Genomic DNA, 144,179 nt, shown 5'->3' on the forward strand with positions numbered 1-144,179 from the left:
GAGCTATGGCGAAGAATAGTCGACATGGTCAACGCAGTGGGACAACACCCAAGAAATCGGGAGGACATCAGGAAGAGGTGGAACGACCTACGGGGGAAAGTGTGTTCCGTGGTCTCAAGACACCACCAGGCGGTACAGCGCACTGGCGGCGGACCCCCACCTCCTCCCCCACAACTGACAACATGGGAGGAGCAGGTCCTGGCGATTCTGCATCCTGAGGACCTCGCAGGAGTCGGTGGAGGAAAGGACTCTGGTAAGTCAAACCTTTAACTACCATATCCCCCACCCTACCTGCATGCTATCACATACTCCCACCCTCGCCCCCACCCCTATCAGTCCAACTCCTCACAAATGTACCAATATCACAAACCACACATCCCAACACCAAGCCCTGCATGCAACACCAACGCATGGACACCCATCATTAAAGCATGCCCACTGCACATACCCATACACCCCCCTAAACCATCCTCACACAAGCCCACACACAGGAATGTCAGCACTGGGGTACACAGTCACTTACCCATTGCACACCATGACACACACAGATGCAATAATCATGCCTTTACACCCCTGCAGGACCACAACCCAATGTCACCAGATAGGAGGGTCCAGACATCTCCACTCCACCCACAGAAGAGGCCCACAGTGATGACAGAAGCTCTGTCCACCTGGATCTAGATGACCAGCCCGGACCATTGTGTGCCTCGGGACAGTCGGTTCCCCTCACACAGGCACAGGACAGCACAGACCTTCTCCCCTCTGGAAACACCAGCACAGCACCCACCCAGCGGGCCCATACCTCCGTCCCCAGGACACGTCAATCAGCTGTGTGTCCACCACTACAGGGAACCCAGGATAACCCACCACCCCAACAACAACAGGGACCTGGGGGCAGTGGCAGTGGGCACACGGTCCAGGGGACGGAGGCCCAGGAACACAGGGGAACTGGGAGGGCTGCTGTGCGACAGGGGGCGGACAGGCCAAGGGAACCCACTCTCCACGAGGCCCTCTCCTCCATCATGGGAGCATACCACCACTCCCAGGAGACGATGGCAACGGTACTGGCCAAGTTTCAGGAGACCCAGCACATGCAGGAGGAACAGTATTTGGGGTTCAGGGAGGAACTCAGAACCATCAGCTCCGCCCTGGGCACCATTGTAGGGGTGCTGAAGGAAGTACTGAACACCAGGAGGGACACTGTGGCACTACAAGGGGCCCCTGACACTAGCATGGACGATGAACTGCCCACCACCTCCGCCGGCGCTAGTGAACAGGAGGCACCGCCACAGGACCACCACACCAGCACCCCACCCCCTGCAGATGGAGAACCACCCCGCAAACGGTCCCTGAGATCCAGGAACAAGACAGTGCATGATGCCAAGACCCCCGCCAAGAAATGAGACCACCCTGATTGTCATCCCACTGTCCCACTTTGTCACCCTGTCCATATTGAAACTGCCCCAGCTCCACTTCCTATGCCCATATGGGCAATGCACCTGTGAGACTAATAGACTGGACTCTGCCATGGACACTCCTCCGCCATCACCCCTCACTATTTAACTTCCCCCTCCAATATTTTGTATTGAAATAAACACACCTAAAGCACCAAAAGATCTGGAGTCTGTCTGTGATTTCGAAATAGTGTATTTGCAATTACAGTGACAAAATGTTCATGAAATAGTAATGTCAACATACCTATGTCACACAGCACTAGTCCATGAGGAATCTAAGCAGATGACACACGTTGAGACCCACACCTGTGAAACCGTAAGGGAAAGTGACAACTCAGTGACCATACACTGGGTGAAATCGACAAACAGAATAGAGGTAGAAGTGTAAAAGTACATGTAGTAGGCAGGAATGTATTCTCACCTGTGTTTCACTGGGAATATTGCTGGATGACTGAGTCCCTGTTCTGCATGTCTTCTTCCTCTGCTTCCTCCTCATCACTGTCCACAGGCTCCACAGCTGCCATAACACCGCCATCTGGACCATCCTCCTGCAGAAAAGGCACCTGTCGTCGCAAAGCCAAGTTGTGAAGCATACAGCAGGCAACGATGATCTGGCACACCTTCTTTGGTGAGTAGAATAGGGATCCACCTGTCATATGGAGGCACCTGAACCTGGCCTTCAGGAGGCCGAAGGTCCGCTCGATCACCCTCCTAGTTCATCCATAGGCCTCATTGTAGCGTTCCTCTGCCCTGGTCCTGGGATTCCTCACTGGGGTCAGTAGCCATGACAGGTTGGGGTAACCAGAGTCACCTAATAGCCACACACGGTGCCTCTGGAGTTGACCCATCACATAAGGGATGCTGCTATTCCGCATGATGTAGGCGTCATGCACTGAGCCAGGGAACATGGCATTCACATGGGAGATGTACTGGTCTGCCAAACATACCATCTGTACATTCATCGAATGATAACTCTTCCGGTTCCTGTACACCTGTTCACTCGTGTGGGGGGGGACCAAAGCCACATGGGTCCCATCAATGGCACCTATGATGTTGGGGATATGTCCCAGGGCATAGAAATCACCTTTCACTGTAGGCAAATCCTCCACCTGAGGGAAAACGATGTAGCTCCGCATGTGTTTCAGCAGGGCAGACAACACTCTGGACAATACTTTGGAAAACATAGGCTGGGACATCCCTGATGCCATGGCCACAGTTGTTTGAAAAGACCCACTTGCAAGGAAAGGGAGCACTGATAGCACCTGCACTGGAGGGGGGATTCCTGTGGGATGGCGGACATCAGGTCAGGCTCCAACTGGGTACACAGTTCCTGGATTGTGGCACGGTCAGATCTGTAGGTGATTATCAAATTTCTTTCCTCCATTGTCGACAGGTCCACCAGCGGTCGGTACACCGGAGGATTTCACCATCTCCTCACATGTCCCAGCAGGCGGTGCCTATGAAGGACAACAGCGAGCACAGAGTCAAACAACTCAGAGGTATGTACCCACAGTCTACACAGAACACCATTCATACACAAAATGTGGCCTGTATGTGTGTTGAGACTAGGCCTAGGTATGTGTTACGCAGTTGGTAATTAGGCCATGTGGGCCCCTGAAATGGCGGCTGCCTGACCTGTAAAGTGGGACAATGGGATGTGAGGTAACTGCGCTGGCGTACACCGTCGTGGTAGGCGGTCGAAGACCGCAGCGCAATGCTGCATTGGTTAACATTGGACCCTGTGGGTCCCAGGAGCCAATGACGATGTACGCCAGCGGTGGCGGTACGCACCGCCGCAGACGTGACCACCATTTTCTATCTGTTGAATCACACGATACCTGATCTTTGACAGGGGAGGACCTACACTGCAAGTGCTGCTGTGACCTCGGTCTGGAAGAGACAGTGGCTCGTGCGTCTGAGGAAATGGCCCCTGCCTTTACATCGGAGGAGTTGGAGAAGCTCGTCGATGGGGTCCTCCCCCAGTACACGCTACTCTACGGTCCTCCAGACCAACAGGTAAGTACACAGGGAGCATGTTGTATGGGCTATGCCTGTGTGGAGAGGGCTGGTTGTAAGAAGGAAGGGGGCAGAGTTCTGCGTGCATGAAAGACGGTGGGTGCATGTGCCACATGGCAGGGGTAGGAATGGGGGCCAATCACTTTGACGGCGCAGTTGGTAATGACTTCTCTTCTTCCCCTGTACATTTCATGTAGGTCAGCGCCCACCAGAAGAAGGATATTTGGCGTGCCATCGCCAAGGACATCCGGACCCTGGGGGTCCACCACAGACGGAGCACCCACTGCCGGAAAAGATGGGAGGACATTCGCCGCTGGAGCAAGAAGACGGCAGAGGCTCAGCTGGGGATGGCCTCCCAACGTGGGAGGGGTGCCCGTCGAACCATGACCCCCCTGATGTTCCGGATCCTGGTGGTGGCCTACCCGGAGTTGGATGGGCGCTTGAGTGTATCACAGCAGACACAAGGCGGTGAGTACACTCTCATTCAGCTGACTTTGCGCGCAGTGGAGGGGTCTGGGTGGGGGAGGAGGGCTGTGGGTTTCCCTAGGCCAGGGCCAGTTCCGTAGGCTAGGCCCCTTCGTAAGGCATGGCCCTGTGGCCCCCCACCCCACCTCTGTAGAGTGCCAAGTACAGCTATTCATGCACCTGTGTCATCTATGTGTGCATATGTCGTCTATAGCCTTGTAGGCCATTTCCCAGGAATTGCACTGTAGAGCGCGACGTAGTGCAGGGGGCTTCTGTGTCTGTCATGTCCACCAGCGGTAAGCCATGCACTCAACATGTCTTTCTTCTGTCCCCCCCCCCTTTTTTGCGGTCTCCCTGTTCTTGTGTGCATTAGCATCATCAGGCGGAGGAGCAGTGGCACCGGAGCACGAGGGAGCTGCATCCCACATGGCCATGGAGGGCCACACTACGGACTCTGAATACACCAGTGGGACAGAGGGCGAGGGGAGCACCACGGCGGGGACAGGAGCTGAAACCAGCGACACGGACTCGTCCTCCGATGGGAGCTCCCTTGTGGTGGAGGCAACATCTGTGCCCCCCACTTCTACAGGTACAGCCGCCACCCCCCCTACCAGCACCGCCCTCCCAGCAGCCCCTCTGCCTTCGCCCCGTGCCCGCTCACCCAGGAGGGTGGGCATCTCCTTCACCCCAAGCACCTCAGCCCCTGCCCTGTCACCTCTGCTGCCCTCAGTGAGGAGGCCATTGACCTCCTCAGGTCACTCACTGTTGGGCAGTCTACCATTTTGAATGCCATCCAGGGTGTAGAAAGGGAGTTGCAACAAACCAATGCATTCCTGGAGAGCATTCATTCTGGTCAGGCGGCCCTTCACCGAATCTTTCAAACTCTGGCCTCAGCACTGATGGCAGCCATTGTCCCTGTGTCTAGCCTCCCCTCTCCAACTCCCTCCACCCAGACCCAATCCCCTGTACCTCTGCCTATCCCAAGCACACCATCACACCAGTCTGCACACACTTCACCACACAAGGGAAGCTCAGGAAAACATAAGCACCACACATCCCACAAGCATCACACACATACAGACACACCAATATCCACTGCCTCCACTGTGTCCCCCTCTTCGTCGTCTCCCTCCTCCCTCCCAGTCTCATCTACACTCACACCTGCATGCACTACCTCTACAGCCACTACGTCCCGCACCAGCACACCCACCACCACACCCCGCTCACATGCAGTCACCACCCCCACTACCATTCACACGGCCCCTGTGTCCTCTCCCAGTGTGTCTGTGACGCCCCCTCCCAAGATACACAAACGCATCCACACACCCACCCAACATACATCCACCTCACAACAGCTTCTAGCGCATGCATCTGCACCCAAAGCCACAAAACTTACACCTCCTACAACCACCACCTCTTCCTCCACTGCCAAACCCCCTCCAGCTACCCGTCCCAGTGTCTCCAAACAACTTTTCCTGTCCAGCCTTAACCTATTTCCCACCACCCCCGTCCACCTCATAGGTCCCGAACTAGCATCTCAGCCACAAAATCTCCGGGACCAGTGGTGCCTGTTGTCACAGGTATGTGGAGTGCACCGGCCACCAGGACAGCCAGTGTGGCACGGAGCCACAGCACAGCCAGTCCCCCCGTGAAGCACCAGAAGTTGGCCAGTGCCCGGCGGGAGAGGGGGAAGACTCCAGCCACCCAAGCCGCTCCCAGGGGTCCCGGTGGGAGTGTGGACTCAGCTGTGACTCCTCCCAAGGTGCGGAAGGGCCAGAAGAAACCCGGCAAGTCTGGGAGGAGCAGCACGGCGGAGAAGACCGCCATCATCCCCACTGGCCAGGAGGACCCCGCCAGTCCCATCGTCGCTGCCCAGGAGGGCCCCGCCAGCCCCATCGTCGCTGCCCAAGAGGCCGCCGCCAGCCCCATCGTCTCTGCCCAGGAGGACCCCGCTAGCCCCATCGTCGCTGCCCAGGAGGGCCCCGCCAGCCCCATCGTCGCTGCCCAGGAGGACCCCGCCAGCCACAGCCCAGCTGCCCAGGAGGGCCCTGCCAGCCACAGCCCAGCTGCCCAGGAGGGCCCCGCCAGCCCAGCCCAGCTGCCCAATGAAGGACTGCCAGCCCCAGCCCAGCTGGGCAATGAAGGACCGCCAAGTCAAGCACTGCTGCACAGGGCAAGGACCGCCAAGTCAAGCACCGCTGCACAGGGCAAGGACCGCCAAGTCAAGCACCGCTGAACAGGGCAAGCATCGCTGAACAGGGCAAGGACCGCCAACTCAAGCACCGCTGCACAGGGCAAGGACCGCCAAGTCAAGCACTGCTGAACCGGGCAAGCACCGCTGAATAGGGCAAGGACCGCTGAACAGGGCAAGGACCGCCAAGTCAAGCACCGCTGCACAGGGCAAGGACCGCCAAGTCAAGCACCGCTGAACAGGGCAAGCATCGCTGAACAGGGCAAGGACCGCCAACTCAAGCACCGCTGCACAGGGCAAGGACCGCCAAGTCAAGCACTGCTGAACAGGGCAAGCACCGCTGAACAGGGCAAGGACCGCCAACTCAAGCACCACTGCACAGGGCAAGCACCGCTGAACAGGGCAACGACCGCCAACTCAAGCACCGCTGCACAGGGCAAGGACCGCCAACTCAAGCACCGCTGAACAGGGCAAGCACCGCTGAACAGGGCAAGGACCGCCAACTCAAGCACCGCTGCACAGGGCAAGCACCGCTGAACAGGGCAAGGACTGCCAACTCAAGCACCGCTGCACAGGGCAAGGACTGCCAAGTCAAGCACCGCTGAATAGGGCAAGCACCACTGAACAGGGCAAGGACCGCCAAGTCAAACACCGCTGAACAGGGCAAGCACCGCCAACTCAAGCACCGCTGAACAGGGCAAGCACCGCCAACTCAAGCACCGCTAGCCCATGAGCGCCAGGGGCACTGACCCAACAGAGACCGTCACAGGGTGAGTGATGCACTAGGGGCACCAGTCCCCCTCCAGAACCAGTGGAGACATGCATCCACTACCTCTGTCCTTGGCAGGATGAAGCACTCTGGGCACCAGTCCCCCTCCAGAACCAGTGGAGAAGACATCCACTACCTCTGTCCTTGCCAGGATGAAACACTCTGGGCACCAGTCCCCCTCCAGAACCAGTGGAGAAAGACATCCACTATCTCTGTCCTTGGCAGGATGAAACACTCTGGGCACCAGTCCCCCTCTAGAACCAGTGGAGACATGCATCCACTACCTCTGTCCTTGGCAGGATGAAACACTCTGGGCACCAGTCCCCCTCCAGAACCAGTGGAGAAGACATCCACTACCTCTGTCCTTGCCAGGATGAAACACTCTGGGCACCAGTCCCCCTCCAGAACCAGTGGACAAAGACATCCACTACCTTTGTCCTTGGCAGGATGAAACACTCTGGGCACCAGTCCCCCTCCAGAACCAGTGGAGAAGACATCCACTAACTCTGTCCTTGCCAGGATGAAACACTCTGGGCACCAGTCCCCCTCCAGAACCAGTGCAGACATGCATCCACTACCTCTGTCCTTGGCAGGATGAAGCACTCTGGGCACCAGTCCCCCTCCAGAACCAGTGGAGAAGACATCCACTACCTCTGTCCTTGGCAGGATGAAGCACTCTGGGCACCAGTCCCCCTCCAGAACCAGTGGAGAACACACCCACTACCTCTGTCATTGCCAGGATGAAACACTCTGGGCACCAGTCCCCCTCCAGAACCAGTGGAGACATGCATCCACTACCTCTGTCCTTGGCAGGATGAAGCATTCTGGGCACCAGTCCCCCTCCAGAACCAGTGGAGACATGCATCCACTACCTCTGTCCTTGGCAGGATGAAGCACTCTGGGCACCAGTCCCCCTCCAGAACCAGTGGAGACAGGCATCCACTTGAGAGGCTGTGGCTTTGCACTCCCCAGGATGCAGCAGTGGGCAAACCACCCACTTGGGAGACTTGAGAGACTGTGGCTTTGCACTCCCCAGGATTGAACAGTGGGCAAACCACCCACTGTAGAGACTTGTGAGACTGTGGCTTTGCACTCCCCAGGATGCAGCAGTGGGCAAACCACCCACTTGGGAGACTTGAGAGACTGTGGCTTTGCACTCCCCATGATTGAACAGTGGGCAAACCACCCACTTGGGAGACTTGAGAGACGGTGGCTTTGCACTCCCCAGGATTGAACAGTGGGCAACCCACCCACTGTAGAGACTTGAGAGACTGTGGCTTTGCACTCCCCAGGATGCAGCAGTGGGCAAACCACCCACTTGGGAGACTTGAGAGACTGTGGCTTTGCACTCCCCAGGATTGAACAGTGAGCAAACCACCCACTTGGGAGACTTGAGAGACTGTGGCTTGGCACTCCCCAGAATTGAACAGTGGGCAAACCACCCACTGTAGAGACTTGAGAGACTGTGGCTTTGCACTCCCCAGGATTGAACAGTGGGCATGGAGCCCCCTTGTGGATCTGGCGTCGTGCACTCATCTGGCTGAGGTGCCCCCCCTTCCCTTCCCCCTGAGGTGCCTGTTGTATTTCTATCTGATGCCCCTGCAGTGTTCTCTCTGTTTTGATCTGGTATTGTGTGTGGGCCTCGCCCATGCATTTTGGGCCAGTGGTCCACGGACTATAAATGGTGCAATACCTGGACTACTAATCTTGGTGTATATTTTGTTAATATTGTATATATGTATATATTTGCTTACTGATTTTTGATATATTACAATGGTTACACTCATTTCCTTTTGTCTTTCTATTCTTCCGGGGGGTTTGGGGGGTGTAACTGTGATGTATTAATATGCATTAGTGTGTGTGTTGTAGTAGGTGGGGGTGGGGGTGTTGCGTGCTGCGTGTGTGTGTCCCTGTTTTTTGCCTCCCCCCCTGTGTCGTAGGTGCAGTACTCACCGTGGTCTTCGCCGCCGGTGTTGGTGCTCCTGATACAGGAGCAGGAAGACTATCGCAGGGAGAATATGGAGTTCCAGCTCCATGGTGTCGTCGTTCCTCATGGAGTGTGTAGAGGTGAGCGTTTTCCCTTCGAAATTCCTGTTTCCGCTGTGTTTTTATCCGCGGTGAATCCGCCCTGGAAAAGGTGGCAGATTGGCCTGTCATAATAGTGTGGGCGGTACATTGTCCTCCGCCTGTCTGTTGGCGGTGTCCGACGAGCTGTTGGTTTGTACCGCCATGGCGGTCAGAGTGTTAAAGTGGCTGTCTTTGTTGGCGGTTTCCGCCACGGTCTTAATTCAAACATTTTTACCGCCGGCCTGTTGGCGGTCTTACCGCCGCTTTAACACCGTCCGCCAGGGTTGTAATGACCACCTTTATCTTGTGCCCATTTTGGAAATACAAAGGTTTCCTTGATACCTATTTTTCACTCTTTATATTTCACCAAATGAACGGCAGTATACCCAAAATACAATAAAAACCCATTGCAAGGTGCAGCTCCTTTATTGGCTCTGAGTACCTAGTGTTCTTGATGACCCTACAAGCTCTATATATTACGCAACCAGAAGAGTCCAGCAGATGTAACAATATATTGCTTTCAAAAATCTGCCATAGATGGAAAAAGTTATAGAAGAAAACGTGGACAGAAATGGCTCTTTTTTCACCTCAATTTCAATATTTTTTTATTATATTTTTTATTTTAGCTGAAGGAAAACTTTGAAGGATCTACACAATGACCCCTTGCTGAATTCAAAATTGTGTCTACTTTTCAGAAATGTTTAGCTGTCCGGGATCCAGCTTTGGTTTCACACCCATTTCTGTCACAAACTGGAAGGAGGCTAAAAGTAGTAAAAATGGGGTATGTCCCAGTAAAATGCCAGAATTGTGTTGAAAAATGTGGTTTTCTGATTCAAGTCTGCCTGTTCCCGAAAGCCGGGACAATGGTGATTTTAGCACCACAAACGCTTTGTAGGTGACATTTTCAGGAAAAAAAAACACATGCCTTCTTCTGCAGCCCTTTTTTAAATTTTTATGAAAAAAATTAAATTGTAGCTGTATTTTTGCTAATTTCTTGGTCTCCTCTGGGGGAACCCACAAAGTCTGGGTACCTCTAGAATCCCTAGGTTGTTGGGAAATAAGGATGACAATTTGGCATGGGTAGCTTATGTGGACAAAACGTTATGAGGCCTAAGTGCAAACAGCCCCAAATAGCCTAAAAAAGGCATGGCACCTGAGGGGGAAAAGGCCTGGCAGCGAAGAGGTTAAGTAGTTTTCTCATGTGCAAAAGAAAATAATGACGTAACATCCCAAACAGGAACAAAATGCATATTGTTACATCAGGTGGGAAAAAACATTTATTGTAACACAATATAATATTGACAAAAAATGTTACCCATATCTTGGGCAGGATAATCCTCGCCTCTGTATCCTTAATAGAATTTAAAATTCTTGTTGCGAAAGCTAGAAAATGTTTGATTCTATGTCAGGACCGGAGGCTTCGGATTATGCTAGTTTAAAGTTGAGCAATAACTCCAGAACCCACATCCACAATCGGTTTGTGATAAAACAATTTAAAAGTAGAATCTGACGATCAGTCTGCCGCTGTCATATCTTCTAACCTTGACCCTGATTTAAATGCTTTTGAAGCCATAGCTCTCCATACAGAATGAGCTCCAAAAATGGAAATATCTGTTCCCATTCTTTACAACAACCACCTGACCCATCTTGCTAGAGTCGCTGAGGAAACAGGATCAAACGTTTTTTGCAATGAAATGAACAATTGACCAGAATGATCTCTACGAAGTTCACAAGTAAAATCCTTGTACACCTTTAAGCAATTCACCACACACAATTTGGAATTGTCTCTAAAACTTGAATAACTAATACATTTAGAATTTTATTTCGTGTGTTTAGAAATACGAAAAGAAACCCCCATAGGAGTAAAAACCCTACCTGCAATGTCCAGTGCTTTGACATCTGACACTCTCCAACATGTATCAGGCAAAGTAAAATAGTCAATTTTGCCGATAATTGTTTTTGTGATAAACCTTCTGTACCAGAAATGCCAGCAAGGGTACTACTTTATAAATGTCCTACAATACACTGAGACCAGTCAAGGGGTCATATTTGACAGGAACACCTATTTTCTTCTGGGGGGGGGTTTCCACAACACTTTTTATATCTTTGACTCAGAAAGGAAAATTAAATAAAAATAAATTCTCAACGTTCTGTTCCTGTTTGTGGTGTTTTTCCGTGGTTTTAGCACTTTCTTATAGGTTGTTTCTCTCTCCCTTCATAGGCTTTATTTTACTTGGTCTCTTCCTAGGTTCTTCGGTCCTCAACGAGGTTCGACACCTGGGTACATGGGACAAGAAACAAAGGACCAAGTTTCAGGTACATGTGTTTGGGTTATCTTTGATGCATGCTCAAATAAAAGGGGAGAGGGATCTTGTGTGTGAGCGGGATCTTTGTGCACAGAGAGAAAAAGAAAAAAAACACAGTGAGTCAACACCCTTTGTTTTGTGACAGTAGATACAAGTGAGCCAGCATACGTCTAAGCTTCACACTCGTGGTAAGATCTGAGCCCCGTGAGTTAGTCTTGGTTGGCCTCCAGGACAATGTTCCCCACGATCCCCACACCCTTCCCTCCTCCACAATGGAGATACCCAATCAAGTAAGCGATCGCGTACCTGGTAAAGCCACGTCCCTCCAGGGACATGGCGGGCTTCTGGGTTTCTCCCGGCGTTTCTGTTCTCGTGCGGTCTTCTCCGATTGTTCTGCGTCCTCTTTGAACTGTTGACAGGGGCCCCCCTCACTGAAAACTTGCTGTTTCTTGTCTTCCTCTGCCTGACGCCGGCTCTCTTTCCTGGCTTCTCTCTCTCCCCGTCCGTCTTCTCTTTCTCCTCTTCAACCCCTTGGACGACGGTATGCTGCCTGATGTGTACCAATGTAGTACTCTCAACTGTCCCCCCGGGGCACTGACCCAGCGGTTCGGGGTTTCGCACTCCGTCTTCCTCGGTAGTCGGAGGTAACGCCCCGTTACATTCACTCAGCCCCGTGAGTGGCTGATTTGGCCATATGTCCATTGGATACCTTGAGAGAAAATAGGCGTTGATTTGTTTGGTACCAGGCATAATTTGTATCTGAAAATCAAAAGGTTGGAGGGCTAAAAATCAATGTAACACCCTAGAGTTAGTATCCTTATGGTGGGCTAACTAGGTTAAAGGGGCATGGTCTGTAAGCAACTTGAATGGGCGTCCAAGCAGGTAATACTGAAGGGCTTTGACCGCCCACTTTATGGCCAAGCATTCTTTCTCTAGGGTGGGGTAGTGTTTCTCCCAAAGTAGCAGTTTCCTACTTATGTATACAATGGGGTGTGAATGCCCTACCTCGTCATCCTGTGACAGGACAGCACCTAGCCCTTGTTTGGAGGCATCTGTCTGTAATGTGAATGGTTTCTTAAAGTCGGGGCACTGCAAAATGGGGTTAGTGATCAATATCTCTTTGAATTTTTGTTAACTGCTATGTTGTGGACCTGTCAACTTGGCTATCTTATTCGGTTGGCTTTTTACTAGAAAGTCTGTTAGTGGGGCTGCAAGTGTTGAGCAGTGTGGGATAAACCGTCGATAGTACCCAACCATTCCTAAGAAGGAATGTACGTCATGTTTTGTTTTGGGAGGTGGAATCTTTGTAATTGCCTCAGCTTTGTCCAATTGAGGCAGTATCTGGCCCTTTTCTATGATGTATCCCAGATAGTTAATGGACCCCCAGGTGATGTAAAAAGTTTCTGGATTAGCCTTCAACCCAGCGTCCATTTGGAACTGAAGAATCACTGTTAAGAGCTCTAGGTGTTGTTCCCAGGTGCAACTGTAGATGACAATGTCATCACGGTAAGCTGCTGCGTATTCTCAATGGGTTTTCAATATAGTATCCATAAGACATTGAAAGGTTGCTGGGGGCCCGTGTAAGTCAGATGGTAAGACCGTGAATTGATATAGTCCTGAACGAGTGGAAAATGATGTCTTTTCTTTGTCCGGGGAGTTTGCCAATAACCTTTTGTGAGGTATAAGGTAGAGAGATATTGTACTTGCCCTAATTGTTCCACTAGCTCATTCACACGGGGCATTGGATTGGTATCAAAACTGGATAAGGCATTACGTTGGTGAAAGTCTATACAGAATCGAATAGGCCCGTTTGGCTTTGGTACTAGAATAATCAGGGAACACTAGGAGCTATTTGATGGTTCTATTATATCAGCCTAAAACATTTCCTGAACCTCCTTTTCTTCGACCTGTCTTCGGGCCTCCGAGATACAATAGGGTTTTAAGTGTTCTGTTTTCCCTTCACCTGTTTTAACGTTATGTTCGACTAATGTGGTTCTCCCTGGGTTTTTTTAGAAGACTCCCTTGTGTTGAGTGTGAAGGTATGTTATCTGGGTTTTCTGTTTTCCTGACAGTTCTGGGAAAAATTGTGGTAAGCTGTGTTCCTTTTCCTCCAAAGGAGGAAGCAGAGGTATTTCTAAAGGTTTGGTCTTATTGATGAGGAGCACTGTACCATCGGTAGAAGGTGCTGTTTCTTCTTCTTCCCAAACTTTAAGGAGGTTAACATGATATATCTGGCTTTTCCTAGGGGTGCAAGATATTTTGATTTTGTAGGTAACCAGGGTAACCTTTTCTACAATCCTATAGGGGACCTGCTACTTGGCTAACAATTTGATTTCCGATGAGGGCAACAAAACCAAGACCTACTGCCTATACGTAAATCTCTCCGTTTTTTTCCTGTGTCATTCTGTTTCTTCTGTCTCCCTTGGGCTTCTTCTAGATGTACCCTCACGTCTTTCCCTATTGAGTGTATATTTTCCTTTAATTGTTGGGCATACTCAAGGATATCTCAGCATTCTTCCTCTTTTTCCTCCCATTGTTCTGCTGCCATATCTAGGAGAGTCCTTGGTTGCCTGCCGAACACTAATTCAAATGGACTATGTCCGGTTGAGGCCTGAACATGGGTTCTGATGGAGTACAGGACCAAAGGCAGCTTTTTATCCCAAACTCTACCTGATTCCGAGATCATGTTTTTAAGGAGGGTCTTAATGGTTGTGTTGTACCTTTCTACTAGGCCATTGGTTTGCAGATGGAAGAAGAAGTACGTATTTGTTTTACTCCTAAGATCTAACAGATCTGGGACATAAGATGGGACATGAAAGGAGTACCTTGGTGTGTAAGGAGTTCCTGGTGAAACCCCACCCGGGAAAAGAACCCAATCATGGCATGCGCTACATTTTTGGTGGTCATACTGGTGAGCGGAATAGCTTCGGGGTAGCGAGTAGCCTAGTCTACTAACACCAATATATATTGGTATCCTCTCGATGAGGACACTAGAGGACCCACAAAGTCCATGCCAACTCTGGAGAAAGGAATCTCAATGATGGGTAGGGGAAACAGCGGGTCTTAGGGATGTAAGAAGGGTTACCTAGTTGACATTTAGGGCAGCTGCTGCAGAATTTCCATAGGTCGGAGAAGACCTCAGGCCAATAAAAACGGCATAGCAGGCATTCTTTCATTTTCTCCCTACCGTAATGACCACCCCTCACCTGTCCATGTGCCAAATGAAGTACCTGTATGCAAAATGGGATAGGAACAACCAGCTGGGTTTTCAGATTTTCTTTTTGCTGTACCGTTCTACCTAACAGTCAGTTTTTTAAAGGAAATAGGGACCCACCTGTCATGTTGGTTCTGAAACAGCAGAAGCCCAAGCGTGTGTCAGGGAAAGGTCCTCTGTTTGGCTCACTCTAAATCGTCTCGGAGTGGATAACACCATCTTCCCTGTGTAAAAAGGAGGGTGAAGGTCAGGGGTTGTTTTTCCGTTATAACGTTTGTTTTGTTCTCTTTTTTGTCGTTTACTTAAGATGGGTTGTTCCTTACCCAGTTCAATAAGGGTTTTGGAAAAAGGGGCGTCGGCTATCCAAGAGGTTACTGGATCCTGTTTCGTTAAACTATCTATCAGATCCTGAAAGTCAGAGTAATCTGTTCCAATAATCATATCTTCTACGAGTTGTGGTACTCCCCCGACTCTGATTTTCTCTTCCTGACCTTTCAATTCTATTGATACTACAGCCACCGGGTATGTTTTACTATCTCCCTGTATACAGCAGATGACTACATACTCCCCTACCTTCCACTGGTCGTCCGTTACCATGTTTACGTTGATCACAGTTTGACAACACCCAAGTCTATCAGTACCCTAGCAGGGGTTTGATTCACCTTCATTGTTTTCACATATCGTGGTGTTTCTCCTCCAGACCATAATACCCTACCCCTTGTCAATCCTATTTCCATGGGTTCGGGGTTGAGTGATTTATGAGGACTATTAAGTGCGATATAGCCCCATTCGGCACAATTATAACATTGAGTGCTTTGGTTTGGTTCTTGAGCAGGAAGCGTGTACTCAGGTTACACTCGCTGGGGAATCAAGAACTACTTTTCTGTGAAGGAGTACTGCTCCTTAATGCTGATGTGGGCCCTTTCACCGTGGTTAGTCTGAAGTCTGGGGCCCTATGGAATGCGCATGCCAGCTCGATTGCGGAAGGCTCTGTGACTTCAGGATGCTGTTTAATCCAGGTCCTTGAACTAGCAGGCAGGGCTTCCAGGAATTGTTCTAATAGTATGGTCTGGATGACCTCCTCTTTTGAATTGTCTATGGGTTTTAGCTACTTTAGCCCAATTCCTGAACCCCATAAAGGACAGCCCTAGGATTTGCAGAGGGAATACATTTGGTCTTACGAAACTTCAAGCGATAGTGTTGAACCAGACTCTTTCCAGGATGGCTTTCTTAATATCCCCATAAGGAGTGTTCACTGCTTGATAGGCGGCTTGTAGAGTGCCTGTCAAGAGGGGTGCTACGTATTGTCCCCACCTGCCAGCTTGTAGACGTGGCTACTCTTTCAAAGTTGGTGAAAAAGGCATCAGGGTCCTCCCCCTCCTGATGTTTTTGCAACACTGAACTTGGGATGTTCGGGTGGACTCTGGTATTCGCAATCGTGTCTGTGAGTTTTTGTAGGTCGGTCTCATGGACTAGCTGATTGCTTGCTATAATGGTGGCTTGACCTTTCAGAGCATTCTGTAATGTCTCTCGGTCCATCTGGGCTTCCCTCATCTGTTCTTCCCACACTAATTGTAGGTGTCGCTGGCCTTCAGCAAATTGGCTTATTGTGTCTTCAAGGGATGGTTTTGCCTCCATGGTCCCTTCTTTTGCCCTTGCTCTATTTAAAAATCCCACTTCTGACACCACTGTACCAGAAATGCCAGCAAAGGCACTACTTTATAAATGTCCTACAATACACTGAGGCCAGTCAGGGGGTATTATTTGACAGGAAAACCTATTTTCTTCTGTTTCTTCCACAGCACTATTTATGTCTTTGACTCAGAAAAGAAAATGAAATGAAATTTTTTTTAGCTCTCAACGTTCTGTTTCTGTTTTGGGGGTTTTTCCGTGGTTTTAGCATTTTCTTTTAGATTGTTTCTCTCTCCTTTTATAGACTTTATTTTCCTTAGTCTCTTTCAGGTTCTTCTCCGGTCCTTGACGAGGTTAAACGCCCGGGAACATGGGGACAACAAACAAAGGACCAAGTTTCAGGTAAGTATGTTTGAGTTTTCCTTGATGCATGCACAAAAAAATGGGGGGGATCTTGTGTGTGAGCGGGATCTTCGAGCACAGGGAGAAAAATAAAAAAAACACAGTGAGTCTACACCCTTTGTTTTGTGACAATAGACACAAGCCAGCCAGCATACGTCCAATCGTTACCCTAGTGGTAAGGACTGAGTCCCGTGAGTTAGTCTTGCTTGGCCTCTGGGACAAGGTTCCCCACGATCACCACACCCTCCCTCCGCCACAAACAAGATATCTGATTGCGTAAGCGATCGTGTAGCTGGTAAAGCCACGTCCCTCCAGGGACGTGGCGGGCTTCTGGGTTTCTCCCATTATTTCTACTCTCACTGCGGTTTCTCCAGTTGTTCTCCGTCCTCTTCAAACTGTTGACAACAGTCCCCCTCGCTGAAAACTTGCTGCTTCTTGTCTTCCTCTGCCTCACGCCGGTTCTCTCCTCGCTTCTCTCTCTCCCTGTCTGACTTCTCTTTCTCCTCTTCAGCACCTTGGACGTCCGTACGCTTCCTGATGCGTTCCGACGTATTACTCTCGAATGTCCCCCCGGGGCACTGACCCATCGGTTCGGGGTTTTGCACTCCATCTTCCTCGGTGGTCGGAGGCGACACCCTGTTATACCTTCATTGGCAGGCCAAGCTACTAAGATTTTTTAACTATATTAAAGTCCCACAGAGATTAATATTTTGGTTGAGGAGGGCTTACCAAACATACACCACGCAGACGTTTGCATATTAAAGGGTGTTCTCCAACAGCCTTACCATCAACATGAGGATGTTTGGCCGCAATAGCTGACCTAAAGTTGTAAATTGTTCTGTAGGCTAAACCTTGTGCTGCTAAATGGGACAATAAATTAGTAATCATTTGCACTGACTCCCCCAAGCGATCCACACCCCTCTGACTGCACCAATCCAACCATCGCTTCCAGGCAGAGGCATATCTCTTATGTGTACTAGGCGCCAGGGATTGAGAGAGGAAGAATCTAGTGTTATCTGAAACTTCAGAGATTTGTTTTGATCCCCTGAAATTCTCCATGCCATGACCGACAATTGATACTCTAGAATTTGAGGATGTGGATGACCCACTGGATCCAGCAATAGATCATCCGATCACAGGATTCACACCAGGGCAGCACAGCACAGAGCCAACACCGCCAGAAACCACAATTGAGCTTTCCAGCATGGGGTTACCAGAACCATCTCCACCTTCTGACGAATGGCCTGAGAGCAGACTCTGTGAATCATGGAGAAAGGGGGAAACGCATAACTCAATTCCCCCATCCAGGACTGAAAAAAGCATCCAAACTGAGAGCCATTGGATCCGGCCTCCAGCTGTAAAAGCGTGAAAGTTGAGAATTCATACAGGATGCAAAAAAGTCCACTGAGCAAGGACCCCAGAGATTATTCAGCAACCAGAATACTCTGGGTTGTAATTGCCAATCGCTGGCATACCCGAGATACCGAGAGTTAAAATCTGCGACTACATTCACTTTAGCCGGAATATATACCGCTGTTATTGAAATTTGATGTTCCAGACAGAAATGACAAAAGTCTTTTGCAATTTCTGCTAGCATCCAGGACCGTGTCCCCCAAGCTTGTTGATGTACCTTACTGCCAATATGTTGTCCATCTTCAAGAGGATTAAACATTTTGTCTTGACTGGGGACAATGTGTTCACTGCAAAAGAGCCCACCAGAAGTTCTAGACAATTAACGTGCAGCTAAAGTTCCTCCAGGGACCACTGTCCCCCGTCTCCAACTGCCTGCATCTGACTCCCCAGCACCATCTGCTGAAATTTGACTCTCTGATTATTTCCAGAACTGAGGTGAAAATTGCCTTGCCATTCCAGGGTTCCAAATGAGTCAACCACCATTGTAGCTCTGTTTGAGCTTCCTATGACAAAACAATCAGTTCCGAGTAGGATAGACCTCTGCGGAGCTGCAGGATCTTCAACTTCTGTAGGTAATGTAACGGACCCGGAAATATGGCCTGAATGGACGATGCCAGGAGGCCTACCAATTGGGCAAGTATCCTCAAGGAAATCAAAGGAGCAGACAAAGCTTCACTCAATTCCTTCTTGATAGCTAGTCTCTTGGTCAAAGGGAGTTTTAGTTGGGTCAATATGGAATCTGTCCTGAACCCTAGAAAGCCTATATTCTGGGATGGTTCCAAATGGTATTTCTCTATGTTGATAATGAAACCCAGATCTTGAAGAACCTGTATCGTCCAGGAAAGATGGAGAAGAACAAGACGTTTTTCTTGTGCCATGATGAGAATATCATCGAAATAAACTATCAGATGCACACCCTTCCGCTGAGCCACTGCATTTTTTAACGCATGATCTTGGTGAAACACCAAGGGGCGGAGGACAGCCCAAATGGGAGGGCTGAGAACTCGTAACACTCATCTTGCCAAAAGAATTGAAGGAACCGGAAATGAGGAGCAAAAATTGGAATGGTCAGGTAAGCGTCCTAGAAGTCCAAATGGACCATCTAGTCCCCTCTTAATAATAAGTCTCGGAGGAGGTGAATGCCCTCCATTTTGAAATGTCAGTAAACAATCGAATAGTTGAATGGTCGAAGATTGAGCACCAATCGAGAACCTCCTCCTTAATTTTGAACCAGAAAGATTGTACTGATAAACCCTCTGGGATGGCGTTGAGTTGGGCCAATGGCCCCTTTTCGAAGAAGGGCTTCTACCTCTTGATATATAAAAGCACTCTCTTGATGGGAAAAACTGAGAGGAGGGGGAATCAACATTTGGCAGGGAGTCAAAAAAAATTCCAGATGATAACCTGCTATCGTGTCTAGGACCCAGGCGTCTTGTGTAATCAGCTGCCAGTTTTGTGCAAACATACTCACTCTGCCCCCCAGTATAACATCCCCGCAAGGACTAATTGTTACCTGCTTGAGAGGAACTCTGGTTGTATTTTCCACCTCTGTGAGGTCCCCTGGGATATGCGGCCTCTATAGCCTTGGCCTCGTGATGAGTAGAAGTTGGATTGTTTTTTTATTTTCTTTGTTTTTGCAGCCTCTGACAGCATTGGTGGGATTTGAACCCTTGTCTGGGGAGCCTGTACCACCACAGGCAGAAGACATTGCCACTGAGCTATAGCTCTTTTTTTTTTTCGGGTCCCTCGCATATTTTTTTGAGGAAGGTCACAATGTGAGGATCTAATTCTGGGGTCTCCGCTACTTTGCCTGAAAGTGCAGGCCGAGGGCATTCCAATCGCAGCGTGTTGCGAATGTCCTTCTCAAACCTTTTTTGAAGTCATGACTGAACATACACTGCCACATCTTGGCATGGAGTCCATTCTGTGGACCTGGGATGCACAATATTATCTGGGTCAAATTGTAGATTTCTACTAAGGGGAGGAGTAGGCGACTTCTCAGTGTGGCAAGTCTTGAGCTTGCGTTTGCCCTTTTCTTTCTCGGAAGCCAAGTTTTCTTCAGAGTCAGAAGAAGAGGATTCATCAGTCGTATTACAAGCTGCCTTTAGGGAAGGAGCAGCTTTGTGAACCATATTCATGATCATTCAGGACCGATTCAATGGTCTGCTCAAAGGGGTCATAGTTTGACCAGCCAGGCTCATTTATATTGACCTCCACTGGTTCCCTCAACCTGCCCCAAAGCGCCTAAATCCAAAGTTAAATATATGTTGCGCAATAGGGTGCAGGGCTTTCATTAAAGCCTTATTTACTGAATATTGAACATGGAAGTCCAAAGCTTCCACTAGGCGTTCTTCCATTTGCTAATCATATTGTCCAGCAGCATATTCCCCATATTGCGCCATTAGATCTAGGATCTTGATAAGGGGGCCTGAAATGTCTACTTATTTGTCCCTGCATCCAGGCCAGGCTCTATCAATGCCTCCCAATCCTATTGCACTGACATTTTCAATAGGGGGACACTCAGGTGCTAAGAGGGTTTAAACAGGCCCTTGCCGGTAATTATTACATTTGAATTTTGGAGGAGGGAGCACCAAATATCTCCTAGAGCCAGGCTCTCAATGAATTATTGCAGCCCCTTCGGGCGAAGGACGGGGGGGGGGTGAAGGAGCACAACGGATTCCCTTTCAGCCAATGAAACGCACTCTCACAGAACCCAAAAACGGGGCTGTGTGCAGGCACGACACGCGTGGCAAAAAGAGGACTGCTCCAGATGAGTTGCGCAGCCTCCCCAATCAACTACTCACTAGCTAACAGCAAAAATTGGCAAAACTCAAGTGCCGATACAACAACACAGGTTGCACGTAGGGCGCATTAATTAAAGCGATAATTACTAGGACCCTGAAGGCAAAAAGTCGCGCCACATTGAATAAACAACACTTAGCCTAAGGGTAAGGGAGAACTGTACTTAGCTCAAGCAGCAAAGAAAGAGGATGGACTATGGTGGTTAAAATCTATATAGTAGATGGTAGGCCCTGATTTGGGGTCATAGCGAGGTAGTGGGGCTCTTGGGAAATGTAGTATTGTTTTTTTTTTGGCTGCTGTGTGTTGACAGTAAAAAAGAGAAAGCATAATGAAAAAATGTCTAGCTTTCTTGTCAAGAATTTTCAATTCTATTAAGGACACGGAGGCAGGGAGATCATGCTTTCTATTTCTTTATTGAGAAAATGACAGCCGCCAATAAACATTAAACATACAAAAAAACTACATATCCCAACATTCTCAGTAGTCTATATCCTGCCCAATCGTAGGCCTTCTCTCCATAAAATGTCTCTGTCTTTATAGTCCTTCCTCTTTCTTTGCAATAAAACAACATGACAACCTGATCTCCACTAACTGGATTCTCGAAAGTCCCAAAGAGGAACAAAGAACTGAAGCCATCTGCTGAACACTGGCGCGACCATCTTGTCCTTATGCGTACTCCTGATTATTCAAGCACCTTTATTGTCGGATCCTACCAATGGAAGGAAAAGGTGGAAGTAAACTGGTAATGACAATGAAAACATGGGTGGGTACGAAAAAACAAGTACATGAGAAAATACATTATACATGTAAATCGAACTGTATTGCATATATCACAGTAAAACAATTGTTTAGAAAATATAATAAAAGTACTAAGGTTGGGATAATCCTCGCCTCCGTGTCCTTAATAGAATTGAAAATTCTTGATGTGAATGCTAGAAAATGTTTTATTCTGTGTCAGGACCGGAGGCTTTGGATAATGCTAGTTCAAAGCTGATCCATCACAACAGATGCCACACCAACAATAGGTTTATAATAAAATAAAAAAACCTTAGATGTAGTGTCAGAAGACCAATCTGCGGCAGCCATAATATCTTCTAAACGAGAACCAGCACCAAGGGACTTGGATGCCATGACACCACGCACTGAATGTGCTCCAAAGCGCTGGTATCTATACCAGCCTCCCCTAGCTACCATTTGACCCATCTGGCCAAAGGTGGCTGATGATACCGGAGAAAATGGACTTTGTAATGAAATGAGAAATTGTCCCAGAATATCTTTATGAAATTCCCGAGTGCAGTTTTCGTAAGCCTTCAAACATTTTACAACCAACAATTTTTGACAATGGGGAAAAGCTGGATAGAAATACACTTAGTTGCAGTCTTTGTACGTCTGTAAATAGTGAAAGAAATTCCTGAAGGAGTAAATACTCTACCTGCTAAATCAAGCATGCATACATCGGACACATGTCAACATGAAATAAGACATAAAAGCACAGTAAGCTTGGCTGACAACTGCTTACGAGATAGATCTTCATCACATGGCCAGGATTTCAGAATACACAGAACAATATCAATGTCCCATAACGTTGTATATCTAGGTTGGGGGGGGGGGGGTTTGACCATCCAAATACCTCGCAAAAGCTTTCAAAACAAAGGATGCTCATCCACAGACTTACCCTCCTCATGGCGGTGTCCTGCAGAGATAGACGATCTAAAATTATTAATGATCCTATACACTCAACCCTGGGAAGCTAAATCTGAAAGGAAATTAGCAATCATATTAACATGGGCCCCCAACGGATCAATACTCCGTTCTCTGCACCAACTCACCCATCGTCTCCAGGAGGCTTCATATCTGTTATAGGTGGAAGCAGCCCAAGATTGGGATAAGAAGAACATAGGCCCTCATTATGAACATGGAGGTCTGGACCGCCAAGCCGGTGGTCATTACCGCCAACGGCATGGAGGACCAGACTGCCATATTCTGAACATGGTAGTGAACTGGCTGCACAGCAGCCAGTTCACTACCACCCACCGCCAGGCCAGAGTGCACTGCTGGGCCAACTGTGAGCACATTCGACCCGGCAGTGGAGGCATTACAGGCGGTGGGATTACGATCCCATTTCCACCAGGGATTCTCTGGCTAGTTACCCCACCAGGTAATCCCTGGTGGAAAGCATATGGGTGACAGGAATAATCATTCCTGTCACCAGTATGTGACATGCCTGGCCCCTCCCCCCTTTCCGAAATCCATACCAACCCCCCCAAACCCATAGAACAGCCCCCACCCCCCAAAACCCTGAAAACCGACTCCCCAAACCTCCACCCCCAAAACCCCATGCAGGTCCCCTCACCGACTCTCACCATCCCCCACCCCTACATACAGTTCCCCCCACACCCCAACCCCCCACAGCTACATTCACCCATTCACGTACATGCACACACGCAGACATGCACTCAAACACACATCCCCTCATACACTCACGCACACCCCCATGCACTCACACACACACCCCCCTTCCCTCACAGACAGCACTTACCTTTTCCGCTGCGCTGCTCTGGGAGGGAACGGTCTCCTGGATGCTGCTCCACCGCCATAGCCGTCCCTCCATACACCGCCACGCCTATACTTGCTTCATTATAGGCGTTGCGGTTTATGGAGTGACGTGGCGGTGAGGGTGGAGCAGCATTCACCCCACCACCGACCGCCAGCATGGCGCATGGCGGGCCTCACCGTCATCGATAGCGGTGAGCCACCATGCGTCATTATATGGCGGGATGCTGGCTGCCAACACTTGCAGTCTTCCATTGACTGCCGGCACTGTTCGTGGCGGGGCATCCCGCCAAGAACATAATGAGGGCCATAGTGTCTCTCGAAACTCCTGGCATGTGCCAGCGTCTCCAGAAGGTCTCCATGGCATGAGGGGCAATTGTCCATGTAGTATCAGAGGGTGAGGAAGATTCCCCAGACCCAGAAGCAAGGATGGAAGTACAGCCGGAGGAGCACATGACAGTGACATCACCACTGGAAATCATGATTGAGCTTTCCAGAGGGGTGTCATAAAAATTACCTACGCCAATTGTCTCTTCACCTGAAAGAGTACTCTCTGAATCATGGAGAACAGAGGGAAGGCATAAAAAAGACCCATGGTCCAGTTCTGGAGAAAAGCATCTGATCCCAAGGCTAATGGATCTGGTCTGCAACTGTTAAACTGTGGGACCTGAGCATTGAGCCGTTATGCAAAAAGGTCGTAAACACTCTCTCCACCATCGCACCAGACTGTGAAAAACCGACCAGTGGAGTTTCCAGTCACTGTCATCCTGCAAAAAGCGAGAGTTCCAGTCTGCTACCACATTGGAGTGTCCAGGAATATACTCCGCTGTCACTGAAATCTGATGTTCTAGGCAAAAGTGCAAAAAGTTCTTGGCAATCTCCGCCAGAATGCAAGATCTGGTCCCCCCTAGGTGATTGAATTATCTCACCACTGATATGTTGTCCATAGGTATCAGAATGCAACAACTGGCTTTGAGGGGAGAGAGAGAGAGCAAATCGCAAAAGCTCCCGCTAGGAGATCCAGACAATTGATGTGAAGATTCAACTCTTCTGGAGACCATCACTCCCCCACCCCCACCCACCCCTGTTTCCACTGTTCCGCATCAAGCTCCCCACCCCCACTGACTGGCATCTGACTCTATTATCACTTCCGGAGAGTATGCAAAGATGGCTGTGCCGTTCCACGCATCCATGTGGCACAGACACCAAAAAATCTCCGACCTGGCTTCATCCGTCAATAAAATCTGTTCTGACTAAAATAGGATTTTGAGGCGTCGAAGGGCCTGGTAGTGTAGGGGCCCCAGAAATATCACTTGTAAGGAAGAGGCTAGAAGCCCCACCAGGTGAGCAAGAGTCCTTAATTATATATTCGAAGAGGCAAGGGCTCTCCATAACTCTCTCTTGATCGAAGCTCGTTTCTGTGGAGGTAATTTCAATTGTGCTTTGATGTAATCTATTTGAAAACCTAAGAATTTTATACATTGAGAGAGATTTGTGACCAACTTGTCAGAATCTATCAGGAAACCCAGATCTTGCAGGACCTGAATGACCAAGACAGATGTAAAAGAGCTAACTCTTTGGTTTGGGCCATGATCAAAATGTCGTTGAGATATATAATGAGAAGAATGCCTCGTTCTCGAAGGAATTGTACCACTGGACGTAGTAGTTTGGTGAAAGACTAGGGAGCTGAACAGAGTCCGAAAGGAAGCATGGTAAACTCGTACCATAGGTTTCTCCAACAAAATGGAAGAAAACAACAATGTGGAGGGAAAATTAGCACTGTTAAATAAGCGTCTTTGAGATCTAGTCGGACAAGCCAGACTTTTTCTTGTAACAGATCTCTTAATAGATGAATACCCTCCATTTTGAAATGGCGGTACACTATCCAGGAGCTGAACGTTTTTAGATTTAGGACTAAACGGTATCCTCCACCATCTTGACTATTGCCTGTTTGAGCAGAAGTGAGGCGATTTTGTCTATGAAACTGCTCTCTGATTAGGAAAAATGAAGAGGAACAGCTTCGTGTTTGGGAGGGAAATAAAACTCTAGTCTAAAACCCTGAACTGTTTGCAAGATCCAAGGATCCTGAGAAATCTGTTCCCAGGAAGTTAAATACCATTTCAGCCTTCCCCCCAGAATAACTTCTGAAAAGGGGATTATTCTCACCTGATGCTGTGACGTCTGTGTTGTTGAAGCCACCTCTACCACTGCCTATGTAGGCTCGACCAAGGCCTCTCCTGTTCTGGGAGGGATAGAATCCTGATGTAGCTTGGTAGGTGCCACGACGTCGCTGTGGATACCCTGATGAAGCCTGATAGAAACCTTGGCCTGGCGCTCGGCCCCAATAGCATCCAGCCCTGGCAAAAAGGCCTCCACTAAACATCCTCTTCATAGAGGTCTGAACTCTATCAAGTGCGAAAAAAGTGGATACATACTTGCCCAGGTCTTTCACAAATTTTTCTCCAAACAGCAGACCATTAGCTAGTGTTCCAGGCTCTGAGGGGGCCATTTCGGCCAGCTTCGGGCCGATTCACATTAGAAATGACTTTCGTCACTCCGTGGACATGGCACAGTTGGCATTCCCAAGGAGGCATATTGCCCTTTGTGCCCTTCGAGAATGGCTTCAGGATCTAATGGTATACTGGAGTCTTTCGCCTGCACCGCCAGCTCAAGAATCATTGTGAGGGGTCCTGAAATATTTAGAAGCTTGCCTTGACAACCTCTCCAGGCTCTATCCAGGCCTTTCTTAGGATCTTTTGCGTATTGGAACAAAGCCATACTAGGGTCCAGTTCAGGGGAATCAGCTACCTTGTCGGGAAGAGAGGGAAGAGGACTTTTCAAGCATAGGGTGTTATGCACATCTTTATAGAAACTCTTGCAAAGTCTCTCCTGCACATAGTGTGCTACTTTAACAGATGGAACCCACTCTGTAGACCTTGCATGAATTATATTCTCAGGGTCAAAGAATACATTCTTATGGACCTCAGTCTCTGCCGTGGTATGGCGGGACTTACGTTTACATTTAGAAGGCTGTTTGCGCTCATCTAGCACCAGGTCCGAGGCAGAAGATTGTGAGACTGAGGACTGATCTGCCTCAGTGCGTGTTTTCAAAGTGCCTGGAAAATCCTCAGTCTAATGATACCCCAGGACCGTACTTGTGATCTCTTAGGACCAAGGTAGCCATTCGTGTAAAGATTTCCGCTGAGGAAATGGGTCCCATTGGGGCTCCTGGGGCAAGGCCCAATTCAGAAGACTGTCTCTCTCTAGCCAGTCTCAGAGGGGGGGTTGCCCCATCAACTCTCTTTGGCCAAATCTCACTAAGGGTTGAGTGAAAGGTTTTAAGGCCTTTATCAGAGCCTGATTAACAGAGTCCTGCACATGGTGACCCAGGGCCTGTACTAGTCTCTCCTCCATTTGATGTTCATAGGGCACTTCTGCCTCTTCTTGATAGTATTTGACCTCTTCTGCATAAAAAAACATGTTAATAATAGCAAGAGGATTATAGGGGAGTTAAAAAAAAAGGGGGGAGGAATTGGCCCCAGCTGGTCAGCAGAGGAGAAACTCCTTATCAAATGAGAGACAAATCTCTCAGAATGGTCAAGTTCAAAGTGGAGGGAGCACCTACTTTATTATTTCCCTAGGGCAAAGCCCTTTATCATTTTTGCGCCCTGCCGGGCATTATGGGGGTGAAAAATTTGAGGAAAACGAAGCGCAGCACGCGAGCCGGTCTCTAAAGTGAAAAAACGACCTTGGAGAGCAACTCACGCATGCATGCTCGTTAAAATAGAGAGAGGACTATCCTCTCGATCCAACACTCACTTGGCTTCCACTGGTGGCCAAATACACACAGAAACAAGCCGGAGCGCCCACGCGGGTGCTCCAATGCTTAAACAAGTAATAGAAACGCTGGTGCCCGCCGCGGCCGATCTGATTTTAAATTTTAAAAAAATAATTGGTCGACACGCAAGTGCGACAAAATGTAAAAAACAGTGGAAATCCCCAGCGAGGCGCCATTCACACCCCGTTCCATGGCCGTCTGATAAACAATCTAATATAATCTATACATAAGATAAATGGGAATGTAAGGTACTTATCTCTGGCTGCAAGCAGCAAAGAAAGAAAAAGGACTATAGAGACAGAGACAGTTATATGGAGAGCAGGCCTGGGATTGGGCAGGATATGGAATACTGGGAATGTTGGGATATGTAGTTGTTTGTATGTTTGTTTATTGGCTGCTTTCATTTTCTCAGAAAAGTGAGAGAAAGCATAATCGGAAGCCTCCAGTCCTGATATAGAACACAAAGCCTCCGGTCCTGACATAGAATCCATATTACTTTGTTCTTTATTCAGTAAAACATTTTCAAACTAAAGTGGAAATTAAATTCTCCTGCTTTTCCCATCTAAATCTCACACTTAGCTGTACCTAAATACGATCATAGCAGTATCAACTAGTTGGGCATAACATTTGAGAACGTGATGCCTTTTATCTTCCTTTAGTAAGCTGTTTCCTGTAGGTCTGTGGCCCTGCAGGCTCTGGAAATCGGTAGGTCGTTGTAGTCCGTCTTCTATGGCCCCAGCCTCTGTACACGTATAGTATTACGTCTGTTATCCTTCCCAACTCGTGTATGATTTGCATTTCCCTCCCACTACGCCTCAAGCTCCTCCAATGGGGTTCCACGGCTAGAGACCATCACGACCTTGTATCCTACGAATTGTGTGGTTGGGTGCTGTTAGAGAACTCCACATGGGCGTGTGTAATTACGTAAGTGTCACATGACGTAGTTGGTGTCAGTTTTTTCCTGAAATTAGAACTGAAAATAATGATGTTTGCGAAGCAACTTCTCGCTGTCCTCGACAGAGGTACGTGTGTTGGGGCTATTGGGGATGTGCTTGCAGTCGTTAAGACCATCGTCCTCGGACACAAGCAAGTACATTGTCGTACCAGTCATTGGTGGTGCGCGTCTCCTCTTTATTCCAAATTGTCGTAGACAGCGGGGACGCAAGTAGGATGGCGCTTGCAGGATTTTGGAGGTGCTGTCCCAACGGTATTTGCAGCAGCACTTTTGTTACAGTTTCAGCATTTGTATATTGCTCTTCTGATGTTTGCTTAGCGCCGTAGCTCTTCTGGTTCTAGTCAGTATTTGCAGTTGTGGGTCTTTTATAGACTGTTATTGTTAGATCGGTAAATGTTGATATTGTATTATGTGAAAAGTTTCAAACCTGTTTATTGGTGAAAAGTGAGTCGTTCCCGATTTTAGAGCTAGCTGGATTTCCACATTTCCCTTTACTATATACCACGTCTCTCTCGAGCCAAGTACAAGCTTTCTGTCTGATGCATTCTAATTTATGATTGCTCACATTTTCGCAGCAGATCGTTCATCTATTCTGATGGCAACCAAATGTAAATTGTATTTGCCACCCGGAAGGTAAGTTCTGATTCTCCTAGTGACCCACAGACAAGGGCTTCCCTTCAATTACTAAGCAACGGTTTGCTAGTTAACATCTCTAAAAAACAAAAACTACTTTTCTTGTTGTGAGGAAATGCCTCTTTTTTTTTCAGGTTCACCCACATATTTTTGGATTGATGCTACTGTTTTTTTTTGGCTCTGACAGTGCACTGAGACCTGCTAACTGCACCTCTGTCCCAGTGTTCTGACCTAATACAAATTGCATGTCGAATTTGATACACCCAATTGGCAAGGGCTGACTTATAAGTCAATAATATAATCTATGGTTTGAAAGGCAGATTGTCTGCTTGGGGCTGTAGCATTGTTTGTGCCACCCTGTGTGTGACAAAGTACAAACTGGCTCCCAGCCTGCCACTGCAGACTGGAAGAACTGTTTACAGTACCTGTTTGACTTTGCCATTCACACCAACAGCAAAGCCACCCTATTCCTTAACAATATATATGCCTCCCCTAAGAAAGCCCTATAGAACCCTATGGTAGAGAGGTGTTTTTTCTTAAGTAGGACATAGATTTGTAATATGTCTTATAAGCAGCACTTCCAAATTAGCCGTTTGCTGTGGATATAGTTGGTAACCCCATTGGCAAACACAGGGTTACCAGTTGGCATCCCACTCCGGCTAACTCCTGAATAGGATTACCTAACTAGGTCATGTAAGGTTTCAAATTGTGGAATCAAACCCTACCTGATGTTCAAGTAGAATTTAGTAACACAAATAAAGTTTAGCAACTTTTAGAAAGTTGCCATTCTGTACTCCTGTCAGTCCAGCTGCCTCAGAAAGGCCCTGGCACATACAACCTTCTGACCACTTAGGGAGACATATGCACGACTCCCAGGCCCAGAAATAAAGGCAGTTGCTGCAGAGTGAGGTGTCACGTCTTCTCCCAGGATAGCCACTCAGGGTGTTAGCCTGAAAGGCGAGCTTCAAAGGGGAAGCCACCTTTGTTGATGGAAGTAGCACAAGCACCCCTAAGCAGGATGCCTTTTGTTCCTGCATACAGACTGGAGACAGGGATAAGGATGGAAAACTCGCCCCCAAATCTGTTTTACCGTACACATGAAGCCCTGTGGTAGCCACACCTTTAGCGTGGGCTACCAAGCTCCTGACTGAGGCAGGGTTGTGCCAACTTGAAAGCAGCAAGAATGTGGGATACTGGGATAGCCAGATGCCACACATCAGAGGTGCTTCGTCTCTAGGTAGAAGGGTACCCAGTAATCCACTGGTTAGTTTTAGAAATGGGGTCTCTAGTTGGCAGTCGGTTTGCACCCTGTCCAAGTAGGGACCCTCACTCTAGTCAGGATAAGGGAGATACCCGCTCAGATAACCCCTGCTCACCCCCTTGGTAGCTTGGCACGAGCAGTCAGGCTTATCTCAGAAGCAGTGTAAAGCATTTGCACATAACACACAGTAATAAGTAAATACCCTACAAAAGGACACCACACCAGTTTTAGAAAAATAGCCAATATTTATCTATGTAAAACAAGACCAAGTACGATAAAAATCCAACATACAGTAAGAAAAATATTACTTCTGCAAGATTCACTCAAAACTACAGTTCTTTGAAGTCGATAGCTCCGCCTGGGGCTATCACGGTGTTGTAATCAAGAAAACCAACAGTTCAGGCCGGCCACGGCGTTGCGGGCCAGCTACGGTGTCGGGAAGACCCGCAAACAGTACCTTGGATTTGCAGGGAGTCGTGATGCTCGCGGTAAGCTCTGGAGAGCGGCGTCACTGATGTTGCGGTGTCGGTTCCAGAGTCGTCGGGCCCTTGAGGTCACACGCGTTGCAGATCGAACTCCAGGCTGATGAAGTCAGGTGTGCTGGCGTGGATGTCGTCGGGGCTGCGGTGCGAAGAGGGACGATGCGACGTGCGGTGCCCACAGGTCGCAGTGTAGGTAGTGGCTCGGTGGCTGCGGCGGTGAAACCAGGGCTGCGGTGTGAAGCGGGACGCTGTGACGTGCGGTGTCCACAGGTCACGGTGCAGGGAGCGGCGTTGTCGTTGCTAAAGCGCTGTCGTCTGTAGGCACAAGCCAGCAGTGCGGGACGAGTCAGTGCTTTGTGACCCTCACGAGCAGTGTCGACAGGCCGCGGTGCAGGCAGGATGCCTGGTGACGACACAGGAGTCGATGGTGCTGGCGTTGGTGGACCGAGGCTGCGGTGAGGGGGGGACGGTGCTTCGTGTACCTCACGAGCGGTGTCCACAGGCCAAGGTGCAGGCAGCGGCGCCGGTGTCAGCAGGAACGGTGTAGTCGGGGATGCCCAGGCTGAGGTGTGAGCAGGCAATGCTGGAGTGCGGGGCCCATAGGTCGCAGTGTGAGCAGCGGCTCAGTGAAGTCCGATGACGGCGTCGGTGAGACCAGGGTCGTGGTGCGAAGCGGGGCCATGCGACTCTGTGTGGCGTCTGCAGGTCACCGTGCAAGCCAGCGGCATCGTTGGCGGCGTCGCAGTGGCTTCTCCTCTTGAACAGCACAAAACACACAGTTCCCAATGCTGCAGGTCGAGGAAACTGAAGTCTTTGGTGTCTCTGAAACTTCCAACAGGAGGCAAGCTCTACTCCAAGCTTCTGGAGAATTTTCTCAAGCAGGACACACAGCAAAGTTCACCCTTTGCACTCTTTTCAGGCAGAAGCAGCAACTGCAGGCCAGTCCAGCAAAGCAGCACAGTAAAGGGATAGTACTCCTCCTTCAGCTCTTCTCCTTTTTTTTAAATTGTAAGTTCAGAGATCCTAAACTCCACATCTTCATCTACTCTCAAAGGGAATCTGCGCTTTAAGGATATTTAAAGGCAGCCCCCATGTTAACCTATGAGAGAGATAGGCCTTGCACAGTGAAAACCGAATTTGGCAGTATTTCACTGTTAGAACATATAAAACACACTAGTATATGTCCTACCATAAACATACCCTGCCCCTGGGGCTACCTAGGGCCTACCTTTAGGGGTGCCTGACATGTATTAAAAGGGAAGGTTTAGGCCTGACAAGTGGGTACACTTGCCAAGTTGAATTGGCAGTTTAAAACTGCACACACAGACACTGCAGTGTCCGATCTGAGCCATGGTTACAGGGCTACTAATGTGGGTGGCATAACCAGTGCTGCAGGCCCACTAGTATCATTTGAATTACAGGCCCTGGGCACCTCTAGTACACTTTACTAGTAAATCAAATATGCCAATCATGGATAAAACAATCAATAGTACAATTTCTATAGGGAGCACTTGCACTTTAGCACTGATTATCAGTGGTAAAGTGCGCAGAGACAATAAATCAGCAAAAACAGACCTAACAAAATAGGAGGAAGAATGCCCTGCAAAAAGTGCCATTTCCAACAGTTAGTGACCGCATGGTCCCCTCTGGGGAATTTCCTGGAAATAAATATGGCATCCCTGGCACGCTGACCCTCGGATCACGCAGGAATCAGAGAGAGGACCGAAGAGTCCTTGAACTCACACAAAGGCTGCACTGTTGAAAGGACTGCACCTGCTGCATTTTGGGCTAGCAAAGTTTGGCCTGTGTTTGCAGCTCCTAGCTCAGGGGAAAAAAGTTGATTTCCAGCCCCAACCCACAGCATTGACTCGTAAGAAACAGTCGGCTGTTCTCTTGGAACCAGCTTCAGGGACACGAGCTGAAGACTCCCAACCTGACAAGTTGCTAGCCACCTCCAGAAGGTTTGTCGCTACCAGTCTCTGGGCACCCAAGAGGACAAATCTGAGATAGCCAAAAGTTTTATACCCGAGTCAGCCTGACCCGGATTCATTGCACCCAAGGGACACTAGCCCCCACCTAAGGATTTTGCCCCAACCAAGGACCAGACTTCACGGTAGCCCAGTTTCAGCTGGCCGCCTACTGCAACATAAAGGACCCTGAACTCTGTAGCCAAGTTCGCCCCACTTCACCTGTCGGAGTCACCAGATCCTCGGGGTCTGCGCACATTCCCGACACGTCCACCATTGAACAGCTCCAAGACTCTGATAGATAAATCATAGAGGCTAAGAGAGTTGAAGAGGGGATTAGGAAGGGAAACAGCTGGGAAGGAGACCTATAGTAAGAAAAAGGTTAGAACACACAATATGAAAATTATATCTCCTGAAATCAATACTAGACTATGATTCTAAGCATAGTCATTCTGAAAACATGAACAATCTAAGAATTAAGTTTAAAATGACTAAGTTTCAAGATGGGCGGATACCTGTAAGGGAATCAAGATGGATTAAATGAAAACTTTCTTATTCAAGTACTTTCCTTTACATGAGAATCAGAAAAACATTCTGACTAAATTTTAAACCAGTCATATAAATCCTTTTTTGAGAATGCATACTAGAGCCATACAATATTGCATCTAGAAACTCTGATCTTCTGTGTATTCTTAAAATGTTTCAACACAAATTGCGCATATTGTAGATTTATATGTGTATATATATATATATAGTAAACACCATAAAAGGAATGTGCACCATGAATAACAGAGTATGGATTCAGGAAAACAAATCACATAACTTGTCAACTTGAATATTCCATGATAAATATCTTAGAATAGTGGCATACAATAAACAACATGAATTAAACTTGAGGAGAGAATCGTGCGTCTTGCCAATTCAAGTGTCACCATGTAAAATGCCAAGAAATGATAGCACGCAATAAATATCTAAGTCAAATCATCATTATACGAATCGCGCGTCTTGCCGATTCGTAAACCACGATGTAAATGCCAGCTCACAATGAACAACAAGATCAAAGTACAATGAAACGAATCACGCGTCTTTTGCCGATTCTTAAGCCACCATGTAAATGTCAAGAAATGGTAGCGCGCAATGAATAACAAGATTAAATTATCATGAAACGAATTGCACGTCTTGCAGATTCGCAAGTCACCCTGCAAATGTCACAAACACTCAAGCGCATATTTCACACGTGCAAAGTACTCTGTCAAATCATAAAAGAATTAGGCCCAGGAACATGAGAGTTCTTGATAACGGCTTCGGGAGGCCAGCCCGACCACCGTCTTACCGCCCAGAACAAGGATCTCCAAATGAAGAATGAAAGTCAGATGTCTGGAAGATCAAATGGGCCACCGGGACAGGAGCTCAGGAAGTAGCTGCTGCTCTGCATCAGGACCTCTGAATAGTGAGCACTTGGAGCTGGGCTGGCTCCTTTTTATAGAGTCTTGGCCCTGCCCACAACCACACCCAGGCATGTTGCAGGGAAAGTCTCTAGAAGGCCCTGGAAAGTGACCACACCCTAACATACTCTGAAAGCCTGCAGCAATACATTGCAAATGAACAGCATTTGTAAGCACATTAAAAATAAGTCTTCAGGATTGAACTCTGCAATGCAAAAGGTTAAACAACAACATATCAGCACAATGCATAAATTATATTGTATTGAGAGTGCTGGGTTTTTGCATTCTAGTCGCCAATAGAGCGCGCACTGCCCTGGTGTTGACACACCCATGGAATGAGGAGCAACCACAAAGGTATCCCTGTTGACCACAGCACAACTGGAGCATCCTTTGGGCACCTTTCACGTGCATTCCTCAGCATAAGGAGCACTCCGGTGATGTCTATGACGGTCATTCTGTAAAGTCTGGATCCTGTCTTAAAAACGCTCTGGTTGCCAGGTATCTGTCTAAAGTGGCCATTCTCGAACCCTAGACCTCTGTCCTGCCGGAATTGGCCGCACAAACTGTGCCGGAGTAGCTAACTATTCCATACTTTAAAAAAGTTTTTGTTGACCAATGCTTGTTTGAGGTTGCAGTTAAGCGATAGCATCTAAAATCTGTATCTCCAGAACCCTCTGGTGGATTTTGTTCTAAAAATTCATAAAAGTATAATTTTATTTTTATAAATTGGTGTCTTCTTTCGTGTGTTGTGACGTTCTTATTTCATTGTGTGGTGCTGTTAAATGCTTTACACGTAGTTCCTTTGCCAAGCCTTACTGCTCGCAGCCACCCAGGTTTGAGCTTAAGGTTAAGTAAACAAGCCTGAATGGCCCCAAGATGGTATTTGTGAGTGTGCTGCACAATAAGGCCCAACAGCCATGCCATATATAATACACCCAAATCCTCACACCCATGAACAAAGGGGGGGGGGGGAGTAATAAATAAGTAGTGTCTACAGCATTGTGTTATGGAGTTACTTTAGACCCCTGTGACAGGAATGTTCTGAGGGTAGCAGTTGCAGTAGATAGTTGGTGGCTGAGGATGTAATAAATCTCATATACTTATCCACTTGGATTCTAGTTTCTCTTTTGCATGGGTGGCGAGCTACCAGGAGTTTGTTGGTGTAAACAACGATAAATGAAAGTTAATTTCATGCAGAGAAGAAACGCTAGTTGGATGTAGTTTTACCTGCTAAGTCTATGACTGAACAACAATCCTGATTTTTGCAGCTTTAAAAATATATGTTTGGAAAAAGAGGTGCACTGAGTCACCCTTGTACTGATTTAGTGCACAGCACCTGTGTTTTTCTCACACCCTACTTGAAGTCACGGGAAGGCAGCAGATGTGGAACACTTAGGTGGTGTTTTTTAAGAAAAGCTTTTGTCAGACGTCAGTGCATGAAGGTGTAGAAACAACTGTGTGCTGTACTGGAACACTTCAGTCTAAAGTCAGTGTGAAGGGCTGTGCATGCATTCACATGCACAAACTGACAACACTAAGTTAAAGCAAGATCATCATTAAAGGTGTGCCTATAAGTATACTGCATGATGCAATGAGTTAGCATCACTGTAAAAGGAGAGGAATCAGATCTCTGTTGTAATTGCACCTAGTGTGCATCAATGCATCATTTTCGTTACAAACCTTGGCCTCCGCTGTGAAGCATTGTGTGTAACTGGCACATAGTAGCCAGCTGTGTTGCACACTTTAAATTAGGATCCAAGACACTGCTAAAAGAACAAGCGTGTACTTCAAAATGTGTGGTTTCATCACAAAGGGATGAAAAGTTTTTGAACATGTTTAAACTGTGACCTATACAAGAGTTCTTGATGATTTTATGTTGAGAATAACTTGAAGCTTTCTTGACTTAGTGTTGCCATAATTCAAGAAGACCATCCAGATTTTTTGTGTGTTGTTTTGGCTAGAAGTTTTAACCACAAAAAACATTTTACTAGTATTTTCTTTCTACCATTGGCATACAGACTGGAAGACAACATGCGGAACCAAATTTACTCTGGAATAAATGGGGGGAGTGGGGAGTATTTTCATGTTAAACGTGTGTGTGTGTCTAAATCCGGAGCAGAAAGAAAGCTTCTACTCCTAATGTTTTGTTTGGGTGCAAAGAGGCAAGAAGCATTGGAAGATTTGCCTGAATTAAGTCATGAGGATGTCCACGATCCAAATGAGTTTGAAATAACTATAAAGAAACTTGTTCTGCTTTATTTACCAAAACTCAGTACTCTCTTCAAAGATTTTATTTTGGTAGCCCATAAAGCTAATGGAAAAGTAAGAGCTTGTGTGGGTCTAAGAGGCTGGAATAGGGAGGTGTAGGTGGACATATTTAAAGTGCCGAATTTGGTGGATATACGTTCCAAAGTCACAGATGCCAAATGTTTTGCCATATTAGATGTGGCATCTGTAGATCATCATAATACATTTCATGAAAGTTTGCAGGGACTGGCTAATGTGTTTAGGTCATTCCTTTTGACAAGGAGTGAAACCAAAGACCGATTTAGCCACTGTGATATGTAACCTTGAAACTCCAACAAGTAAATAGGAGATAGTCTTGTTTTGGGCACAGTGGACATTTATAGTTGATTGACACCCAACCTATCATACAAGACTTTAGCCACGAGGGAAGTGTGCAAGGAAGGTAAGGAATTTTGTTTGGAATAGTTGTTGTTAAAACAAGTTTGAACATCTTAAAGGAGAGCTATGGATGACTCCGGAGTAAAAGCTGTTTGTTCCAGTTAAGGAGACCTTTCTGTTGTCCTATTGAGTCACAAAGGACTGGGTGTATCTCTTCTGCAAATAAGGGTGATTGATTGGGAGAGGATAATTTATTTTGCTTCTAGAATATTGAAAGGTGCAGAGCTCAACTATGTAGTAATAGCAAAAGAGGCAGTAGCAGTGAATTTGGCTGTCAAGAAGTTTTTATGTTTTCTATGTGGTGGGTGGTATTTTACGACTAGATGGGATTATAAACCTCTGAAAGAAAGTTTCATGAAAAAAAGGTCTTGACATTGCATACTGCTGGGATTGGGTTGTAACATTAAGAGCATACACCTTTATTGCTAAAGACTTGGTAGAATCAGTTGTGTAGTAGATTTTTTTTTTTTTTCTTCTAAATTGGTGCAAGCTGAATCCATGTCAATGGAGGGCGCCGTGGTAGACAATATGTGGATACATGAAAACGTTTGTGCTATAACAAGGAGTCCTACAGGAGATCGAGTTGAAGAATGAGTTCGAACAAGATATTTTACGAGAGAAGTGTAGAGATTAGTAAAATAAAGTTTGGCCAGACAAGAAGATGATAGAGTTAGAACTATATCCCTTCTTCAAGGTAAGAGGAGTTGACTAGGAGGGAGAAGTTTTTATTCGGTAAGGCTAGGCTGAACTGTTAAGGTCAGGAGTAAGGTATTTTAGCCCACGAAGGGTACTTTAGTGTTGTAAAGACCGAGAAGTGGTTTATTGTAGGTTTCAGGCAGCCCATCTTAGATCTGGAAGTAGCGGGAGTAATTAGGAAGTGTGAAGTATACATACCTCATGTTCCACCCATGGTCTTTAGGGGCATACAATGTGGACCGTGGGAGGAGATATCAGTGGGCGTTGTACGACCTCTTAAAGAAGGTGAAGAGTTTACTGCCTATTTAATTGTGGCCATGGATATGTTCTTTAGGTGACCAGAGATAACTTCCATGGGAGATATTACATCAGAAATAGTTACTAAATTCTTGGAGGAGTTATTTCTTCAAGGGGGTTTCCCAAGAGTAATACTTACAGAAAAAGGAGTACAATTATGTTCTAGGTAAGTAGAGGGGTTTCTGGAATTTAGCAGTATTGTACACAAATCTCATTCTTTGTATCATCTGGGAAGTAATGGCATGGTAGAACCTTTTGAATTGTTCCTTGTAGGAAGGTATTCAACTGGCATGGGCAGACAGATTGGACTGGAAGAAGGTTTCGCAAGAGAGATTAGTAGGATACAGACATTCTCTTCATTTTACCTTGATCAAAACGCAGTCTAAATTTGGCATGGTAGAAGACCTCATAGCAAATTGGTTCCAGGTTAGAAGAAGTGAAGAAATGATTAGAATGGTGTTTCAGTAGAGGAGGCATGAAGATGAAGGTGAAAATGTTCACTCCTGTGGGGTCCCGAGAATGGTAAATAATATCCTAAACCTAGGAAGATGGTGAAGTCGTTCAGCAGTGTACTGAAACCCAAGGATATTCTTATTTTGAATCTGAGTAGGGTGGTTGTACTGGGCAGGAACTATGGGAAAGGAGGCTAATGAAAATTTGCCTAACTCAAATATAAGAAAGGCCAGGTGTTGGAACATTTTGATAGTCCATGTTCAAATTGAGAGTCAAGAAAAATTATTTGGACAAACACACTCAGAAGAGACCATTTGTGTTTAATGACCTATGCTGCTTAAATCATCTCTTCCTGTAGTGTCTTTCCTTGTCAAGGGAGCTTGTGAAAATATTTCAGGTTGTTGTTTAAGTTGTCTTTCCTTTTTTTTTTTAACATTGATTTTCTTCATTAAGTGTTTGGGTCTCATAAATTCATCAATGTTGTGAGTATGGGAAGGGAAGATGTGTGGTGTCTGCAACATTATATTATGGAGTTACTTCACAGCCCTGTGATTTCAAATGACCTGAAGGTTCAGAGGGAACCAGGTGCAGCAGGCAGGTCTGATGTTGTAATAAAACACACACGTACCCTCTTGGCTTCCAGTGTTTCTTTTACACCCAGACCACAAATCCTCATGCCCCAAATGCTGTGAAATCTCACACATTCTCATTTTATGAAAATCTTTCACTGTCCTACAAATTACTCATTCTTCTGCTGTGCACCTAGAAAGCGGCAAGGTAAACAGTTGTTCTATTCTTTTAGCTTTCAGGCAAAATATTTCCACATTGCAGAGAAAAACTTGTGTATTTCTTACTTACCCCTCAGCAAAGTTCATCCTGGGCGGGACTGAGTATCTATTATAGTGATCGTTAGGCGTTATAATCTTTACCTCCTTCTCCGTAATAGAATCAAATGATTCATTCTCAATAACTAGGCCTTTTTACATTCTATCAGGACTGGACTGCATGTTTAAAGCTTCCTCACCACTCACAGTGTTACCTCCTGCAATTAGCTTGAAGTAACATTTTTTTTTAAAGTCAATTCTGACTAATCTACTGCATTAATAATATTTTTCAGACATCCACTAAGCATCAAGTTCTTAGACGCCATGACCTCTCTGGGTGAATGTGCCCCAAAATCTGAAACATTAGTTCTAGCCTCTTGAATAGTCCCCTTTACTCATTGTCAGAATCAAAAAATGCTGTGATAGTCTTCTTCAGCAAGATCTAAGGCAGATGTTGTTCCTCGAGTCTCCGCTGTGCTATCATCTCCTGTAAAGCTTTTATACAACAAACCATACACAGTTTCTGAAAAGGCTTGATAAGAAATATACCTAGTATTGGTCTTTGTCCTTTAGGCATTTGTAAAAAAACTATCATCGTGGATTAAAGGTCATACAGCTATTACTCAGTGCCTTAACTGCAGACATTTGTCTGCAGGAGACCAAACTCAAGAACATCACCAGCTTAGGTGAAAACACCTTTCCTGGGAAGGAATTTATTATACTGTCAAGACAGAAAAAGGTTTAGCACCAAGTTAATTTCCCAAAGGCACCACTGGCAGGGTTTTGGGGTCTAGAGAGCCAAACACTGCTCGTCAACTAGCAAAATTGCAGATACGCCCTCCCCCCACTGGCATCTCATTCACAGTCAGATTATCTGAAGAGAAGCCCAGTTGGCACCTCATTTACAGACAAATTATTTGCAGAAATTGCCAACCTGAAGATGTTTATGGTCCTCTGTGCTAATGCATCCTCTACCAACTCTAAGAAGGCACTCAGTAGATGCACAGTTCCTGTCCCATGTGGATCTAAATTCCTGGCCACACACCAGTGTAACAGTCTCCTGGTTGAGTGGTACCTCTTAATGGTGCCTTCCGCACAAGCATGCTACATAAGTCTGAAAGCAATTTCTGAAAGAACCGAGCTCTACCAGCTTTCCCTATAATCCTGCATGCCATCAGCTTTAGGGAACCTTCCAATACCATAGGTTGTGGCCCTCCTTCGCAGTCTGGCAGGATTGATTGTACATAGGAAACAGCCACCTGAATCCAATCATCCGCTATGTGTGTGCAGTGTCTGGCTATCATTGCCAAAGGGGGAAAAGCATACTTGGGAGCCCCTGTCCCATTCTGCATGAACTCATCCACTGCCTTGGCTCCCGGATACATATAGCAACTGAAGTAATTCAGCAGTTGATTGTTAGTCTGGAAGCAGTGACATCTGTCTCGCTAGGTCTCCATCCCTACAGAAGAACAGCCAAGACTCTGTGGTCCAGAAACCATTTAGTTTTTAGAATGAATTTGTAGTTCTGGGCTCCCAGAACATGGTGACAAATTAGAAGATACTCCACTGTTACTAAAATAAGACTCTCCAGGCAGAACTGCCAAGACTTCTCGCTATCTCTGCAATCCCTTAGACCAAGGGCCCCCAGTCAATCAATGTATCTGAATGCGGACACATTGGGGGTCATTACGACCCTGGCGGTAACACCGCCAACAAGCTGGCGGTGTTCCACCAGATATTATGACCGTGGCGCAATAGCCACGGCCATACCGCCGGGCCCTCCACTATACCGCCCAGGCACCGCTGCCCTGGGGATTATGAGTCCCCGACCGCCAGCCTGTCCATGGCGGTAAACACCGCCATGGAAAGGCTGGCGGTAAGGGGACTTGGGGTGCCCCTGGGGGCCCCCTGCACTGGCCATGCACTTGGCATGGGCAGTGCAGGGGCCCCCAGGCATAGCCCCGTCACGCATTTCACTGCTTGAATTTCGGGCAGTGAAATGCGCGATGGGTGATACTGCACCTGCTGCACATCAGCATTGCCGCCGGCTCTATTACGAGCCGGCAGCAATGTTGATGTAGCTTTTCCGCTGGGCCAGCGGACGGTAACACTGTTACGGTCCGCTGGCCCAGCGGAAAAGTCATAATAGGGAGCCAGGAATACCGCTGGCAATGGCGGTATTCTGGCTTCCGCAGCCTCGGCGGTCTTTTTCCAAGACCGCCGAGGTTGTAATGACCCCCATTGTCTTTTCTGAGGAGAATACAGCACAGCACCTTGTCCCTCCTCACTTGACTTAATAATGAACAATCCTGCCAAGAGCTACTGGTGATTGATGTGTGCATCCAACTGTCTCTATCCTGCCTACCCTCATGGAGATGTCACTACACCTGTACCTGACTGATCACTCCTGGAGCCGATCTGGAGATTGCTCTTCCATTCCAAACCTCCATATAATACAACCACTAGTGACTCTTCATCTTGGCATCCTGCAGCACTTTTTCTGACTCCAAATGGGTGTGATTTCGCTCCTCATTTGGGATGACTTCCGTTTATGCACTGCCATATATGGGAGGGGCCCCAGAAAAGTCACCTGATTGGACAATAAGAGAAGTCCCACAATCCTAGCTAATTGAGTGACAATATATTCCTTGTAAGGGCCTTCCTCAGCTCCTTCTTGGCCCTCATACTTTCTTCCCTGGAAGACTCAGTGGGGGCCAGTCAGTCTATCACAAAACCTATAAAATTTGTGGATTGACTGGGAGGCAGTTCTGCCTTCCCCCTATTGATCAGAAAGCCAAGATCTTGCAACAATGCAATAGTTCAGTTGTTGTTTTGCATTAATCTACCAGTAGAATGTCATCAAGCCAAATGATCAACCCAACACTCTTGAATCTTAGGAATTCTACCACAGGATGAAGCAGTTTGGTGAAACACCGTGTGGCTGGGGACATCCCAAATAGTAGTGCTGTGAACTTGTATATCTTTTCTCTCCAGGAAAAGAGGACATAATATGCAGTTGGAGCCTTAAGGCAGGCATCCTTGAGGTCAAGTGTTCTCATCTAATCTCCAGGGAGTAAAGCCTCTCCCAGAAGATGGCTGCCTTCCCTCCTTGCAGTGTCCATACTCAAATCACTAGTTTAACTCCCTCAAATTTATTCCTGGTCTGTGGCTCTTGTCTTTTTTTTTCTCCACAAGGAAGATGCTGCTTAGGAAGCCTCTCAGATGAATGTCCTATCTTTGAATGGACCCTCTCCTTATGATCTCTTCTACTTCTGTGTCTAACAGGGCTGACTCTTCTCAAAATCACAATGGGTTGGGCTTCATCACATGTACTGGGACTCAAATGACCCCATGTGGAGATCCTGAACTGTTTGAAATACCCAGTGACACCCCCCACCCCCATGATATTTCGCTACTTGTGTAGGAAATTTTCTAACTTCCCACCCAACTCCTTGACTTTAGAAGGAAAAATGAATAATCTGTACTGGAGACACAAGACTTGAGGTAGTATCCAATCACAGACAGGAAACAAAATAGGAAACTCTTATTGACCCTTACCCACACTCCTGCTAAGGGTTATAACAAGCCATCTTCACCTTAATATTTCCTGTTTTGTTTCCTGTCCCTGACCGGGGAAGCTGAGGTGACTGCTGGACTTTCATCTCCAACAAAGTTGTTGCAGGCTTTCTCCCTCTGCTGGGCTTTGGGGGCACCTGTGACTGTTGTTGGAACACCAGGAATTCAAACTCATGTGTGGCCTCTTGAGACTCAAGATATGTGGCAAAATCCTCCACAGAGTCTTTTCCATGCTGACTTGCCTACGGGAGAACTGCCTGCTGAGCTCACATTGTTCTCCCATAGTGGTGTGCCTCATTGATTTATGGAGCTCCACCCCACTCCGTTCTGTTAATTGTGGCCAAGTCTTGGAGCTAGAGGATGGCTGTGTTGCCGCTCAGTGGGGTAATCATTCCCTGATAGCAGGAAGGAATCCTTCCCGCACCGCAGGTATTTGTCAGGCGGTATGACTGTAAAATTTTGATGAAGGCATACTGTGATGATGCCACACATTCAGTCTCTGGCTGCTAAAGCATCGTGTGCTCTGTGGTTGGCAAGGGGCAGTGTTATGGAAGTGAGGACGGCTTGGACTGTTGCACTCAGCTGTGTTCCAATGCCAGTCTTCACTTCAGCATATCATACGGGCCGTGCGGCGATTGTCAGCATTCTTCTGTTCTTGAGCTGTCAATCGTGTAGGTGCACTTTCTGTGTGTGTTTCAGCAGTGTCTGGTGCTCTGCTGTTTGGCTGCAGACTGGTTTTGCATGCTAGGAGAAGGTGGCCTTTTTCTGCCACCTTCATCTTCACCGTCGTTTTCAGTGGCGAGTACTGGACCACTGCCTGCCCCTTTCGAGGAAGTTGTTGGGTGAGAAATAGAAGTTGCTGAGATTTGTCTGGCTCTTTGTCTCCTTGTGAGTGCAGGGAAACAGGATTGCAGTCTGGAGAAGTGCAGGAACCATATTCAGACTTCCTGGTATTGGAACAACAAATGGTTTGTCTGTAGACTCAAAGCATCTTATGAAGAATTTGCCATCACTTCTGTTGTCATTGTGTTTTCACCGGATAGGAAGCAGGCATCTTAGCCCTTCTCCTCCATCCTTTTGGGATGGATGTTTTTCTTTAGACGAGTAGATCCAGAACGCAATTCTTCTGTCTTGTTGCATGGCCATTTTCTATCCATTAGGAGACATGTCTAATATCCCCAAGAGTCTGTCCCTGATAAAGTACCTTTTCTATCTGGTGACCCTGCAACTGATCAATCCCTTGCTTGAGGCAGGCTTTGTGATGACTACGTTGGGTTGGCTGGATTCCTAGCTCCATGTTCTCATGTCATAGGGGTTCTGACAGTATCTCTCTAAGGGATCCTTAGTTGTAGTAATATGTACCATTGTTCAACATACAGTCCTAGCCAGTGTTATTTCTTTTACTTCCAGAAACACTTCCCTCCTACCATCCTTCTGTATCAGGATTCTGAAAGTGGGGACCTGGAGATAGGCTGCCTTATCAATTTCCTAGACTCCTTTGTTGCTGTATGCCTTTCATTCCTTTCCCCTCTTTCAGTCAATTCTGCTTTTGGTCCAGATGGGCAGGGCTCCAGTGATAGAAAATGTACCCTATTGGGCACTGAGTTCGTTGTTCTTGTTAGTGTGGATTTGTCCTTGGTCCCTTCTTGGCTCTTGGCAAGGATTCTGTCTCCATTGCTGTTTTTCAGTCTGCATCCGCTGGTCCCTTTTAACCTCTGCAGTTTGGAGGTTGTGCAGGGGACTCTAGAGAGGCAAGGGTTGCTTGCCCACATTTTTCAGTGCTCCCAGGGTATATTAGGAATTCTGCTCTCTACTTTTATTCTACATCTTTGTTGGACTTTTTAGTTTATGCAGGGTCATCCCCAATCTTTTTGCCTCCTGCCTCCTATTGTTTCTGACCTGTTGCTGTTGGCTTTTGAATTCTGAGCACTTTACCACTGCTAACCAGTGCTAAAGTGCATATGCTGTCTGTGTAAATTGTATTGTTAATTGGTTTATCCATGATTGGCATATTTGATTTACTAATAAGTCCCTAGTAAACTGCACTAGAGGTGCCCAGGGCCTGTAAACCAAATGCTACTTGTGGGCCTGCAGCACTGGTTGTGCCACCCGCATAAGTAGCTCTGTAATCATGTCTCAGACCTGCCACTGCAGTGTCTGTGTGTGAAGTTTTTAACTGTAAATTCAACTTGGCAAGTGTACCCTCTTGCCAGGCCTAAACCTTCCCTTTTCTTTCATGTAAGGAACCCCTGAAGGTAGGCCCTAGGTAGCCCCAAGGGCAGGGTGCAGTGTATGGTTAAGATAGGACATATAGGGGGTCATTCCGACCCTGGCGGTCCAAGACTGCCAGGGCCGGGGACCACGGAAGCACCGCCAACAGGCTGGCGGTGCTTCCCAGCCCATTCTGACCGCGGCGGTAAAGCTGCGGTCAGAAAAGGGGATCCGGCGGTTTCCCGCCGGATTTCCCCTGCATGGGCTGAATATCCATGGCGGCAGATTCCGACCCCCTTCCCGCCATACTGTTTCTGGCGGTTTTTACCGCCAGGAACAGGATGGCGGGAACGGGTGTCGTGGGGCCCCTGGGGGCCCCTACACTGCCCATGCCACTGGCATGGGCAGTGCAGGGACCCCCTAACAGGGCCCCATAAAGATTTTCACTGTCTGCTTAGCAGACAGTGAAAATCGCGATGGGTGCAACTGCACCCGTCGCACCCCTGCAACTCCGCCGGCTCTATTCGGATCCGGCTTCCTTGCTGCAGGGCCTTTCCCGCTGGGCCGGCGGGCACTCTTTTGGCGGTCGCCCGCCGGCCCAGCGGGAAAGCCAGAATGGCATCCGCGGTCTTCTGACTGCAGAGCGGCCATTTGGCGGTTGCCGCCGCCCGCCAGGGTCAGAATGACCCTCATAGTAATGTGTTTTATATGTCCTAACAGTGGAATATTGCTATATTTGTTTTTCAGTGTTTCAAGGCCTGTTTCTCTCATAGATTAACATGGGGGCTACCTTTAAATATGATTAAAGTGTAGATTCCCTTTTGGAGTGGATGGACATGTGGAATTTTAAAATATATCTTTTAGTAAAGTTGGTTTTAAGATTGTGTGTTTGAAAATGCCACATTTAGAAAGTGGGAATTTTCTTGCTTAAACCATTTCTGTGACTCTGCCTGTTTGTGGATTCCCTGTCTGGGTCAGTTTGACAATTGGGCTGGTTGCACCTCTCACTAGACAGTGACACAGAGGGAGCTGAGGTGTAGTCTGCATTTCCTGATGAGGCATTTGTGCTAGGAGGGAGGGGAGGAGTGGTCACTTACACCTGAAAGGGATGTGCCTGCCCTCACACAATGCACTCTCCAACCCCCTGGTGAGTGGCTGGGGCCTGCCAAGGCAGGATTTCACAATCAAGAGAGACTTTGCTTAGAAGTAGGCCTACTTCAAATGGCAAAATGGGTATAAGAAGGGCACCCAAAACCACAGACTTTAGAACACTTCTGGAAACCAAGAGGAACCTCTGCCTGCAGAAGAGCTGAGGAAGAAGAGCTGCCCTGCCTGTGACTGTGCTTTGTGGAATTATCCTGCAGTTGCTGCTTCTACCAGAGTAAGAGGGCAAAGACTGGACTTTGTGTGCCTTCCATCTTTTGAAGAACTCTCCAAGGGCTTGATTTAGAGCTTGTCTCCTGTTGTTTGAAGTCTCAGGGACAGCAAAGACGTCTCTCTGCCAGCACCTGGAGTCTCTGGAGACACTCCTACTCTGCCCTGTGGTGCCCGTCCAGATCCTGGGACCCTGAAAGGAGAAGCTGGCAGCCTAAGAGGAAAAATCCACGCACAGGATGCTGTGCGGGGGAAAGATCGACGCAACTCCGCTATGCTGCTGGAAAATCGACGCTCGCCTGCAACGCGACCGGAAGATCGACGCACGGAGCTGGGGAAATGATGCGCTGCATCGCTGACGGAGGCTGGGGAGATCGCAACCTGTGCTGCGTGGTTTTCGGATCATCGTACGGCTGGATTTCCGACGCAAGTACTGCTGGGTGTCTAGAAACAACACAAAGCCTGCCCGGCACTGAGAGTGCTGACCGCATCGACGCATCACTCTTCTGTGGAGAGAAGAAACGATGCGCCCCGATCCAACGAAAGGAGAAACGAAGCAAGGTCTCGCTTGTGAGTGAAATCGACGCATCGCAAGCCCTTTTTGACGCACACTCGCCCGTGGGGGTACATCTTCACGCTAACAGTGTTAGTCTATGCTTAAAACTACATGAAGACTCTTTTTGTTTTTTAATTGATAACTTGACTTGTGGATTTTTGTCGTTTTGGTCTTGTTTTGTTTAGGTAAATATTTCCAATTTTTCTAAACTTGTGTTGTCATTTTGTAGTGATTTCATTAAATTACTGTGTGTTGGTACACATACTTTACCCCTAGCACTCTGAAGTTAAGCCTACTGCTCGTGCCAAGCTACCAAGGGTGTAAGCAGGGGTTAGCTGAGGGTGATTCTCTTTTACCCTTACTGGAGTGAGGGTCCTTGCTTGGACAGGCGGTAACCTGACTGCCAACCAAAGACCCTATTTCTAAAAATCTTGTTCTGGTCTTTTCTTTTCTTTTGGTTGAGTTTCATATGGGTGCTGCACTGTCTATGTTGCAAGTTGTATGGACGGCTATTGAGGCTTTCTGAGATTCAACTTCTTGTCCTTGAATGTTGGGCCTTTGGTTGCCAGTTGAGTTGTTTTTCCCATGCTTCCCCTGCTGTTATACCTTCGGTTCCGGCATGGGATCTTTCCTTGCTTTTCCACTCTTTTCACTCATCTCCTTTTGAGTCTTTTTTGTTAATTTGTTGATTGTGGGTTGCAGTTCCATTTCTTTCAGATGCCCTTCCTGGTGGCTCCCAAGTCTGCCAGGTGCTTTGGGGAAGCTTTCTACTTGATCTGTTCCCCTCCATCTTTACGGTTCCTGGTGGTGGTAAGTGGATTCCCAGGTTCTCCTGAGTTCCTTCCAAGTTGTTGTGTCTCGTGGCTTGGTGGTACCATTTCTCTGTCCTTTGCCTCCTTCTCCTGTGCAGACTCTGGATGTTCTATGTGCATTATCTGTGTTGTTGACAGGTCTCCTGAATTTTGGACTTCGGCCGGCCTCTTGGTGTCTTTTAGTTTTGCCAGGCATGGGACAGCAGTGTCTCAAATGTCCCTGATTCATTGAGTTGTGGAATGCCTTCCCCTTGGCATATCAGGGCTCTGACTTGCTTTGTCCTTAGATATCAGGCAAGGTCTGCTAGAGGAGTGTCTGTTTTGTGGGCTGCTTTCGTGGAGTGTTCTTGGGAGAGTTCTGCTGAACTAGGACTTGGTCTTCTGCCCACATGTTTGTTTTTATACTCGTTGGCACGGTGCACCAGTCATTTGCTTGCTTTTTTAGGCACAGTGTGTTACCGGTTGTGGAGCCTCCTAGTCCTGTTTCCTTGGTTTTGGATATGGCATTACATTCTCTGGGGTATACTTTATATCCTGTGTTGCACTTTTAGTTAGGTGTCAGTATTACAAAGGTCTTCAATGTTTTTGGGTGTATGCTGTGGTATACCTCATGTTTTTATGATGGGCCAGGACGAGTAGGACAAAGAGTAATGAGGGTTACCGGTAAGTAATCAGAGCATTAACCTTCTTGGGCATTCAACACTCCCCTGAAGCTACCTCGTTTTCCTCTGCTCTTCTGCCCTGTAGCTACCTGTAGGTCGGAAGAAGGCTAAAAAAAAATTCTAGCTGTTGCGTCAAGAATTTTCATTTCTATTAAGGACATGGAGGCGAGGATTATGTTTCTCTTTTTTTACTGAGAAATAAACAGCAGCCAATCAAAATGTTTTAAACACAAAAATCTACTTTTCCCAAGATCCCCAGAAGTCCATACTCTATCCGATCATATGTCTGCTTCCAGTATACGTGCCTCTGAGACCTCAGTCCATCCTTTTTCTTTGCGAACAACTGATAACATAGCAACCTGAATCCAACGAAAACTAGAATCCCAACTAAATCCTGCAACCGAGAACTCCAAACTACGACAGCTGGACCTAAGCGTCGACGTGAAACCTTCGTTTCCTGGCCCTCTTGGTTATTCACACTCCCATATTGTCCAAACCTAAGAACAAAAGAAACTTGCAAGTAATACTGATGTTGATTGAAATCAAACAGGCAGGCATGTGAGGCCATATCGTAACATTATGCATAACCATCAACATCTTGAATCAGCCGAATTGGTGTTTTTTTTTTTTTTTTTTAAATATATATATATATATATATATATATATATATATATATATATATATATATATATATATATATATATATTCGTCATACTGGTTGATTAACCCTCGCCACTGTGTCCTTAATAGAAGTGTGTTTTTTAAATTTTTTTTTTTTATTCTATTGCAGGACCGAAGGCTTTGGATTATGCTAGTGTAAAGCTGATCCACCACCGTAGACGCCACATCAACAATCGGTTTTTGATAGAACACTTTGAAAGTGGAGTCTGAAGACCAATCTCCCGCAGCCATTATGTCCTCTAGAAAAGCACCTCCACAAAAGGCATTCGACGCCACGGCCCCACGAACACAATATTCACCCACCCAAGTAGTATCTATCCCAGCCTCCCCTAACAACCATCTGACCTATCTGGCAAAAGTGGCCCGACACTGGTCCAAAGGGACACTGTGTAGGGAGCTGAGCCCCTGGACATCGCTACGAATCTCACAAGTACAATCCTCATACTCCTTTAAACATTTTTCTACACATATTTTATGATTATGGTGAAAGGCTGGGTAGGAAATGCAGCGAGATGCAGTTTTTATATGCCTAGAGAAGGTGATAGAAACTCTAGAAGAAGTAAATAATCTAACTGCCAAATCCAGAGCATGTAAATCATGAACAAGTCCGCATGATACCAGACAAAGGAAAAGAGTGAGCTTTGTCGACTACTGTTTGTGTGAAAGATCTTGGTTACAAGGCCAAGCTCTTAAAAAAACATAACACAATGTGAACATCCCCCAAAGCACTATACTTGGGCTTAAGGGGTCTGGCCATCCTGATACCCCGTAGGACTTTATAAACTATACGGTGTTCCCCCACTGGCTTGTCCTCCAAATGTGGGTAACTAGTAGAAACAGCAGACTTAAAATTATTCATGGTTCTGTATGCCAAACCTTGGGATGCCAAATCGGAATGAAAATTGATAATCACACTGATGCTTGCCCCCAGGGGAATCAACACTTCTATCACCACACCCACAAACCCATCTCCTCAAGGAAGCCTTGTAGCGTTTATGCGTGGAGGGAGCCCATGATTGGGATAAGAGAACTTTTCATCCTCTGAAACTCCAGGCACTTACCAACATCCCCAGAAAGTTTCCACGCCAGGGGGGACAAGTGCCCGCCATTATCAGTGGGTGAGGATGACCCGACGGATCCAAGAGTAGAGATGGGCACAATGGGATTTGAATCGGAGGAGCACACAACAGTGACATTGATACTGGAAACCACGATTTTGCTTTCCAGAGAGGGGTCACCAAGATAATCTCCGCTGCCTACCTCTTCCCCTAAGAGAGTACTCTCTGAATCATGGAAACAGCATAGAAGAGGCCCGTCATCCACAGTTAAAGGAAAGCATCTGATCACGCTGCTAGGGGATCTGGCCTCCAACTGTAAAATAGTGGAAGTTGAGTGTTCAGAAGCGAAAAGGTCTATCGAAGACCGGCCTCACTATTGCTGCAGACTGAGAGACATCTGCGGATTGAGTGTCCAAACGCTGCCATCCCTCAACAAATGAGAATCCCAGTTTGCCACTATATTGGAACGTCACAGAATGTATTCAGCCATCACAGATATGTGATGCTGGAAATCAGAATGCCAAAACTCAGTGGCAAGCTCTACCAGGACTTGCAACCTGGTCCCTCCAAGGCAATTTATGTATTGGACTGACGAGATGTTGTCCATGCGTAAGAGGATGCAGCAGCACACCTTGCGTGGAAAGAGAGGTTGAATTGCAAAAACCCCTGCTAATACTTCCAGACAATTAATATGGAGACCGAGTTCCTCTTAGAACCACTGTCCCCTTGTCTCCACAGATTTGCACTGAGCACACCACCTCCACTGACCGGTATCCAAATCTATCACTATCTCCGGAGAGGACACAAAAAAGGCCCTGCCGCTCAACACTTCCATATGGTCCGGCCACCAGGTTATTTTTGACCTGGCCTTGTTCGACAAAATTATCTGTTCTAAGTAGGACATCCCCTTGCGAATATGTAAGATCTTTAGACGGTGAAGGGCCTGATAATGATGAGGACCCAGAATGATTGCCTGGATCCAGGAGGCTAACGGACCCACTAAACGTGCAAGGGTCTTCAATGATAGTCAGAGGCAAGGGCTGTTCAACTCTTTCTTTATATAATTCTGTTTCTTTAGATGCAATTTCATTTCGGCCCTGATGTAATCTACCTGGAAGCCTAAGAAGTCTATGGACTGAGATGAAGTCATAATCTATTTTGTCTGCGTTTATCAGAAATCCCAGTCCCTGCAGAACCTGGATGGTACAGGACAGATGTAACTGGACTGACTCCTCGGTCTGAGCCATGATCAGAATATAGTCGAGATAGATGATAAGGCGCAAGCCTCTTTCCTTGAGGAATTGCACCACCAGTCGTAATAGTTTGGTGAAGCACCAAGAGGCAGAAGAAAGACTAAATGGCAGGGTGATTAATTTGTACCACTGGTCTCGCCAGCGAAATGTAAGGTAATGACAGTGAGGGGCGTGAATAGAAATAGGTAGATAAGCGACTTTGAGATCTAGATGCAGGAGCCAATCGCACTCCTGCAAGAGATCTCTTAAAAGATGAATGCCCTCAATTTTAAAATGGTGGTACACTATGCAAGAGTTGAAAGCCTTCAGATTGAGGACTTAACAGGATCCCTCGCCTTTTTTCTGCACCAAGAAGAGCATACTGAAAAACTCTAAACGGTGCGGACTCATCTCAATTATCGCTTGTTTGCGCAGAAGTGAGACAATTTCGTCGTCTATGAAACTGATCTCTGGGAAAATCTTAATGAGGCAGGGAAGAGACCTCTGCAGTGGGCAGGAGTAAAATTCTGTTCTGTATCCTGGGACTGTCTGTAAGATCCATGGATCCTGAGAAATGCGCTGCCAGGATGGAAGGTGCCATCACCCCCAGAACAACCTCTGAAAATGGGATTGATCTCACCTGTTGGAGTGACTTCTGCTGCATTGATACAACCTCTGCTTTCGCCTTTGTAGGCACAAGAATGACCTCTCCATGCCCGGGTAGTGTAGAATCTGGACATGGTGTAGTAATTACCTTGACCCTGTTGGGGACATCCTCCTGAGGCCTGATGGAGACCACAGCCTAGCACTCAACATCAGTAGCGTCCAGCCCTGGTAAAAAGCCCCCCAGAGAACATCTTTTTCATTGATGTCTGGGCTTTGTCCAATGCAGAAAAGGTAGCCACATACTTTCCCAAATCTTTTAGTAAATTTGTCTCCAAATAAGTCTGTTCGCTAGGGTACCTGCTTCTATCTGGGCCAATTCCACCAAGTTTAGGTCGATGCACATTAGGAAGGACTTCTGATGCTCGATGGACATAGCACAATTGACGTTGCAGGCCCTTTGTGCCCGTTCTAAAACAGTCTTGGGATCCAATTGGGAATTGTATTCTTTCGCTTGTACAGTTAGCTTAAGGATTTTTGTGATAGGGCCGGAAATGTCCAGGAGATTGTCCTGACACCCTCTCCACACCCGATCTAGGCCCTTATTGGGGTCCTTTGCAAATTTCTTATGGAAGGTTGCCATGTTGGGATCCAGTTCTGGTGTGTCTGATACCTTGCCAAGGAGAGGGGGATGAGGGCAGTCCGAACACAGGATGTTGCATACCTCTCAGTCAAAACCCTTCCTCAACCTGTCTTGCACATAGTGTGCCACCTCCATGCATACATGGAACCTACTCAGTGGAGCACGGGTGTATAATATCCTCCATGTCGAAAAAAGTTTTTTTTTAACCTGAGCATCTTCATTTTGGTGGCGGGTTTTACATTGTGCCTCTGATCATAGTCAGAAGAATGAGAGGAGGGTGAGGGAAGAGCCTCTGTCGCCTGCGCAGTAGGTGCAGAGAAAGTCCCAGAGGAACCTAGGGATGCAAAGAATCCATATTCATGATCTTTATGGACTGACGCTGCCATATGTGTGAGGATTTCTGCTTAAGAGAGCGGTCCTAATGAGGGTTTCTGGGCAATGCCCAACTCTGTGTCTGGCCGTCTCTGGCCAGAGTCTCTCTGGAGGGGATCTCCCCTGTAGTTTTCAGTGTCTGAAGCTCATAAGAGGCTGAGTAAAGGGCTTTAGGGCTTTGATATGAGCCTAGTTCACGCAGTCCTGAATATGGTGTTCTAGGGCCTCCACCAATCCCTCCTCCATTTGGTACTCAGACGGCACCTCAGACAATTCCTGCTGATAACATTCGTCCTCTTCAGTGTAGTACTCTATACCTCTTGCTTGATAGCCGTAGAGGAGTGCAAGGGGGGTGGAGGGGGAACCCCAGCCAGTCACAATAATTAAATTCTTTGAAAGTTGAGACAAAATTGTCTCTGTCAGCCAGTTTACATGTGGAGTGAGCACTTGCAGTAAATTTCCTTAGGGCAGAGCCCTACAAAGTTTGAGCCTTGTTGGGTGTTCCAGTGGATGTATAAAGTGAGTGAAAGTCGTCAGCGCTGCACGCGGGCCAATCTGTTGAACTTTTCATGAAAAAACGTCCCACACAATGATAAAAATAGAGGACAAGTCTTCCCGTATCCAAGTGCTTGCCTGCACGGCACCCGAGTCAGGCAGAAGGAAACCGCTGAAGGCAGAGCTCTAGACGTTTAATTGCCCCATCAGGGGTTCATAAGGTGAGCCAGAACAAAGATAGGACTGATTGTCAATGCAGATTACGGGCCAATCGTACAATTGAAGTATTAATCGGTTGCGTGCATTCGCGACATCATACTAGAACGAGGACGCACTCCTCTATTCGCGATGTGCTTGTTAGACATCACTGCTCCCGCTCTATGGCTGACCAGGGGGTTGGGTTATTCGAGAGAAATCCCATGGGCAAAGATCAAATGCCAGCACAATGAATATTTATAATAATATTTACGATAATAATCGTAGCAATAAAGAATGTGGGTATCTACTTATCTCCAGCTGCAAGCAGCAAAGGAAGAGGTAGGACTAAGGTCTCAGAGGCATATATATTGGGAGCAGGTGTATGATTGAACAGAGTATGGACTACTGGGGATCTTGGGAAAATGATTTTTCTTTTGTTTAAACGTTTTGATTTGACTGCTCTTTATTTCTCAGTAAAGAAAGAGAAGAATAATCCGAAGCCTCCGGTTCTGCCATAGAATCAAAATTGCCTTCTGTTTTTGCAGGGTGTCACTGAGTTAAGTCAGTTGCGCTCTCTTTGGAGGGTTTCATGTCTGAAAATGCCAGATGAGCACCCCCTACTTCATCCAGCCCTGCGAAAACCTTTCTGCCAAAGGTTTTCTGTATCAGCGACTGTACCTTAATCTAACAATGGTTCAGTTTCCTACGGTCAGTGTTATAACATAATTGAGGAATTCCCCAGTGATTTGAACAGTCATGTGATGACAGAAAGGTGAACTGCAATTCTGATCTGCAATGGCAGACAGCTGGTAAATATTCTCCGGCCACTTACTCTGTCCCTGGATAGATCATTCAGGTTTCGTGAAGGCAGGATGCCTGCACCCGATGGGTTTCTGAAGTCGAAAGCTGCAAATGTATATTGTGAGTGTTGGGAAATGCAAATGCTTGTTTTTGGTTAGAGACCTTAATGTGAGTTCTTCTGGTGAAGAAAAGTGATCTATAATCCCACCTATTGTCCTGACAGAATCACTTTCTAATCGCAGCTATCTTGTTCTCTGCATCTCTTGCATTCTTATCTCTGCTCTTGAGTCCTGCTGCAGCCCTTCCACTTTCTGCTTGCAGTTGTCTTTAGTTTTGCCATCCATCTCTCTCAGAACAATGTGTATATAATTGTTCATGCTTTGAAATCACAGAAGGGCCAGGAGTAAATACTTGAATAAGATTTATAAACAACTGCGTGTGTGGTGTGTGTTTCTTTTTTTCTCTAATCATCAGTAAGGGATAGTTTTGAAAGATCTGAAATACGTTTAAGTGATTTCTTCATATTTGTTTTTTTTATTTTTTAACATTACCCTTCTAAGGGAAAATACAAATGTTTATTTTTTTCACATTTTTGTTTATCAGCCATGCCATGAACATTCCAGCCATGTTGGCAAAACTGGCCTAATGGCAACCCTGGTGTGCTGACGGAAGCTGTCCCCAATTTTAGTTAGATCTTTCTCACGTCATGCAGTTATCTCGCAGTTTTATTGAAGCAAGCCAGCGTTCCCATTCTCTTTTCAGGGTTTTCTAACATTCTGATTGCAGCTCTCCTATAACTGTCACTAGTCTTTTCTGGATACCCCCCCAATCCCCCCTTCACCCAAAGCTGCCCTCTCCCTCCCCCCCCCCCAAATAGTGTGTGATCAGGAGATCCCCAGATTGCCTGATATTTCTTCTTTATACGGGCAATAACATTGGAGGCAAGTCCTTGGACTTTTCCAGGGGATCATAGCCACCGCCACCCTTTGATCATACTTAGAGTCTGGGGGTTACTTCATCTCCTTGGGCATACTTTTCACCATCTTGTTACTTTGATTTAATCTCCTGTAGGTAGGGAGCTCCTTTTGTGAATTTGGGCCTAGGGCACCCTCTGAAGAAGGTTGTTGGTGGGGGTTGAGGGTGCATTCTGCAAGTCAACCCCGTTCGCAGTTGGTCCTCTTTGTGCCCTCATCTCTGCATCGTCCTTCGTGGTTAATGTTAGTTATTAGCATGGAGTTTAGCGTAGTGGCTTGAGGGCCCTAAATAGCAGATCTGAACTGGCCCTGAATGACAGCATACTTGTTTGGGAGAAGTCGCTATGAACTAAGGTAATCCACCATCCATCAGGAGATGCAGTAGCTCCTGTTCAAGTGGATGAGACCTGTTGCTTCAGACAGCTATGGATTAATATCACTGCAAACTATGATTGGGAGGTCCTTTTTTAGTTACAGTATTTTGAAAGCAAACAAATGAAGCCACATCCAATGTGGCTGGTGTGTGCATGCTGGGTACATGCATGTACTGTAGTAGGAAAGAGTGAAACAAATAATGGAAACATAAGGCATCTTCTGTGGTCTTTAAAAAATGAAAGGTGTATGTTGGGGTGAAGGTTTGCCTGCTGAAGACATTTATTTTCTAACTGTAGCATAGAGTTGCTAATGTAGTTTAGGGAATGTCTATGATGTGGATTGATCATGGTTTGCACTCCCTGTTTGGCTTCAGTGTGTAAAGTGATGATGAATTGCTGTCCAATGTCTTGTGTGTCAAGTTTCAGTGGTCAGTGTATTGTAATTATATTTTGGTAGCACTTGACACCCACGATGAAGCATTGTAGTGCTTTACTGCGACTAGCACACCAATATGAAACCCAAGGTTCATGATAAATCAGTTTGTTATTTTGTTAGTATTACTCTTGTGCTCTCAAGGCAAACATTCCAACCACTTGCTCCATTCTCTTTGTTATAAAATAAACTAATAGTATATTGTAATGCTATCTGTGTTTAACCACCAACTCCATCTTGACCACAGACTTAATTTTGTGCTGTGCCTAACTTCAAATGCTGTCACTTTGGTGGCCAGGTATTTTTCTGCGCACAGCTTGTTCACGTTTTTTTGCTTTTCTCATCAGGGAAGGCAACATATGGGGGATGAAACATTGATAAGACTGTACAAGGCTGACCGTGTTTATGGTAGAAAAGGGTACAGCTCGGTCCTGGAAATGCACCTTGGGATATGGCCAGTCTTGGGTGTGTTTTCTCATCACTGGCCTAGTATGGCCAGCGCTTGAATTTCACAACTTACGCGATGGGAGGGGAGGTTTCTAGAACCTTCCTCTTAAGTTTGTTTAAGGTATATAAGGTGGGGAAGCTTGACACTGAGAGAGAAGGAACTCCTCTCTGAGAGTGGGTGCGTTGCTCAGAGTAATCCTGTTTGGGTGGTCTCTCCTGCCTTAGCTGTCACGGGTTCCACAGCTGGACATTGGCAGACAAGGATGATTTTGGATTCTATCCCCATGGTGATGCATTTTTTATTTTTAATATCTAGTTTTACTGTGTGCGTGCATAAATATACGTAGTCACTGCATATATATTCGTTGTTGATATATTGCATTTTTCTTTGATTATTATTATTCCACTGCTGCGATTATTTTGAGAGTTGCACATGTGTTACTGCATTCACATTAAGTGCTCATGTTATTCTTTTAGTATATATGAAACCTGGGAAGTGCCTTTATACATGAATTACTGTGAGAGTGCTGCATCGTTTGCATTCTTTAGCTTCGTTCCCCCTCAGTCAGAAGCAAAGCAGTACCTATATCTGCATGATCATTCATAGGAGTATACAAGTTCATGCTAATAAATGACGGGATGAATAGACGGGCTACCAGAGATTAGGTATGGTTAGATAACAGGGTTATGCTCTCCTAGAGGGAGAGACTGTGATCTGGGATTTGAAATGTGGGCATTTTGGAGTAGTACTATGATATTTTAAGGTAGACAAGCATATGATTTACCCAGGGGTGTGGAATTTAATAAAATATCTACTTGCCCATGGGATAGATTGCTTCTTAAATCTACTTGTCCTGTCAAAAATCTACTTGTCCCTTTGGTGCCATGTAGTGCGGCGACAAATTATGGTAGAAACCTCATTATGTAAGAGCTCTAATAATAGCCCCTCTGATTATGCCAGGGCTACTACTAGAATAGGGCTTGAATACTTGCAATCTGAATCCCCACTATAGGAGTGTCTTTATTTTGCCACCTTTCCACAGATCTACATGCTGGGACTGCAGGAAGCAGTAAGCAACAGTTCCATGGCTGGAATGCCTTTGAGTCTGCAAACCTTCTAACTTTTATGTTTTAAGGATTTTCATTAGCTCTTCTCTAATTTTTTTCCCCATAATGAGAAAGGTTGGAAATTTGCTTTTGACTATGGCAGAAGTAGAAGTTCTTCTAGGGTTGAGAAAAAGTGGTTGGAGGGAAGTGAGCTTGTGCTAAAATACAGTGCACAAATATTTTGTAGGAGTACGATTTCCTGATCTACTTCTATAAGTTATCAGAACAAGTTGTGGCTGTGTATAAGCGGTACGCACATCCAGAAATACTACTGTCCTGGATATCGGAAGTTCATGGTAGTGTGTCTGATTCAGACAGGCTAGAGTGCTCAAGTGGTAGTATACCCAGCCACAGGGTGTAGTACGCTGTTAACCATAAGGTCACAGTCCATGTAGGAAAAGAAGAAAACCACGGCACGTCACAGGATCAAGGTGAGAACACTTTATTCCTTGGTAACAAGTCTGGGCTGAAAACTTCTGGTGTCATGAAATGCACTAGATACGTGGTGTAAGGACACAGTGCTTTTTTCAAGTTTGTAAACAAACAGCCGACACGTGTTTCGTCATTCTTGACTTTTTCAAGGCTTGCTAAATATGAATTATGGGATTAAATATGGTGGGATTCCAAAGTTTCAAGAGTTGTACAGCAAGGTGTAAGCATCATAGCATGGAAGCACTCAAGAAAAATAGACCCTGGTAAGTCTGTAGAGCGTCCGTTGTATTATGAACCGAGTGCTAGTAGCGTTGTCCTGGCACATAATTCATATTTAGCAAGCCTTGAAAAAGTCAAGGAATAAAGTGTTCTCACCTTGATCCTGTGATGTGCCGTGGTTTTCTTCTTTTCCTACTTCTATAAGTTCTTGTGAATTCATGAAAGGCATTACTAATTCAAAGACGTATACCATGGGTGCACTCTTGTGACTTTCTTTAAGAATTGGGTTCCTAATTAGGTCTGGCGTTAACAAATACATTTTGTTTATATTAGATCTTTCATAAATTCACATGCTTGAATCATCCTCATCGTCGTAGTGGGAGTCCCACGGTACATAAAATAGCAATAATTAACAAATATGTTTTTTTCCTATAGGCTATAATGGAAACACCAGCCACTCATATAGCCTATCCAAGTCCTTTTGTGAAAAGGACCCAAACCTGCCTGCTGGCCAATCAGGCACCAGCACCCTCTAAAACACTCTCCAGAGAAGCTTCTTCCCTCAGATTTTCTACCGCACGTCGTGTGAAGGGAGTCTCCCTGAGCTCTGCTCAGTTTTCTACTTCTACAGAATTATTTTCTCTCAAGAGAACTCTAAAAATGTCGGATTCTTCTAGAAAAGGCCTTTTCCGCTCTTGCAAGACCTGTGGAAAGAAAAGACTCCATGTGGATGATCCACATAAAGACTGCTTGTATTGCCTCTACCCACAACACCAGGTGAAGGACTGCAAGATATGCCATACTTTCTCCACAAAAACCCTCAGAGACCGTGAGGGTAGACTTCTGACATGGTTACAGGCAAAATCCTGTACTTCAGGTGAGGAGAATGGGTCAGAAAGGCCACACAAAAGGTCCAAATCTGAGGACCTGGGCCAGGCAGAAAGATCTAGAAAGAGGCAGAAATTACATCATGGAAAAGGCTTACAGGCTTCAATCTCTTCTGAGCCATTCTCTCCTTGTCAAAAGAAGGAGTCGTCCCGTCGTTCTCCTTCCTCTGAGCCTTCTACCTCTAGAAAGGTAACCATAAAATTAAGTCGACGACCGTTCCGACGGTGTTTACATTTACCGTTTCCACCACTCGTCGGCGACGACTACCTTGACGTCGACGGTAAAGGCTCCTATTTCCTCTATTAAACCTCGGTTGATGAGGATTCCAGAAAAGAGTGCGTCGCTGACAACATCGACGCCTTCGTCGACGACAACATCGTCGTTGATAACATCGTCAACGAAAGCCCCGTCGACTGCAATACCACCAACGACAGCATCGTCGGCTGGCGCACCGTCGCCAAGGACACCGTCAACGAGGCCGTCGTCAACGAGACCACTGTCGATGGAAGGATCATCCCTGATAACACTACCGTCGACAGCACCATCATCATTGACACCATCTACGATGCCATTGGTGCCTGTGAGACAGATAGAGGCTATTCCTACCTCTACCTCTTCCAGGTCTCCTGATCTTCGGGCCATGGTCAAGATCACATCTCTGCCCAGATCTGAGATTTATCCTACAGACACGTCACCAAGCAAGGTGTCAACTTTACTACCCAGTCATTTACTGGATTGGGAGGAATCGGATGAGGGTCCATTTGGAGATGCGCACAGCCCATCCCAGTTACATGTTAAATACCAGGAAGAGGATGACGATAAGGAGTATGATCAGTACCAACCATATTACTCACATCAAGAAAGCTATTACCAACCGCCTCAGCCAAGAGACTCTATACAGATGCCTGCCTCCTTAATCCAGGATTTACAATCAATGTTGCAGGATTATAGGAGGAGGTTCCCAGTTACAGAAGAAGATCAACCACCGCCAGCTTCTCCTGTTACACCAAGAAACGTCCCTCCAGCTACTCCCAGGATGACACCTCATTCCATTTTAGCTGCCCCCCTGGGGATGAAGATTCCACTTCAGGGGAAGAAGAGGAAGAAGGAGAGATATCTACGCTGCAGCATCCCACTGAGGAATGGGATGACTACTTAGCCCCCACTCCTTCTCCACCAGCTCCTCGCCCTTCAGATTCTCCACCCGAGGATATAGGTGGTTTCCACAATCTAATGGACAGGGCTGCTGCACGCTTCCACCTTCCAACATCTGTTTCACAATCAGAATGCTTCCTCCATGATTTTAAGGAACAGTCAAGGGAGTCTGTAAGGGCCATTCCCATTATTAACTTTATATGGAGCGAGGGTACCAAGATCATGCGCAACCCGGCAACAGTCCCACCAGTGCCACAAAAGTTGGACAAAAAATACAAGGCAACTCAGGTCTCTCCGGCATGTCTCACTGGTCACCCAAAGCCGGATTCTGTTATTTCTCAAGCGTCTCAAAGGCGTTCTAAGAACCCGTGTGTTACGCCGACAAGGTTGGCTCAAGGCCACATCTTTCAGACCGGAAGTGCAGTCCAGAATTCTCGACATGCCTTACGATGGAGAATCTTTCTTCGGCAAGCACGTAGATGATGCGCTGCAGGCCATCAAGACAGACACAGACACTGCCAAGTCCCTACATACCCTGCAGTACCGGAAACAGCCCTTTCGGGGTGCAAAAGGAAGATGATTTACCTCATTTCGAGGTTCCTTTCACAGGCAGCATCAGCAACCCCAATATAGGCCGTCCTATCAGCAGCAGTATAGGCAACCATCCATGGCCTCATACGCTAGACAGGGAGGAAAGAAAAGACAGGGTTCACAAAACCGAGATCAACCCAGAAAGCAAAGATCATCACCAGGCACCGGCTATGCTTCCCCATTGTTTACACAATCAACAAGTAGGAGCAAACATCTCCAATTACATCCAGGAGTGGGAAAACATAACATCAGACAAATGGGTGCTGGATATAGTGACAAGAGGTCCTACCCTGGAATTCATACAAAAAACCATCGCATCATCCACCAAGAACATCCAGACCGTTCCATCTTCGTCTGCTTCAGCAGGAAGTATTCCTTATGCTTGCCAAGGGAGCTATAGAAAAGGTTCCAGTTCAGCAAAAAGGTCTTGGGTTCTATTCCCGTTTCTTCCTGATAAAGAAGAAGTCAGGGGAATGGAGGCCGATACTAGATCTCAGGAAACTCCAACAAGTTCCTTCGCAAACAATCTTTTCAGATGATCACGCTGTTGGATATCCTGCACCTTCTCAATCCTGGAGATTTTATGACAACAATGGATCTCCAAGCTGCTTATTTCCACATACCAATACATCAGAAACATTGCAAATATCTCCGCTTTACTGTAGCCGGTGCCCATTATCAGTTCAAAGTTCTCCCATTTGGTCTGAAGTCAGCTCCACGAATTTTCACGAAATGCGTTGCTCCAGTCGCAGGTTTTCTCCGCAACGGAGGTTTCCAGGTTTTTCCATACCTGGACGACTGGCTCATAAAAGCTCCTTCTTCTACTACTAGCCTCCAGGGCTACAAACGCTTGCCTGAAGTTATTCTGCAGTTTGGGGCTAAAAGTAAATCTACAGAAGTCGGTCATTCTTCCCTCATGCAGGAGAGTCTTCCTGGGTGCAGAATTAGACACCGTCAAAAACAAAGCATACCTCACTCCGGCACAGCAGCAGAAACTAACCAACTTAGCTGTCAGTATTTCCAGAAATAAGTTTGTTTCAGTGCGACTGTTCAAGTCTCTTCTGGGCATGATTTCCTCAGCCATCGTCCTGGTTCGACTGGCAAGATTGAGAATGAGACCATTACAAGAAGAATTACAGCTCCAATGGACCCAGTCACAAGGGTCCTCCGATGACTTAATAACTTACACCAAGAATTCGCCAGACGTTGAAGTGTTCGTCTCAGACCAATCATCTCTCCAAAGGTCTTACTTTTTTAACACCAATAACAGATTTTATCATCACCACAGACGCTTCCTTGGAAGGCTGGGGAGGCCATTTACAAGACATGCGCATTCAGGGAAGATGGTCGGATCTTCAGAAAGGAATGCACATAAATCTGTTGGAATTAAAGGCGATCCACCTCACGCTCAAGGCTTTTCTTCCACGCATCGCAGGGTCCTCAGTGTTGGTCAGGACGGACAACACAACAAGTATGTTTTATATCAACAAGCAGGGAGGAACAAGATCCCTCTCCCTCTTAAGGGAAGCTCAATCTCTTTGGGACTGGGTCACACTGCCCAATATCCGCCTCAGGGTGGGGCACCTGCCAGGGGTCAACAACGCCCTAGTGGATTCTTTCAGCAGGACGGACGACAACTGCCACTAGTGGGAACTCAACCAGAAGATACTCAACGCCATCTTCCAACACAGGGGTCAACCGATCCTAGACTTGTTTGCCACCAATCTGAACGCCAAATGCCAGTTCTACGGGGTCGTGGGGGAAATTCTCCTTGGATGAGATGGTCCGGGATCTTTGCCTATGCTTCCCCCCCCCCCCCCCCCCCCCCCCATCCCGTTGATCCCCAGACTCCTCAGGAAGATGAAGTCCGAATGCGAGTGGAGAGTACAAATAAGACGTACAAGCTCAAGTGGAAGAGATTTTGTTTGGTGTTCTCAGAACAAATTCCACCCTTTACAAATTAAGCCTGAACAAATTCTCTCGTACCGTCTCACGCTCTTTAAGGCTGGTCTTTGCCATGCATCCATCAAGATTCATCTGGCAGCTATTGCCTCTTATAGGCGCTCTGCTAATATGCCTTCAATCGGCTCATCCAGAATCGTTGAGCAGTTCATGAAAGGCCTCTTCCGCACTTTCCCTCCGGTGCGTCCACCTCCGCCAGAGTGGCATCTGAATATAGTCTTGTCCCAGCTCATGAAAGCTCCTTTCAAACCTATTCACAGGGCGGAACTCAAGTACATCACATGGAAGGTGGCAACCCTGCTTGCTCTCACTTCCACCAGGAGAGTCAGTGATATACAGGCTTTTACTTGTAAAGAACCTTTTCTGTTTTTTTCGGATGACTTTGTTCTGCTCAGGACCAACCCCAGATACATTCCTAAAGTGCCATCATCATTTCATCTCAATGAGCCTGTGATACTACAAACCTTTTTCCCAAATCCAACTACAATCGCAGAAAAAACTCTGCATTCTTTGGACATCAAAAGATGCCTCAAATTTTACCTTCAAAGTACCAAACAAATTAGGAAAGCAAATCAGCTCTTGGTATCTTATTCTCTTGCACGACAAGGAACAGGGGTCACCAAGGCCACTGTAGCCCGGTGGATTGCCTCTACGTTTCAGTTTTGTCACACCAGAGCAGGAAAACCGTTGACTAGGTGCCCCAGAGCCCACTCCACAAGGGCAGTCTCCACATCAGCTGCTTTGTTTCAGGGTATTGCCCTGGATAAAATATGCCAAGCTGCGACATGGAAGACTACGCACTCCTTCACGCAGCACTATTGTTTGGAGTCCTCGCAGAGAACTGACTTTCTAGTTGGACAGGCTGTTCTACGTCATCTCTTTCATTAAGGTGAGACCTTTCCTTGATTGTGTAGAAACTGTTTTATATGCAAATAGTCTATAATGGCTATGCACTATAGTTTTGACATGCTTTTATATCTATGTGTATATATATGGATATTTAAGGTATATGTATATATTTATGTATATTTGTTTGAAGTTCATAATACAAGATTTATGAGCTAGCTATTTGATAACCTGTTTTAGAGGATTTCTATGCTCGCAGCCTCCATCCACTGCGAGTATAACGTTTATCAACAGTACTGCTGGCTATTCAGATTCAAGCATGTGAATTTATGAAAGATCCAATACTGGATAAGGAAACAAGTTACTTACCTGTAACTACGGTTATCCAGCATTGGAATCTTTCATAAATTCACATGCGACCCACCCTCCTCTCCTTAGACGCTCGCATTTCCTCTCAGGTTACAATCTTTTCACTCTCGTGCTAGAAAATCTGAGGGAAGGAGCTTCTCTGGAGAGTGTTCTAGAGGGTGCTGGTGCCTGATTGGCCAGCAGGCAGGTTTGGGTCCTTTTCATAAAAGGACTTGGATAGGCTTTATGAGTGGCTGGTGTTTCCATTTTAGCCTATAGGAAAAAAAAAAATGTTTTGTTAATTACTGCTATTTTATGTACTGTGGGACTCCCACTTCGGGGATGATTCAAGCATGTGAATTTATGAAAGATACCAATACTGGATAACTGTAGTTACAGGTAAGTAACTTGTTTTCTTCTCTATCTATCGGCTGGCTTTACTGTGAGTGATCGCATTCTGCTCTTCCACAAGGAGCATATTGGCACACTAAGGGGGTCATTCTGACCCCGGCCGGCGGCGGAAGCCGCCGGCCTGGCTGGGACCGCCAGAATACCGCTGCGTGGTCAAAAGACCGCCACGGGTATTCTGGGTTTCCCGCTGGGCTGGCGGGCAACCGCCAGAAGGCCGCCCGCCAGCCCAGCGGGAAACACCCTTCCATGAGGATGCCGGCTCCGAATGGATCCGGCGGAGTGGAAGGGGTGCGACGGGTGCAGTTGCACCCGTCGCGATTTTCAGTGTCTTCATGGCAGACACTGAAAATCTTTGTGGGGCACTGTTACAGGGGCCCCACGACACCCCATACCGCCATCCTGTTCCTGGCGGCCAAAACCGCCAGGAACATGATGGCGGTATGGGGGTCGGAATCCCCATGGATTCCCCAGGGCAGCGGGAAACCGGCGGTACACCACCGGTTTTCCGTTTCTGACCGCGGCTGTACCGCCGCGGTCAGAATGCCCATGGGAGCACCGCCAGCCTGTTGGCGGTGCTCCCGCGGTCGTTGGCCCTGGCGGATTTTACCGCCAGGGTCAGAATGACCCCCTAAGTTTTGTTCAGTGCCAGGAACTAATGTTGCAACTGGTGGTGCAACGAAAGTGGAGATGGTCTCGCTGCAAAGAACATGGAGGGGGATCCCTCCACCCCCAGACTTCCTCAGTGCGGGTGCCGTGCTGAGTGGGCCTCCTGGATGGGGGCTGCAGGGCCTTTGTTAGGCCACTGGTGGGAATGTGTGCTTTTTGAGACCAAAAAACTTATTTTGTTTTTTGCCAATGTTTGTTATAATTGTGAGGGCCTGGCAGCCCCCCCCAACAATAAAGGGTTACAAAAGGCATGTCAAAATAAGACATGAATTGACAAAACCAAAAGTCTCACAAAAATGTTGGGTCAGTTGGCTTTGCCAGTGCTTGTTTATTTTTGTGCTTCCCATAATCTCATTGAAAATGTTTGCACTGATATTCCATTAGGAATATTTTCAAAAAAATACTAGCATGCATCAACACATTTTACTAAATGATGCTTCAAAGAAACTGCACCTAAAGTTTCATAGTAACAAAAACTTTTTTTTCCACTTGCATTTGTTTTCTGAACTCTTGCTTATAAGCTTCTGCAAACATTTGCATCTAATCAGAGAGTATTCTGGGAGTATTATACTTAGCCTCATATTGTTAAACTTTTCAAATATATATGTACACTTTTTTTTTTTTTAACTGGAACCACTTTTAGTAGTGCAACGTGACCATACGACGTTTATTTACAGCGCACAAGCTAATAATGAAGACTTTTCTTTAATGAACCATAAATAAAAGTTCTAACAGAATTTACATATGGACACATATTACTTCAAATGCAGACAGTTCTTATCTCTAAACTGGCAGCCAAAGGGTTTGTTCTGCAGGGGTTGTGCCTACTTGTCCTAAGGACAAACTAAACATGAAAACTTGTTGCACTTGACCTCAAACAATATGTCCCGGGCGTCAGGCAATAGGAATTCCACATCCCTCTTTACCGTAGGCTGTACTTGAAAGCGGAGAAATGCAACATGTAATAACAGGGTCATTCAAGAAGGGATGGTCAACAATCCAAAGTGTTTTGTCCAGATAAATTTTTCATGCAGTGTTTTTAGGTTGCAGCCTACCATACAACACAGCTGTCTGGTTTGCTAAAGACACCTTGGGGACTTTCATAAAGTTGAGCTGGAAATGCATTCTGCCCGTTTATTACCATTGGAGTCTTGTTCTTATCTTGTCACATTTTCTGTGCATTCAAAGCCTGAGGACAAATGCTAGGCTCTTCGTTCAGGGAGCTTGTTGTTCATGTTTATTTTTATTGTTCTGACTTCAAAGTGAGAGAATTTATCTGACAATCTTGCATAGTAACCAAGAAAAGAGAGTATAGTCTGTTTTTTAAATATCACACAACAAACATTTGAGAGTATATCAAATTTAGTACAAATTAAGCACTTTTTTTGTAATTCTGAAGTGTGGTGGAAACAAACACATCCATACACTAGGTGATGACATTTGCACACATTATCGTTTTGAGTGCAGTAAAACCGTATTTCAGTGCAAATGTAATGGTCATTTCAAGTAAAAATGTGTTGTCTTTAATGGCAGAGCACTACCACACCATGCATACTCCACACTATGCCACTCCATTCTACAGCACTCCACGTCAACGACATGCCACTTCACTCCCCTCCACGACGCGCTACAACATGTCACGTGACTCTACGCCACTTCAATCTATGCCACTCCATCCATTACACAACCCACTCTACGTCCCTCCACTCCAATGTATCCCAGTCTACTCCCCCCACACTTTGCTACAATCAACTCCAATTTACTCAGCTCCGGTCTACCCCATTCCACTAAAGTCTACCCCACCCCAATTTACTCACCCCACTCCAATCTACCCAATCTTCTCTGCTCCAGTCTATCCACCTCCACTTCAGTCTACCCCAGTCTTCCCCCACTCTACCCCATTTACCCCACTGCAATCTACCCCACTGTATCTTACACCACTCCAATCTACCCCACTCTAAACGTCCCCACTTCAATCATCCCTCTTCATTCTTTCCCACTCCAAACTACCTCAGTCCCTTCCAATCTACCCTACTCTAGTCCACCTAGTTCACCCCACTCCATCCTAATCTACCCCACTACAGTCCACTCCAATCTACCCCACTCCACTGCTCCCCAAAGTATCTCACTCCACTCCTGTCTCTACTCCACTGCAATCCATCCACTCACCTGTCTTCCATACTCCACAGTAGCCAAATCAACCCCGCTCCAGTCTACCCAATCCACGCACTCCACCCCAATCTACCACACTCCATTCCAATATACCCTACTCCAATCATCCCTCTTCACTCTACCCTATTCTATTCCACTACCCTACTTCACCCTAATCTACCCCCACTACACTCTTCGCTCTCTCACTCCACTCCAATCTAGACTCCACTCCAATCCATCCTAATCTACCTACTCCTCTCTAGTCTACTCCACCCTAACCCAGTCTACCCCACCTCATCCACCCCTCCCCATTCCAATGTACCCCACACCACTCTATCCAACTCCACTCATATCTACTCCACCCCAATCTTCCCCTCACCTAGCTGTCCTTCTCTTAACTACCTCACTCCAGTCAACCCTACTCCACCATAATCTACCCTCCCTTAATCCACCCAGTCTATCATACTCCAGTCTCTGTAATTTGTTCCACTCCTTTCTTCTTCTCTCCATTCCTTTCTTCTCCTCTATTTCTTTCTTCTTCTCTCTACTCCTGTCTACCCCAACCCACTCCAGTCTACCCCAGTTTATCCCAATCCACCTGATCTACCCCACTCCACGGCAGTCTACCCCACCCCCACTCCAATCTACCCCACTCTACCTTACTCCACTCCACCCCGATCTACCCCACTGTACCCCACCCCAAACTACCCCAGTCTACCCATGCTTAATTCCATTCTTCCATACTAATCCACCTAGTTTACCCCACTCCAGTCTTCCCCATTCCGATCTACTTCTATCAATTTTAGGCAAAGATAGCGGTGACCCTGCGCAAGCTCACCTACTGGAGACTGATGCCCAACCAAGTCAGTACATAAATGATAATTCTTTGGTTTGTAGGGAGCTGTGCTATTATTATATTAATCATAAAGTAAACCTGTATTACTATATATATATATATATTTTTTTTTTTTTTACAGCCATTCATGAGTTTATTTTGAAAATTATCAATAAGACATTGTACTCCAATGACAATGTTTTTCATCGAGATGTCGTACTTTTCCATACATATATTTTCCAAAGTTCATAGTCTATACCTAAGGCACATCATTAACAACTAGGTCCATGTAGATCATGAAGTAATAAATATCAAGGCGGCTCATACACAGTTAAATCTAGATTACTTTTGACTGACCAGTAATGGCTGGACAACAGCATTGTGTGAAGTGCAAGCAATTTTATGAGCTTGTTAAGAAAAGATCAGGCTCAACTGAGTATTAGCAAGTGTACCTTAGAATTAAGTACTTAACTGTGGATTGATATTTTGAGCTGGCATCAATATTCCAAATATCAGTTCTGTGATACTTTTTATTTGTATTAAGAAGAGAAGGTACGAAATTTCTTTTATATTATCAGCATACCGTTTTTTTGCAGTTTCAAGCACTTTTTTCTTTCTTGTAGGAATTAATGTTTCAATCACTGAACAGAACTTGAGCATGTCTAAAAGGAATGTGAACTTTTGTATAGAAAATGTTAAGTCTGTTTGTATTTGACAGTGCTTATGGTTCTAGTTTCATCAGTCTAAAAGAGACATGTAGCTATAGTGGAATTTGGTTTTCTTTGTTTACAATTTCAGCTCTGAAGAAGCAGCACTTATTGCTGCGAAACACGTGTTGGCTGGAATCAATTTTGCTTTGAGGAATAAGTTAAATGCTCTCAGATTTAATTGTTTATGATCTGTCTTGATATTGATTACTTAAAATCCCGCCCACCAGCACCACCACTGCCCTCACGCCACACCAGACTCTGAACCACTGGGCCCCTATCTCCAAGGAAGCCACCCAGAAACTCCTTAAGTCTGGCACCCTCAGACCCGTGCCCCCCATCACATTTTCAACCTAGCCCCTGCCACCATTGCACCAGTGCTCTGCCGGGCTATCAACCGCTCCATCGAAACTGCCACCTCCCCATCCGACTGAAAGCATGCAGAGATCAACCCACTTCTAAAGGAACCCTCTGCCAACCCAAAGGATTTGAAGAATTACACACCCATTTCTCTGCTCCCCTTCCGATCAAGGTAACTGAAAAGCCCATCAACATGCAACTCATTGAGTTCCTCAAAGAAAACCAAGGCCTAGATGCCTCCTAGTCTGGATTCCGAAGCAACCACAGCACCGAAACCACCGTCCTCGTAGCCACTGACAACAGAATGAGAGCAGTCCCTGCGTGAATGGAAACTAGCTGCCTCAAACTCCACTTTAACAAGACCGAGATCCTCGTAATTGGCTCCACCCCCTCCTCCTGGGATGACTCCCGGTGGCCAACCACCCTAGGAAATGCCCCCACTGATCATGCATGCAATCCAGGCATCATCCTGGACTCCATGCTCTTCATGACCTGCCAAGTCAACGCCCTCTCATTGTCCTGCTTCCACACCCTGTTCTTACTTCAGAAGATTTTCAATTGGATCCCCACCAAGACAAGAAGGATGGTCACCCATGTCCTTGTCAGCAGCAAACTAGACTACAGCAATGCACTCTACGGCAGCATCACAAAGAAGCTCCAAACAAGACTACAGAGAATCCATAAGGCAGCAGCCAGAGTCATCCTGGACATCCCCAGCAACAGCCACATCTCCCCTTACCTCGGAGACCTGGGTTGGCTCTCGGTCAACAAAGGCATCACCTACATGCTACTGACGCACACCTACAAGGCACGGCACAACATAGGACTGGCCTACCTAAACCACTGCCTGACCTTCTAAGCTCCCCCCTCCTCCTACCCCACCCCCCCCCCAAGCAGCTTGCATCTGCTCAACTCGCCGTCACATAAACAAGTCCTGTTGACTTTGCCGAAGCTTGTTGGGCTATATCCGATAGACACGTTTTGAGATGGCCCTCAATCTGAGGATGTATATATGTGGAAAGAGAAAGCATTATTTTCATAAGTTGTAGTAGCGTATTTGAGCATCCACATTTTTTCAGTGCACAAATTAAGGCGAATAATTTCCTAAGATTAATCAGGTTTAGGTTTTGATTAATAGGAAATAAGTTGTGGCCATTTTTATAACACATCATTAGTGATTTTGTTTATCTATGTAGCTGCTTCCCATTGACAATAATCAGTTAGGAGCATCTTGTTTGCAGAATGGCAGAGGGTTTAGGGTTTAGGGTCCCATAACTACCATAAGAGATGAGGCAGTTAATGTCCCACTCTTGTCATATGTGGGAAAATTAAGACCTGTGCATATGATTAATTTTCTGTTAGTCTGTTCAACTTTTCAAATTGTATGGTGCTCTGTGTACCTCTTTGTTACATCATCAAGAACATTTTGTGAACATAATGTTATACAAGCACCATGGCATACAGCAAGCTCAGGTATACCAGTTACCCAGCTTGGGCAGATAGAACAGGTAAGTTATGGCCCACACATCTCCCCCCAACTTACCTGGAGAGAATGTGTGTTAGGTACTGTTGGAAAATGGCCCTCTCTTGAAGTCACCCTAAACTTTTTGCCTTCCTCCTCCTCCTTTTTCTGACCTCATCCTTTTTGACTTTAGGCCTCTGGGCACTGCCAGCCAGTGCTAGTGTGCATGTGCTCTCTCCCAAAATATGGTAACATTGGCTCATAGCCAATTGGCATATTTATTTTACTTGTAATCCCTAGTAAGGTGTCCTACATGTGCCCAGGGCCTGTAGATTAAATGCTGCTAGTAGGCCTGCAGCACTGATTGTTCCACCCACATAAGTAGCTCCTTACCGATATCTCAGGCCTGCCATTGCAAGGCCTGTGTATGCAGTTTCACTGCCACTTTGACTTGACATTTAAAAATACTTGCCAAGCTTGAAACTCCCTGTTTTCTACATGTCACTCCCCAAGGTAGGCCAGAGGTAACCTATAGGGCAGGGTGCCATGTAAGTAAAAGGCAGGGCATATATTTATGTGTTTTACATGTTCTGGTAGTGAGAACCAGATGATTCTGCCTTCCCCAAATGTGCTCTCCAAGGGCTTGGATTGAGCTTGCCTCCTGTTTGGAAGTCTCAGGGCCAACAAAGACTTCATCTACTAGCATCTAGCTAGTTCACCGACTTCAACGACTCCAGCACAGACTTCAGTGACTCCAGCACCGCAGCCGCAACAGCTCAGTGATCTTCGCTGCATGCAATGACCGCGACCTGCAATTTAAGTCCGACGACACTGCTGACGTCCCGCAGTGTGATCGCAACACTGTTGTCAACACATCACGTCTTGACCGACTGGTTCCATCGACCCTGCCGGGTCAGAAGGAACCAATGTCTCGCCACTGCACCAGCTCCTTCTGCAACCAACGCCTCCCCTGCTTTGCAGTGCGTAACTGACACCTCACTTCCCCGGATGCCGTAAGGGACTGATGTCGCACTGACTCCAGCGACTCATCACCTCCATGACTCCATGGTATGTCTTTGTTTCTTTGTTTTAAAGGTACTGTAGCTTGGGGGTCTGTGCGACTCCGTGACCGGCACCTGTGGCGTCAGATTATTGGGAACGATGCTGTAATATCCCCAGTTGGAGCCATTGTGTTTCTAAGCGCTTTAGTGGGATTTAATCTTTAAAAAATGCATAACTCTGCTTGTGTATGTTGACTTTTTGTCGTTTTGACATTAGTTTATTCAGAGAAATCTTATATATTTTTCTTAACCTGTGTGTTTTTTTTTTTTTTTTTTTTTTTTTTTTTTTTTTTGTGATGTCTTCACTGTAGCACTGTATGAGTTATTGCATACTACACACATAACCTTTTAAGTTAAACCTGCCTGCTCTGTGCTAAACTACCAGAGGGTGAGCACGGGATAATTTGGGTTGTGTAATAAGTTACCTTGACTAGGATTGTGGTCCCTACTTGGACAAGGGTGCATACCTCTCCCAACTAGAGACCTACATTTCTAAGAGATTTAAAAAAACAAAACTTGCTGGGATATGATTTATTTTTGTGAGTTACTGGCACACGTTCGCCCCAAGTGCCCACGCACACACATCTACACGTATTGCCATCAAATGTATGGCATTCTATAAGGGTTCATTATTTGCATGTTGTCATGTACGCATACTAGAACATCATTTATTTCCAGGCCTCTGTCTACAAATTAAAGCTAACTGAAGTATCTCTGGCCGCGTTTGTCTAACTGTACCGAAGCCATCATTCAATAGCAAAGAATTGTCCGGGAACCCAAAGTTGAGTTTCTGAGAGGGCTGTAAAACATCATTATTTTGCAAAAAATCAACTTTGTGGCTTGTCACGTAAAATGGGAAGAAAAAAAAGCAAATTCACTTGCAGATTCATGTTAAAACCATTGTGCCTTTCTCTTAACCATCAGTCAGACATTCTAATGAATACATGAACTAGAAGCATAGTAGCTGATTTTACGATAAATGTTGCTCACACTGTTGCATAATGCTAAACAAATGTGTACAAGCTAGTTAATGATTGCAAACGCCAAACAAACATTGGCAAAGCCAATCGATTTTGCTTATGTAACTGCTATTGGCTTTGCTAATGTGTTTTAGCCATGTTGTTCACCAGCGTGGCTCTGTTCAGCATGGCTAAAAGTTAACGGAATAGAGGAGAGTGGCGTGGGGTCTCGTAGGTTGGAATGACAGAGTGGAGTAGAGTGTTGTGGAGAGGCAGAGTGTGTTGTGTATTTGAGCGGCATAGTGTGGAATTGCGTAGAGTGGCATACACTGGAGTGGTGTAGAGTGCAGTGGCGTACAGTGCAGCAGTATAGATTAGAGTGGTGCTTAGTAGAAAGGAGTGGAGGGGTGTGGAGTTCAGAGTAAAGTCGAGTGGCACAGTCTGCAGTGATGCACGGTAGAGTAGCATAGAGTGGTGTAAAGTATAGTGCCATAGAGTCCAGTGGTGTGGAGTACAGTGTTGCAGAATAGAGTGTCAGAGTGATTGGTGTAGAGAGAAGTGGCGTAGAGTGCAGTGGTTAAGAGTAAAGTGGCATAGAGTGCAGTGACGTAGATTTTTTTCCAGAGTAGAGTGAAGTGGCATGGTGGTGTGGTGCAGGGAAGAGTGGCATAAAGTGTAATGGCAAAGGAAAGTGGCGTAGAGTGCAGTGGCATAGAGATTAGTGGTGCAGAGTAGATTGAAGTAGTGTTCATTGGATTGGCGTAGAGTGTAGTGTTGCAAAGTGGCGTAGAGTATAGTAGCGTAGAATGGAGTTGTGCAGGGTAGATTGGTGTGGCCTAGGCTGGAGTGAAGCCGAGTGTAGTGGTGAAAAGCGGTGTGGTGTAGTGTGGCAGAGAGTGCAATGGCATTTAGTAAATTGGTACAAGGTAGAGTAGAGGGGTGTAGTGTGAAGTGGCATAGATTGCAGTGGAGTGGAGTGGCGAAGAGAGAAGTATTCATAGTGGGGTAGCACATTGCCATTACAGACAAATAATTTTTAATTGAAATGACCATTACATTTGCATAGACATATAGTTTTACTATTAAAACTATACAGTGCGCAGGCAAAAATGCAGCACCTAGTTCGAAGATTTGTTTTGATCATATTAAAGTATTTGTTTCCAACACACTTCGGAAATAACAAAAAATATCCTTTATTTGTGCGTTCATAATTCTGATATATTCTGAAATACTAACACATGTTGTTGTATGGTAGAAAACAAAACTCTTGCCTACCCCCGGTATCCAGCAAGATTGTCACATAAATCCTCTTATTTTGCAGTCCGAGAAAGAAAAGTAAACGGGTGCCCTTGGAAGACAGAGCCTGGCATTTGACCTCAGTCTTTGAATGCACAGCTAATGTATTGAGGTAAGAACAAGATTTAAAGGCTTGTTCGTGGGAGGATGTAGAAAACACTGTTTAGGCAATTGGAGGGGCGACCTAAAGCAAATAAAGCCAGCAAATGGAAACCCAGAAAGTGTGAGTTACAAATCACAAAGCCAATGGTAATCAACGAGCAGAATTAATTCATAGGTCAACTTTCCTAAAGTCCTCAAGATGTCTTTAGCAAACCAGACCGCTGGCCTGTCTGGTAGACTGTGATCTAATGACACATAGATTCAAAGGCCATGATGACCTAGTAAGCAAATTCAAAATATAAGGAGCCCCCGATAGGCATGTAAGGTTTCTAGGAATATGTGAGTATGTGTAATCATACTTCAGCTGATTATATATGGTTATATGTGAATGTGTGTTGATAAATGTTCATACAAAGTAATAGCCTTATGCTTAATTTGACAGTGCAGCAAGGTGTAAAAATTCAGTAAAACAAAATCAAGTGCAAAAGTTGGAAGCAGAATTTAGCTATGCAGGGAAGTAGTAGTCATACACTCTTCTCGTTTTAAATGTGTGCTCTGTCATAAGTTTGGAACCTTTGAATTTGTAGTCTTACCAGTAGATTTGATTGTCTGAGGTGATGGTAAGAAACAAAACATGCAGATCATTGAAGGAGTTGAGGATATAGTAGGTGCGCGGTTATTATTGAAGTCTGTGAAAGATGGCTAAATGTGGAAATCGAAACTAGTAAGACATCAGAATAGGTGCAGATGAACAGGCCATTGGTGTTGGTGCCACAACAGAAGCAACAAGCATTAGAGAGCCAAAAAATGTTGAGTAGTTAGGAGATGCCAAGACAGATCTTTCGTTTGTGGCACATTAGACGGCGGCAGCGGTTTTCCAAAGGGGTTTTGGAATAATCACAAGAAAACAAATGCAACTTAAAGTGATATCCTGCTGTCAGCAGCAAAGCAGAGAACGGTGCTCATCCAGACTCGAGAGCAACTCCCAAGTAGAAAGTGATTGCATGATGACAGAGCTACACAGATGGGTGCAGTGAATTGATCATCTTAGTAAAATAACCATAATGACCACACCTGATCCTTTGAGAATAGACCAAATGAGTTTGAGTCCATAAAAATGCAGGTATACCTCGGAGTGTGGATTTAAAAAAAAAAAAAAAAAAAAAAAAAAAAGTAATAAACAATCCAGAGCCTATGATCTTAAAAACTGTAGCATGTGAAAGGGAGATTCCCAGCAAGCAGAACAGTGATGAATGTGGGCAGTTGAATACTTGACAAGCAGTTCAGCATATCACTTTTCTTCCTGCTAGGAACCTTCTAAGCACATCAGGATGCTGGCACACCTGCTTTCTCCCCTGTCATTCTCCATACATACCTATGCTGAACAGGTCGAGATACTGATAACTATCCAGCAGGCCACATCACAAAATACAAAAATAATTATCTTTGCGTCATGCCTCACCCTTACTTTCCCTCTCCACTCCTGCCCAAGACAAAACAAATAACAAACCACAGATGAGGTCTGCGCAGCTGCACAGAAATAAAAGGAAAGCCACCCTTTTCTGGGGCTTGCTGTACCCTACAGACAGAAATAGTTCAAACCAAAAAAAGGTAGGGTCTACATGTCTGTTTACAGATAGTGGGAATACAGCCTGGTTACTGTGCCTACAACTTACCTGTACATTTAGATGCAGGTAGTAGTACTGCAGCATCCAAACTAATAGCCTTGTGGGTTTCCATGTGTGAGGAAGTGATTGCTGCAGCCTTTACTTGGCAATGGAGATTGCATTGGAGGATGAAATCATGCATGACCTCTGTTTGCATGACGTATCGCATCACCATTGACTTCATTGATGGTATCATTAACACCACAGTGTGTCTGTTTAAATTGCTTTATTGGTAGCTACGCAGGTATTACAACCCAGTACTCTGCTTTTGACCTCCCACTACATCAGATGATAATACAAATTAAATCGATAACATCACTTTCTACACCATCAAGACATCATTGACAATTAAGATTCCACAAATATCAAAGGCTCCAGCACCACTGGCAGCTAGCCAGTAGTACGGATATTCCAAAGGCAATAGACCGATTTCGTAGTTCAACTGACAGGTGGAGAGCAAAGGCTGCAGTTCCACTGGCAGCTAACAGATGTCCTCCTAATTATATAAAAAAAAAGTGTTCTGTCGGAGATTACACGGAAGCACAGGGCTGAATTTTCTCTGACCTCAAATGGGGCACATCCGAAGTAGTGCGCATAGACTACCGATAACGCAGATTCAGAATCACTCTTCAAATAAAAGAGCAGCCAGTCAGGGGAGGTCTTCAGATTTATTAGTAAATCCTGCTGCACCAGAGCTTCTATGGATCAACCGAACAGAGTCCCCTAGTCAGTTTACAGACTACAGTTTTTAGACCTTCGTAAGTGCATTGAATATAAGGGAAAGAAGTGATCTCATCACACAATCAGACAAGTAAAGGTCATTGCAAGATTACCACCCCAGGAGGATTTTTCTTCTACAAGTTTTGCTGCCTATTGCTGCCAATAATTTATTAACTTCCTTCCTTGCTCCAGTACTTGGAAGTACTTCATACACAGATGTTTTACCACCAAACTTGAGAACAGAACTGGGAGTTAAAATAACGGTTCAATCTCGTGTGAGTGGCCGCACATTTACTCCGTCAGCGGTTCCCTTTGAACTCTGATAAGTGTGTGGAGCTAGGTGACAGACCAGCATTTCTTTACTTATCTCTGAACCATGGAGCGAACATTCTGTAATGGAAGCAGTTATTTGTGCACACAGTCCAGCTAACATTTCCATGAATCCAGAGGGCTCTAATAACAGTAAACCTTGTTTGCACGGGAGGACGGAGCAGAAAGTAAAATGGTTTCTTTATTCTATTCTATTCCATTCACCAGTTTTGTAAAGCGCATGGCTACCCGACACCGGACTTCCCAGCGCTAGACGCTTAGATAGAGTGAGAATCGATAAACTACTTAGGGAAACAGGAGGGTTTTTAACTGCTTTCTGAAACTCATGAAATTATTTTCAATTCTCAGGCTGATTGGCAAGGAGTGCTAGAGTTTGGGTGCAAGATATGCGAAGGATCGTCCTCCACTTCTAGCTCTCTAGACTTTGGGAACAACAAGAAGATCAAGGTGACACTTTGGTTTGTTTGAATTATTAGAGATAGTGTCTTGAATTGTACCCTGCGACTTATGGGCAACCAATGAAGGGTTTTCAGTGTTGCCCATGAAGACTGCGTTTTAGGAGCAGCAGCGTTCTGAATAATTTGAAGTTTTTTGTAATGACCTGTCATTAAGCTACCCAAAAAAGTGAGTTGCCATAATAAAGGCGTGACAGAATAAATCTCTGAATGACTATTTTTATTGACTCCACTGGAATCCATTTTAAAGTTTTCCTGTAGGCTCCCAGGTGTCTGAAGCAGCAGCCAGCCACCTTCTTTGCTTGAGAGGCCATAGAGAGATGATTGTTTAAAGTAATCCCAAGGCTCCTAACTTTGAGCTTAGAAAATGGGCGTTCCCCGGGGAGGAAAGCCAACTAATCTGCTCCCAGAGAGTTAGATTATTGCCCCCTATCATACCCTGAATGTTCTCTCCATTCACAGCTAGGCAGCTGGCTGCCATGCATTTTGACATCTTCTCTCAGCAGCTATTGAGTTTCATATAGCCTGTGTCGAAAAACTGAAAATGAGAACGGACGGACAAACGAACATGTTGAAAAGTGTGGGGTTGAATAATGAGCCCTGTGAAAGCCCGCATTTTAGCTGATGACTAGTTGAACAAAAAGGTCCCTCGCTGACTTGAAAACTCTGCTTATCTAAAGAAGAGGCTAAGCATTTAAAGCCATTCCTTGTGATGCCTGCTTCTTCAAGTCGATGCAGTAGGATAGAATGGGAGACTGTATCGAAAGCAGCCCTTAGGTCAAGAAGAATCAGAGCCACTGAGCGGCCCTGATCCAGGATCATTTTAAGGTCTTCTGTGGCCCTTAAGAGTGATGGTTCTGTTCCATGTCCGGAACGGAAACCTGCTTGAGTAGGATTAAGGATATAGTTGGCTTCCAGGTATTCTGCAAGGTGCCGGTTTATAATCTTCTCCAAGATTTTACTAAGTCCAGGGAGTAGAGCTATAGGTCTATAATTTTCCACCACCTGTGGATCTAGAGTGTGTTTTTTTTTTTTTAAAGTAGCGGACGAATTATGGTGTCTTTCCATTCCTCGGAACAATGCAGTATTTGTGTGTGTGTGTATATATATATATATATATATATATATATATATATATATATATATATATATATATATCCTGTCAAAGCAGAAATCACTACATCTCGGCCTCAATAAAATGTCTGTTGGAGTAGGGTCAAGAGGTGAGCCTGACTTGACTAAGCCTGCCATGGCAGCTACGTCCTCTTTGATCAACTGGGGGAAACATGAGAAGTTTAATGTTGGTATTATTACTTGTGATCATTCCATCAGTCTTGTCCTTGTGACCTGCTATTAAAGTGTCTTAAATATTACTCGCTGTCCCAAGAAAGTGGTTCACAAATAATTCACAGCATTCTACTGTTGGGGGAGGTCTAGTGTCCACAGCCTCATGTTTTATAAAGTAATAATTTATAAGATTATAAATCTTCTTTGAGGAGTTTGAGAAATGCTTGATCCTTTCTGCCAAATCATTTAACCGGGCTCTGCAGATAGCATGTTGATATTTTTTCAGTGAAGTTTTGTAAACCTGTTTGCAACCAACGTCGTAGTTGACTCTCCACTTTCTTTTGCATTTTTTACATTTAAAAAAAAAAAAAAAAAATGTATACATTCTTTTCCTTATTAAACTTAAATGGCTTCCCCAGTCTCCCTTTTGAATGCTCTGATAACACTGGCATTCTCTCTGTTTATTTTCTTCATCTGCATGAGTTCGGGCTCATCTGTATGTATTCGCTTGAGACACTATATCTACTGTTACTAATGCTGACATGAACTTTAGAAATACAGACTGAAATATAAGATGGTAGGTAGGGCTTGTATAAAGATGCAAATGCAAAAACAACAGATGATGGACATAATGCAGAGCAAATCAGGCATTCACCCCTAGTCAGAGATCTGAGTTTTCTTTCTTGCCATGCCATTCCAGTTTGGATCCAGCCATATGCAAATCAGTCTTGAACCTGCTCCCCATGGGAACAGTCCAGTCTGAATTGCCAGGCCAGGTCTCCCCTGGACCAGAAACAGCCCTCCTGGGACCAGTTTCAGGGTATCACCCTTCATCAGACAGGCTAGCTTGAATCTGGTGGCATAGCAAGCACGGGACCCACGTCTGGCTTGCCCTTCACACATGGGGCGACAAATGCAAAAACAACAGATGGTGGACAGAATGCAGAGTAAATCAAGCATTCACCCCTAGTCACAGATCTGGGTTTAATCCATTGTGTTTTATTTTTTTTTGTTTTTTTGTTTTTTGCTTGCTTACCATGCCATTCCAGTTTGGACCCAGGCATACTTAAATCAGTCTTGAACCTGCTCCCCATGGGAACAGTCCAGCCCGAACTGCCAGGCCAGGTCTTCCCCTGGACCAGAAACAAGCATCCTGGGACCAACTTCAGGGTATCACCCTTCATCAGCCAGGTTAGCTTGAATCTGGTGGCATAGCAAGCACAGGACTCACCCCCAGTCACAGATCATGGCAGGCAAAAAAAACGAATGCACCAGAGAAAGGAGGTAAGACAGATCTACAAAAAAACGTACAAAGGACGCATACCAAGTCAAAGGAAAGAGCAAATAAAAAAGGAAAATAAATAAATAAATAAATAATGAAGGGGAGAAAAAAAAGTGAAAGAATGAACTTCTGATGAAGAAAAAAGAGAGGAATGAATCGAGGAAAGAAATAACCAAGTTTTTGCGTGTTTGAAGAGGAGGGAGCAAGAGTAAAAGGGGAATAAAAAAAGGGAGAGGAGTAGAAATAAACAGTTGAAAGAGAGCGAAACAGTTGATGTGTGGATTTTAAGAGCTGGGAAGAGAAAAGTAGGTGAGAAAGAAAACATTGAGAGTAACCAGCGTAAAGGAAAGAAGGGAGTGAGATAGGTGAAACAGACCCTCCCAAATAAAGATGGCAGCTAAGAATAGATTTAATTGTGTCCCCCACAGCAATTTTGGGGCACTTCATGGTCCGAGCTGTGCCCCGGCCCAGTGCTGGAATAACAGTAAGGCAGCGGGTGAGGAATGGGAAACTGAGCACCGTGCAATTCCTGGTATTGGAATAATGGAGCGCTGCAGGTTAGGGTTGAGGTGCACTGACAGAGTTGTATGTGGGCTACAGTAGTAGCATAATAACGAGCACACAAGGTCAGAAGTGAGGTATGTTAATGGAGCTACGTGTGGAACCTAGTATTGGTGTGCCAGTGTTGCCAAGTGTTAATCTGGAGGTTACCTGGTGAAGCTGCTAGTAGGGCCCAGTATGGTAGTGACATTGCCGCTTAACTACAGAAGCAATGAGTCCTGAAGGAGGTGTGAGTGAGCCTTAGTACTGAGAAGAAATGTGCACTGAATGTTAGAATTTATGGATTCTGGTGGAGCCATGATGGTTCCCATCAACAGTGGCATTGGATGTTAGACTTGAGGTGCTCTGTCTGAGCTGTGTTTTGCTCTTTTGGGTCCAATATTGGCATTGCAGTGTGACTTAATATTAAAATTGAGCTGCTGTAATGGAACTGTATGAGTGGGGTCCGCATATAGGAAAGGAAGTGACCTCGGTGGGGTAGAGCTGAGGCGTACTGATGGAGCTGCACCTGAGGTCCCAGTACTGGAACAGCAGAGTGTACTGACTGCAAGAACTGAGGTGCTGTAGTAGAGAGTGTGTGGGGTTCCTGGCACTGGCACAACTGAGGGCTTGAAGTGTGTGAACTAAGGTGCACTGATGGAGCTGTGCCCAAGGTCCCAATACTGGAGCAGCAGAGTGTACCTACTGCAAGAACTGAGGTGCTCTGGCAGATGGCGTGTATGGGATTCCTGGCATGGCTGAGGGCTTGGAGTGTGCGAACTGAGGTGCACTGATGGAGCTGCGCCCAAGGGTCAGTACTGGAGCAGCAGAGTGTTTTGACTACAAGAACTGAAGTGCTCTAGCAGACAGCATGTGTGGGGTTCATGACACCGGGCGTGGCTGGGGCTTGGAAACAAAGTAAAAAAACAAGTCTCCTAAAGACTAGATAAACAGGACAAAGCGTAATTATAAGTAGTTGGTCCCTGCTCCCACACAGAAGGAGGAACAAAGAGGCATGTCTGACCACTAGCAAAAAAGGATTTTTAAATGACACTGAAACTAACAAATGAAATAGCTGGAAACCCACAGAAGAAGTATACTTAAAAGTATACAAGGGGTCATACACTTAGACTCGACCTAAAAAGGGAAGACTGGCTTCTGGACTGGACGCTGCAAGGAAAAACTACTCAGCAACCGAACCACCAAATCGTCCACATCTTGCATATTTTCCCAAGGAGAACAGAGGGCCTTAATAGCAGCTAACTTGGCGTGTAACGTAGACACAGCTGGACGCTTCTCAAACCCCTCCCACAAAAATTGAAGATCCTTGGGAAGAGAACACTCCAGTGGAGAAGCCCCAACCAGCTCACACCACTTCAGTCATATAATCGCCAATGGAATAATTTCCGGAAGTGTAGCCGTCTTTCTAGACCTTTGCACTGCCACTGCTAAATGTCAGGAGATCCCCTTATGTTGCCACCCCCCTCCTCTCAATTTCCACACTGACAGGCGGAAGCGCCTGAGATCCAGAGAGGGGAAAGACCTGAGAGGAAATGGAAAAGATGGGATCAACTAAGGATACCTGATCGCCATTCCTCTGAGAGTGGGAAACCACGGCCTCCATGGCCACAAAAAGACCACTGCAATCACAAACATTTGATACATATGGCATTGAAGGTTGTCCAGCTGTCCTATGGCCCTGCCCTGCACCCGGGCTCCCCCTACATATGAACGAGAAACTGGTTAATCAAAGCCACTGGAGGAAATGCATACAACAGGCACTTGGGCCAAGGAATTGTGAAGGCATCCACCATATCCACCAAGCCCCAAATGCCCCCATCTGAGGAAACCGGGCACAAATCCTAAGCACCTGGACATTTAGGCGGGAAGCAAAGAGATCCAGGAAGGGAACACCAAACCTCCTGCACACTTGTCAAAACATGTCCTCCGAGAGAGACAACATCTGTAAGGGAGGGAAAGAACGACTAAGGGCATCCGCCACCCCGTTATGTATCCCCTGCACATAAAATGCTATTGGAGAAGGAGGATGTAACTCTCCCCACTAAAACAACTGCAGAGCCACTGCATTGAAGGACTGGAATAAATACCCCCTTGGTTGTTGAGGTACGGTACCGTCATCTGATTTGTCTGACCTCCCCACCAGATGATGACCCTCCAGAGTACGATGCAACCTCTGGACAGCTTGATAGAAGGCCTTCTACTCCTTCGGACTGAATGACTTGCGGGGCTCCTGAAAGGATGATCAGGGCTGAAAAGAAAGGTCCCTCAGCTGAGGGAACTGGCATCCGTGGAAAGAATCGAGGGAGGGGCAGGCTGCAAAGGCACCCTCTGGAGGAGATTGTCCAGAACCGTCCACCATATCAGGTCTCCCAGAATGGGGGACACACGCACACACGCACCCCGCACCCAACCTGTTGCAGGTGGGCAGCCGCCTCTGTGCATGGCCTTTAGATCTTCCTCTCTGTCAAATTGAAAAAGTGAAGAAGCTGATTGTTTTTGGAAAATACCCTATGATCACTGTTCTTTTGTCCATGAGTTCCAATGGGCACAGTACAAGTCTTATGGTAGTTGAACTTCTGTAGGTTGCAGATGAGCATTTAATGGTCAGGGAATACGGCACTCTGTTGGATGAAACTACAATGTACTTTTTGAATGTATTGAGTTTTCTTATAAATCATTTGAGACGTTTTTGCTTGATTTCTCTATTGAATGAATGGAGTATTGCTGCCTGCTTTATTTACTGCCTTTGTTCCTTTTTATGTTGTCTTTGCAGTATCCTCTTTTCTGAAATTGTGTTGCTGATTCTTCCATTTGTTGTTGGTAAATCTTTGGGCAACTACAATTTCTTTTGTCTCAGGAACTCACCTTTGGGTATATTACGTGTTTGCTGTACTGTATGGCAACTCTTATGGTGTACTGCAGCATTCACTTCTGCCAGTTTATATATATCCAAAAATTTGAATCATATAGCCAGATATTACATTGAATTATCCCAGATATATATAATCATCACCATTATCATTTCTGTTCCTTTGTAGCATAACAATCCTTGAATTAAAAGTTTGCTGGTCTGAAATGTTTCCATACCACCTGTGATCTGATGTATGTAAGGAAATGACATATTTATAGCATTACCTTCATTAATACAGTTAATACAAGTGATTGCTCAACATTTTCGTAAGGGCTAGTACCCTACAACTCATTCTTTGAAATATATCTTAGTACAGTCATACAAACCTATTTAGTGACTTGCCCATTATGTATCTAAGCTGCACCTTTAACATTTCTATTACTCCACAAGCCTTTTCATACGCATTTGCTCAGTTAAACCTATTCATAAATGGGAGCATAGCATCATTTTTCCTCCTAGCTAGTACTGCCAGAATTTTGTCCCAGAACTGGGTCATATCTGCTCCAGATCCACCCCTTTGCCTTTTTATGTGCAGGGTCGTGTTTTCCAAATCTGCCCACTTCCGTACTTTAGACAGTCAAATTGTAATGTCCAAAAAGAAAAACAAGAGTGCGACCAATCTGCTAGAAAAAGAACCAGGGGTAATAGTTTATAACAAACAGTGGTTTACTATCAACTTAGTTATAAGGATAATGCTAAATAAATCAGAGGATTCTGCTGTTATCCACAGTAGAAAAATAGATCCAATTATACATGAACTAATCGAAAACATGATCAAGTATGCATGGAGGATAAGTGAAGAATCCCTCCAAACCTTGAAACGTCTACTAGCCCGCTCCCTAAAGAGAGTCCGATTTTATCTGGGCAAGCTATTTTTAGGGCCTACCAGCCCTTTCTGGCAAGAGAGCTCATGCTAGCAAAGAACAGATGTCTTGATCATTCAGAAAGTGAGTGAGCAATAAGGATGCCTTGAATTCTTGCTTTTATCTTGTCGCATTTGCTCTGTGTTCAAAGACAGAGGCCAAAAATCAGCTTATATCCCCTTACAAACTACTGCTTATTTTATCCTAGAGATTGATGCTTATAACACAACATTTAAGTAGCTGGTAAATGAACTATAGAAACATTTATAAATATATCTGCACTCAGAAAAGCATGTTTTGCAATTCTGAGGTCTGGTGGAAGCACAGATTGGTGATGTGTAAATGATAAATATTTTATCAAGCCAGATTTCCACACATTACACTACATAGTTTTATCAGTAAAACTATATGCCAAAAGGAAAGTTTGTGGCCATTTCAATGTAAACAGTGCTGTCTATAAATGACACTGAACTACTACATTGGTAATGTATTAATTAAAAGTGAGTTTTTAAACGTGAACTTAGAAACATTCCTTCTCTCGCCAATATGACAAAGCTATTAGTGAGCAAAGAGGCAAGTTGGGGCTCATGGGCATCTTTTATTTTGGTTAGATTCTTATTAAACAAGGAGCACAAGCTTAGTCTGTTAAGTTGAAGAAACGTTTTTTTGCACAGCACTCTTACTGAACTCTTGCGTATTTGAAGGTAGTCTCTTATATGATAATGAGAAGAAGACAACACATTAAGTAAAATGTTTGCCTTTTATCGCACAGTTTAAGACCGTTGTATGGGACAGGCACTTTACAGTTAGGTCGAGTAGATTACACAAGTCAATAGACACGCGGGTCTGGTAAAATTAATTTGATTATTTGAGGTCTGCTCAGCGCTCCTGCATACTTGGCAATATTTTAGAAGAGAAAGGTGGGACATTTCTAGACAAAAATCAGGAGAATGTATTTTCCCCCATTGACTTCTATTCGGGCTGAGTTGGGTTACGCTTATGTATGGGCTTTTTAAGACTGCTGCTGCAGGATTGGATATTGGGTACACAAATGTATGGGTTGTTTTTTCCTTACCTGTCAGGAGCACAGAGAAAGCACAATGGCAGGCAGAACGAGTGAATTGCAAGTGCTGTACTCTGTCCTGCAGGAGCAGTTACTGGCAGTGCCTACTCTGAGTTACACAAGCAAGGCCCTGTGAGCTGGAACCCGCAAAGAAATACGGTTTTTACATGCAGGAATCTGGAGGGAAGAGACTAGCCTTGAAATCAATAGTCTACTGCCTTAATCGGGAATGTTGGCATGTATGTTCCTGGTGGACAAGAGAAGACAAATTGGACCCTGCTGTAGTCGTAGCAGACTAGTAAATCAATTCTCCAAGGTAAAAGGTTATCAGTTATCCCATGAGGAAAACCAGAGTTGGCAGGATGCCCACCAAGTGAATGAAGCCAGTCATAAAACTGGGTGAAGAATGGCCCATGTAATATTGTGGCACATATGGGAGATCTAGGTCATTACTGTTTGTCTTTCTTTTGGGCAGTTGCAAAGCTAGTTCTGCAAATTGAGAGCTAATGTTACTCTTCTTGGGTCGCGATATTAGACTTGTTAAGCATTTTCCAGCTGTCTTTAATCCATCCTTCCTTTCAATTCTTAATAGCAATTCTAGTTATAATTAGGGTGAATGCACAATAGAAAAGGCATTTTATAGAATGTTTGCCACGTATGAGACATCTTCATCAAATTTCCAAAAACATGTATGTGAACTTTATGTAAATGTGTGTGGCCCACATTTGAGGAGTCATACAGTAAACCAATCTTCCGAATTTAGCCCTAATTCGGTATGTCAGTAGCTAATTTGAACCTAAAGAGAAGTTGTAAAGAAAATGGAAAAGACGGTCATAAGATAGTGATATATGCAAATTGTCCTGGATCTATATTGGTAATGCTGTCAAGTTCAAATTACGCCCCTTGGAACAGGAATTGGCAGACAAGTTCAATATTTTAGGAACTGACATAGCGTCCCTGCATCTTCAGCATTTGTGGCTCTCATGGCCAAGTGCAGATGGGTCCTACAACAAGGCAGTTGTGGCCTCTGGGCCAACCAGACTGAACTTCAGCAGGTATGCAACTTCTTCCTCTGTGGCATGGGCAACGGTAGGATCTGCATGCAGCCCACAGTAGCTGCCAGCAAGCCTGTTGGGACTTGTGCTTGTGAAGTCTCTGAAGTAGTTCTCGGCAGAAACCGCACAGAGCGACCAGTAGACCGCTCTCTGGTTGCTCCTGGCTTCCCTCGCTAGTGTAGTCCGCTTTCTCTGGGTGTTCCTTGTGCTGGGTAAACAATTGGCTTCTCCTCCTGAACAGTCTCTTTTCCCTCAGGACAAGGCACACTCTTGCCCTCTTTCAGCGAGGCAGGCTTCTAGCAACAAGGCAAACCCTCCATTTCTCCAGAAGAAGACTTAAGGTGATTTCCCTCACCTCTGGGAGACTGGCTGCTAAGGAGACACCAGCCCTAGTCACGCAGTAGTTCTTTAGGTACTCCTCGAAGCAGTTCCTTAGTTAGTCATGGAGAATCTGGAGCTGGAAGAAGGTGGGTGATTTGGATCCTCTGTTTATGAACATTTTTCCAAACAAGAGGCGTACGTCTCGTACTTCAGAAACTGGTTGGATTGCTTCTCTTTCATGTGTCCCCTTCTGGCCGCGCTCCAGACACAGCCCTTGTGTAAAGTAATGGCTCTCACAGTAGTTAGCAACTGAACTGGCTCCAAGCAAGGAGAACTCAAAACATGGACACAGAAGTGTGAGTTCTCTGCAGCTAGCTGTCATCAGCCTTTCTAAAACCATTATCAGTGACGGAGAAAAGGGCAGGTTCTGTCTAGAAACCTCATCTTGAACCACAGAAACTGCAGTCCTACCACACACCCCAGCCATCTAACAAATGGCAGTGGTCAGAAAGAAGTAATAAGCAGTGCCTTGCTAGCAAAGTTCTTATGGGATTTCAATTCACTATCTGGATCTCCAGCCACAGAACTGCAGCAAACATAATTCCTCTGTGTTGAATGTATCCTCATACTTCATCTTATGCAATGCTAAACTAGGGGCATACCAAATGTATCCTATTAGTTTCAGTACCAAGACTCGAGTTTTACTACCTTACATGTAACACAGGCTTACTGTACACACATTACACACTTGATATTCACATGGAAAGTGAGTGCAAGACTTTGGGCCTCACACAACAGCTGAAATTTACACAAGAGCGTTCTTTAGGCCATAGTCTCACTGGCACAGAGAAAAGGGTCTGGTCATGCTACAAATTGTAATACATGGTACTGTGGAACTTTAAGTGGTATGCTTAGGACACTGTCTATTATGAGGATACTCTTGGTGCGCCAGTTCAGGATGGTTCATCAACTGCAGATTGTTGTGGACAAGCATTGGCTTCTGCACTCAGGCTAGATAAGTTTGACCCCTTAGTCAAAATAAGTCAAGAGACCAGTTTCATTTGCATTCAGGCACTCATTGCAGGAGTACATGCCCGTTTAACATCATTGGGACTTTCCTGTGCCAACAATGCTAATCTGTAGCAATTGTTTAGCTGTAGCTATCATGTGGTACCAGGATTGAACGAACATTAGTCAATAGAAGAGAAGATATTTCAAGGTGTCTGTGAGTGTGTAGCGTTTTGAGGCAGTAGTAGTAGTAGTAGTAGTATAAGTACAGCTGTGTGTCAACTTTTGGGAGACTATAAAGACCTTTGTTCAATGAAGAATTGGTATTAAGTTGGTATGGCTGATATAGTGCTTGTCCAATTTCATTCAGTTTTTTTCCCATGATTTATTCAATATGGGAGTATCGGAAGCAAATTTTAGATTTCGGCTTTAGATTTATCTGTTACATCAACGTCTGTTCTAGTGGTTCTCTACATAGAGTCCCACTCTTCAGGTACTTTTTGTGATGTCCAAGTTTGCATTATAACCTTCATATTTCTTTAATATTTTGTGCACTTTATATTCTTGCGAAATACTTTATTTGGTAGGAGACCTCGGTTTTTAAGCCCTCTAAGTGGCTGTATTATTCTTTCATGATACAAGTGCCAAGTGGCTGATTCAGTGGTTTTTGAAATCAGTTATACAAATCTTGGTTAGCCTTTTTCCGCTGGAAAGTGAGTTATCCCAAGTCTTGATTTTTTTTTTTTTTTTTTTCTTAAATGCAGGCATCCTTTTTTTTTTTTTTTTTTTCTTCAGGACATTTATAGAGATCATTGTAAATAAAAACCATAGGAATATCATGGGCATGTTTGGAAATGTACAGTCTGTAAGTAACAAATCAAATGCAATTCTTTCAAACTTTCTGAAATGTTTATTGTGTTTAATTTCTTCTGTTGCAATTTGTAATGTTTACAAAGAAGGAATAAAGAGATCCCATTGCGTTCCACCCCTACACAAACCTTTCCAGTTCATTCAACCATTTCCACGAACACTATTCTAATTCCATCTCACTGCTGTTTTCACATAGAGAAGTGTTATTGCATGTCATAAGCCTTGTTCCCCACATACTTCCCCGTGGCCTTGTATATTGCGTTTAACTTGCAATAGAGGTGGTAAAGAAATAACACACCAGAGGAAAATATAGCTGATGAAATAAGCGGCTATACAGTGATTCTCCGCCCTAACCTTGTCAGTCTCCATAATGCCCTGCAAGACTCCCTACATGGACTAGCGGTTTTGGCACCAGCCCTTATGGCTTTTGTGAAGCCTTCAGGGGTGACAGGATTTACAAAAGCACCAGCCAGTTTCAACACTGCTATACTTTTTTTTTTTTTTGTTTTTTTTTTGCTAAACCGATTTTATTGATTTTAAACAACCACAAGTGGCAAAGATGCACAATTGACACATATATCAGATCACTAAAGAAGAGGCTGCGATTGTACAAGTCACTAACTCTTAAAACTGCAGAAATGTAATCTACATTGTCAACGATTCCATCCCTGGTGTGCTCTCAAACAACCGTACCCGACCACTTCCATCAAAGCCGCCCATGTTTATGTGGGCATCCCCTGACCTCGTAGACCATTTGCTCCTGCTACTCACACCAATCCACCCCTTGCCTCTGTCTCAACAGGTTAGGGGGAGCAGGGGACATCCAACTTGCAGCAGTGTGTTGTTTAGCATCTACGAGGTCTGTTGCCAGGAACGATCACTCAGCCATTGTACCCCAGATCCTTCAAATATCCCAAGCAGTATCAACAAGGGTGAAAGAGAAAAGAGAAACCTCTCACCCAAGAGCATCTGCTAAGTCTTGGATCACTCTCTTCCAATAGGTCGTCACCACAGAACAAGACCATACCATATGGTTAAAAATCTTCCTGCTCAAGCCTACATTGGGGGCAGGAGGGATGCGGGCAGAGGCCCGCTTGGTACATTCGGATCAGACAGAGGTAGGCAAAATAGAGATAATGAGTTTGGACCAGTCGCAATCAAGAGGAAATAGTAAGTTCTTGAGGGGCCTTCAGGGTGTCTCTCCAATCCTCATCATCCGTGGGACCTATCCAACCCTCCCACTGGGATCGGAGATGTTGCAGAGTGTCGGGTGGGTTGATTATCAAAGTACAGAAGATCTGTGAGAATCCTCCGTGTCCAAGGCTCCCCAAAAGGAGTATGACTTCTAGAGGACTAAATTCCTGTAGAATTTCGGATGTCCGAACATGAGTGTGGAGAGCATGCCGAATTTGGAGATATTAATAAAATTGGGTTTTTGCAAGGGTATATGGGTCTTGAAGGTCCTGCACCAGATATCTCTTAGCTGTTTGATGCCAATAAGGTCCCATGCCTTAAAACCTTGAAGCGTTGCCTCCTCCTTCAACAGGTGCTGTGCCAAAGATGGATCTGTTGGGTGAGTTTGGAGTCCCACTGCAGGCGCCAAAGCACCACCCGCCAGGCTAGGCACACCACTCTAGTTACCTGACGCATGGAGTTAGGGACCAGGAAGCCATAAAGCAGATTCTGGAAGCGTGGAAAACCCAATAATGAGAATTCTAGTCTGTAAGCAGGGTCGGACCACCCCCCATTAAACCAATTGTGAATAACAAAAAGGTGGGAAGCCAAGTAGCATGGATAAAGATTGTTCATTCACAGGCCCCCGTCATAAGGACCTCGTTGACAGTACGGGAGGGCAAGAAGTGTTCGGGACCCATGCTACAGAAATGTTCTTGCAGTGCCCTCCAAATCGCAAAACCACGACCTGGGTAGGTGGAGCAGTAAGTTCTGAAAGATGTATAGGGACTTGTATAGAGCGATTCGCCCTATTGCATTACGGACTAAAGACTGGAGATTGAATGTCCAGGTGAACTGCCTGTGTAGAGTGACCTAGATGCTCAAATATTTGAAGCTGAGCCGACAAATGGGAATATTCGTCTGCCAGTCAAAACAGTCCCTAGATGGGGCTAAGGGAACCAATACTGACTTGGAGGGGTTCATCCTAAGACCCAAGGCTGCCTCGAAGCATTTCAGCAGTTGGAGACATTGGGGACCATATATTGGTGGGTTCACAAGATATAGACTGACATCTTCTGCATATAGAGCTATGGGGGTCTTCATGGCCATATCCCTAGTTCCATCCCATAAATTGAGCGGCTGTACGGACTAGTTGGGCCAGTGGTTCAGCTGCCAACACGAAGAGGAGTGGGGAAAGGGGACAGCCCTGCCTAGTCCCTCGTTCTATTGGAAAAGGTACAGAAAGGACCCTGTTAATATAGAAGCGAGCCATGGGATTGGAATAAATGGCACTTACCATGCCCCAAAATCTAGGTCTCAAGCCAGCCGGGACAGCACTGATTGAAGATAGCCCCAGTCCACTGTATAGGAAGCCTTTTCAAAATCGATAAACAGTAGTGCTACATCATGGGACCATCGATGACGGTGGGCCAGGGCCACATGGAGCCGTCAGAGGCAATGTCTTGTGCTACGGAACGGCATAGAGCCACACTCATCCAGTTGTATCAAACTGCTATACTTAAGGCCAACCATGCAAAGCTCAAGCACAGATTCCTTGCTTTGGCACCAGCCCTCCCAGCTTTCTAAGTGGTCGAGTAGGAGGCTTGCTGCAGCCACAGGCCTGCTAGCCCTGCTAAGGCCTACAATGTAGCAGGGTGTAGACACACAGCATTCCTGAGCCCCCCCATCCTTACCCAAGCAAAAAATATATAATTCAGGATTTTTTTTAAATTTCATTTAGAGTTCGCAGGAAGGCAGCACCCGGATCTGATCTAATGCGGTCCTGGAGGTTCTTCAAACACAGAGTTATTGTGAGTCTGCACTTCCTATTGAAACCTGACTTAAGTTTAGGATGGTATGGCTCAGTCCTTCTGCAAATCAATGTGAACTAGTGTGAGTAGAATCTCACGGTTATGTATCTTTTCATAAAATTTAGCATCTAATGTCAAAAAAAAAAAATTTACAACGTCTGGAGAAGAATTTTTCTAGTCCTGATGAAGCACTAGTTGATCCGTATGGACGTAGCAAGGTGCGAAACATGTTGATTTACCAAAGTGGAATAAGTAAATACTTTTAGGGCCGCTCGTTTCTTAGAGTAAAGGACCATTACCTCCATAACTCTAGTCTTGTTTTTAATCTTGACCAAAACTCCCTTATCCTAATAAAATTGGTTCATCCGGGAGTGTCAGAGCCAATTTTAACATTTTCTTTTCTCTCCAGCCTTTTCTTCAACTCTGTCTTTTCTTGAAATTCTGGCAAAGAGGCCCTGATAAGGGTCCCGTCAGACATTGCAGGGCCAGTCTGACGTGGAGCATACCCAATGATGACACATGAGGGCCTCTGCTTCTGAATTTACCCATACCTGAGACACCTGAAAGTCTTTTGTGCTGTTGTATCTGTTTTGAAACAGTGTAATCTGTTATTTGATACTTTAAGTGATTTTAAACTTGTCTTGGAAAATGCTGCTGGTTTTTCAACTGCTTAATTTCCATTATAAACGCTGTAAATACTTACTATATAATAACATTCCATAAAAATAAAGTTTAATGCAAGGTTGATGGTGCTTAATAAGGCCTACAGCATAAAACTTTAAGTCATTAGTTTAAGTTAACATCGCCTCATCTACCACCCCATCACAAATATCAAACAAATTGTCATGTGCAAAATAACACTAATTTTAGTCTACAGTATTATGATTTGTATCTTTAATGATTACACAATGATGGATCCTATATTTGAAAAAAAATATTATTTTAAAACACCATAGCACAATACACAAAGTATAGTCAAACATTGGCATACTGCGCTATGTACTGTGCACTGAGGCAGAATGCAAAGAAAACCGAATTTGACCTGCTGGGGGTAGATGATAAAATGCTTACACCTGAAGCTGTAACAGAGAAACTCATAAAATATATTTAAAAAGCACTGGCATTCAAGGAGTATATTCAGGGGTGGTCCTCCTCCACTGGCTGAGCCAGCAGCTGAAAAGTAAAACAATATTTTACTATTGTTTTATTTTTCAGCTGCTGGCTCAGCCAGCATGTGCAGGGAGGGGCGAGGCCGGGCCATGGGAGTGGGAATGGAGTGCACCTAAGTGCGCATATAAGTTTGGCTGGCCATCTTAACCCGGCCTAACTGACATGCGCACTTAGATTCCTCAAACCCGGTGAAACTGCAGTCTCCCATTCACTGTATGAGCTGCAGACTAAGCCTCTGAGACCAATCCTGACGCTGCTCTTATGCTAAGTATAGTATGAGAGCAGCACCAGGATTGCACGGGGAGCCTGTGCTGGTGTCCCAAGGACTCCTGGGACACCAACCCCATCGACGGAAAAGGTGTGAGGTGCGGCTGCGGCAGCAGCAAAGGTAAGTGTTTTTTTTAATTTTTTTATTTCATTATTATTTTATCCTCCCGGCCCGCCACTCCCCTTGAGATTTTCTTCTGCCACCACTGAGTATATTAAAACATCCAACCACTCCCACTCCAGTCGCACACTAAAGACAATGTCCAACATATGGGCACCCAAAATAAAGTGTAACAAATTACCTATATTGCCTACAAATGGATAGAAATACGATTGGAAACGACAACAGCATGTACCACTACCATACAAAACATAAAATACTGCCATACACTGAATTACAAAGATTGAGATCTACAAAAACACCCCATGACCATAGTAATCGCAGACTTCAATGCCATAAGCTTTATCAAGATACCAGTACAATGCAATTCACAAAAAGCTGTTCTTCAATTACCATTTCTGTTCATTTTCATGCCTGCTAAGTCGTTGAACAATAATGCACATTTATACACTGCTAAACATATTTACACAGTCTCTCATTCGCACACTTTCACACCTCACATAAGATGGATGGCTATTGTGGTAATTCTGGCTAAATTAGTATTGCAGAGAGGGACGTTAGGCAGGCACTAGAGTAACCTGTGAAAATCTAATTTAATTTTACATTTAGTGCTGTAGTCATTAATGACACCCCCCTCCCCCCTTTAACCTTAACTTCCCTTTAAATTTAATTTTCACGGATTATCTACATTTTAGGGACTAACTATATAATAGAATACATTTGCCTCTCTAATCACATTCTGTATCATCACATAGGTAGTACATAGTGCATTAATGATTTCCGTTATAATCTCCTTAATACTATCCGTTCAACCAAGCATGTCGAATCAATTAAATCTTGCCCTGAAGAAGCATCAGATGCAAACTAAAGGCAGGTTATATAGTATTTAAATAGCTTCGGAATCAAGTAGCCAGATTATTAATAATGTGCTGAAGAGAGGTGACACCAATGGAGTTGTCGGAAATGTATTTGAAATTTTAATTCTATTGAAGTTTCTGAATCACTTCCACTTGTTTCACTGCGTTAAAATCTGGTCTTGGCCTGTGGCGTTTGGTGTGGGTCTTAGTTTAGAGGCACCAGGCTTGAGAAAGAAGACATCTGAGGTGTCACAAAGTGTGAAATTCTTGAACTGCAATAGTAATGCTGTGTTTTTGTTGTTTTCAGGTGCTGCTACACGGGATGAATTAATTTTACAAAATGTCAGAACCGCCAGAACGAAATAAACTGACTGGTGCAGGTTTCAAGAAAAAAAGGCTGCTTAGTGAAGCGGACACTACGAGAATAGCTGGAATGTTGAGCAAACGCTTAATGCTCAATTTCAGTGAATCGGATTCTGAAGGCGATGACACAGATATACACACAGATGATGATGACCACCATTTTGCATCCACATTTGTATGTGTGCAGGCTTCTGCATCAAAAGCAGACTGTGAAGAGGCTTCTACATCAACCATTTTGCACGACCAAGTATCTGTATATGAACAGTCAGACAGTGATTTCAGAGACAATGATGATGGAGTGAACTCCCCAAAGTCGCCTCTTCCATCAACACCAGAGAGTGAGCCTACAGCAGCCATCTTGGACGTCTCAGAACCAGCTGACTGGCCACCTGTTATATGTAGCTCACTGCGGGAAATCATTGTCTTAAACGGCCCTGCAAAACCTAGAACTAACTTTCTGTTCCCAAAAGACGCATCTAACCGTCGGTTTACAGCTGTTCATTACAGACGACGATTTAAAAATGGTGAAAAGGCCCACAGAAATTGGCTAGTTTACTCTTCAAAGCTTAACAGAATTTTTTGTTTTTGTTGCAAGCTATTTACAAAGTTAGATATGAGTCTGACAAGTGGTGGTTATAATGACTGGAAAAATACATCACAGAATCTAAGCATACATGAAATGTCAAAGTCTCATATTGCTGCAATGCTGGCCTGGAATGAATCTTTGGTAAGTCTTGGAGCTGGGAAATCTATAGGTCCAGTATACCAGACTCTATTAGTAACAGAAACGAAACACTGGCAAAACGTTCTTTTACGCCTTGCAGCTATAGTCCTGTATCTTGGACAACAGTGTCTGACTTTCGGAGACGGCCATTATGCTTCCTACAGTAACAGTGATAATTATTTGCATCTTGTGGAAATGTTGTCAAAATTTGATTCCAGCATGCAGGAACACTTGAGAAAAATACAAAATAAAGAAATGCACAATTATTACCTAGGAAAGGGTATTCAGAATGAACTGGTTGGTCTGATTGCAAAGGAAATTTCAAAGCGTCTTCAGCAGTTGTTGAAGGATGCCAAATACTATTCTATTATTTTCGACTGCACTACGAATAGTGCTCTTGTTGAGCAGCTGACTGCCACTATTAGATTTGTAGCTATCAAGCACGGTGATTCACTGTATGAAGATCCAGAAGTCACAATCGAAGAAAGATTTCTTGGGTTCATCCCTCTTCGTCGTTCAACTGGAGAAGGTATGACAGAGGCAGTTTTGTCAGAGCTTAAGAAGCTGGAGATCCCACTCAGTGATATGAGAGGGCAGTGTTATGACTTCCGGTCTGATATAAAGGCTAAGCATTCAGGGGTTCAGAAAAAGATCCTAGATTTAAACTCACGGGCTCTCTGTGTTCCATGTAGTGCTCATTCTTTAAATGTTGTAGTCAGTGACGCCGTAATGACTGGTTGGGATGCGGCAATTTATTTTGGTGTCATGCAAAAAATATATGCGTTTATATCCGGCTCCAAAAACCGGTGGGATGTTTTAAAGAAACACGTCAGCGAACTGACAGCAAAGCCTTTGCCTGACACCAGATGGGCAAGCAGAATAGACGCTGTTCGAATTTTTAGGTTTCATATAGGAGACATTAATGAAACTTTACTTGAAATTGCAGATGATTGGACCTTTGCAGCTGCTTCAAGAAGCGAGGCTGCATCTTTGGCAGAAGAGATTTACAACTTTAAATTTCTTTGTTTCATTGTAATTTGGTTCAACATCCTACAGTGCATTAATGCTGCCAGCGAGCTTCTGCAAAGTCAAACAAGGTGCCTGCCAGAAGTCATTGACCTTTTAAAAGAAAGAAAACAGTTTTTGGTAGGATATAGATCAGATGAAGGCTTTGAGAAGGTTCTGAACGAAGCACGACAGTTGGCATCAGAAATAGAAATTGACCCAGTCTTCACTGAAGTCACGGTAGGGCACCAAATGAAAAGAAAGGCACAGTTCTTCAATCATAGATACACTGATCTTACTGAAGATCCTGAAGAGCAGTTTAAGCTTGGGGTTTTCTACATGGTCTTGGATGTTGCTATTAAGACTGTTAGTGAAAGGTTCAGGCAGATTCAGCTTCACAGTAGCTACTTTCAGTTTTTGTATAACATTGAAAAACTTAATGGCATGCCAAACCAGGATCTACGAAAGCGGTGTATGGATCTGCAGCATCTTTTGACAGATGTGAATTCTAAAGTTTCCGATCTGGATGGTGTGCAGCTATGTGAAGAGCTCACAATATTAGCACCCATTGTGAAACCTAAAATGATGCCCATTGAGGTTTTGGCATATGTGGCCAGGATTGGTTTTGCTCCCAACGTTGCTATTGCACTTCGCATCTTATTGACACTGCCAATCACTGTTGCTCCAGGAGGGAAAAGTCTTTCAAAGTTGAAAAGCATTAAAAATTACCTGCACTCATCAATGGCCCAAGAACAGGTTTTGGGTCTGGCTATGATTGCCATTGAGAATCACATTGCGCAGGAGATTGATATTCGAACACTTGTGCAGGATTTTGCTCATGCTATAGCAAAAACAATGCCACTTGGTGAATCATAATCTTCTTACACAGTCCCACTATTGTGCAATCGAGTGGACTGGGCGAAGATCTTGAGTATTTTTATTTTTTATACTACCGCTCTTTTCCAATGTGTTTTTTGTCTGCTGATTTATTTATTTGGTTCATTATCTTACAGAGTAATGTTTGAAACATTTAAAAAGGTGTTCTTCCTGGTATGCTTTTGAGTGCATGCATCAGCTCAGATGGCTTTCATTGAATACAAAAGAAGAATTAATTTACTAAATGACCTAATTTAAGACTGTCTACAGTATAATAGGCTGTCTTATGAGCAACATCTCTGAACTTGTGTAAGAAGGTATTTATATCATGTTGTCAGTGTCTTGACACTTTTCGTTGTCCCCTGTTTGTGTTCTTGCATTCCATTAAACTACAGCAGTATAAAACATGATGTCCACTGTTGCTGCAGTCACACTTGGAACGTAGCAAGGGGTGATGCAGGTTTCCTTAAAATTCTGAAATAGGTGTAAGCACACATCAACAGCTCTTGGTATTCCCCATTAATAATGATGGATCACCGTAGAACCTTTAGAAAGAGTGTTGTGTCCCCTGTGCATAAACGTAAAAGTGGTTGCTTTTCAGATCATTTGATGTCCACCAGCATGGGCTCCACAGGTCCCTACTTGAGCCAAAAAGCAAGATCTCTGTTTTGTCACCTTTCCGTCTTAAGCCAGTTCAGGCCCAGCCATCTGTTGATCTCACATTGAGTATCATCCGCATAGGAGGTGGCAAGAAAGCCGAAAGATCGAATGAGTCTGGCCAGTGGTGCTACATATAAATTGAATAGCGTATGGCTAAGCGAGAAGTCTTGAGGGACCCCACACAGTAGTTGATAGGTGGGTGCTCTGAAGCCTCCCTAACTTACTTTGGTAGATCTGTCCTCTAAAAAAGATTTCAGAGTGTTCAGCGCTATGCCTCTAACACCTGCTTGATGAAGACGATGTGCCATAATATGTGGAGAGATGGTATCAAAAGCCACTGATAAATCTAACAACACCAAAATGGCTCCCGACCCCTCATCAATTAATCTCCAGATAGCATCTGATGTAGTAATGAGGGCAGATTCTGTGCTGTGGGCTTTCCTGAAACCATGTTGAGTGGAGTCTAAAAGGCCAGAGTCCTGAAGAAACTTGGCGAGTTCTTCATTAATGTTTTTCAAAGATTTTAGTTTGGAAAGGAAGTAAGGTGTTGGGCCGAAGATTCTTGAGGTCATTTGCCGCTCCATCCAATTTCTTCTTCAAAGGCATCACCGTTGCTTCCTTCCATAGAGGGGGGGGGGAGGAACTCCTTTAAGCAGGAACTCCTGAAATATTGTAACAAGAGCTTTGGAAACTAAGTTAGGAACCAACTGTAATAAGCAAGACGAACAGGGGTCCCGGGGCGAGCCAGATTTAATGCCCATCATAAGCTCTTAGATTTTTCTCCCACTGCAGCGGCTGAAAATTAGTCAACATAGGACTATCATCATCTATAGAGCTGTTAAGATCCTCATAAGGATCCGATCCCTCTGCAGACTGAATAAAGTTTGCTTGTATTTGCCAACATTTTTTGTTTTAAAAAAAGAGGCAACATTGTTACAGAATTCCTAGGAGTTCTCTAGCTCTGGGGGAGTAGTAAGAATCGAGGGGGAACATACTACTTTAAAGAGTTCTCTAGGAGCATTGGATGCTTCCTTAATTTTCCGTGAATAAAATTCAGTTTTGGCTTGATTGAGCACGTCTCTGTAGACACTAAGGGCCACTCTGAGCTTTTCTCTTTCTATGGGATTGGAGACTAATTTCCACCTCCGTTCTTGTTGACTGTATTTTCTCTGCAAGTTCTTGAGGTCCTTGGAGAACCAAGGGCAACTAATCTTCTTCTTCCCTAAGGGTTGAGAAGATCTAAGCGGGGCCAACTGATCAATGGCTATTTTAACTCCCTGATTGTACCTATCTCTAGCTGACAGAGTAAAATAATTCTTTGCTATTTCCCATCCTGAGACCAATGCTGATGTTAGTGGTTATTCCAATGTCTAGATGGTTTCAAAGAGGGATTAGCATCCTGGGGAGGGGATGAAGTCGTCAGTCTAAAAATAAGAAGGCTGGTGGTCGGTCCAATCAAGTGCTTATTTAGTAAAAGAACCAGGTCAATATGACAGGCAAATATCCCATCCAAAATATGGCCTGCCCTATGAGTAGCTGTCGTAACTTGTAGATTCCAATCCAGACTCGTCCTAAGATTAAAAATTAATTAATATGTGGTCCTGGCTATTACCAAAATGAATGTTGAAATCACCTAATACAATACATTTAGAAGACATTATCAATGGCTCAATTATAGGTGGCCAATAATGCAAAAAAGTAGATTAAGTTCCCGAAGGTCGATAGACCAGCAGTCCCTCAAAAAGCATAGTGTTGTTCTGACGTATTTTGAAACAGACACCCTCTCAGATCTCTGATGCAACATTTATGGCTTCCCAATGACAGGAGAGGGTGGACTTCATGAAAACGCCAACCCACCTCCTCTACCTGTGATTGTATCCAGTCTTTGACATGAGTATCCAAGTGGAGTAGCAGCTATAAAATCAGGACTGGAGTCCTCTCTCACCCAGGTTTCAGTAATAAAAAGGCAATCTCTATTTCGGACTTATGTTTGACCAAAGAGCGAGCACTGATTAAGGCACAACTCACAGTTAGTAGTGGAATCCTCTCTATTTTTGTAACTTTCTCGCCCCACCTTTGACCTAATGTGAGGGGAAGCAGTAATAGATGGTGTCCTGGGTGACCAATTGCAGTATTTACAGCTCCACCCCTCTAGATTTTTCTAGAGGGGCTTCAGCCTTGTGCTCACACCCTTGACCTCCTACTAATGAGAGGAGGGTATGAGAGGAGTAAAGAATTTGGGTCAGTGCGGGCTGAAACGAGACGGAATTTCCGGGATATGCGGATGGCCGCATCTTCCCCTAAATAAGAGCCATGGGCTCATTTACTTCGAAACCACGTGACCGTGCATCAGCATCTAGACTGCTGACCTAAATTCCCTTGCGCAGGTTGTTGCTCTAATTTCAAAGGGGAGAGCTCTGACATGCCCACATTCCTTTCTAAAAAAGAAGTAATGATCTGAACACCTAAAATAACATAGCGTGAAGGTGTCCAAAATCAATAATGTTTTGTGCTAAGAGTCAGGAGGGCAAGAACACCCACAAGCAGCTAGTCTACAAGCTTAGACAGGGGCCTATTAGACCTAATAAAAATATTATACTAAGCAAATAAGTTAATTCTCCCAGGCATGAAAAAGACTATGAAATTTAGCAAAATAATTCAATCTCATAAAGAAAGCAATTGTACCCATGTCTTAGTGAAAATACATTTGGAAGCAAATAACATCTGTTGTCCCAATAAAAGCAGATAACATCTGTGTTACAATAAACATCCATTTCGAAGGAGAAAATGTCTTCTCTAAAGTGAGGTTTGCATAGTACAATATAGCTACAAATGTCAAGAGGAGAGGTGCCACAGGGATGACTGGAAAGAAGAAAAAAAATCAAAGTAACACCTCAATCACAGCTTTTTCAGCGGAAGAACAACAATCAAGCTGAAACATCAGTACTTGGTCCATGCCAAAGGAAGAGTGGCCAACACATGCTGGCCAATTAGGAGGATGCAAACGAGTGATAATGAAACCAATCAATGTTAAACACTGGGCAGGCTGCAAGCCCCTTGTTGTATACAATAGATCTTACACTCAGGCAAAATAGATTGAATCTCACTGCACCTTTCATATTCCTGCTTAAAGTCTTTCCTCAAAGAACTGTTTAAATGCTGTTTGCCTGAACAATTTTTTGTCACAGTTTTACAAAAATCTACTATTTAAACTGTTTACCTACACTCAAAGTTTTAAATGCTAAGCAGGGTCTTTTTGCGTAGTGTTGAATGTATTCCACCATGGCTTGCAGGAAACCTCAACGAGCAGTCTGTTTTGGTCAGTATTCATAGTGTAGCCCTATTGAGGAATTTGACATTAAGAACAGGGGGGGCATGGCGAAGGTATCAAGATGGCGGTCGCACTTTCGTAGTGCTCCGGACCCCTCCGTCATCCGCCTTCTAAAGAGCACACAATCTAGCTCCTTCGGCACCACTGAAGGACCCCAGGGACCCCGCCGCCCCACCGGAATCATAAGCTAATTTCTCCGACCCTTCTGCCAGATTATAGACGGGTGATTTGTGAACGACTGCTCGAGGCCAAGATGGCGGACGGCGAGCAGGGCTGCGGAATAGACCGCTGGTAACTGGGGCCGCTGCAGCGCCTGTGGATCTTGCGCGCCCTGCTGCGGCACCTAGATGCTGTGGGATCTGGAGGTGAGGAGCGGAGCGGAGCACCGGACTGCAGGCAAGCGCACTGAGAGCGTCCGCCCGCAGCCAAAGATGGTGGACGGCGGACGGGGCTGTGGCACGGGCCGCTGGTGACCGGGACTCCGCGGCACCTGTGGACCTCGCGTGCCCCGCGGCGGCACCTCAGCGCTGTGGTGGGAGCGGACGGGCCGTGCCGCTGTCGGAGGGCTGTGGCGGACCCGGCCGGGACTGGCTGAGACGGCGATTGCTGGGCGGCCTCATCCCTCCCGAGACGAGACCTCCGGGGATTGAAGGTAACGCCAGCCTGGTCGCGGGCCGAGAAGCTTCCTGCAGCTGCCCGGACCCTGGGATCTGGGTCACGGGTGGATGCTGCCGGGACGCCTGGGCCGCGGGGTGACCAACGTGCACCAGCCGGGGATTGAACGAGCCCACAGGGCCCTTCAGTCGAAACCCCCACCAGGCTCCCCACACAGATCAGTGATACTCCGTCTCTTCAATTTTAAAGATAGGGACGCAGTGCTACAGGAGGCACGCTCTAAAGGAGACCTTGTCTGCGATGGGCGAAGGTCCTCCTCTTCCCTGACTACACACGGGAAGTGCAGCAGCAACGCCGCTCATTCACTGAAGTGAAGCAGAAATTGAGATCGATGAGCATTCAATATCATCTTCTATTTCCAGCGCGACTCCGGGTGGTCCACAACAACAAGACTTCTTTTATCGGCCAGCCACGGCCTGGACCTGGTTGACAGAGGAAGTTCCCTTGGGTCCCTACAGAGACGGATCTCGACTCCAACAAGAAACAATGCCGAACCACCAGAGGGTGCAGCAGCCCGATCGACGTCGCCGCACCTGCTCTAGGCGACGCGGGGTGCACCGCGGATCCCACTCGGGCTCCCCCCCCAGGCGCCCACCAGATAGAACCGCAGAACCCACGATCGCTGGGGGACTCTGAAGACTCCCCCCCCCCCGGAGACCGGGACTCACGAGATACAACACAGGCCCGGTCCGGGTCTCTAGAGGACACAGACCTATCTTGCGGCCCGGCACTGTGATCTCACGGAGAGATCCCCAGACAAAAGAACCAAATTGCTGGGCTGATGGCAGCTATATCAAACATAAGCTAACATCGTCTATTGTGCTCTTGAACTCGATCCGACATCAAGGAGGGGTCTGCCACCACTGCTACCCTATTAGTTGATGTTTCGCCTCACCAGTTCTAGAAGTGAGGTGCAACACATGGGCGAAAGATGCTTCTGGGGGGAAGTATGGGGTGGGGCGGGTGTTTGGGGGGGGGGGGCAAGGGAGTTTTGGCCTGGCTTTAAAGGCAAATGTTATGGTTCATATGTTACTGTCATGTTTGTGTTTTTCATTTAATGCACAGAGCAGGGACCGTAGAGACTTAATCGACATAGTAGTGGCCCACACCCCGCGACGACATGGGTGAAATGGGGGCCCCCTGTTATCCCCAGGCCTAGAAACAAGAAATGTTGACAGACACCACAGGAACTTTCCAAACACCCGCCCACCATGACTCAAACACAGGTGATCTCATGGAATGTCAATGGCCTCCTGGACAAAATTAAGCGTACTGCAGTGTTCACCTTCATACACCGACATCGGCCGGAAATACTCCTGCTGCAGGAGACACACCTCCTGCGGGACCACTGCCCCTTCCTGACCCGCAGGGGCTTCGATAGGGTATATCACGCCAGATTCATGCGCGGATCCCGGGGGTGGCCATACTACTGCACCGTACATTCCCCATGCAAACATCCAGGTGCAGAGGGACGGACAGGGACGATATGTAGCCATCACCGGCAGGGTCGAGGGAGCTACAATTAATATAATCAGTGTTTATGCTCCTCCTCCACTGGTTCGAAGAACCCTTGATGATCTCACCAAACTACTCTCAGACCTACCGCCCGGGCTTACGATGGTGGGGGGAGACTTTAACGCAACTCCAGATCCGGCCCTGGACGTTGCCGGTCTGATCTCCGTATACAGACAGGCGGCAGCGGCTGGAATCACGGGATGGCTCTCCGCAACGGGGCTCTGTGATGCCTGGCGGGTATGGCACCCAAGACGGCAACAATTTACTCACACTTCGGCAGCTCACGGGTCACATTCCAGAATCGACCTGGTGCTGCTCCCGAGTACGGACTGTGCAGCACTCTCTCATATTGAGATATTAGTGAGGGGAGTCTCTGACCACGCCCCACTTCGGTTTGTCGTGGGTCCCGCCTGGTCTCAATCCCGTCCCATATGGCGCTTAAGTGCGTGGTACTTCCAAGATAGGAACTATACTGAACAACTGCGACGGGCACAGCAAGATTACTTCGAAATGAATGAAGGGTCGGTAGCCTCAGAGGGCACTCTGTGGGTGGCGAGTAAGGCGGTACTAAGGGGCACAGCTAAAAACTTGTTACAGGAACAAGAACGCGCACGAGCCCAGCACATCGAACAATTAGAGCTCTGGGCAATGGAGCTTGAACACAAAAGCATAACAGACCCAAACGGTAAAACGGAACGACAACTAATCCTAATCCGGGGGGAGATCCGGGATCGGTCCCTGGAGGCGGCGAAACACCTGTGGAGAGCCACCACAAATCTGGGAAATTGCTATATTGGCTGGTGTCTCACCACCATACCTCCAGGATTGTCCCGGAAATCTACGACGGAGAGGGTTGCCTTGTGGTAAAACACCCAGAGATAGCGAATGCCTTTAGCAAGTACTACCAAGCGCTGTATTGAAAGTCTGCCCTGGTTTATCTGGAGCTGGCTCGACGTATGCTAGACGAGTTCCCCCTCCCGTGGCTGCCTGCGGTAGAAGTGCAGATTTTAGACGAAGCTATTAATGCGAAGGAGATGGGAACAGCCATATCGACATTAGGTGCCGGGAAAACACCAGGACCCGACGGGTTCCCCTCCGAATACTATAAAGCTTTCAAAGAGGATGTAACACCATATTTGCTACAGCTCTTTACAGAGGTTGAAAAGGGTGGATCCTTCCCCCGAGAATTAGATGCCGCCACCATTGTGGCGCTCCCCAAAACCCATCCCCCCTCACTGCACTGCGCTGACTATAGACCGATATCACTGATCAGCACTGAAGTTAAAATCTTTGCCGCTATCCTCGCTACCCGTCTAAAAAGGGTTTTGCCACAGCTGATCCATCCAGATCAGTGTGGATTCATGGGGCTACTCGCAGTACCTGACACTGTATTCGTCGCTTACACGTGGCATTGGCCGAATGTCGCCGGCTACACCGGGACCTTGCCCTTTTACTCATAGATTTTGAAAAGGCCTTTGACTCGGTTGACTGGGGCTTCCTTTTCTTGGTGCTTCAACGCGCAGGCTTAGGGCAAAGGTTCTGTCGTTTGGTTCAAGCACTATACGCTAATCCCACAGCCCGCGTGCAAGTTAATGGAACTTTGTCTCCAACTTTTGAAGTTCAACAGGGCACACAACAGGGATGCCCCTTGTCTCCCCTTCTGTTTACTCTGGCCATTGAGCCTCTAGCCCAGATGATCAGGGCAGACCCGGTGTACCGCGGTTGGAAATGGGGTCATTCTCAAGAGGATAGGATAGCACTATACGCCGACGATGTTCTGCTATACATGGAAGACCCCAGTACAACGGGCCCACGTAGACTTTGTCTTCTACAGCGCAATGAACAGGAGTCTGGATTAAAAATGAACCCCACCAAATCAGTGCCGATCCCGCTGGCTAGTTCACGTGACTGCTTTGACTGGCAGGACACAATACCGCTGCGTCGACTCAGCTTCAAGTACCTGGGCGTCTGGGTGTCCGTCCTACCTGAATTAGCATGGGCCAAGAACCTGACACCGTTACTGGCACGCATCAGGTCAGACCTGCAGAGATGGCAAAACTTGCCGCTGAATGTAATGGGCCAAGTGGCCCTATACAAGATGATGATCCTGCCAAGGCTCCTATATATCTTTCAGAACTTTCCCCTCCCAATTCCTCGCTCCTGGTTTAGAGCTCTCGAAAGCGCCACGGGACAGTTCTTATGGAAAGGCGCCAGACACCGAGTAGCGACCCACCACTGTCTGAGAGGGACGTATGACTGGGGCCTAGGTGCCTCAGACCCCTACTTGTACTATCTAGCCACCCAGCTAATATTGATTCACGACTGGTTTAATGGGGGATGGGTTGACCCGGCGTACCGAGTGGAGCTGGGGATCCTGGGTTTCCCACGTACCCTGGGAATACTGTATGGAAAGCCCCTCCCCCAAGATATGGAAGAGATAACCAGAGCGGTCTTCTTGGCATGGCGCACAGCTTTAAGACATACCCGATGGAACGCCATTATCACACATCAGACCCCACTATGGACAGGGAAGTGGCTAAGCGCAACAGCGACACTAGAGGGGTTCACAGATTGGGACCTGCTGGGCATTTCTTTGGTAGGTTATGTATGGAAGGGTGAAACTATGAAGGGGGTCATTCCAATCTCCCGCCGCCCGCCAAGCGGGAACCGCCAGAAGACCCTACTGCGGTCAAAAGACCGCGGCGGTCATTCTGAGTTTCCCGCTGGGCTGGCGGGCGACCGCCAGAAGGCCGCCCGCCCGCCCAGCGGGAAACCCCCTTCCACGAGGATGCTGGCTCCGAATGGAGCCGGCGGAGTGGAAAGGGTGCGACGGGTGCAGTTGCACCCGTCGCGATTTTCAGTGTCTGCTATGCAGACACTGAAAATCCTTGTGGGGCCCTGTTAGGGGGCCCCTGCAGTGCCCATGCCATTGGCATGGGCACTGCAGGGGCCCCACGACACCCGTTCCCGCCAGCCAGGTTCTGACGGTCAAAACCGCCAGAACCAGGCTGGCGGGAAGGGGGTCGGAATCCCCATGGCGGCGCTGCCTGCAGCGCCGCCATGGAGGATTCTTCAGGCCAGGGGAAAACTGGCGGGAAACCACCGGTTTCCCTTTTCTGACCGCGGCTTTACCGCCGCGGTCAGAATTGGCCTGGATGCACCACCAGCCTGTTGGCGGTGCATCCGCGGTCCCCGGCCCTGGCGGTCTATGACCGCCAGGGTCGGAATGACCCCCGAAGTCTTTTCACGACTTACAGATAGATTTCCAACTAACCCAGACACAGTTCTTCAAGTATCTTCAGCTCAACCATGCCCAGAGGGTCCACTTGCCGACCGCCGCCCCCCTGCCGGAATTTAGCCCACTTGAGGCTAAACTACTTATGGGTAGCCTGGGGGGGAAAGGTGTCTCACAAATATATAAAATGCTAATTACCAATGCTCCCGGGGACCTGAACTCCATTAGAGCTAGATGAGAGTCATGGGTTGGGGCCATGGAAGAGTCGGAGTGGGGGGGAGTCCCTGATGGCACCTAGGGAACTGGCAGTTTCTGATGGATACAACTACCTGTGGATTCCTCACCTCATGAATACTCCCATGGCGCCAGCATTCGACGGAAATCTTCTTACTAGTCTCTGCACGTCGACGAGGACGTCACTGTCTCGCACGCGACGCCGTCTGACGTCATACAGGCAATAAGAGGTCCTCGACGACGTGCGGACGTCAGTTCCCTTTTTTCCGTGCATTCGAAACGGTTATCTTAACGAGGGAGCAACTGTTACTCTTGCGGTTACAGTGTATATCTTGCTGCGTACTCTTTCTCTGTGGAAATAATGTCGCAGAGAAAGTCTGGATTTAAGCCTTGTCGTGAGTGTGGAGGCAAGATGTCGGTGACGGATCCTCATTCCGATTGCCTGTGGTGTTTGAGCTCCGACCACGACGTCTCGACTTGTGATTCGTGTCAGCACATGAATCCGAAGGCCATTAAAGAACGCGAGGCGAAGCTGTTTATGGCCAAGTCAAAGGAGAAGCATCACAAGAAAAAGTCTTCTCCAAGACATCGGCGTCATCGAGACTCCCGGCGCCGTAGAGAATCTCGGCGTCATTCAAGGGAGGCTCGTTCCAGGTCTCCGGATCGGCGCCGGAGGACATGGGAGGTCAGCCCCACGGTGACGCCGCATCCTTCGACGCCGTTGCTCTCTCCGACGTCTCCAACTTCGCCTGGACAGGCGTCGGTGATTGAGGTATTGGAGCCTCAGGTGTTTTCTCCGGCGCAGACGCCGAGGCCGGCGTCGGGGTCGCCTCCGAGTCAGGCACCCCAGTATCCGGCTTTTCCCACCCCTGGAGCCGATAGTTCCGCATTCTTGAATGCGATGTATGCCATCTTCCAACAGATGGCTCCAGGGAGTGCTCCGGCTGGGCCTTTGGCCTTTTCTTTGGGTGATCCTGCGCCTCTTCGGCCGGCACCCTTTATGCCCTTTCTCCCGTTTGGGAACGTGGGCTCGGCGCCAGTGTCGGCGCCGGTGGCCGCTCCGATGGCTTCGGAGGGATTGGCCCCAGGGATTTCCATCCCGTCGACGTCGAGATTTCGGCCTGTGACTCCGGTGGGTCCATCCGTTTCATCTGCTCTTCAGTCGGCGCCGAAGTTACCTGTGGCGCCGGATGCGGCGTCGGTGGCTTCGGAAGATCGGCGCCGATCTCCGACTTCGGCGGAGGTGTTGTCGACTCCGCGGATTGAGCAACGACTGCATTCAAGGAGGCGTGCTCTCCGGGTACTAGAGGAGCAGGAGTACCAACGAGCCCTAGAGGAAGGAGAGCTAGAGGACTCGGGTGATGGGCTGCGTGGACTGGAGTCGGCCAGTGGGCTGGACACTTCCCCTGAGTGGGACCTTTCGTCCCCGGGGGAATATACCGAGGAAGCTGCTTCCTTTCATACAGTGGTACGGAAGGCAGCTAGTTTTTTGGACCTGCCTTTGCCGGTGGTGGAGGCGAAACAAAACCTTTTGACAGAGGTGTTGCATCCGGCCTCAGCCGCGGCGGAGCCTCTATTACCTTTTAATGACGCTCTGCTGGATCCGGTTTTAGAGGTGTGGAAGAAGCCGGCATCTTCCCCAGCAGTTCACAGAGCCGTGGCCAGGAGGTATCGGACGGCTCCAACTGATCCTGGTTTCCTATCTAGGCACCCTACGCCGGAGAGCTTGGTTGTGCAGGCCTCCTGTTCGTCCAAATCAGCGCCTGGTTCTTTCCCGACGGTGCCTGGGGACAGAGACTCAAAAAAGCTAGAGGCGCAGTCGAAGAAGATTTTTTCGTCCTGCAGTCTGGCGTTAAAAGCCACTAATGCGACCTGTATCCTGGGGAGGTATATTCATGCTCTGATGGATGACATCTCCTCTTCGTTTACAGAGCTTCCCCAGGGTCTTTTGGATCTTGTCTCTGATGCCCAGGCTGCTGCGACCCAAATTATCCAGACGGGACTGGATACCACCGACTCGGTAGCCAGAGCAATGGGCACAACTGTGGTGGAAAGGAGACAGGCCTGGCTACGTAACTCGGGCTTTTCGGCAGATGTACAGTCCACATTGTTGGATCTCCCGTTTGATGGGGACAAACTGTTTGGGGCTAAGGCTGATTCGGCCTTGGAACGTTTTAAGGAGAGCAGGGCCACGGCTAAGTCGTTGGGACTCCAAGCTCCTTCTTCCACGGCCTCTTCCAGATTCTTCAGGAGGTTTCGTGGATTTGGGCGTGGCTCTTCCTCCTCTTCCTTTCGGGGAAGATATCAGCAACCTGCCTCTTCCCATCCCTATAGATCTTTTAGGGGGAGGGGTAGGGTCCGCACCAGGGGAGCCTCTCAGCAGCACTCTGCCTCTTCCTCATCCTCTGGCGGGGTGCAGCAGGGGAAGCAGCCTTAGGCTTCCACCATTTCCCACTCACTCCTCTCCTGTAGGGGGAAGATTACAGCATTTTCTCACCAAATGGGAGACTGTTACGTCGGACACTTGGGTTCTCAGTGTTGTGGGAAAAGGCTACACCCTTCCCTTTCGGGAGTTTCCGCCCCTCATCCCGCCCCGCCCTTCGTATTGTTCACAAGAACACCTCCTGTTGCTAGAACAGGAGGTAGAAGTCCTCCTTTTAAAGGGCGCGGTGGAGTTGGTCCCGGAGCAGGAAAGGGGTCAAGGAGTTTACTCAAGGTATTTCCTGATTCCCAAGAAGGATGGTCGTTTGAGACCAATTCTGGACCTGAGGATCTTGAATTGGTTCCTCAAGCAGGAAAAGTTCAAAATGCTGACCCTAGCACAGGTGCTTTTGGCGTTGAACATGGAAGACTGGATGGTGTCTGTCGACTTGCAGGATGCTTACTTTCATATCCCGATACTCAAGTCACACAGGAAGTATCTCCGGTTTGTGGTGGGATCGCAACACTACCAGTTTGCGGTCCTTCCGTTTGGTCTTACTTCAGCACCTCGAGTCTTCACGAAGGTGATGTCGGTGGTTGCGGCAGAGCTCAGAAGGAAGGGGATAGCAGTATTCCCTTACTTGGACGATTGGTTGATCAAAGCCAAGTCCCCGGAGCTTGTGTTGCGTCATCTGCAGTCAACAACCCAGTTGTTGTTCGACCTGGGCTTTTCGGTGAACGAGCCCAAATCTCACCTGGAGCCCTCTCAGCGCCTCCTGTTCATAGGGGCAGTACTGGATACGACATTGGGTCGGGCCTTTCCTCCGCCTCAGCGGATTCAAGATATTCAGGATTTGGTTCCAATGTTTCGAAATGGAGCGGTAGTTCCAGTCCTCAAGGTCCTTCGTCTGCTCGGTCTTTTTGCCTCCTGCATTCTGTTGGTCACGCATGCTCGCTGGCACATGAGGGCTCTTCAGTGGTGCCTCCGAAGGCAGTGGTCTCAACACAGAGGGGATCTAGAGGGTACTGTCAAGATCTCCAGAGATGCTGCTGTGGATTTGAAGTGGTGGATTGCAAGCAACAATCTTTCACAAGGAAAACCGTTCCAGCAGTCGCCACCAGTGGCCACAGTCATAACGGATGCTTCCACTCTAGGGTGGGGAGCTCATCTGGGGGATCTGGAGATCAAGGGTCTTTGGTCTCCAGAGGAACAGATTTTTCACATCAATCTGTTAGAGTTACGGGCTGTACGTCTGGCTCTCAAGGCCTTCCTCCCTTCCCTTCGTGGTCAGTCGGTACAGGTCCTAACGGACAATACTACCACGATGTGGTACATAAACAAGCAGGGAGGAGTGGGGTCGTACCTTCTCTGCAGAGAAGCTCTTCGACTATGGTCCTGGGCAAAGGACCATCGGATTTGCTTGATAGCAAACCATCTGGCCGGAGTCTTGAACGTGCGTGCGGACAGTCTCAGTCGCCACTTCTCGGCAGACCACGAGTGGCGTCTCCATCCAGATCAAGTCCGTTTAATCTTCCAGAAGTGGGGGTTTCCTCGGGTAGATCTGTTCGCCACTCGAGAGAACGCGCATTGTCCGTTGTTCTGCAGCCTTCAGTATCCGATGCAGGAAGCGTTGGGGGACGCGTTTCAAATGACCTGGTGCGGCCAGTTGCTTTACGCGTTTCCTCCCATACCCTTGATTCCTCGAGTATTGAGGAAGATTCGCCAAGACCGGGCTCTAGTAATCGTAATAGCTCCGGATTGGCCAAGGAGGGTGTGGTACTCCGACCTTCTCCAACTCTCAACGTGCCCGCCGCTCCGTCTCCCTTTCAGGGCAGACCTCCTCTCGCAGTCGCAGGGGCAGGTTCTACACCCCAACCTCCAGAGTCTGCACCTACATGCCTGGAGATTGAACGGGGCAACCTGAGTTCCTTCTCTCTCCCGCCTGAGGTAGTGGATGTTATATTAGCGGCCAGGCGACACTCCACTAAATCTATCTACGCTAATAGGTGGTCTAAATTTGTTGCGTGGTGTGGAGAGAGGCAGATTGATCCTTTACAAGCTCATCTATCGGACGTTTTGTCTTTTGCTCTATCTCTGGCGCAGAAAGGTTGTGCAGTGGCTACCATTAAAGGTTATTTATCGGCCTTGTCAGCCTTCATATGTCTTCCAGACCAACCATCTTTATTTAAATCCCCTATTGTTATCAGATTCTTGAAAGGTCTTCTAAATCAATATCCTCCAAAGCCATTCGTTATGCCGCAATGGGATTTGTCCTTAGTCCTGACTTTCCTTATGGGGTCCCCTTTTGAACCTATGCATTCTTGCCCCTTGAGGTATTTGTTTTTAAAAACAGTCTTCCTGATAGCTATAACATCAGCAAGGAGAGTGAGTGAGTTGCAGGCCTTATCAGTAAAACCCCCTTATACAACTTTTTATGGGGATAAGGTGGTGTTGAGGACCAAGGCTGCTTTCCTCCCGAAGGTTGTTTCACCCTTCCATTTGGCTCAGGCAATTACTTTGTCCACGTTCTATCCTCCGCCTCATCCTTCCAAAGAGGAAGAAAGACTGCACCGTCTGGATCCAAAGAGAGCGTTGAGCTTCTTTATCGATAGAACAAAGGATTTCAGGCTGGAGGATCAGCTGTTTATTGGATACGTGGGCAAGAGGAGAGGAAAGGCAGTCCACAAGAGAACACTATCCAGGTGGGTTGTTCTTTGCATTAAAATATGTTACTCTTTGGCAAAGAAGGATCCTCCTGAGGGCATTAGAGCTCATTCCACCAGAGCTAAGTCGGCCACTTCGGCCTTAGCCAGAGGTGTTCCTGTGGTCGACATCTGCAAGGCCGCAACTTGGTCGTCCCTTCACACTTTTGCAAAACATTACTGTTTAGATTCTGAGGTTAGAAGGGACGGCCATTTTGCACGGTCAGTGCTGCAGGATTTCTTGGTTTGACTATTTAGGCACCCACCGCCGGGCGTGGTACTGCTTTGGGACTCTATTCATGAGGTGAGGAATCCACAGGTAGTTGTATCCATCAGAAGAACGAGTTACTTACCTTCGGTAACGACTTTTCTGGTGGATACATTAGCTACCTGTGGATTCCTCACGGTCCCACCCGCCTCCCCGTTGCCTTTATGGTCTTGCCAAGTAATCCTTGAGTGCGCTCCTCTTGATCTTTGAGGGTGCAATAGATGTATATATATAATATATTTATATATATATAGGTATATGTGTATATATCTTTATGTATATACTTGGTGTGTGTATATATTTTTAAAAGAAAGAGTTTTATATATATATATATATATATATATGTACATAAAAAAGATTTACAGTTATTCATACAATGTGGTGTATTTTTACAATATAATGGATGTTGCTTTGTTCTTTCATTGCATTGCCTGGTTGTTCTCATGCACGTAAAAAATGATTGGTACTGACGTCCGCACGTCGTCGAGGACCTCTTATTGCCTGTATGACGTCAGACGGCGTCGCGTGCGAGACAGTGACGTCCTCGTCGACGTGCAGAGACTAGTAAGAAGATTTCCGTCGAATGCTGGCGCCATGGGAGTATTCATGAGGTGAGGAATCCACAGGTAGCTAATGTATCCACCAGAAAAGTCGTTACCGAAGGTAAGTAACTCGTTCATCGGTTAGACTCCGCACAGTGCAATTCTATTACCTACATGGAGCTTACCTAACACCATCCAGACTGCACCGTGCGGGTCTGCGCCCCTCTGCCCAATGCCCACGATGTGTGAGCGGGCCCGCTGATTTCTTTCATATGGTCTGGTCCTGTCATGTGAAACAGATACTTTGGGGCAAGGTGTTCCGAGAGGTTGGGACTGCCCTGGGACAGGAGGTACAAAGGTCCGCGAAGCTGGCCCTGCTAGGGGTGATGGAAGAGATGGGAGGATCACGGGCTAAACGAACCCTGGCCGCCAGAGCCATGCTGGTCGCCAAAAGAGACATTGCTGCTGCGTGGATCTCCCCTGAAGGCCCATCATTTAAAAAATGGAGGAAAGGTGTTGACTGGTGCGCAAACCAAGAGAAAGTGGTTAATGAATCCAAAGGCTGCCCTCAGAAATTTGAGAAAATCTGGGGAGGATGGATGGTTGTATGACCATAAAACGGACAGAGAACACAAGCATGGCTGTGGTAATGGAACTTACACTGAATGTCACCTTTTGGGCCATGCTTGCATCCAAACACTGTTGTCCTTGGTGGTCTATGACTAAAATGTATTGCACTGTAAATGTCCGCTGCTCTGACTATTTGCTTTACCTGAAGTTTTCTATGTTGTTTAAAACAATAAAAATTTGTTTAAAAAAAAAAAAAAAAAAAAGGAACAGACTGTGCTGTGCTTGAAAAAGTGCTACATGGATTCCAAAGTACATATAAGGGAAAGTGTGTTTTTATGCAGGACTTTCTTAATAAAATTACTCAGCTATGTTAAGGATTTTTACCTGCTCAGCAGGTGAGTTCCTTGGCCACAGCAGACACAGTTTATATGCTGAGGCAGCCTGCTGCGCATGGGGTATCATTATTGAGGCATAAAACATAAACCTTCTAGCCTTCTTGCTCTGTTTTTTTTTATTATTATAAATATTACAGATGTTCATAGGTCTTGCTGGATGCCAGCAGCCCACAGGCTTAAAAGTGGGGGAATGTTTATTCTTAAAGGTGAATGCTAGTTATCTTTCCTTCTGTGATCGCTCTAGGGCTTCCAGACTTTTTTTTTCTTTCATAGGATAGGCTACACCTGGGGTGGTATTGGGAGGAGCCCTTAGAATTTCCATTGCACTTGGATTCAGAACACTTGAGTCTGCACCTCTGTATTTCTCCTGTGGCGGTTGTGCTGTCTGAGTGGGGAAACCTGCACCACTGGCCAGCTTTATTTTGGCTGGTTGTAAGTGAACAGTACTGACATCCATCTACTCAAAGTCCTTCTTTCTTCAACCTCTTATGTGAACGTGCACAAAAGGGATGAATTTCTTAATAACTCCTTTCCAAAATGAATGTAATTGTCTCAGTGATGAGAAAGAGACCACGTGAGACCGAGCTTTACGCAAAAGCCCTACAATGGTTTGGATCGTTTCTGAAGGATAGAACTCAGTTTATATGGAGTCTTTTAGGTCTGTGCCCCACCTTTCTACATGTGGAGTCCCTTAGCGCTCCTTGCTTAGCCCCACGCTATTTAATGTTTGAAGATACCAGCCAGTGAGGAGACAAAGCCTGGGGCTTTGAAATATACTCCTACGCTGACGATACTCAGCTCATTAGCCCCATAGGGGAGAGCCACTGGGAGACCCAGGAGAATCTCACAGGATGTTTGTCTGAAGTAGATTCATGGATGCAAGATTATTATCTGAAGCTTAAGCTTAATGCTAAAAATACTAAGATCCAACTCTTTGGAAGAGCTCGTAATGTTTGGGACAATTCATGGTGGCAAACGTCCCTGGGCATTGCTCCAAAACCAAGGAGAGTAGTAAAGAATGTCAGATTTTTGATAGATGATTCCCTATCCATGCAGGATCAGGTAAACGCCAGCAGCGGAAAATTCTTTGATCTGCTCCGACTGTTACGTAAGCTCTATTCTGCTAGAATGGCGAAGGACAGTTGTCCAGGCATTGATTATGAGTAGAATTGATTATGACAATGCCCTTTCTATGGGAATGGTGGACTATGTATTCACTTGTGTGCAGTCCATCCCGAATGTAATAGCCAGACTCATTTACAACAGTCCCCAAAACAGCTCAGTTTCCTCTTGTTTAGATTTACTACTCAAGCTTCCAGTCTATAGGAGCTCCAAGTTCAAGATGCTACGCCATGCTCACAAACCATTATATGGCATCGGACCGACCCTTCTACATAGAAGAGTTAATTTTTACAAGCCGTGCGCTCGGCTAGTACATGGTTGGTCAATGCTAAACACATTAAAAAAAAAAAGAAAATACCCAGAATAAGAGGTTGCTCTTTTATCCGTCAGTCAGCCATCGCCAAATTCTTTACCAGTGGACTTTCGCCTAGCATCAGACCATGCCAAGTTTCAAACAAAATTAAAGACTTGATTATTCCCTCCATACACTAGTGCAAAATTGGCCTTTATGTCGCAGGAGTTCTAGCGCTATGATATCCCTGAGGGGATGAGTGTTGCTCTCTATAAACCATTTAAATAAATAAATAGCTATTATTTTGTGAATATGAGTACAGTGGCTTGTATTTTGTTTGCTCTAACTGGTATTCTGCTAGTAGGACAAATGCTTCTGAATTCACAACTGTGTTAGAGTCATGCTCTAAGTTCCATGGGGCTTCCCCTAGCCAGTAAACTGTGTTCTCAGATGTTTTTTAAATACTTTTATAGGGTATGTTAGTGCATATAATTCTGCTAGGCCAGTATTTGAGAGTAACTTATCACTAGCCAGAATCTCTGACATTTTTGTACTTGTATCCCTCTTCGTGTGGCTTGTGGGGGAGCAAAGACAGAGCTGTTTAAGTGACCAGGCTTGTCACAGAAAAGCAACAACATTTTAGGTCTGGCCAATGAGACGGCTGTAGGTGTCTCTGCCAGACGTGTGTGTGTGTGTGTATATGTATGTATGTATGTATGTATGTATATATATATATATATATAGATATATATATATATATATATATATATTTAGAGGGTTGAGGGGAGAAAAATTACTCTTACCAAGTTGCACAAAAGCTTTGTTACTTACCACAGCAGTGAGCAGTTGTGGTTCAGATTGTGTGCAAAGCAAATGGACTTATCCAATATGAGATGGATGGTTCCAGTAGTATTTCTGCAAGAGTGGAGAGTAGATTGACAGAATGCAGTGGCATAGATTGGCATAAATTACAATAGCATGGAGTAGTGCAGAGTAGAGTGCAGTAGCTTTGAGTGGTGCAGAGTAGAGTTAAGTGACATCGAGTGCAGTGGCATAAGGAGGAATGATGCAGAGTGCAGTGGTGCAAAGTAGAGTGCAGTGGCATAGATGCAGTGAGGGGAAATACATTGGCATTGAGTACAATGGTGCGGAGTAGAGTGCATTGGCGTAGATTAGTGGTGCAAAGTAGAGTGCAGTGGCATTGAGTACAGTGGTGAGGTGATGTAGAGTGCATTGACAGAGTACAGTGGCATAGAATGGATTGGCATTGAGTACAGTGGTGTGGAGAAGAGTGCATTGTCTTAGAGTGTTAAAGTATAGTGGCTTAGTGTGCAGGTGCATAGAATTCAACATGCAATGCAATGTCATAGAATGCAGTAGCGTAGATTAGATTGGTGCAAGGCAAGTGCAGTGGTGTAGAGTGGCATAGAGTGCAGTGGAGTGATGCAGAGTAGAGTGCAGTGACGTAGGGGAGAAATGCAGAGTGCAGTGACTCACAGTAGTGTTTTGTAGAGTGCATTGACATACAGCGCAGTTGTGCAAAGTAGAGGGCAAGTGCCATACATTAGAGTGGTGCAGAGTAGAGCAGACTGGTGTAGAGTGCATTGGCCTAGGGTGTTGCTGAGTATAGTGATGTAGAGGGCAGCAGCATAGAATTCAGCAGCGTACACTGTAGTGTTTTAGAATGCAGTGGTGTAGATTAGAGTGGTGCAGTGGCATAGACTGCAGTGGCAAAGAGTGGAGTGATGCGGAGTAGAGTGGCATAGAGTGCAGCAGTGTTCAGCAGCGTGGCATTGAGTGCAATAGCATAAAGTGGTGCAGAGAAGAATATAGTGCTGTATTGTGCTGCATAGTGCAGTAGTATAGAGTGGAGTGATGCAGAGTAGAGTGGCGTTGAATATAGTGGCATTAGATACAGTGGTGCAGTTGTGTAGAGTGAAGCGGCGAGTACAGTGGTGCAGAGTAGAGTGAAGAGATGTAGCGAGCACTGGCATAGAATGGGGTAGTGTACATTAGAATGGTGCTGTAGAGTTAAGTACAGTAGTGCAGCATGAAGTGCAGTACAGTGGACTTGTGTGGGATGTTTTGGCATAGAGTGTTGCAGAGTATAGCGGTGTAGAGTGCAGTGACATAGAAATCAGCAACGTATAGTGCAGCATTGTTGAATGCAGTGGTGGAGAGTAGAGTGCAGTAGTACAAAGTAGAGAGGCAGAGTGCAGTAATTTATAGTGGCATACAGTGCAGTAGAGTGGAATGGTGCGTTGGCATAGAGTGCAGTAAAGTGGCATGGAGTTCAGTGGCAGTGAGTGCAGTTTTGCAGAGAAGAGCGGCGTATGGTGTGGTGGTGTAGATTACAGAGGTGCAGTGTAGAGTGCAGTGGTGTAGAGCACAGTGGGATAGAGTAGGTTGTTTCGGAGCAGAGTGGCATAGAGTAAAGTGGTAATGAATACAGTGGTGTAGAGTAGATTAGAGAGGTGACTTTCCCACACCAGTTTGGAGGCTAATTCCTGGCTAGCCTGCAGTGCCTCACCCAACCTTAGAAACGAAATGGTGATTTGTAGCAATCTAAATCTGACACTCTGACTCCTCAAGGAAGTCCTGGTGAACAGGTTACACCCCTTTTGCTGAGTTAACCAGAGACCCACACATGCCAAGGCAGAACATGAGATGCAAACTGGATTTCAATGCATTTATTGAAGCAATTGCATCCTAGTATAAAAAGCATGAGCTGTGATAATTAGGCAGATGAAATATAGTACGGTGATCCTCAAAGAAGATAACTTAACCATATTGTATAATTTTACAGAATCTAGAGATTCCTTCCTACACCCTATGTCTAGGTCTGAGAGCATATTGGTAGTAACCCTTCTGTCTGTTCCGATCTAAGGGAGTAACCCTGACCCCATACCTGAATGTTATTGAAAGGGTCTTCCTGTTGTCGGGATGGAATTCCTTTTTGGGAAGCTGAAGAGTCCGCATCAGCAGAGCTGTCTGTGGAATGGTGTGCGTCCCAGGATGGCCATGACTGGAATGCCCTCTACCCTTCCGCCCCACCCGGCTCCCAAAGGCCTATGTGTTGTTTTATATAATAACTCATACAGAGTTCTGAGAACAGGCCTGCCTTACTGTTGTGTCTAGAAAATGGGGACTGACTTGAGCTGCGGTGGTGGCAATACAAATTAGTATATCATGTACCTTACATAACAGCCTTGAGCAAAGCACAAAGTGCATTGTGTAAAAGAGCTCAAATCCGGCTGTGCTAAAAAAAATATGAAATTAATAAAATGTGTCAATGTAAAAGGTGTAGGATACGGACCTAATGCTAAAATATGGGTGCCCAACGTAGGTGCTAGAGGCAACCCACAGCACCCTTTCCTTGCTGGAACAGGAGTGAAGTATCTAGTACCATATGTGTCAAGCTAGAAACTATAAATCTAAACTAAAATATCAAAAAAATTCCATATCAGCAAGCAGAACAAGCCAAAGCATAAGGCCTAATTAAAATAATACACCGTTTGGAGAAAAAGTACCAATCATAAGTCATCGGCATCCCACATAACGTCATCAAATATAGTAGTAGTAGAAATGGAATCCAGGAGAGACCCCACTTCGGCAGGCGATAAGACACCAGGGCCTCATTTGGAACAATAAAGGAGCACACAGGATCTGTAGTCTCAGCCATAACCATAGCCCACAAGACAGTGTTCCATGCTGTGCCAGATGTTGGGGCATCACGAGCCAAAGCCAGTTGATCTTTGGAGGCTGGCTCATAGGTGTCACGCAGCAACCACAATCTCATTGGACAACTCTGGCAATGAATCCTCATCTGGAATGTCATCACATTTATGGCCACCGAAAGTACTGGTTACAAAGTAAGACACACATCTAGCCGAAGTTCGAAACAGGACCATAAGTATTGGAGAACAGGCCTCACAAAGCAGAATGCTGGCTTAAATGACAGTCACCAGTCCTTATCAAGTTCTTCCAGCAGTGCAACTCCAAAGCACTGTATCATGCATTCATGACACAGTTGGGCTGGGGGGGAGCTTTATCACTTCTCTTCGTTGAGATGAGGCAGCCATTGCAAATTAAAAATAGCAACAGCAGGAGACTGTCATTTTATGCTAAAACAATTGGGAAACCTCCAAAAACATTTGAAGAACTTAAGTGAATGGCTGAAGGTATTACTCCAAAGACAGTTCGGAATGTGCTCACAAATCTAGATCTGACAGTCTTCAAATAGTGTACAATCCCTGCAGTGTTAGATACATAAAAAATGCGACTGACCAATTCACCAAAGTGTCTCGGGAAGTTTGTATTTAAAAGGGACTCTATCTCAATAGACAAACTTGCCACTTGCAGGCAGATGTGAGCATCACATGTTTTTGAAATAATAGTGCTTTTATTCTGCTCAGCTTGTTGAAATTTACACAAGTAGCAATGTGAGGCCAAAAATCTGCTACTTTTATGTCTTACGTGGGAAGGAAAAGTACATTTCCACAACGGGTCACTGTTTTAGAAACAGAAATCACATATGCAACACCTGCTGTCATCCCACAACAGCCGTGATCACTCAACATCAAGTCACTCCCATTCAAGAGTAACTGAAATACTGGTCAGAATTGAGAGACAGGAATAGCCTTCATGCAGCAAATTAAGATAGCTACTGACGCATTGCAAGCGCTGTGCAATGCCACCTGTTTGCAAATCATTGAATGGCTTACAGAAATTTCACATTCGCTTCTGCTAAGAAAAAAAAACACTTTTTCACCACTCATGCGTTTTAAATCTAAGGGCAGCTCCCTCACCTCATGGATGTAACTATCTCACAACAGTTTAAACCTACTAAATGGAAAATGTTTCCGTCACCAGGTGAATTGAAATGTTAATATCGGCAGGGATATCACCCCATGTGTTAACCACACTGATGGTGTTTCAGCTACAGTAAAAGGCAACTTTTCTAGCTCTTCTATATTAAGCATGATGTAATACGCTTCCCTCTTTGCCATTACCTGTAAGATTAAATGCGGCAAATAACTATAGAAATAATTGACCAACGGTGCACCACCAACAAAAATAAAATTGAAATATCCAAATAATGTTCGTTTTGGTCTTCTTTTTATTCTTCTTTGTTATTTTCTCAGGGCAGAGGGCTGCCAGCAGTCATAATACGCTGTGCGGAAAACCGCCTGCGCTTGCGGTCTTCAGTATGGCGGTACCTCTGGGGTCTTGCGAAAAGACCACTGAGGTCCAAATGAGGCCCACAGTGTTGTTTAGAATGTATATACGAGTTGACAGTGTGTTTAAACCATTATCGACAATGGCTAAAGCTTCTTCTAAGTTTTCCTTATTTATTTGCCTCATACGAACAACAACTTCCATCTGCGAAAGCTTCCAAATTGTATTATACACTGCATGTAGAAATATTTTGTAGTGTGGTTTTCTAGGACCTACCAAGAAATCTTGTAAATCTAGGTCTTCAGAAAGGAGAGACAGGTGTTCTTAACATCTGTTAACACGGATGTTTGCAACCATTATTGGCATAATTTACCCACGTTTTATGTGGTGATGATACGTGAATGTTGTGTGGTGACATAACTAGGGTCCGGTCTACTCATTCAAAAACTCCATATGAGGTTATTAAAACACGTATGAAAACCGTTTGTGTCCACTGGCCACAATAAACACCTGTTGGGACCTGAAAGTGATGAATTAAAGGTACTGCTCTGAGTCATACCTGTTAAAATTGGAAAAGTCGATATATACAAGGATTATATATAAAAACAAAATCTCATCTCTATTCTCGAATTCATCTATCATGAGCGCTCCATCAACCTGACTCAAAAATACGTGGTCAGGCAGGCAGGCTCTGCAACCTAGCCCTGAGGTTACTGATTGACAAGTCACAGGTGGGGTGGCACGTAGGTGGCAGACAAACACAGGAAACTAACTTGGATCAATCCTACAAATAGGCACAGCAACACCACAATGGTCCAGGGAAATTGGCCCCGACAAAGCACGTATGGCCAGAGGGTAGTGTGTATTCCCAAAACACCATATTGTCAGATGCCACTTGAAGTTAGGAACACTCAGCTAGTCAGAACCCAGCACACACAGTAACATGCAGCAATCACACACCCATCATGCTGGATATCTGGACATGTTACCCACTGGCCCTCATTGTGTCCATGCAAGGTCGAGGCCCACCTGCAGTTGATATCGAGGACCTTCTTTACGACTCCAAGACAACAGCCCACACTCCTTACCTAAAAAGGAAGGCTGAAATTGTTTTATGGTGCCCAGAAAAATGTATAAAACAGGGCGTAGATCAATTGTACTTTGAGACAGTCCTCAGACCCTGTTCTCCCAGCCATAGTGTTTAATTAAACCAACTGTTCCTGTTTTGCCAAACACCTCTTATCTTTTGTTTTTTCAAAGTAAATTCACATTCAAGCAACATTTTGGTGAGTCAGATAGAAGCTGATTGGTACCTCTGACCCAACTGCAGCTGAAGGAAGGGGACCCCACCCAGACAGATTGACATTTGCGCAACAAGGAAGGTGGGCAGAAACTGCAATTGATTGGATGTCCTGTTGAATCCTTAGGGCGGAGGTCTGTCCTGATGCCGCCATCAGAAGGTTAAAAGACTTCATCTGAGCCTCAGTCCCAGCTTTGGCGTGTGGCAACTAGGAAAAAGTGTAAAAATGTAACCTGAGTGCCCTGCCACTGACAGAAATCTAGCATGTTACCTATTTCATGTGTCTGAACTAAGTAGTGGCAAGACGGCCTCTGAGGTGTTCCAGCAAAAGTGACCTTTTTCAATAGCTTGTTAGGAATGGTGAATGTTATTGCTTGGACCGCTGGGCATGACACAGAAGGTATGCTTGTCCCCTGAGTGATATAGGGTTGAGACCTTATCACTTGGACCGCTGGGTGTGACACAGATGGTACGCATAGGCCCTGGGTGTGATATAGGGCCAGCACCTCAACCTTGAGGGGCGTTGTTTGCTTGGACCGCTGGGCGTGATACGGATGGTACTCATAGTCCCTGAGTGTGATATAGGGCTGGCATCTCTATCTTGAGAGGTGTTGTTTGCTTAGACCACTAGATGTGACACAGATGGTATGCTTGTTTGCTGGGTGTGATTCAGGGATTGAGGCCTCACCGCTTGGACCACTGGGCATGACACACATGGTACGCATGGGTCCCAGGTGTAATATAGGGCCAACATATCAATCTTATTTTAGTCTAAAATGATTTTCTCAGTGCTACAGGTTTCTTAACACTGTTGGTATCTGAAAGAAGTGAGAGATGTTCGCTTGGACTGCTGGGTGTGACACAGATGGCATGCATGACCCTTGGGTGTTATATAGTATGTGATTTGGGCTACCCAAAGCCATACATATGCCTGCTGCTGCAGAACAGCATGTCAGGGACCATCTATATGCTATGGGCTCAGATGAATAAAGAAGGGCTAAGGACCAAATTGACACTATTGTTGGGTGGGGTGAGGAAATGGATCCCATGTTTTGAGAAGAACACCGCAGGAATAACCCTAGCAGTAGGCAATGTCAAAAGTTTGCTAAGTATCCTTATCGGAGAGCAAACCAACAAGGTGTTCGTCCGAGCCCGCATGCCAGCAGTCACACTGACAAACACCAAGTATGAGGAGGCCACTTTCAACTTGTACAAGCATCAAATATGGACGGCCCTGAGGGAAATGTTCCCTGACTGCCCAGATATAGGAGGTTTAATGGCAGAAACCATGAAACCTGGAGAGACCATAACCTTCATTCTGGATAGGATTAGGGAACGATGGGGACAAGAGACAGGACAGCCATGCCTCCAGGTCACATTCTTTTACAATATTTTTTTGAAGGAGCTGCCTAACCAAATACAAAACCAAATACAAAGCAGATTGGACAGAGTAGTGGGGCTACACACCAAACCCTGGTGGGCGATACAAGCTCACATATTACACTATCACAAAAAGAAACAAGAAAAAGACAGGGAAAGATGGGAGCAAGCCCAGAGAGAGACCGCTAAATTGGTCCAACACAAATTGAAAAAGACTGCCCTTGAAGGGGCCACGTTGGCCTTCAGCTGCAAATTACACCATTTCTAAAGGGAGCTCTACCACAAAACTCCAGAGGATTTCAACCTTACTACATTGATGGAAACCAGGGAAGTTGGCAGCAGCCACACCTTAGAGAATGATACTATTGCCACAAAATGGGCTCCATGGCTGACGGATGTTGGCTAAAGGCATATCTCGAACAGAGGTCGATGAGCTGGGGCCAGGCCCCTCCAAATCTCCATCCACAAAACCAAGTCTAGGGAAACCCAAATGCACATTGCACTCAGTCGCAGGGAAGGGAAGTCACTCCACTGCCGCACCATCACAACAGGGAGTCATGTAGTTGGACAAATATGAGCAACCACAGATCGGGAACCCAGCCCAACAAGGACCAGGGCCACAACCACGGCAGGCAGGGGTAACTGTTTGGAGAAGTAATGCCTTCGCACAAACGCAGAACCCAAATGTGCAGTAAGATAAAACCTCCAATGCGAAACATCCATTTCAGGCACACCTCAAAATTTAGGGCCTAAAACTAAAAAAAGAAGGACCAACAAGACATCAGGGATTCCGGCCTTTCCTTGCATTCAGGAAGCTGAGTTTTTTGTCGATCAAGTATCCTCACTAGAGTCCCCCATTCAGAGTGCCAGTGGGAACCTAGGCCCCAGTCTGCTGCTGATCCCCAGGGCAGGGTTGGCTGTCAATTTTCCAGGGGGAGGGCAGTCTGATGAGGGAGGCAGGGCAGCTCTCCGACCAGTGCTTAAAAGCAGGCATCCAGAGTCCCACACCCACAAGTCAGTTGGGTTGGGTTCCAATCACCAGGCCAGAAGGTCCCTGTCCTAGGGCACTCAGCCCGGGACCAAAATTCCTTTATGGTGTGTGGTCACAACAGCGCCCCCAGAAAACTAGCACCCTCCAGCCAAATAGAGGCCCCCTTTTAGTTCCAAAACAAAGCTGTCCTCCAGTGTCAGAAGCCAGCTTTCCTGTATGCTTGGGATAGTGAAGACCCCATAACGTCCACAGCACACGCACAAAGTCTGACAGACTGTGTAGTGCCACATGGTGCAGAGTAAGTAGAGGTGGGGGGGGGTTCACCAGAACAAGCAGTTGTCCCAGTCCATTACCATCATTTGGGCAAATGTTGACGAGTTCTTGGCCTTTTACCAGATTCTCCACGCGGAAATATTTGCCTCCTCCTTTTCCTCAAAGCTTTCCAAGTAAAATAAGCCTACTCACTGGGTCATGCCCTTCTAAAATAAAACAAAATAATGGAAGAAGCATGTCACTGGTTATGGTTAGAAATCTTTGGCCACAGCCAGGAACTGCAGGTCCAAATATCCTGGGAAAGATGTGGCTCGAGGGAGAGGGGGGTGTGCCGGGGAAAAAGGAGTCTGAAAAGATCCATCACAGCTCCAAACAAGAATAGAGTCAAACATATGCTCACCCCTGTATCAGGTATAGTGATCGGCCCAAGACCGTACATACACCGTCTGGAGGAAGCAATAATCCCCATCCCAAACACTGCAATATCAGAGGCACATGGGTGCCGCAGAGCAACTCTCCAACCACCCCCCACTCCGGTTCACGATAATTGAGATAACAGATCATGTGAAGGAAGCCTCTAGAAAAAGGGCATAGACAAGATACCTGGTGCCATTAGGTAGGGTCACGTTGCACGCCACATGCTAGGACTAGAGAGGTGTGCATGTGACCTCAGGGCACATTGAATTGCCAAACAACGTTCAGTTGTGACACGCCTCCTCTTTAGTCATCGCCCTGTGCACGTGTAGGTCAAAAGGTACCACCCACGCCAATGGCACCACCATGCACACCCTAGGAGTGATAGGATACTGGAGGGCTGGTGATGCCACAGTGTACAAGTCTATAATTGAAATCACTCACACGCTTACAATATCACCCCATAAAACAAAGTGCTTTACCGCCGTACACCCAGTCAGTCATGGAGAGAGGGGAGGCCCAACAACCTATAAAATTGATGCGTCCATGAATAATAACCCACTTTTTAAGATCAAATCTGTTTATTGTTTTATAAGAATCTAAACATACAAAACACCACTCATCGCAGGGCCGAGATGATATATATCAGCACAATAGCAAAACCATAGCTTCATACAAAGGTCTCTCTTGTGAGTCCCAAAACCATGCCAATATGGACCCCCCAAAGAATCTTCTCCTTGCTGAGCCATGTGTCCACTGGCGTTGACCAATAGTCCTCCAGAATATCCGCCCCGCAGATAAGAACCACATAAACATATATAAAAAAAAAACAGTTCAACAGTGCTTCCCTCAGAGAGACCGTGTCATCCATCTATCCTTCCCTTCCCTAACCCCTAGATTATCAATTGCCCTTCCCCTCTAGCAACCCCCCCCTTTCACACTCCAACCTATGATTCAGATCAGTCTCAAGACTCAGGTAGGTCGGGCATGTCAGCTCACTGAATTCTGCAGACAGAAGCCGAATAAATGGCTTCCACAGTGCGCCCAAATCTTCTGCCCGCTGCTAGGTGGCTAGCATGAGTTTCTCCATTGCGAGGATAAACCAGAGCTTCTGGAGCCATGAAACACGAGTCGGGACCCTATCTGTACCCCAGAGAGCTAGAATCAGTTGCAACGCTGCATTGAGTACCAGGGCTATCTGCGGCCCTTTTAGAGATCTTAAGGGAAAAGTAAGGGGATTGGGCAGCTCCAGTAGGATATACGTTGGGAACCTCGGGATCGTGACCTGAAACGCTACATCTATCTCATCTAAAATGTTTCCCCAGTAACTGTGTAACTTGGGGCAATGCCAGAGCAAATGTACCAATGTGCCTGTAGCTCCACACCCTCTCCAGCAAAGGTCTGTCTTATTATGATCCCATGCGTGCAACCGCGCCGGAGTGTAGTACGAGTAAGAGGCGACTTTATATGATGTCTCTGTCCCTGCCGCACAATATGCTGTATGGTGTATTCTATAGAATATGCTGTCCCATTCCTCATCTGAGAGTTCTCTCTCCAGCTCCCTCTCCCATATCCGCTGACCCAGGGAGGACCAGGTCTGGCAGTTCGGGCTGGACTGTTCCCATAGGGAACAGGGTCAAGACTGATTTGCATATATCTGGGTCCAAACTGGAATGGCATGGTGAGCAAAAAAAACTGATGGATTAAACCCAGATCTGTGACTGGGGGTGAATGTTTGATTTGTTCTGCATTCCGTCCATCAACTGTTGTTTTTGCATTTGTTGCCCCAAGTGGGAAGGGTATTCCCAGACGTGGGTCCCGTGCTCACTATGCCCCCAGATTCAAGCTAGCCTGGCTGAAGAGGGGTGAAACCCCGAAACCGGTCCCAGGATGCTTGTTTCTGGTCCATGGAGGACCTGGTCTGGCAGTTCGGGCTGGACTGTTCCCATAGGGAACAGGGTAAAGACTGATTTCCATATGGCTGGGTCCAAACTGGAATGGCATGGTGAGCAAAAAAAATTGATGGATTAAACCCAGATCTGTGACTGGGGGTGAATGTTTGATTTGTTCTGCATTCCGTCCATCAACTGTTGTTTTTGCATGTGTTGACCCTTTGACTTGGGCAGGTGGCTTGCTCCTTGCAGAAGGCGATAGAGCTCTGAGAAAATTCTCTTATCATCCTTCTTTAGGAACAGCCATTTCTCAAATGGCGTGAGAGGTCTATCCATCAAAGCTCTGTTTGCCGGCAAGAGAGCCCAATGCCGAACCTGGTAATACATCAGCCTATCCGCCTCCTCTAGGCCGTAGGCCTCCCTCATCTGGTCAAAGGACAAAACCCCATGTTCGTCAAAGAGACTTCCCACTCTCCTACAACCCCCCTCATACCAGCGTCTAAGGCCTTCCAGATGTAGCCCAGGATCAAAATCAGGGTTCGCACCTATGGGGGTCATCGGAGAGGGAAAAGAAGTCAGCCCTAAGCGGCAAGCCACCATATCCCCCACACGCAGCGTTGTCCCAGTAATCGGGGATGCATAAAGGCCTCCAGCCCTATGTCTACGCCGGAGCCAAGGCTCCTTCCAAATATGAGAGCCAGCCACCGCCTGGTCAATAAAACACCAGTGTTTCTCTGTGAGTGGGCAACTCCACTCTACAAGAAAGCGCAGCTTGACTGCCTGAAAATATCTCAGAAGACACGGGATCGCCAATCCCCCACTGCTCTTGGAGCGGTATAGCACCTGTCTCGATAAATGCGCCAGCCGAACCCTCCGATATAAATTTCAAGACCGCGGATTGTAGGGTGGCAATCGTCCGGAGGGGTGGGGTCAACGGGAGCACCTGAAATATATATAATATTTGCGGCAATACCGTCATCTTAAGCGCAGCCACCCTACCCAGCCAAGATCGCTCATGTTTCCCCCATACCTCCAGATCTCGCTGTATATCGCGTACCAGTTTCTTGTAGTTTAGGTTCACCGTTTTTGCGGCAGACGTCGCTAACTCAACCCCCAGATAGGAGAGGCGCGAGGACGACCAAATAAAGGGGTACCGAGCTCTCAAATCTTCCTCATGGTCTGTGCTTAAGAACAGACTAAGGACCTGAGACTCCTGCATATTCACTTTGAATCCCGAAACCCAGCTAAACTCCGCTAATAACTCCATAAGGGCAGGCAAAGAGGTGGCAGGCTCCGCAAGTGTAAGAATCTCATCGTCTGCATATAGGGTAATAAGGTGGTGGTCTCCACCAAATTTCACACCAGAAACTAAAGGGCTATCTCGCAAGCGCTGTGCGAAGGGCTCCATATATAGCAAAAACAGGAGGGGGGAGCGTGGGCATCCCTGTCTAGTCCCACGCCCAACCGGAAACGACGCAGAGAGCACACCATTGACTCGAACCGCTGCTTTAGGAGAGCGATAAGCACATTGGATCCAAGATGTAAAGCCCGGACCCAGGCCGAAACGCTTCAAGACCCGGAAAAGGTATGGCCAATGGACCCTATTAAACGCCTTTTCAGCGTCAATTGAAAGAAAGAGCGCCTCATCTATCGATTTTGTCTGTCAGATGTAAAAGCCGATTCGTATTATCACCGCATTGTCGATTCGGAATGAAACCTGACTGATCTGGATCAATAAGACCCAGCATATAAGGATTAAGGCGGAAGGCAGGTATCCCCGTGAATAATTTGGCATCTATGTTCAGAAGCGAGATCGGCCTATACGAAGCACAGTCCTCCGGATTCTTACCCGATTTATGTATAACAGTAATAGTAGCATCCAGCATGCTAGGCGCCAGGGTCCCCGTCGCCCTAAAGGAATTAAAAAGCCGGGTGAGTAGCGGGGCGAGTTCCACACAAAAGATCTTCTAAAACAACGCCGTGAACCCATCTGGGCCGGGGGACTTCCCATTCTTCAGGCGGGAAATCGCTGATACAACTTCTAGCCTTAGCTCCTGGTCTAATAACATCATCCCCCCTTTCCCCAAGAGGAGTGATTGCTACACCCTCCAAATAAGCGTCCAGAGCTGCGTCGTCCCGCTCATCTGCCGCATATAGACCCCGGTAAAACCCCGCAAAGGCCTCAGCAATCTGATCACTCGTACAGGCCACTTCACCGGAAGGGGACTTAATCAATTTAACTGTTGACGCTGCACGTTGCGCTCGCAACCGATGCGCTAATAGCTTTCCACATCTATTGCTCCCAATATAATATTTGTGCTTAAGACGTGCTACTGCGTATTCCGCCCTATCCCAGTCTAGTCGCTTCAGCTGCTGCCTCGCATTCTCTAACTCTCGCCAGATTCTGGGCGCACCAGGGCAGTCACTCTGCTCTAACCTTTCTCTCACCTCTCCTCGCTCTATTATCCCTCGCTGACAATGCCATAACCTCACCCCGCACTACTGCCTTCAACGCCTCCCAGACAGTCTCCATGGAGGTGCTGCCATCATCGTTAAAAACAATATAGTCCACAATCGCCCGTCGAAGCGACTCCACTGCTGACTCACTCTGAAGCAAGGAGTCCTTAAAGCGCCAGCACGGGGTACCGACTCGCCCTACCTCCATGGCCAATTCAACAGCAATAGGGGCATGGACAGTCAAGGCCCTGGGCTCAATCGTAGCCTCTCTAACCCGGGACATAAACTCTTGCGAGGCCAAGAAAAGATCAAGCCGGGCGTAGGTCTTGGTAGCCGCCGAATAGAAAGAATAATCTCGCAGTGTAGGATGGGACTTCCTCCACACGTCCTCCAGCCCACACTCAACCAACCATTGACGCCCCATCTCCGACACTGCCCCAGTCTGTCCAAAGCGTTGGCCCAATAACCCACTTTTTCCACAATAGATACCTTGAGTGGGGCCACTTTCTGGTGCCTCACTAAATTGTGCATTTGAAGTTTAAAAGAAAGCATGAAAGCACCCCTCCCCCCCCAAAGAAAAGCACAAGGAGCCCTAAGAAATGATTGGCGACAACACATGCAAGGATGCGATGTTTTCTAAAAAAAAGAAAAAAACTAGCTCTCATCCAACAGGTCTGCAATCAAGCCTCCAAGTGCACCACCTTTACAACGGACCATATCCTTTTCAGTGGCCACACCAATAATCCCAACAAGGACTGTGCACTGCAAACTTTTGTCTTAAGCTGTACCACATCAATAATCCCAACAGCATTCAGAATTACAAACTGGACTGCAAACTTTTTAAGCTGTCAAAATCAAGAGACCCCCCCAACCACCAGAGTACTAGAGACATCTCCCCTACATTCATCCGAAGACCTTTAATTTTCAACAAGATATGTATTGATGCACATTTATATACCCTTCGTTTATTATGGGTGCTGCCGCTTCCATCCATTGCGAAGGAACTCTTATAATTACACTGAACCCAACACCAGCATACCAACATGCACTACACAGCGCCCTTACACAACACATGGTATCAGCACATGACGTCCATCAGACAGGTCATGGCTTGTCTGTTCGCTGATACCGCATGCAGTAGGCGCAGACAGGCTTTACTTGTCCCAAGAGGTAGCCCCTCGAAAAGCAAATTGCCTCCTACACCTATACCTATGTAGGATTAGGGCCAAGATACAACCCAACAGAGTAAAAACCCCATAGAGTAGTAGTGAATCTGACTTGATACGAGATACATCCCACAGCACTGTAACCTTTCACCAAGCCTAGCTATATTCAAACTGAGCTATATAGGATGCACATGAGGGGCACTGTAGGGGAGGATACTGTTTGGCAGTGAGACTTTCCAGAAATGAGATTCCTAGAGGTTGCAAATGCACAAACACATCTGCTGCCGCTTCCGTCTGTGATCACAGGGTGGCATTAGCATATCTGGGGCAGTCTTTAATAACAGATTGACCCCAGACATAGTGTTCCAGTGTAGGGCCATCCACCTCAATTATACGAAGGGAAATTAATCTTGTAGAGGAGGATTTAATATCAGCAATGACGCTCCATGTCAGGAAATCTGGGCTACTGAGATGCATAGATATATGTGGTTAGAAAGGAAGGGGCAACCCCTAATTATATGGAAATGTACACTGTATTCCTTGGGGTTCAGAGATAAATGAACAATTTCACTGGGAACAAATGAAAACATTGTCACAAATCTGCACATTCCTGACATACAATGGGGCACCCCTCTGCTGATGGCTACTTATTGGCAATGCAGTAAGATTGCCTACCCTCAGCTCTTCCCCAATGGTTTGGCCTCTACTCCCTCATCACTATACACACTTGACCCATTGTCATGCCTGGAAAAGATCTATCAGAGTTGTACCAACACCCGCTACCGAAGAAGACTACTGTTGCATCAAGCTTCAGCTATATTGTTTTTTTTTTAGTGGTTTCCTGCAAGTAGGGTTTTCCTGCTGTAAAAAAGCAGCCCTCAAATTGGGTAGAATGCAAGTAACTAGGGAAGTAGCCCCCAATAATGTGACTGTCATGAAGTATGGTTTAGATAGTGTAGTTGAAAATTCATCTAGAGGGGGAAATGTTAATATTGAAAAAGTTGATGTGTACAAGGATACGCTCATATATAAAAACAAAATTGCATCATTATTATCGAATTCACCTGTCATGAACTCTCCATCAACCTGACTCAGAAATACGTAGTCTGGCTGGCTCTGAGACCTAGGCATGAGGTTACTGAATGACAGGTCACAGGTGGTATGGCACGTGGCCAGCAGACAAACGCACAAACAGGAAACTCAGCTCAATCCCACAAGATAAGTTTAGCAACACCACACAAGTCCAAGGAAATTGGCCTCAATAAAGCACACCGGAGCGGTGTGTGCATTGCCAAAACACCATAAAGTCAGATGCCAAATAAAGTTAGGAACACTTAGCCAATCTGATCCCAGCATGCACAGTAACACAGTGATAACACATGCCTCATGCTGGACATCTGGACACTTTGCCCACTGGCCCTTATTGTGTCCAGGCACTGTCAAGGGCCACCTGCATTTGTTATGTAGGGCCTTAGACTACAGCCTACAGTCCTTATCCAAAAAGGAACACTGAAATATTTTTTTTCTGGTGGCCAGAGATATGTATAAAACACTGCTCACTTGTAATTTGGAACAGTCCTCAGACCCCATTTTTGTAACTGTTCTCTTGGCCGTAGTGCTTGATTAAACCAACTGTTCCTGTTTTGCCAAACGCCTCTTGTCTTTTGTTTTTTTCAAGGTAAATTCACATTGGAGCAACATACCATTGAGCTGGTCTTCTGAAATGTTCACTGTTTTTAGCCAATTGTCAAATTTAGCGGTAGAGGGGCTACTGGGCACATTCATTTATTTTACTTTTGCTAACCCAATGCAAGTTGTTTGCTGAACAGTATCATTCAAGAAATGCAATGGAATTAAACATGCTCTAAATAAAGCTTCAGTTCCTTCTATTTGCCAATCTCTTGTCCCATAAACTGTTTTTAAGTCAATTGCCTTTTTCCAATATTCATCCTTGCATGGCTAACTGGGAAACAAACAAGTCTGAACAAATTAATTTAGTGTTGATTAGCAATACTTTCCTTGCTTTTGATGTTGGTAATTTGAAATAATATGATTTAGCATTTGTGACATCATGCACAGATAAATAGGTACGTTGCTCTACACGTGTTTTGTAACTCCCTACTGGTGGAGTCAAACAATCTTCCCATTGTGTGTAATTAAAAACTACTCTGGGAGTACTAGCTCAACATAAAAAAAAATGAAAGTGGTGTCCATAATAGTAACAGAACATTTCTCCATAATTTGCAGTGTTCAAATATAAATATTCACTTTCAAATGCAGTATAATATTCAAGCTCAGAAAGCGTAGAATCATCTGTTTTAACATCCCAGTCATCAGAATCAACCTTAAGTGTAATAACAAATCATAGAAATTTTAAAAACACATTATATTTTTGTTATTTCAGTTGGTCCGACTATATCAAAAAGTACTTTATCCCAAACAATCCCATCAGGACCTGAAACAACAGAAGTGTTCACAAGGGACAAATCTTTTCTCACTTTATGAGAAGACAAATAAGGCTTTAAAACCAGATCCACCAGTTCGACAGCAGAGCATACAGGAAGATAATTTCCATGTATAAGCAGAAAAAAGGCAATATATCCAATCCATTGAAGGAAAGCAAGCAATGGCAATATAATCCACAGATAGTACCATGGACGAATCAAATATTTGTGTCTAAGCCAGTTAAAAAGCTTGTGTATGTTGTTCTGGTGCCATAGCTGATGCTGAAGAAGTTGAAAAAAAATCATCAATGACGACAAAGTAACCAGAAGCAGTCTGTGCAAAAACTGGAGATGGTGCTGGAGAAAGAGAACTGGTAGATGTATCTAAAGGGGGTTTGTTGTAGACAATCCCGTCTGTTCGTGCAGTGCCTCGTTTGTTTGTTGCTAGTTAACATTTTGGATATTTCTTGTCAATGTAGGGGTTACTAGAATCAACAAAAGTTCATTCCCCGCCTTCCCCAACCTTGGAGAAATAAAATCAGTGTAATTTAATGCTTGTAGAGGTATCTTCTGTGTGGTTGTGAGAGGGGGAAAGGAACTATCCAGGAATCTTTGTGGTCTACTATGTAAGATTGGCCACATGATGCAGCTTTATGTGATCATTGGAGACAAAGTGGTTGTCTTTGGAGCCAGGCAATGGTGATAGAATTACAGTCCTTGTACCTTGTATCCAAGAACCGGCACCAGTGCCCAGTAGGATAGGCCAAATTCCTTCTTCACATGTATCTTTTCTTAGACTAGGTCCCCAACTTTGGCAACCCAATCCATGGATGTTGGTAAATCCCTCATTCACAAGGTGGTGGCATGTGCTGATGAGTGTTCATCACAGAACTGTTGTAATTCCTGCAAGACAGTGACCCATCAATTTATATCAAAAGGTGTTTCTGCTGCCATCGTGCCAGGACTATCAAGATCAGAGATACCGAACAGGACTTCATAAGGGATGCAGCCTTCCAAAGATCTTCTAGGCTGTTTATTTAATGCTCTCTGGACTCCATAGAGGTGATGGATTCAACTACGACCTGAGCTTAGTACCCTTACTGTTAAGGGTTCCTTTAAGTCCTGTTTTCCCTTGGGGTGGTGGGATAAAGAATAATTGTAAAGAAATGGCTCCCTGTTGCAGTTACCCCCCACTTTTTGCCTGATACTGATGCTGACTTGACTGAGAAGTGTGCTGGGACCCTGCTAACCAGGCCCCAGCACCAGTGTTCTTTCACCTAAAATGTACCATTGTTTCCACAATTGGCACAACCCTGGCACCTAGGTAAGTCCCTTGTAACTGGTACCCCTGGTACCAAGGGCCCTGATGCCAGGGAAGGTCTCTAAGGGCTGCAGCATGTCTTATGCCACCCTAGGGACCCCTCACTCAGCACAGACACACTGCTTGCCAGCTTGTGTGTGCTGATGGGGAGAAAATGACTAAGTCGACATGGCACTCCCCTCAGGGTGCCATGCCAACCTCCCACTGCCTGTGGCATAGGTAAGTCACCCCTCTAGTAGGCCTTACAGCCCTAAGGCAGGGTGCACTATACCACAGGTGAGGGCATATGTGCATGAGCACTATGCCCCTACAGTGTCTAAGCAAAACCTTAGACATTGTAAGTGCAGGGTAGCCATAAGAGTATATGGGCTGGGAGTCTGTCAAAAACGAACTCCACAGCTCCATAATGGCTACACTGAATACTGGGAAGTTTAGTATCAAACTTCTCAGAATAATAAACCCACACTGATGCCAGTGTTGGATTTATTAAAAAATGCACACAGAGGGCATCTTAGAGATACCCCCTGTATTTTACCCAATTGTTCAGTGCAGGACTGACTGGTCTGTGCCAGCCTGCCGCTGAGAGACTAGTGTCTGACCTCATGCGGTGAGAGCCTTTGTGCTCTCTGAGGACAGAAACAAAGCCTGCTCTGGGTGGAGGTGCTTCACACCTCCCCCCTGCAGGAACTGTAACACCTAGCAGTGAGCTTCAAAGGCTCAAGCTTCGTGTTACAATGCCCCAGGGCACTCCAGCTAGTGGAGATGCCCGCCTCCTGGACCCAGCCCCCACTTTTGGCGGCAAGTCCAGGAGAGATAATGAGAAAAACAAGGAGGAGTCACTGGCCAGTCAGGACAGCCCCTAAGGTGTCCTGAGCTGAGGTGACTCTGACTTTTAGAAATCCTCCATCTTGCAGATGGAGGATTCCCCCAATAGGATTAGGGATGTGACCCCCTCCCCTTGGGAGGAGGCACAAAGAGGGTGTACTCACCCTCAGGGCTAGTAGCCATTGGCTACTAACCCCCCAGACCTAAACACGCCCTTAAATTTAGTATTTAAGGGCTCTCCCTGAACCTAGAAACTAGATTCCTGCAACAACAAGAAGAAGGACTGCCTAGCTGAAAACCCCTGCAGAGGAAGACCAGAAGACAACAACTGCCTTGGCTCCAGAAACTCACCGGCCTGTCTCCTGCCTTCCAAAGAACTCTGCTCCAGCGACGCCTTCCAAAGGGACCAGCGACCTCTGAATCCTCTGAGGACTGCCCTGCTTCGACGACGACAAGAAACTCCAGAGGACAGCGGACCTGCTCCAAAAAGACTGCAACTTTATCCAAAGGAGCAGCTTTAAAGAATCCTGCAATCTCCCCGCAAGAAGCGTGAGACTTGCAACACTGCACCCGGCGACCCCGACTCGGCTGGTGGAGAACCAACACCTCAGGGAGGACCCCCAGACTACTCTACGACTGTGAGTACCAAAACCTGTCCCCCCTGAGCCCCCACAGCGCCGCCTGCAGAGGGAATCCCGAGGCTTCCCCTGACCGCGACTCTCTGAAACCTAAGTCCCGACGCCTGGAACAGACCCTGCACCCGCAGCCCCCAGGACCTGAAGGACCGGACTTTCACTGCAGAAGTGACCCCCAGGAGTCCCTCTCCCTTGCCCAAGTGGAGGTTTCCCCGAGGAAGCCCCCCCTTGCCTGCCTGCAGCGCTGAAGAGATCCCTTGATCTCTCCTTGACTTCCATTGCGAACCCGACGCTTGTTCTAACACTGCACCCGGCCGCCCCCGCGCCGCTGAGGGTGAAATTTCTGTGTGGGCTTGTGTCCCCCCCGGTGCCCTACAAAACCCCCCTGGTCTGCCCTCCGAAGACGCGGGTACTTACCTGCTGGCAGACTGGAACCGGGGCACCCCCTTCTCTCCATTGAAGCCTATGCGTTTTGGGCACCACTTTGAACTCTGCACCTGACCGGCCCTGAGCTGCTGGTGTGGTAACTTTGGGGTTGCTCTGAACCCCCAACGGTGGGCTACCTTGGACCAAGAACTGAACCCTGTAAGTGTCGTACTTACCTGGTAAAACTAACAAAAACTTACCTCCCCCAGGAACTGTGAAAATTGCAGTGTCCACTTTTTAAATAGCTATTTGTGAATAACTTGAAAAGTATACATGCAATTGAAATGATTCAAAGTTCCTAATGTACTTACCTGCAATACCTTTCAAACAAGATATTACATGTTAAATTTGAACCTGTGGTTCTTAAAATAAACTAAGAAAAGATATTTTTCTATACAAAACCTATTGGCTGGATTTGTCTCTGAGTGTGTGTACCTCATTTATTGTCTATGTGTATGTACAACAAATGCTTAACACTACTCCTTGGATACACTACTCCTACTGCTCGACCACACTACCACAAAATAGAGCATTAGTATTATCTATTTTTACCACTATTTTACCTCTAAGGGGAACCCTTGGACTCTGTGCATGCTATTCCTTACTTTGAAATAGCACATACAGAGCCAACTTCCTACATTGGTGGATCAGCGGTGGGGTACAAGACTTTGCATTTGCTGGACTACTCAGCCAATACCTGATCACACGACAAATTCCAAAATTGTCATTAGAAATTGATTTTTGCAATTTGAAATTTTTCTAAATTCTTAAAAGACCTGCTAGGGCCTTGTGTTAGATCCTGTTTAGCATTTCTTTTAGAGTTTAAAAGTTTGGTAAAAGTTTGAATTAGAACCTAGAACTAGTTTTAGATTCTTAAAAAGTATTCCAACTTTTAGAAGCATAATGTCTAATACAGATGTGAATGTGGTGGAACTCGACACCACACCTTACCTCCATCTACAGATGAGAGAGCTAAGGTCACTCTGTAAACTAAAGAAAATAGCAATGGGCTCCAGACCTTCCAAACTACAGCTCCAGGAGCTGTTGGCAGAGTTTGAAAGAGCCAACCCCTCTGAGGATGGCAACACAGAGGATGAGTATAGTGACTTGGAGGGTGATTCCCCCCCACCAGTCCTATCTAGGGAGGACAGGGCCTCTCAAGCCCTGACTCCACAAATCATAGTCAGAGATGCTGGTTCCCTGACAGGAGGGACCAACCTCTCTGAAATCACTGAGGATAACTCCAGTGAAGAGGACATCCAGTTAGCCAGGATGGCCAAAAGATTGGCTTTGGAAAGACAGATCCTAGCCATAGAAAGGGAAAGACAAGAGATGGGCCTAGGACCCATCAATGGTGGCAGCAACATAACTAGGGTCAGAGATTCTCCTGACATGTTGAAAATCCCCTAAGGGATTGTAACTAAATATGAAGATGGTGATGACATCACCAAATGGTTCACAGCTTTTGAGAGGGCTTGTGAAACCAGAAAAGTGAACAAATCTCACTGGGGTGCTCTCCTTTGGGAAATGTTCACAGGAAAGTGTAGGGATAGACTCCTCACACTCTCTAAAAAAGATGCAGAATCTTATGACCTCATGAAGGGTACCCTGATTGAGGGCTTTGGATTCTCCACTGAGGAGTATAGAATTAGATTCAGGGGGGCTCAAAAATCCTCGAGCCAGACCTGGGTCGATTATGTTGACTACTCAGTGAAAACACTGGATGGTTGGGTAACTGGAAATGAAGTGTATGACTATGTTGGGCTTTATAATTTGTTTATGAAAGAACACATTTTAAGTAACTGCTTCAATGAAAAGTTGCATCAGTATCTGGTAGACCTAGGTCCAATTTCTCCCCAAGAATTGGGAAAGAAGGCAGACCACTGGGTCAAGACTAGGGTAACCAAAACGTCCACTGGGGGTGACCAAAAGAAAGGGGTTACAAAGCCTCCCCAGGAGAAAGTGGGTGACACTAGAAACAAAGAAAAAGAGTCCCCTGTAGGCCCCCAAAAACCAGACCAGGTGGGTGGGCCCAGAGACACAACCCAAAACAAAGGTGGGTACCAGGGTAAGAGCTGGGATGCCACTAAGGCATGGTGCCATAACTGTAAACAGACAGGGCACCACACCAAGGACACTTCTTGTCCCAAAAACAAACCCCCTAGCAAAATCCCAGGGGTGACCAGTGTAGCCATTGGGGATGACTCCTCAGATGAGGAGGTCTTCATAGCCTTCAACTGGAAAAAGGGCCCAACAGGTGAGTTGGAGATTCCAGAGGGAAGTAGACACTTCCACCACCTACTGGTGAATGGAATCCCAGCCACTGCCCTGAGAGACACTTGTGCCAGTCACACTATTGTGCATGACAGGCTGGTGTTCTCAAACCAGTACATCCCAGGTGAGATGGCCAGAGTAAGAGTTAGCCCAGATAGGGTCACTGATAGGCCTGTGGCTTTTGTGCCCATAGAAGTGGGTGGGACTTTTAGCTGGAGAAGGGTGGTAGTCAGTACAGACCTCCCCCTTGATTGTCTCCTTGGAAATGACTACCCAGAGGTTAGTCAGAGCCCAAGAGAGGAACTGGTCCAGTGCCAGCCCTCTCCCAAGGATTCTGGAGTGCCTGCCTCTGCAGTAAATGCAAGTAGGCCCCAGAAGAAAAGGAAACAGAGTAGGAAAGGTGGACAACCTTTAGCCAAGGTTCCAGCAAGCCAAGGAGATTCTGCTCCAGTAGGGGAGAACTCCAAAAGTGGCTCTGATAAAGTCCAACCTGACCCACAAGAAGTCCTGGCTAGTCAGGCAACTGTTAAGCCTGAGTGGGTGGCTCCTCAGCTAACAGAAGAAAGAGTGGAAGAAGGGTGTTTACTACAAGATGTGGTAACCCCCCACTCTAATACAGCAGACAGGCACCCTGAACCCAAAGAAGCCTGTAACTTAGCCCCTTCCCTTGTAGGTGAAGAGCTAAAGGTGTGGTTCTGGGCACTGATAGCTGTCAGTGGCCTCTGCTGGGTGTTAGCCTTTATGGCTGCACTATCCTTGGCATGGTGGCCTGACCCCATGCCAAATAGCAAGTTAGGCCCCCTGACCCTGTTGGTCATGGTGGGGTTACTCCAGCTCTGGGTAACCTCTTTGGGTAAGCTAGGGGTGACCCTGGCTAAGATAAGATTAGCAGAGGTGGATACCTCTAACCCCAAAATAGAGAGAATGGGTGAAGACATAAAAAGCACAGACAAGAGGCAGTTCAGACTAGGTCCTATCACTGTGGAAGTGGGTCAGTTCCCCAGAGGGAATGACCTGAACAGGAGGATGTAAGGCAGAGTAGGCCCTGCAACAAACCAGCCTATTTCCTCTACTCTTCCTCGCCTGACAGACTAGGAAGACTCTCCCAGCTTTGGCTGAGTCTCCTGGCCTGTGGGCTGGGGGGGGGGCTTGTGTAAAGAAATGGCTCCCTGTTGCAGTTACCCCCCACTTTTTGCCTGATACTGATGCTGACTTGACTGAGAAGTGTGCTGGGACCCTGCTAACCAGGCCCCAGCACCAGTGTTCTTTCACCTAAAATGTACCATTGTTTCCACAATTGGCACAACCCTGGCACCTAGGTAAGTCCCTTGTAACTGGTACCCCTGGTACCAAGGGCCCTGATGCCAGGGAAGGTCTCTAAGGGCTGCAGCATGTCTTATGCCACCCTAGGGACCCCTCACTCAGCACAGACACACTGCTTGCCAGCTTGTGTGTGCTGATGGGGAGAAAATGACTAAGTCGACATGGCACTCCCCTCAGGGTGCCATGCCAACCTCCCACTGCCTGTGGCATAGGTAAGTCACCCCTCTAGTAGGCCTTACAGCCCTAAGGCAGGGTGCACTATACCACAGGTGAGGGCATATGTGCATGAGCACTATGCCCCTACAGTGTCTAAGCAAAACCTTAGACATTGTAAGTGCAGGGTAGCCATAAGAGTATATGGGCTGGGAGTCTGTCAAAAACGAACTCCACAGCTCCATAATTGCTACACTGAATACTGGGAAGTTTAGTATCAAACTTCTCAGAATAATAAACCCACACTGATGCCAGTGTTGGATTTATTAAAAAATGCACACAGAGGGCATCTTAGAGATACCCCCTGTATTTTACCCAATTGTTCAGTGCAGGACTGACTGGTCTGTGCCAGCCTGCCGCTGAGAGACGAGTGTCTGACCTCATGCGGTGAGAGCCTTTATGCTCTCTGAGGACAGAAACAAAGCCTGCTCTGGGTGGAGGTGCTTCACACCTCCCCCCTGCAGGAACTGTAACACCTAGCAGTGAGCTTCAAAGGCTCAAGCTTCGTGTTACAATGCCCCAGGGCACTCCAGCTAGTGGAGATGCCCGTCTCCTAGACCCAGCCCCCACTTTTGGCGGCAAGTCCAGGAGAGATAATGAGAAAAACAAGGAGGAGTCACTGGCCAGTCAGGACAGCCCCTAAGGTGTCCTGAGCTGAGGTGACTCTGACTTTTAGAAATCCTCCATCTTGCAGATGGAGGATTCCCCCAATAGGATTAGGGATGTGACCACCTCCCTTTGGGAGGAGGCGCAAAGAGGGTGTACTCACCCTCAGGGCTAGTAGCCATTGGCTACTAACCCCCCAGACCTAAACACGCCCTTAAATTTAGTATTTAAGGGCTCTCCCTGAACCTAGAAACTAGATTCCTGCAACAACAAGAAGAAGGACTGCCTAGCTGAAAACCCCTGCAGAGGAAGACCAGAAGACAACAACTGCCTTGGCTCCAGAAACTCACCTGCCTGTCTCCTGCCTTCCAAAGAACTCTGCTCCAGCGACGCCTTCCAAAGGGACCAGCGACCTCTGAATCCTCTGAGGACTGCCCTGCTTCGACGACGACAAGAAACTCCCGAGGACAGCGGACCTGCTCCAAAAAGACTGCAACTTTATCCAAAGGAGCAGCTTTAAAGAATCCTGCAATCTCCCCGCAAGAAGCGTGAGACTTGCAACACTGCACCCGGCGACCCCGACTCGGCTGGTGGAGAACCAACACCTCAGGGAGGACCCCCGGACTACTCTACGACTGTGAGTACCAAAACCTGTCCCCCCTGAGCCCCGACAGCGCCGCCTGCAGAGGGAATCCCGAGGCTTCCCCTGACCGCGACTCTCTGAAACCTAAGTCCCGACGCCTGGAACAGACCCTGCACCCGCAGCCCCCAGGACCTGAAGGACCGGACTTTCACTGCAGAAGTGACCCCCAGGAGTCCCTCTCCCTTGCCCAAGTGGAGGTTTCCCCGAGGAAGCCCCCCCTTGCCTGCCTGCAGCGCTGAAGAGATCCCTTGATCTCTCATTGACTTCCATTGCGAAGCCGACGCTTGTTCTAACACTGCACCCGGCCGCCCCCGCGCCGCTGAGGGTGAAATTTCTGTGTGGGCTTGTGTCCCCCCCGGTGCCCTACAAAACCCCCCTGGTCTGCCCTCCGAAGACGCGGGTACTTACCTGCTGGCAGACTGGAACCGGGGCACCCCCTTCTCTCCATTGAAGCCTATGCGTTTTGGGCACCACTTTGAACTCTGCACCTGACCGGCCCTGAGCTGCTGGTGTGGTAACTTTGGGGTTGCTCTGAACCCCCAACGGTGGGCTACCTTGGACCAAGAACTGAACCCTGTAAGTGTCGTACTTACCTGGTAAAACTAACAAAAACTTACCTCCCCCAGGAACTGTGAAAATTGCACTGTGTCCACTTTTTAAATAGCTATTTGTGAATAACTTGAAAAGTATACATGCAATTGAAATGATTCAAAGTTCCTAATGTACTTACCTGCAATACCTTTCAAACAAGATATTACATGTTAAATTTGAACCTGTGGTTCTTAAAATAAACTAAGAAAATATATTTTTCTATACAAAACCTATTGGCTGGATTTGTCTCTGAGTTTGTGTACCTCATTTATTGTCTATGTGTATGTACAACAAATGCTTAACACTACTCCTTGGGTAAGCCTACTGCTCGACCACACTACCACAAAATAGAGCATTAGTATTATCTATTTTTACCACTATTTTACCTCTAAGGGGAACCCTTGGACTCTGTGCATGCTATTCCTTACTTTGAAATAGCACATACAGAGCCAACTTCCTACAATAATGCACCATAACACCCATTGTTTCCATGGCGTCACTGTATGCCCTGGAGGCAGAAGCAGGGCCTTGGTCCGAATGGAATGCTACGACTGCAAAAGTCCCATTAAAGACTTGCAAATCTTTAATAACAGTAAGAGCGTCAGTCGATCATTGTGGCTGCACCCATAGGAATCTGTACCAAGAGTCTGCTGCAAGTAGAATATATTTGTATGCACCGTCTGAATTTAAGGGACCGCAGTGGTCCAGGTATACACACTCTGCATAGGTTTATTTGCTATTAGGAGGGGTGTCTGCGGTGGGCATTTGATGGTGGAACCTTTAATTTGTTGGCAAGTATCAAAGCTAATGGCATACTGCTTGGCTTGTTTGTAAAGGTTGTGCCACCAATAGCATTTTTGTGAAAGAGAGATGGTAGTCGCCACACCAGCATGGGCAGAAACAACACCCTGATGAGCTGCTTTGATAAGTTCTAGCCTCTGATCTTCATTGGGTATCACACGGTCACCCAGCCCTGGTATTGTAACAAAGGGAATATTTTGGGCACCTAAATGGTTCGAATATTTGGTAGGGTATGCTTTTGTTAAAGGCCTGCCATCAACCCGAAGCATTTACAGTAGCCAGAAGGTCATCATCCACTCATGTATAAGAACAAGTTATCGCAGCAACAGAAGCCATAGCAACTGCAGATTTGGCAGCTTCATCAGCCAATGAATTTCCTACAACGTGTATTCCAAAAAGTAGGTGGCCCAGTGTAATTATATGAGCCTGTGGCAGTTTGTCCTTAAGACCTGCTACCTTCCCTCCACAATGATTTGTGTTTTATGGTGTTTCCTTTAGAATCTCTGAAACCATAAAGGCACCAGTAATGCAAGTTGTCATTAAAGGACTAGTCACAATAATACAAATCACACACAACAAGAGTTGGAATTTAAGGGTCCTTATGTTCCAGTACCAAAATCAAAGCTTTAAGCTCAGCAAGTTGCTCTGTGCAATCCCCAAGGGACTGCATTTACGTTTGTAGATCGATGGAAATTACCGTCTCTTTTAACTTTACAAATTGCTGTGCAAACTGCGGACGATTGGTGTTTGGTACCTACAGCTGGTTGAGCTGAATCATCAGTGTAAATGATAATCCTGTAATGGTCAAGAGGCATGACATTAGTGGGCATGATGTATTCAAGTTCGTACTGGAGAAATTCTTGGGTCTGAAGTTTTGGATCAAAAACCTAGTCAGCATCAGTGGCAATCAAGGAGGTAGCCCACTGTATCGAACGTGGATGTAATGCTTTGGCGTTTGAAAAGCTACCTTTGTTAACAGCTTCAAGGGCTGTTATTGGAGTAACGATAATAATGCATTTTTCCTGGGCTGGTGGTCTTTCCTTGATGACTGCCATCTGAACTGCAGTCAGTATCTTTTCTGTTGGTGCAAAATGTATTTCATCATTGGAGTATAAATGTGATTTGTGCGTTATGGGTGCCGTGTCACCTTCGTTGAATGTGACATATTTAAAATTAATGGCACCCGGAATTCCCTGGATCTCTACTTTTCTTTTTCACATATGTGTAAGTGTTTTGCTTCTAGCATGTCAGTTTCAAATGATGTGCAACTTTGTCATTGTTGTGGTGTCCAGTGTTTTTCTGAGAAACCAGGACAGATCAAATCATAAAGTGGTTTTATGCACTGAGATGTTGTTCATAAATGCTGTGATATGTGAATTTTGAATTGCAAATGTGTGTGGGTGACATTTTAAATGTCAGTAGTATAAGGCTATTATGTGAGAATGGTCTGGCTTAGCTACAGGAAACAAAGTATTATTCATAGCTGAAACGCAGGATTCAGTTACTCACTGGTACTCAAGCTGTGAGATAATCTCCCTCACAGGGGCTTTTGCATATTTTTTTTTTTAGTATTGAGGTTGTACTTGTGGATTGGACCGCATAGGTGTTATTAAGTGACTAGGTATGTCCCTATCCCAACCCACGTGGTAGCAGTACAGTGCTGGAACCTTTGCCAAAGTCCAATCTGCCACATAGGCTTCCTTTACTGGTTCTGGAACAAGGACTGAGAAAAAAGGCAAAATGACATACTCCCCTTATGGGAGGGTTCAGACAAACTCTGGCAGCCAATCCTTTTCTTCCAGAAGAATGTCATAGCTCAGCATTAATTTTCCCCTGAAAATTGCTTTAATTGTGTACTTGATGTCCTCCTCAATCTGAATTTTAAATTTGTAGAACCAGTTGTGTGGGGTGACGTGCCTTTCTGTGGTTTTAACTTCAAGGTAGTCGTTAGTTGCTGTCACATATGGAAGCTCTTGAAGATTCTGGTCAACTATGGTGACCTCTGCCACTCTGTCTAGCAGAGTTACTGCCCACGTCCTGTTCTTCAGTAGTATTCTCAAAATGTGAGGCATGCTTAGCTGAAAGTGCTGCAACCTTCTTTTTGATTTTGGGTTTGTGCTGTGGAAGTTTCTCTTACTTTTTCATTGTGACATCAGAGGATGGTGTGAGTCCTTTTTTGGTTTCGCATACTCGTGTCTGTGTTCTTCCACCCACCTCTCTTGGTACGTTTGTCAGATGAGTCCTGAAAGGTACGAAGAGGGTGTGTATCAGTTTACTCTTGTCAGGTTGTTTCAAGTTGTCACGATTTCTAAGATTGTATCGCTTCTCCGAGGTCTCTGATTCTTTGATTTTCTCTGCGTTGCTTTACTTTATCATTATTAGATTTTTAATTGTCTCAGCTTTTTTTAGAACGCTCCTGCACT

General features: G+C 46.2%; 1 protein-coding gene across 5 annotated transcripts; it reads left to right on the top strand.

Moving 5' to 3' along the window:
* The first annotated feature begins 28,040 nt into the window (after window positions 1–28,040).
* Window positions 28,041–97,045, top strand: LOC138245921 (zinc finger MYM-type protein 1-like). Of its 5 annotated transcripts, XM_069199985.1 has the most exons (4): window positions 28,043–28,144; window positions 73,804–73,890; window positions 76,946–77,044; window positions 93,980–97,045. In XM_069199985.1, the coding sequence occupies exon 4, from the start codon at window positions 94,013–94,015 to the stop codon at window positions 96,638–96,640; it is 2,628 nt and encodes an 875-aa protein (XP_069056086.1). In that variant the 5' UTR covers window positions 28,043–28,144; window positions 73,804–73,890; window positions 76,946–77,044; window positions 93,980–94,012; the 3' UTR covers window positions 96,641–97,045. The 5 variants fall into 5 exon arrangements, with proteins under 5 accessions (XP_069056088.1, XP_069056086.1, XP_069056084.1 ...); XM_069199983.1 differs by lacking the exon at window positions 76,946–77,044; XM_069199986.1 differs by lacking the exon at window positions 76,946–77,044 and having other exon boundaries at window positions 28,086–28,329.
* The last annotated feature ends 47,134 nt before the right edge of the window (window positions 97,046–144,179 follow it).

Source organism: Pleurodeles waltl, chromosome 7 (assembly GCF_031143425.1).
Source record: "Pleurodeles waltl isolate 20211129_DDA chromosome 7, aPleWal1.hap1.20221129, whole genome shotgun sequence".
NCBI lineage: Eukaryota > Metazoa > Chordata > Amphibia > Caudata > Salamandridae > Pleurodeles > Pleurodeles waltl.

Bases quoted from the DNA above. Each gene is read 5' to 3' on its own strand.
- LOC138245921 (XM_069199987.1), top strand. From the start codon at position 94,013: ATGTCAGAACCGCCAGAACGAAATAAACTGACTGGTGCAGGTTTCAAG.